Here is a 142093-nt window from a genome sequence, read left to right as displayed (position 1 = left end):
GAGAGACGGAGCTCTGCAGCGCTGGGCCGGGCTGACGCATTCAATCCACCCACCCACTGCACACACATGTCCTCAAGCACACACACACACATCAATCACACACTCCCAGTCACACACACACACACACATCCTCAAGCACACATGCGCTTAAGCGCACACATCTGGCTGCACAGCCATATGAGTGTTTGTCTTAAAGCTAGCCTTCTCTTCAGCTAACTTTGTTCACCTCTGAGTACTTTAAAGTTGTAGATGTTTGGAAGTGTACTATACAACACACACGACGGAAACAAGCACTGGGTTCAACACACTGCTTTCGACAGAAATTCCACAAGCTGTGGCATTGAAGGAAGAGAGGCAACATTCTCTGAGGCAGAGGCAGCATAACCCTGTACACTGAGGCAGAGAGGCAGCATAACCCTGTACTTTGAGGCAGAGAGGCAGCATAGCCCTGTTCTCTGAGGCAGGGAGGCAGCATAACCCTGTTCTCTGAGGCAAAGAGGCAGCATAGCCCTGTTCTCTGAGGCAGAGAGGCAGCATAGCCCTGTTCTCTGAGGCAGAGAGGCAGCATAGCCCTGTTCTCTGAGGCAGAGAGGCAGCATAGCCCTGTTCTCTGAGGACGAGGACAGGAATAACTCTGGCTGTGTACGTTCCCTGAGGACGCAGTCAAGAGGGGCCACACAGAGACTTAATCCCATGTTTGAATGGGCTTGAAACCATACTATGTCCATATTTGTTTGGCCCATTTGATCCATTGAAATGTATTAAAATCAAACAGGAATCCTATTCCTACACCTAGTACACGGTATTCCAGCATAGCTTCAAGACAGTTTCAAGACAGCCATCCCAGCGTCGAGCAACACAACATAAAAGGAGAGATGGAGCATAGACCCATGTTGACTCCCTGTGGCACCACCACGTTCTCTCCTCCGGCTAATAGCAGCAAGGATTCCTCCGGGACGAGAGGCCTAAAAATAACCCCCTACCATGTCAGCCCTCCGAGCAACGCAAGCGCAACTTTCAGGGTGAGAGGTCCCACAGACGGCCGTGGGGTGAGCATCGCTGAAACACGAGCCGGAGGGAGAAATGCTAGGAGTGTTTCGTTTGGTTTTGCCGTCAGCTTCCATTCCGGCAGGCCGGGACAGCTCAGGGCTTTCAGATGATGTTCCAGGATAAGTACATTATCCAGACACATGGTGGGATATTTGAATGGGTCTTGAAATCATACTGGGTGTTTCTTTGCAGTCGCGTGGGGAGAGAGGGACAGTGTGTGTGTGTGTGTGTGTGTGTCTGTGTGTGTGTGTGTGTGTGTGTCTGTGTGTGTGTCTGTGTGTGTGTGTGTGTGTGTCTGTGTGTGTGTCTGTGTGTGTGTGTGTGTGTGGATGTGTGTGTGTGTGTGTGTGTCTGTGTGTGTGTGTGTGAGAATTGTGACCTCCACAGACGGAAGAGTGTTTCCCTGCGTCGGAGAGGGGAGCTTGGGGGATATTGTGCTATCGCTATGGAAACAAACACATGGTCTGTTTTATGACCTCATGCCACAGTCTTTGTTACTAAACTGTTCGAACCCCAGGCTTTGCCCCAGACAGAAACACAATACACAGTCAAATACAAAATGCATGTTTTCCCCCCCTCAAATCATCAAACGACAGTGAGAATGTGAAGTTAATATCGGAGTTCAATGGGTTCTTCCTGTGCTGCTGCGTGTGTCCTAGTGGGGTCGTAGGTCAAGTGTAGGGTGGTGTGTGTTCTAGTGGGACCGTGAGTTCTTCCCCTGTTGACCTCTTGGCCAAATGATAATACAATCTAGGTCTAGGGTGTGGTCGAGGCTGGTGTCGAAAGGCAAAGGCACCTCCCAGTTCACCGCAGGTAGCAGGTGGGAGGAGCTAAACACCTTTCAGCCACTCCCACAGTAGTGTCATCACAGCCCTTTTAAAACGGGGGCGTTAAGTCCCATCCACACACTAGATGTCAACACCACAAAGAAAACTGTCAACGAGCAGCGTAGGTCAGTGTTCGAAAACACGGTTAACCGTGTCGAGGGGCTTTTTGAAGACACGGACGGTGTTGTGTCCGCCGCGGGCCGTAGGAGTTGGGGTGATGTGGTGTTCCTGCGGGTGGAGCAGAGGCAGGTGTGCTGGTCTGGGTCTGGCTTGCAGCAGGCTGTGGACTGGTCTGGGTCTGGCCTGCAGCGGGCTGTGGACTGGTCTGGGTCTGGCCTGCAACAGGCTGTGGACTGGTCTGGGTCTGGCCTGCAGCAGGCTGTGGACTGGTCTGGGTCTGGGTCTGGCCTGCAGCGGGCTGTGGTCTGGGTCTGGGTCTGGCCTGCAGCAGGCTGTGGACTGGTCTGGGTCTGGCCTGCAGCGGGCTGTGGACTGGTCTGGGTCTGGGTCTGGCCTGCAGCGGGCTGTGGACTGGTCTGGGTCTGGCCTGCAGCAGGCTGTGGACTGGTCTGGGTCTGGGTCTGGCCTGCAGCGGGCTGTGGTCTGGGTCTGGGTCTGGCCTGCAGCAGGCTGTGGACTGGACACGGTCATTAGCACAGAGCCACAGAGGCTTAGTGAGGATTTATGAAACCAGAGAGAAGAGTCGAGCTTTCAAACAAAAACAAAGTGCTGGCCTCTCTCTCTATCTGCCTCTCTCTTTCTCTCTCTCTCTCTCTCTCTCTCTCTGCTTCCTGCCCCCGCACGCCCGCAAACCCCGCTCCAAAAGTAGCATCGGACTCCAGCGAAGCTCTAACCAATCCCACGAAAGAGTCGTCTCACGCACCGGCTTAGCGCCTAATTGGAGACTCGTGAGTCATACAACCCTCCCGCCTGGGCCTTCAACTCTGCAAGCCAGCCCCCCCCCCCCCCCCCCCTCAACGGACGACAAGATCGACTGCACACTTCACCTGTTTCTGTCCCGGCCCAGCCAGTCTTGGCTGCCTGTTTGGTTTTTGTTCATTTACATTTGTGAAGCCCGCTAGATGTGTTAGCCGCTAATCTGCAGGTCACATTTGTGTAACAATGGGAGTGAGGCCCAGGCTGGAGTCCCTGAGGGGGGACCAGACCCTGAACAGGGATTAGAGCCCAAACACAGCCCCAGGCTCACACAGCAGCAACAATCTACTTGAAAACGTGTGTGTGTGGGTGTGTGAGACCGCTGGCAGACATACGCTGGTGAGGTGAAGTGTGTGTCCTTCTTCGTGTGTGTGTGTGTATATCAAAATGTGTCCAAGTGTGTGTGTTTGTGTGTATATTTGTGTGTGTGTGTGTGTGTGTGAGAGTGAGAGCAGAAGAAAGGCGAGGTCTGGGGATTAGGCCGATTCCGGCAGCTTCTCCAGGCCGCTCGCAGGAGGAAGATCTAATGTGGCCATGCTGCATCTGGGCTCCGGGAGGTACGGCTCACTGGAACAAAGGAGCAGCTAATGAGGACCCAGGAACAGCATGCTCCGAAACACACACCCCACGACACCCCCCAAGTCCCCTCACAGCCCCCCGGGAGGTGGGTGGAGTGGAGGGGGGGAGTTGGGTGGAGAGGGAGGAGGGGGGCAAAGCTCCACAACACTCTACCCTCGACAGCGAGGCGGGCGCCCCAGCAGAGGTGTGTGTGGTGGGGGTGCAGGTGTGTTCTCTTGAGGGTGGTGGGGAGCTCAGCTCCAGCCTGGCCCAGATCAGGGCTCGGTGGAGGAGGCACATGCCGGGTTTTAGAGGACGTCTGTCAGGGAGGCCAGGGGGTTCTAGAACTTATCACTGCTGCTTGAATTTGCGGGCAGAGAGTGAGAGTGGGATAGAGAGAAAGAGATGAAAAGAAATAGAGAGGAAGGAATTCATCAATGGTTAGCCTAGTACCAAAGAGAGAGAGAGAGAGGGGGGGGGTCCTTAGAGCTGTTTGTAAATGAGAATGGGGCTAATCGTTTTCTTACATAACAGTCCAACACAATCTATAAATACTAGAATGCCGACGAGCTGGGTTTTCCCCTCTCTGTTTTGCTTTTTTGATAGCGAGACATAAAGAGAGAGAGACAGAGAGAGAGACAGAGAGACATAGAGAGAGAGGGAGGAAAACACATATTTCACCAAAGAAGATTCCACTCAGACTTCAAACAGAAAGCAAGATCCTTCACTTTGACATCGCTGGGAAAATACTAGCCTATGCAGGCTTACAACATTCAGTCTCCCTATCTGTGGAAACAGGAAACATGTCAGACCAGGTCTTAAAACAAACCTAAAAGAACACTTTTCAAGGCAAAAGAACCCATCCTAAACTGTTGGTTTCCCCTTGGTGTGACTCATCTAAGGGGCGTGGCTTACGAGTGTGCATCTTTATTACTCTGCTGACCACAACAAGGAGCCCAAAACACCGCCATGGATACCGTCTGCTACAACACAGATACACACTTCCACAGTTTGGCCATGACTTCCATAGAAAAGGGGATTTCCTTCAAGGCTGAAGCAAAGAATATATGCGTCTGTCCGTCTGTGTGTATGTCTGTGCATACGTGTGTGTATGTTTTTGTGTGTGTGTGTGTGTGTGTACACGAGAGAGTGCGTGCGACACACCGCCAGCAACGAGGAGAACAAAAGGCCGGTCCAGGCGGTCTCTGGTGCGGCGGCCATGTTAGCACGGCGCTCTGTAAAGAAGGCCCTGCTCGATGTGCGTGATTGTCTTTGCGCTACTCAGACACCCCCACACAAACAGCCCTGCCAATCATGCTTTCAGACGGCCCGCTCATTCACTCCTCTCTGCAGCTGCTCCCGGGGCCCAGGAAAAAGGAGCAAATATGTTTCTGATGACGGCCACACCTTCTGCGCGCACACACGCACGCACACTTAATAATTGCGTCCTCATTGTGACAGATGGGCCCGAGGGAGGGGCCCACACAAAGAGAGAGGTGAAAAATGAAAGTGGAGGACGGGGCTGGATTCCTTTTGTTGTCTAAACCCGTGTGTCAACCGAGAGAACAGACACGCGGAACTCCGGAAGGGTCTAGAACCAGCTAGAAGGATAATAAACCCGACTAGACTAGAAAACCCGAAGCCCTTTTTCGAGTCGTAAAAGAACACGGGGCAGGACAATGTGGCGTGTTGTACTGTGGTGTGGGGGGGGGGTGGGTCTGGTGGAGGGAGGCGGGGGAGGGAGGGGGGCCAGGGGGGCCCTGAGGGGGTGTCGGGGGGACCCCAGGTGGAGGATCCTCCCTTCCAGTTCCAGACATGCCTAGCGGACGTGTCATTAGAGGGGGAACGACAGCACACTCCGGAGGGAAACACAAACACACACATACACGTCAGCCCAGCGATGGGTGAGAGACAGCAACACACCACCACCCCTCATGTCAACACTGCCGTGGGTTGAGGCACTGCCGTGTGGATTCGAACCAGGCCCCGCCCCCCTACTGGTGAGGACATGCAGCGCTCTGTTGTGGTGTTTGACCACTCGCCTTGACACAATGCTCCCAAACTAACCCTAACCCTTGACACAGGGGGTCAGATAGCTGAGCGGTTAGGGAGTCGAGCTATTAATCAGAAGGTCGTTGGTTCGATTCCCTGCTGTGCCAAAATGAAATTGTGTCCTTGGGCAAGGCACTTCACCCTACTTGCCTTGGGGAGGTGTCCCTGTACTTACTGTAAGTCGCTCTGGATAAGAGCGTCTGCTAAATGACCAAATGTAAATGACACAATGCTCCCAAACTCATCATGACCAAGTCTTTGGGCTATTTAGTCGTTCATGAATTTAGTTTTGTCCACTATCCCAGTCTCTGAGGGTTTTTTCGTTTCTCTTTTGTCCCCCCCCCCCCCCCTCTCTCTACTCCCCACCCCCTCTCTCTACTCCCCACCCCCCCACCCCCTCTCTCCCCCTCTCATACCAACCGAAAATCTCCCACTAGAACATGCCACACATGCTATCTACCATTTCCAGCATGTCTATTTCTGTAGGCTGGTGAAATATTTACAACTGTGTGATCCAAGATTCATGAGTGCTTGGAGAGACGCTCCATTGAGTCTAAAAATATGCCAGCGGACGAGCTTTCAAATATGCATGTTGATATGAAGCCCCCCTGCCTCTCCCCCCTGCCTCTCCCCCCTGCCTCTCCCCCCTGCCTCGCCTCTCTGGCCTTCACCCTCTCGGAGAGCCTGGCGGCCTGCCTGCATCTGTGTGACCTCCACGGAGGGTCATGTCATCTCCCTGACGCTGCGTCTGGGGATGCTGTGGTTGTAAACCGTTCCAAACTGTGGTCCCAAACTGTGGTCCCAAACTGTGGTTCTAAACTGCGGTTCACTGCGACTGGAATTCTTAGCGTATGATATCGTGTTGACATATGACCTATTAAAACTGTTTCTAACTGAAACAAACGAGCCAGATGTGCTTGGGAGAGATTGATGTTTGGCAGGTTCGTACTGCGGACTTTAACTGACTGGACTGGAGAGGAGGTCTGGGATTGGTTACTGTTGGAGGCGGGGTTCTGGATTGGATGGACCAGACTGAGGCCAACACTGACTGAGGGAAGGGGCACACCCTATTAACACACATACATACACACTTTAAACAACACTCACACACAGCCTTTCAATAACACACACAGCCTTTCAATAACACACACAGCTTTAAAAACCATACACACACACACACACCCCGGGGCAGACCAATAGCAGTAAATTAACGTGGAGTTATGAGAATGTAATAGGGGGAGAGAGAGAGAGAGAGACAGAGAGAGGTTGAGTCATGATGAATGCTCCTAGCTTTTCCAGAGAGAGAAACAACCTCTCCTGGAAACTCCCATGGTGTTTTCCCAGAGAGCACACCAGGCCGGGGTTGAAGCAGGAGTGCCTCCCCCCCTCCCCCCTCTCGTCCCCGTACCCCTGGCTTTCCTCCACCTCGTCCCGTCTCTCTGGTGTCACACCGCAGCGAGTGTTGACACGCGTGAGAGTGACATCACCCTGCTGCCATGTCAAGCGATGAGGCCGGTGAGGCTGGGCGAGGCTGGGTGAGGCTGGGTGAGGTGTGGTGGGGTTTATGGGAAACACATCAAGTCCACCGCAGCATCATGACTTCCCTCTCCAAAACCACCTCTATCAGTCAGCTGATATCCACATCCCTTCATTTAGCCGAAGAGTCACCATTCTGCTCATCAAGCTGGCCTCACTGTTTACCGCTGTGCCATTGAGCCGACCGGATCACAATGGAAGCCGCGACAGTCGGGCTGTCTCTGTGCTAAGAGCTAACACTACACCTCTCTCTGTGCTAAGAGCTAACACTACTCCTCTCTCTGTGCTAAGCGCTAACACTACACCTCTCTCTGTGCTAAGAGCTAACACTACACCTCTCTCTGTGCTAAGCGCTAACACTACACCTCTCTCTGTGCTAAGAGCTAAGGTTACACCTCTCTCTGGGCTAAGCGCTAATACTACACCTCTCTCTGTGCTAAGAGCTAAGGCTACACCTCTCTCTGGGCTAAGCGCTAATACTACACCTCTCTCTGTGCTAAGAGCTAAGGCTACACCTCTCTCTGGGCTAAGCGCTAATACTACACCTCTCTCTGTGCTAAGCGCTAACACTACACCTCTCTCTGGGCTAAGCGCTAACACTACACCTCTCTCTGGGCTAAGCGCTAACACTACATCTCTCTCTCGGCTAAGCGCTAACACTACACCTCTCTCTGGACTAAGTGCTAACACTACACCTCTCTCTGGGCTAAGCGCTAACACTACACCTCTCTCTGTGTTAAGCTCTAACACTGCCTCCTTGTTGCAGCGGCAAGCACTGACACATTCTTGCGGGGTAGAGCAGGGTTCCTAGGGAGGAAACAAGCCTGATTTACAGCTTGCGTCGTGTTGTGAACTCAGCCAGGCTGGAATCAGTGTGTGGGCAGGAGTTCCTCAGGGGGAGGCCTGCTTTGAGGCCTAGAGGACTGGAGGACTGAGATGAGGCGAAGGGAGGGGACAGGGGAGGAAGCCCTGCTGAGACGGTCTGACACCAGGGTGGGGCTCAGCCCAACACACCAGGCTGGAGCCGGGGTGGGAGGCTGGATGTTTCTAGAAGGAACAGGACGGATGTAGAGGCCAGGGAGTGATGGGGATGACATATTTGGACAGGGAGCTTCGTAAATTTGAGGACTGCAGTTCACAGACGGGTTCAGGACAGTTCACACACAAACAGACAGACAGACAGACAGAGAGAGAGAGAGAGAGAGAGAGAGGGGAGAGAGAGAGAGAGAGAGAGAGAGAGGGAGGTTTTGAAAGGGTGGGGCAGGGCTGAGTGAACAGTAACGTTGTGTTCTGGCAAAGCAGAGCTCAATGTGGTCTTTCAGACGGCGGGCTCTTCGTCAGAGCTGACACACAGAAATGCTCGCAGCTGATTAGAGACTCATGTTGTACTCTGGAACGTCATCACAAACAGATTAACTCACGGGGGACTCAATGGTGGGTATAGGCTATGCTGTGATGTCGACGCCCATCAATACATCTTAATTCCGTGGGATTATCACAGATCATAAGCATTACAGGGTCATTTAGAGGGGAACGTGCGCACACACACACACACACACACAGTCACTCATATTGAATCAGGGCAAAGCATTGTCTGAATCTTGTCATCCTTTTGGACAATATTATTATGGGTGTTTATCTAGTGTGTGTGTGTGCATGTGAGTGTGTCGAACAAGCCCTGGTTATGCAATCATGAGCATCTGAACTGCAGAACAGGCCATTTCATCTCCCCCACTTCTCTGCCTGTAGCCCTCAGGAATGATTCACTGGAATGTTCACCTTGTTAGTCCTGTGGGGCGGGTTCCCCTTCAGCGTAGCCATCGCTGAGCGTGTGTGTGTGTGTGTGTGTGTGTGTGTGTGTGTGTGTGTGTAAGCATGTGTGTGCGTGTGTGTGTGAGCATGCGCATGTCCGTGTGTGTGTGTGTGCGCGGACCTCCTTATCCATCTGCCTGACCTTAGATGAACCAGTCCCAAAGCAATCCACCAACTGCTTACCTGGAAACACTCACGCCTCCCACTCCCAGCTCACCGCTACACCTTCCCAGAGAACCTGACTGTCCACTCCTCTATATGAGGTCATGGGCTATTTTGTCCTGGTCAGGACCTATCAATCCATCCCAGAGTGGAGCCCTGATCAGGGGGACATATCCATCAATCCCAGAGTGGATCCCTGATCAGGACCTATCAATCAATCCCAGAACAGCCTGATGTGTGGTCAGGGGAGTCATGTGGTTCAGCTCCTGACTGTCAGCAGAACAAACTAGTCTCCCTGGTCTCTCTGAGGAACATTCTCTCATCTCCAGCACAGAGACCCAGGTCATCCCAGAGAGCATCTCTGTCAAATACAGCAGTGGAGAAAGGCACAGTTTGCAGTGACTAGACGGCAGGGTGAACTAAGCAGGGTTCTGAAGGAGAGATACTGGGCCCTGGGGAAGGGATGGAGGCGGGCGACTCGTCTACAGCGATGACATTCCAGACAGACTCAGCTGACAGGGCCTGCAGGGAGCACCCAACACACACAGGCCTGATGCCTACTCTGACTCAGCAAGGATGTGTGTGTGTCAAATAAGAGAAAACAGGACAGAAAGAGTGGTAGGGTAGATACATAGTGTGTGCGTGTGTGTCTGTGTTTGAGAGAGAGAGAGGATATAGAGAGAGGGATGTATAGAGAGGGATGTATAGAGAGGGATGTATAGAGAGAGGGATGTATAGAGAGAGGGATGTATAGAGAGAGGGATGTATAGAGAGAGAGATGTATAGAGAGAGAGATGTATAGAGAGAGAGATGTATAGAGAGAGAGAGAGAGAGAGAGAGAGAGAGAGAGAGAGAGAGAGAGAGAGAGAGAGAGAGAGAGAGAGAGAGAGAGAGAGAGGAGAGAGAGAGAGAGAGAGAGAGAGAGAGAGAGAGAGAGAGATGTACAGACAGGGAGAGAGGAAGGGAGGTGTTGGTTGGGGAGTAGGCCCAGATTGAGAACCAGATGGCTCTACCAGCTAACTCCACAGAGAGCCCCTCAGTCATGTGGTGAGAGGGGGGAGGGGCATGTTTTTATGTGTGTGTTTGTATGTGTGTATGTTTGTGTGTGTGTATGACAGGGGGGGGGGGGGGGGGGGGGGGGGGGGGGTAATGATTAAGTGTCAAATCTGCCTCTAATCTAGTGGCAGTGGATGAAGGCTGAAGCACCAGAGAAAAAGAGCATGTCTCCCACCAAATACACACACATACAACTAATGACAAACTAGCAATCATAACTGGGATGTAGAAGACAGGTTGAAAGAAGCACTTGAGGACCACAGTGATGGTGTACACAGACACAGGAAGACAGAAAGCAGGGAAACAGGAAGCCAAAAGAAAGAAGGCAGAGGGAGACAGGAAGCAGGGAGACAGGAAGCAGGGAGACAGGAAGCAGGGAAACAGGAAGCCAAAAGAAAGAAAGCAGAGGGAGACAGGAAGCAGGGAGACAGGAAGCAGGGAAACAGGAAGCCAAAAGAAAGAAAGCAGAGGGAGACAGGAAGCAGGGAGACAGGAAGCAGGGAGACAGGAAGCAGGGAAACGTGGGCTGTGTCTACTACCGCGCACTTTATGAAGTACACTGCAATACAGTGCCCTGCAAAACAGTGCACTTACATATTCAGTGCACTCTGTCGCTGATAAGTGCTGTCTCAAATGGAACACTGCTACGTTAAACACTGGGTGGAAGCGACGGACGCAAATCTGCTCGCCACACCAGCAAAACCTGCCAACATGGATGCGCTTCTCCACTTACGTGGAAAAAGCTGCCGAAAGGGCTCCTCCTTTTCCGCTACGTGGCCAAGATGGCGCCCGTTTAGGGCGAGTAGTGTCCATCGTTGTACACTGTTTTTTTGGACCGTTTGCAGTGCACCATCCTGGTACTTTCAGTGCACTGAATTATTCTGGTTTTGTGAGTGAAGCGCCCTAAGCACTGAAAGTAAGTGCTTGAAGTGCAGAAGTGCGCGGTAGTAGACACAGCCAGGGAGCCAGAAGACAAGAAGCAGGGAGACAGGAAGCAGGGAGACAGGGAGCCAGAAGACAGGAAGCAGGGAGACAGAAAGCAGGGAGACAGGAAGCAGGGAGACAGGAAGCCAGAAGACAGGAAGCAGGGAGACAGGAGGCAGGGAGACAGGGAACCAGAAGACAGGGAGCAGGGAGACAGGGAACCAGAAGACAGGGAGCAGGGAGACAGGGAACCAGAAGACAGGGAGCAGGAAGACAGGGAGCCAGAAGACAGGGAGCAGGGAGACAGGGAGCCAGAAGACAGGGAGCAGGGAGACAGGGAACCAGAAGACAGGGAGCAGGGAGACAGGGAGCCAGAAGACAAGCAAGGAGACAGGAAGCGGGTAGACAGAAAGCAGGGAGACAGGCAGAAGAAGCAGGGAGACAGGGAGCAGGGAGACAGGAAGCAGGGAGACAAGAAGCAGGGAGACAGGCAGAATCAGCCCGGGAACAGTAGCTAAGTGTCCAAACAGACAGTCAGGGACCATCCAGCGGTCAGCAGGAAGCAGCTCAAGGGCCAGTCATGATGGAGGGAGAAAGAGAGGAAGGAAAAGAGAGAGAAAGAGTGTCCAGGGATGGAGAAAGAGGGACCTGAAAGAGGGGGTGAGTGCCCAAATAAAAAGAAAGAACGCAATATTAACGACGGAGGCATCCACGGCATATAGGCTACACAGTTTTATTTATAGTGTCCGACCCACAACGAGGAGCGTGTGTAAGGGACAGACGGACAGGCAGCATCAGGCCGGAGCGTGGCAGATGGCCAGAGATACGGCTCAGCTTGTCCACACGCTGCAGGCAAAAGAGATGCCAGCCGGGGAGCGAGCGTGCCCACTGTACCCTGCTACTGTAATCCTTTTAGAGAGCCAGATGAGCTGAGCGGCTAGCACGCTAGCCAGTCTGGTAGTAGGTCTATAAGGCTAGCACGCTAGCCAGCCTGGTAGCAGGTCTATAAGGCTAGCACGCTAGCCAGTCTGGTAGTAGGTCTATAAGGCTAGCACGCTAGCCAGCCTGGTAGCAGGAAGCATTACCACTAGAAGCTCAGCTTAGTTTCAACAGACACTTTCTCTGCAGCCAGGTATGTTGGTGTTGTTAGCTGGGCACTGTTCTGGTGTCCAGCTGTCCAGTGCTTTCAGGAGCGTACTCTAGATGTGACCAGTGAATACAGACCGTTCTTGCTGTACTTGCTCCATGCAGTATTTGTACGTCGGCTGAATGAATAAGCTATCGTGTCACTTCCTGCTGGTCTCCCAGGGAGAGGGAGCAGGCTGCTAGGTCAGTGTGACCTCCTGCACACCCTCCCCAGACACACTGGCACACCCTGCCCTCCTTCTCCCCATCCCTCTCCCTTCTCTGGTAAAGCTTGCAGCCAAGCACGCACTCCACATGTGTCCATACCCCGGCGTTTGTTGATGGTGCGCGGTGCCTCGAGTCCACCCCCCCCCCCCCCCCCCACCTCCCCCAGTCTTACCCAGCCAGCCTCCCACCTGGCCTCCCCCCGGCCTCCCCCAGCCTCCCACCTGGCCTCCCCCCGGCCTCCCCCAACCTCCCACCTGGCCTCCCACCTGGCCTCCCCCCAGACCAAAGAGCGAGAGCTGCCATGACCTCAGAACACTACCCTGGCCGTGTCCACGCAAGTGTGTAACGCGAGCCTTCCAGAGGGGGGTGTTTGTACTACGGTATCCAGGTAACACTCGTAAACACTGTCAAAGCAAGCGCCTTGCATGATGGGAAGGAAAGCGTGGGGGCTTTCCCTAATCTTGAGGTATGCTGAAGAAGAAAAGAAAAAAGAAAAGAAAGAGATTCATCCCCAAAAACGATTGTGCTGTTGGTTTGCCACCAGAGTTTAGCTGGACTGCAGGTGGAGCAGCTCATGTTTAGCTACAACGGCTAACCGGGTCTGAAGTAAACGACATGTGATGTTGCCTTGTTCTCTCCGTAGGGTCGCTGGTCTCACCAAGTCTCAGGCTGTCCAGAGGGCCGGCGCAGAGCTGGGCTGGCTAACTCAGAGGACCGTGGAAAGTATTAGAGGAGAACTGGAAAGTGTAGCAGTGAGTGTGTCATGTGTCGAAAACGCAGGGCCAGTGAGGGAGCTGTCCAACACGAGCCTCCCAGGAGGGTGACGCAATACGGGGGGGGGGGGGGGGGGGGGAGGAGAGGATAGAGGAAGAGAGGAGGGGAGAGGGGAACAGAGCGGAGGGGAGTGGGGGCACAAATATGTTGAATATTACGACTACCCCCCCCCCCCCCACCCCCTCCTCGGAGGTCCCGCCCAAACACAGGGGCATCTGCAGCGCCTCGTGAGCCGGCTGATTGGAAGCAGTTGTGGCCCGCGGTGAGATACGGCCAGAGGAATGTTGTGACTGGAAACGCAAGCCCAGAATAACGGGTGTGACTGTCGGAGCGTGTGTGTGTGTGTGTGTGTGTGTGTGTGTGTGTGTGTGTGTGTGTGTACACACATACACGTGTGACACAGTCATAGGCCAGTGTGTGGGTGTGTGTATGTGCATGCATGGGCCTGTGTGTGTGTGTGAGAGAGCATATGTCCATTACTGCTGGATTTCAAGTGATCCATCAAACCAGATTAGGTTGAAGCCTGGTAGTCTGGTGATGGATGACTCCAGGGGGATTCTGGGATGGCTGGATGACTGGACGGAGAGGGTCTCTGTAGCCAAACCATGTCTCCACCTCCTACCAGCCCCTGGCCCCCTCACATGCACCACCTCTCCACCTCCTACCAGCCCCTGGCCCCCTCACATGCACCACCTCTCCACCTCCTACAAGCCCCTGGCCCCCTCACATGCACCACCTCTCCACCTCCTACAAGCCCCTGGCCCCCTCACATGCACCACCTCTCCACCTCCTACCAGCCCCTGGCCCCCTCACATGCACCACCTCTCCACCTCCTACCAGCCCCTGGCTCCATCACATCTACCACCTCCATGTTCCTCTGATCCTGGATCTCCTGCTGTTCTGCACAAGTTGTTGCTTTGACTAGAATGCAAACTGGCTCCTGAGCCTAATGTCTGGACTGAACAGCCAGAGCACTAATGAATACAGGCATTTAATAATGTAGTACAGTAACGCTGTCATCATCATCATCACCAAGCATATATAGAACTATCTCAGTCATAGCAGGCCATCTGGCAGTATGTCACCTTCCCAGAGATACACAGCACACACAGTGTATCTGTGTGTGTGTGTGTGGAGGGGGGTCATGCTCCAGTTCAGAGGTGAATACAAGACGCGTGTGTGATCCAGTGATCCGACAGCTGACTAGACCATTTCATACTTCCCTCACCCTCCCAAAGAGGGGGGGGGGGGGGGGGGGGGGGGGGGGTCGAGGGGGAGAGAGGTAGGTAGGTAGACAGGGAGAGGCGGGGCAGATACCTCATGGCGACCCCTCACACCAAATCCAGCATTGGAAGAGTCTCCATGGAGACCAGGAGGGTTCAGGTGTAGCGTGCTCCTCCAGGCCCAGCTCTGAGCACACCAGCCTGGAGCACACGCTAACGCCACCCTCCGCAGCACGCAGGACATATGAACAAACACATACACACAGTATAGGACGGAGCCATTTGGCCAACGGGTCAGAGAGTGTGTGTGTGTGTGTGTGAGAGTCTGGGTTAGGAAACAAGGCTGAGTACAGCAGCCCAATACCACACCCTGACCCAGCTGGAACAAATAAAACCCCCTCTCCTCTTCATCCCTCTGTACTCTCCCCCTCTCCTCTTCATCCCTCTGTACTCTCCCCCTCTCCCTCTTCATCCCTCTGTACTCTCCCCCTCTCCCTCTCCATCCCTCTGTACTCTCCCCCTCTCCATCCCTCTGTACTCTCCCCCTCTCCCTCTCCATCCCTCTGTACTCTCCCCCTCTCCCTCTTCATCCCTCTGTACTCTCCCCCTCTCCCTCTCCATCCCTCTGTACTCTCCCCCTCTCCCTCTCCATCCCTCTGTACTCTCCCCCTCTCCCTCTCCATCCCTCTGTACTCTCCCCCTCTCCCTCTCCATCCCTCTGTACTCTCCCCCTCTCCCTCTTCATCCCTCTGTACTCTCCCCCTCTCCCTCTCCATCCCTCTGTACTCTCCCCCTCTCCCTCTCCATCCCTCTTTCCTGTCTCTCAGTGTTGCCCCTCTCCTCCTTCTCTATTCCTGCCTCTCTCTATCCACACACACACACACACACACACACTAACCTGCTTGCAGAGGGAGTGTGTGAAGCATTAGGACACAGTGGGCAGTCGTCTGGTGAACCATGCTGAAAAGCAGGCATGCGCCGGCCCTCTGCATACACCACCCACACACACACACACTATCCACACACCACAGCCACCATCCACAGACACCATCCACAGACACCATAGACACCATCCACAGACACCAGACACCTTCCACAGACACCATCCACAGATACCACAGACACCATCCACAGACACCATCCACAGACACCACAGACACCATCCACAGACACCACAGATACCATCCACAGACACCATCCACAGACACCATCCACAGACACCACAGACACCATCCACAGACACCATCCACAGACACCATCCACAGACACCATCCTCAGACACCACAGACACCATCCACAGACACCATCCACAGACACCATCCACAGACACCATCCACAGACACCATCCACAGAGAGTAGATAGACTTCAGAGAGACAACGGCTGTAGAACAGACATCTGGGCTGAACATCACACGGCCATCTCTACCAGAGACCTTCCAGCTGGCACCTTCACACTGGTCCTGCTTGGAATGATTCCCTGTTGATTAGGGTGTGTGTGTGTGTGTGTGTGTGTCAGTATGAATGCAAATGGGGCTGACGTCCCCCTGAACAAAGCAGAGGACACATTGGCAGATGGGGAACAGAGAGCATTATGGTCCCCATGTCTGGGGCTGCTCCCCATTAGACCCCGGCCAATGGGGCGCTTTGGCACTGAGAAGACAACCAATTAACACCTCCTTTACTGGGCTGCCTTGAGGCTGTGTGAGGAAAACAGGAAAGTATGCCGGTCTGTCCCTCCCTCCCTCCCCTCCCTCGTCCCCATCTAGAGAAGGAGACTCAGAGAAAAACTGGGTTCAGCATCATGCAGTCAGAAATTCAAGCCATCAGCGTATCTGTGCTAGTTTGAGGTGATGTGCTGACAGGTCATGTGATATCCTGTGCTGCAGCCTGCAGCAGGTGGGAGAATCCCAGCTCAGTCAGTCTTCTGATGAACATCGATAGTAAACCAACAACCTGCTGACGTCTGCACCAGTGTCGTCGGGTCATAAACACCGCTACAAAGCTCAACACAGCACACCCCTACAACGCTACACTGCAGCTTGAATCCAGTGTTCACCGGTATAATGTTTTCCATATTTACATACAAGACTGCCAATCATGGGCGTTCTCACTGACATCCTGCAGCACAGTGATTGGTTGATCCTCCCCACCAATGCCTTCACCTTGTCTGTGACGTAACGTCACCAGACAGGCTGGAAGACTGGCTCAGACACATCCCACACACACACACAAACCCACTGTCGCCATGGCAACCACTTCTCTCTCTCTCTGGCGGGTCCGTGATGTTTACAACCGTCCACGTTCACCTCGTCCTCAAGCTGAGGGGAGACCTCGAACGACCGGCTAGGCAGGCTCTCATGAAACCCCTCCCTCTACACACACACACACGTGCTCACACTCACTCACTCACTCACACAGGCCTTAAGCACACGCACACACGCGGTGCCCAGTAGCTCCTCCCAGCCTGCCTGCATTGCACCAAAGAGAGCTGCATCTTTTTCGAAGTGTGGGGGGGGGGAGGGGGGAGGGGAGAGGAGGTAGACTCAGCAGCATCCTGCTACATCTCACCCCCCCCCCCCCCACCACACCACACCGCACCACCACCACCCTCCTCCAGGCACACACAGGCTTTCCCTCCTCTCAGCTTCCACCTGGCCAGGCGTGGGGCTGGGGGTTGTACGACACAGACTGGAGTGTTGGGCCAGCGCACGGACTGTGAGGTCACTCCAAGGACTGGCTCTCACAGCCCTCCCAGACGACGGCTTCCTGGTTCCACCGTGGCTCCGCCTCCACACGTACCGAGCACAAATCACACGCTCCGCGCCAAATCCTCCCACCCAAGAACTGCAGGCAGTGCGCATAATGTGTGTGTGTGCGAGCGCACACACGCATCCAGTCTTCCGTCAGCTAGCTAGCACAGTCAGCTAGCACAGTCAGCTAGCTGGATCCTGCGTCCACAAGCCATGCCCTGTCTGCCCACAACCCCCAAGGGGGTTGGCGATACATTCCCACCAATTACACTTCAAACAGTCCATTTGTGGGTGTGGCCTCCACTTTAAAACCAAAGACAACACTAGGAGACTTGTTTGTCACATCAGAGCAGACAGTAGGATGTCTCGAGAGGGGTGCGAGATCCGTCAGAGCTCCGCCGGTTTCTGCGTCGTCGGTGTGAAACGGCTAGCTGTCTCTGTGGGAAGTATCGTTTGATCGTTAACCGGCTGGATACACACTATACGCACACGCACAGGTACAGTACACACACCATTTTTGCTTGAAAGTCTGAAGCCCCACAGAAGCCCGTCCCTTTGTAAAGCCTAAACCTGTCAGTCACTGTCAGTGAACACAGATCCTCAAGACGATCAATACTCTGAATCTGATTGATGCTGTTCCTGTGGGATTCTGTAGCCTTGGGAGGTGTGACGCTAAAAGGACAAACCTTCACCTCACTCGGCAATATACCCACGTGACGCCAATCATGATCACATGACCTTCAAACATGCCCACACAACCATCAAACAGACCCGCATAACTTTCGAGCATAGTCAACCCGTTAACATAACCACATCATAATAACTGTCAAACAGAACCAGATAACCGCCAAACCTGACCACGCGACCATGGTAACGTATGAACCACAGTGATGCTGTTAGAACCATGCACTTCTGGTCCTTGATAACCTGCTTCTGACACACACACACAAAGATTTGAACGTTTTGAACACCCTCTCCTCTCCCAAACACCCCACATACACACACTTCCCCTCGTATCTTTCATATGCTAATATCTGGGTGATTGTATGGGCCAGCGGCCTGGAATTCCTCTCCACAAAGAAGCGCAGAGAGAGAGGGGGGGGGGGAGAGAGAGAGAGAGGGGGGGGGAGAGAGAGAGAGGGGGGAGAGAGAGAAAGAGAGACAGAGAGCAAGCGAGCGAGAGAGAGAGAGCGAGCGAGAGACATGGATGTGGTCGTGGACACCCGCAGATGGGATTTGCTGCCTTTCAGCTTCACAGTCAGACCTCTTCCCAGACTTCCATACTCCAGCTTTCACCCTTAGTCACTCCCCTCTTCTTCTCCTCCTCCTCCTCCTGAGCCCTCCTTCCCCCACCTTCCCTCTCTCCAGTGTGGGTGCATCAGGTCACATGTCGCCCCCCCCCACCCCCACCCCTGTAAGGGTGTGGCCAGACAGAGGGAGGGGGAGAACACTCTTCCTACCTCTCTCTCTCTCTCTCTCTCTCTCTCTTGGAAGCTGCAGCCCAGAGACTTCCAGACAAAGACCCAGGAGTCAGCCACGCCCCCCCCCCCCCAAACCCCTCCCATCCTCCCCACCCACCCCGCCCTTCAGACATGGAGAGCAGGTGGGCCAATTAGATTCCCCGGGGCCCGGCCCGATGAGTGGGCGGAGCCTGGCGTAATTGGCTCTCCCCCGCGGCTGGGCTCCACGACCTATGAATGATGAATCCCTCTCGTCTCCGAGGGGTCTGACAGCGCGTGCCCTCCGACACGCCGGCGTTCCCGTTCAACCCCCGCTCGGCGTGTTCAAGTCGACACAAACACAACAAAGGCAGGAAGAGCCAACACACAGACGACATGCCGCGCGGCGGTTTTGGAAAACCGAGGCAGTGGAACGTTCTGGATGGTGACGTTCAGGTTCAGAGCGCCGCTGAGCTGTGAAGGTGCCTCTCTGTAATGGGGAGAGCTGGAAGTCCAGCCGCACGCTTTTTAACACAGAGACGGAGACACTGGGAATAGTTATCCAGGTCCCTGGTGTGGGTATGGAGAGGGAGGGCAGTGAAAGAGCAGGGGAAGGGGAACGAAAGAGGGGGGAAAAACATTGCTTTCTCTCGCTCTCACTCTATCCCTGCCTCTCTCTCTCTCTCCCCCTCTTTCTTTCCCCTTCTCCCTCTCTCCCTTACTCTCGAACCCTCCCCACTCTCTCTCTCACTCTCTCTCCCCCCCCTCCATCTCTCTCGCCAGGTGCTTGTGTGTGAATATTTCATGAGCTCCAGTGCTGAGCAGTGTGGCTGCTGGCACACAAAGGGTGTTGTGATGTCTCCTGTGATGTCTCCTGCTCAGCCACAGTAGAAACAGAGGCCAGAGGTTTCAGCGCAGCTACAATTCTATTAGGGTGATGGGGGTGGGTGGGGAGCAGGGCCAAGCAGCTCTCCATCTCTCCATACGACAAGACCCTTTCATTCCTCCCATCAGGAATTCCAGTGTCAAATTAAAAGGGGGGGGTGGGGACGGGGGGTTGGGAAGGGTGCAGTGGGGTGAACAATGAGCCCAATGTTGAGACGTACAGTAAGGAGGCTGAGGGGAGGAAAAGGCTATCTACGGCTGGAGGAGGACGAGGGGGGGGCAAACAGATTGGTGGCGGGCATGTCCAGACAACGGCGTCCATACAAGACCCCCCCCCCCCCCCCCACCCACCGGACCACAAGCACGGACAGGCGTGTTAGAAAACAGGCTGGTGTCGCACGCCAACCCCGAGCCCCACACACACACACACACACACACGAGGGAAGGATGGAAACACTCCAAGTACTGTACAGGATGCTCCGGTTTCTCTCCCACCGCCCCCCTCCCCCCCTTCCCCCGGTGTGGTCCCCCCCTGCCAGCCGCGCAGGCTGGGCCAGGCATGTCCAGGGTCGTGCCCCCCTGCTGGCCCAGGGACGGGCTGGGCTCACCATGCCTGGAATTCACACCTCCTGGCCCACAGAGGGGGTGGAAGGCTGCTATTAATACCCAGGGTGTCAGGGAGGCCTTCCCTGAACCCTCCCCAGAGGAGGAGAGGCGGGGGCTAGTGGGTAGAACCGGGGAGGGGGGGACGTGCAGCGGTATCACGTTATCGGATATTCGGCTAATGATTCATTCTACAACATTGTTTCCACAAACCCCTATACGTCGTCAGCATTAGCAGCGTGCCATCGTCAAGCTAGCGCCTAGCTGCAGCTCTACGGAGAGGGGGGTCATGGAGGAACCCACCTGGTCGCTCCAGGCGCAGTACAGGTCACAGATCACACCCCAGTTGTTGTTGATCACGCAGTCCAGCACCTTGAGGTGCGCCATGCCGTCCCTCGTCTGGTGGGTGGGGGGGGGGGGAACGCACCGCGTGGTCAGGAGGAGGAGGGAGGACAGTCTCTGTGCCCAGCGGGCATCCTGTCAGCTGTGGGTCCCCTCCGCCACTCGCTCAAAACAACTTAATAATGCATGACTCCTGGGAATCACCCCCCAAAGACGACGCCTGGGACCCCGGGAAGCAGAACACACGGTCCCTCCTAAGACCTGAGGGGGTTGCTTGGCAGCAGGGATGCGGGGGTTGCCACGGTTACGGTCCTCTCCACGCGACGTGCTGCTTCTGCTCGACCGGAAAAACCCGTGGCCGCAGTAGCCCGACACCGTGACTGGACCAGGAGAGTAAGGGGGGGAGATGACGAAGAAGATTCCAGAATCCTCTCCTCCTCGCCCTCTCTCGTCCTCTCTACGCACACTCTTCTCTCCTTCGTTCGTCTCCCCTCTCTGCTCTCCTTCTTTCCCCTCTCCTCCTCCTCTCCCTGCGCCACCTCGCTCGCTCCCGCCAGGCGTCGGATGAGGAGGAAGGGGCGGACGAACGACAGGGAACGGGCGACACCGATTCTCCAGCACCTCTCCCCCCCCCGCTGCAGAGTCAAGCACCCGCAGTCTTCTCAACAGAGACGACGAGGCTAGAGAAGGAGGCGAAGACGTCTCCGCTTCAGGGGGGCCGGCGTACCCCCACGTCACGGCGCCTTCTGCGGAGGATTCTAGAAGGTGTGCGGGGGGGGGGGGGGGGACCGTGCTGGTCCTGGGACAGCTCCTGGAGATGCGGGCTGTGTGTCTGCCTCCAGCGCTCGCTCCTCTCCTGAATGACTCGGCACGTTGGCAGCTGTGCGGGACGCTCGCCGGCGCTCACTTATTTATCTCATGACTCGACACAAAGTCTTGTCCTCCTCGGCAGGACGAAGACGTCCGGAGGGAGGGAGGGAGGGGCCTCGCACCCCTCCCCTCAGGAAGAGGAGCTCTGAAGTTGCTCGTCCCCGGTAAAATATCCTTTGATATTTGCTCATCCTTCAGCAGAAATTGCTCATCCAGGCTAAATCATCCTTCACTAGCAGTTGGCTTGACAATCCACTGGATGAGTTTGCGTCAGATCGGGTCGCCCGCGCTTTTGCGAGGCTGGACGACGTTCCTGCGACATTATAAGTTGGATGCTTTCTCCGCTGAAAGTGCCTCTGAACCCAAATTAAAACCAGCGTCCAATCACTCCCACACAGAGCCTGAGGGGGTGGAGCAGCCTGTAAATATTGAACACCTTCCTACTCGCACGGTTACAGTTGCTCCTAGGCCTGTGTGGTGAGTGTGTAAATATGCACACACGTGCGCGCCATCATTACAGAGCCGCAGGAAGTCAGCTAACCCCTGCTCTGAGGGAAAAGCTCAACGATCCCCATGGCCAGCGTGCGCAGGGACAGCTAACTGCAGCGCACAGCGCACGCTGTAGCACTAGCAGTGCTCGTGCCCCCAGGCTGCAGCTCCCTGGCTAATGCACCACAGACCGGGGAACACTGCAGGGCACGTACACAGCAACACACAGCCTGTCAACACCCAGACACTCACATGAGCTTAGGTTTCACTATGGGACTCACATGCTAATAAATAAGACGTCCTGAAAAGTAGAGAGGTTTGTGTGTGTGTGTGGGGGGGGGGGGGGGGGGGGGGGTGCCTCAGTACAGGAATTCATAGTACATTAGGAATCCATTGTACATGAAATCAGTGGAGATTGTGAGAGTCAACATGGAAGGTTTGCTGGTGTGGGGTCAGAGGGAACACACGCTCAGGGGTCACACCGGTGAGAGGTCACCTCCATGAACCCCACCAAGTCAACTCAGGGCAGCTAGACTGTTGGCCCAGCCGGACCTGTGTGTTCCTCTCATGCTATACTGCAGTAACCTCGCTGCAGTCCCAGCTTCTCTCTGTGAGCAGTACTGGATGGGAATAATACTGTACTCTACTGTACTACTGTACTCTACTGTACTACTGTACTCTACTAATGTATTCCTTAAGCAGCAGCTCTTATCCAAAGCCTCGTACAGGGGGGGGATGTGAACATCCCGACATCTTGATCTGCAGTTAAACATTTTACCACCAAGCTGTACCCCCCCCCCCCCAGTACCAGTACTAAGACTACAACAGAGTCCTACAGTACTAAGACTACAACAGAGTCCTAAATGTAGGAGAACCAAGTTGGGTGTCCACAGTCAGTTTCATCCAGACTACTGTCCTCGTCAATAACATGAGAGGAGATGGGAGATTAATCCACGTCAAATCTGTCCCTCTGATCTCCTCCCCCACAGTCAACAGTCGGGGCCCAAAACAGCTGGAATCAACAACAAGCAGATGATGAAATGGGTAAATACCAACCAGAAATTGCTGCTGAAACGCCCTCCGTCGTAACAGCCCCCCCCCCCCCCCCCCCATCACTCTCAGCCAATCCAGCATTGACTCGTGGCCACACCCGCCCTCCCTTGCCAATTTAATCCAATCAATTCTGATGTATGGATTGGGTAGTGCTCAGTGTTCTCCTACCCTCACTCCCCCCCCCCCTCCACACACACACACACTCCCATATATAAAGAGAGAATCGATGCAACGCTCTCCTTTTCAAAACAACACGGCCATGTCAGACTGGCGTTAAAACAACAGGAAATCATCGATAGCATCAAACCAATATCTGAATATTTACGCGCACAGTTATGTCATGCAAGTGTCCCATGGTCAAATTCATGTCTAGAATGACGTTTGTTTTTTTGGCACCACAATCCCAAACAGCCCAGCTTCCAGGGCTGAGACGACACAGACATGTTCTCCTGACCAGGGCTTTGTCTGCCGATCTGCAGTTCATTCATGAAATCCCTCCTTCGTCACGGTGCCCTTGTTCATTTCCAGCGCTGACAGGAAATGACACGATGACAGGAAATAAAGCGTTTTCCTGCCAAGAAGACCTCAAACAGCCACACTAACACCAGGGCTCAACACCAGACCATGTACCTCCTCTTACGCAAGGCCACGTTCAAAACCACACTGGCTTTGCCGAACGCATGCACAACCACACACACAGGAAAAGGGTTAGGCACAACCACACACACAGGAAAAGGGTTAGGCACAACCACACACACAGGAAAAGGGTTAGTGAAGGGAAATGTGGCAGACTGGGGAAAAACACAGGAAACTGCTGATAAAATACCACAGTCAATTACTCCATTATTGAGCTTGAGGTTAACAAAGCCCAATACTACTACTCACAACCTAGATGAACCTAGGCCAACCTACACTAAAGCAGACTAGCCTAAACTTAAGTAGGCTAACTAGGACAAACCTAGACTAATCTAGAAGAAATCTGGACTATCTAGTCGAATCAGTGTTAGAAGACTGGCATATTTGAAATGAATCAAGCCTTACTACACATACCAACATCTGTGTCTTGGGAGAACGAGTGAGTGAGAGTGAGAGAGGGGGGGGGGGGGGGGGGGGGGTGGGAGAAGACGGACAGAGATGGGAGATACGCCCTGGGCACATGTAATGGACACCACCTCAGCCTCACTGAGCATGAGGCTGGTGCTGCTGGACCTGTCTGGCCCTCTCTCCTCCTCCTCCCCTCCATCCTTCGAGGGACAGGGACACAATGACAGAAGAAGCTGTCACACTGAGCCAGTGGAGGGAGGGAGAGGGAGGGAGGGGGGGAAAGAGAGAGAGAGACAGAGACAGAGAGGAGAATTGAAGGAAGAGTACAGTTTGTAGATGGTAGCCAGAGACAGATGCAATGAGTGAAAGAAAGAGAATCCACAAGTAGTTGTTTTTCGCTCAATTTTGCTCAGCTTTGTTCTGCAAGTTGTGTATCTGGTATTGGTTGAAGACAAATGTACATCTCATCTGAGGGATGAAAGAAAAAGGCCAGTGTGTTTTCCCATCACCTAATCTCTCTTCTTCCTGACGTCCCCCTCTCTCTTTCTCTCTGTCTCCCTCCATCCATCCATCCATCCATGCCTCTCTCTCCTCCCACTGTGTGGTGAGTGCTGGACAGACACCAGAGAGATGACGCTGGGCTGGGGACATAACAGGCCGGTCAGATGAACCACCAACAAGGAGCACGGTCTGAGTGTATCAGACACACACACACACACACACATCCTGGCTATGAATAGGTGACCTTGCATGCTATGAGGCACAACATGGGGGCTTCCTTCCGGTATTTTCCAGAGGAAAAAAGGGGGATGATTCATTAAAGCCTCGATCCAGATGAGAGGCAACCCGGCACGGTGTCAGGTCAGCTCACTGACAGCAGAGGCTTTGAACAAGGAAGCCTCTAAAAAGGTGCACTCTTCTGCAAACAGAGTGTGTGTGTGTGTTTGCTTGTATGGGTCGGCATGTGTGCGTGCGTGTCTGTGTGCGTGCATTTGGGTGTCTTCGTGTTGAGTTCAGCTCCGGGGCTTGTTTGTTGTGTACCACAGCAGCCTGGCTCCACAGCAGCCTGGCTCCACAGCAGCCTGGCTCCACAGCAGCCTGGCTCTGAGGCCTGGACACGGAGCAGAACACACGGGAGACATTTGTTTTTCAAATGTATGCAAATCACTTTGTATTTGCTTTGGCCTTTGATTCATGACCTATCGCACGTCAAGAGAAAAAATAAATAAACAAACAACAACTCTGATTTCATTCTGCCCCAGTCCCAAAGGAACAGGCAAGAAAAATATATGAACCTACTCTCAGATGTGAGGTCATAATGACTTAATTGCGAGTCGCGCTCGGCGGGTGGAAAGACGTGCCGTTTGACACATGGAGAGCGTTGGCCGGGGGGACAGACGGAACGAGGGGAAACAGAAGGACGGCTCTTTAACTCCCCGGCCCTCCTCGCCGGAGGTCACATGGTCGGTCCACATGCAGAAGAGAGCTGGCCCTGTGTTCCGCATTCCAGAAAACACCACGCCGTTTCACCACAACAGCTAGATTCATGCTTCCACCAAACGCTGCAGCGGAAATGTGGGATGCAGGGCGGGTGAAATGCGAGCATGCTGTGGGGGGGGGGGGGGGCGAACGACAGTTTGTAGAGCGGGGTTAGGCTTCTATTTAGAGGGAGGCAGGGCGCATCAACAGCACTCAGCACACTACTGCTCTCCACTGAGATCAATACATGGGGAGGGAGAGAGAGACAGAGAGAGAGAGAGACAGAGAGAGACAGAGAGAGATCACATTGCCAGAGGGGTTGTGAGTGGGGCAGGATGACATCAGACATTGAACTAGAGCAGAACTAGCCAGCTCTACCCTCACACAGACAGACACACAGACAGACAGCAGCTCTGGTCATCCTTCTTTCATACTGCATGTGGTTGCAGGCTGAGACACCAGATCAGTCCGTGTTCTGAATGATATCAACACTAACGTTGTGTCATTACAGCACAGGAAACACCAGGGAGACACTGAGCAGCAAGACCTCAGCTGGCCAGGCAACCAGGCCTGGCGGGTGGTGTGTGTACGTGTGTGTGTGTGTGTGTATGTGTGTGTGTGTGAGTGTGAGAGGGGTGTTTTTCTCCTAATGACTGGGAGCAGCTGTGCCTTAACTACCCCTGCGTGGCTACCGTCACTTTGCTCATGGGGCGGGCGGGGGTTTGGGGCGGGGGGTGGGAAGGGAAGGGAAGGGGAGACTGTGGGGGGTGGCAGTGGGGGGGGGCACTAAGGAAGAAAGGCCTTGATATCTCCCTCATTAGGGAGCTGGGAGTGAACAAGACTGAAAGAAACCCCAAACCCCCACCCTCCCTCTCACCCTCCACCACCCCCACCCTCCCCATCACCCTCCACCACCTCCACCCTCCCTCTCACCCTCCACCACCCCCACCCTCCCTCTCACCCTCCACCACCCCCACCCTCCCCATCACCCTCCACCACCCCCACCCTCCCTCTCACCCTCCACCACCCCCACCCTCCCCATCACCCTCCACCTCACCCTCCACCACCCCCACCCTCCCCATCACCCTCCACCACCCCCACCCTCCCTCTCACCCTCCACCCTCCCCATCACCCTCCACCACCCCCACCCTCCCTCTCACCCTCCCAGCCCTCCTTGGGGTTGAACCCCCTCATTAGACCCAAGAGGACAGGGTTCCATCAGCACTGGGGCTGGGGGACGAGAGGTGTGTGAGGGCGTTTCAGAGAGAGAGAGAAGTAAAAGGAAGTGTGTGTGTGAGAGAGAAAGAGGAAGCCAGTGAAACAGAGACAGAGAGTGTGTGTGTGTCAGAGAGAGCGAGACGGAGAGTTCCACCTGCACAACTCCCACACGGGCAGGGATCGCAGGTGCGACGACGGCGATCACACACAGCTCCGTGCACGACCTCCGACACACCACAACCCTGGCTGCTTCGGCCCTCCACAGCTACGAACGAGGAACACGCCGCGCAGACCGAAGCGCTTCGCGACCCTCGGAACGCACACCGACCCCTCCAGGGCTTCTGCCCCCAACCATCCCCACAGCAGCGCACGCCTGCTGGAGCAGATCACTAGAGGGGTTGTGACTGGGGCAGGATGATAACAGACCTCACGCTACAGCACAACTAGCCTATTCCTCACAGACAACCAGGACCAGGTCCTCGTCCTTTGTTTTGAACTCGCTACTGGAGGGAGTGTTCGAATGTGACCTCTGACCTTTTCTGTGACCTTGACCTGGGCTGTTCAACACTGCTCAGGCTCAACCATGTCGGCGTGATTATGCGTTCACTTTCAGACACGTTTCACTGTCGGGTTTTTGAAAGGAAAGTTTACGCTGAGATCCAGTATCTGACCACGGAAACAACAAAGTAGACACACCTAACATGAATGCCTCTCTACACACACACACACACACTTGTTCCCAAAAGCTTTATGACATCCATTTCTGGTGCTGACTCGGTAAGAGGATTACTGTACTCCAGCAGCCAAATCATGGGAGGGGTTAATCCACAGCATGCCGTCGCTGCTATGCTGTTATGACATGCATCATCCAGCCAGCTTCTGATGATGATGTAACCATGGAGGCAGCCCTGTTCATGTAGCGTGTGTGTGTGTGTGTGTGCGTGTCGGACATGAGTTCCAGAACATTTTATTTATCTGACAGCAAGAACAGAAAAGACCAGTGAGATTTGATCAGCTAAACGACATATTTCATTTGGTTGCTGTTTGCACTCAAATGGCAAATGATGAACTCAGTCACCCCTCGAGCTGGCAGACTGTCAGTTGTGAGTGTTCATCCTTACTCTGCCTGGCCTTCCTAAGCTCACTATGAGAGCAGGACACATTCTCAAAAGGGATCTGCAGGGTCTCTCTTTGTGAACACAAATCAATATCAGACAGCTTTGACCGCATGACGCTTCTCAGAGAAATGTTGGCTGGATTGCAGGCATGATAAAACGGTTTATTGCAATAGTCTGAGTCAGAAGTTTTCCTCAGACAGCCGGCAACTTTGTCATGATAGGATGCGTCCATTACTGTGACTGCAAGAGTTTAACAAACTTACACAGCAAATTCCTCTCGCCAAGTTTTACTATAGTTTGACACCTGCTAGTTTACACATATCATTTCAAACGAGGCTTTTTAAGAAACAGCATTGCCCAATGCTTCATAGTCACACACAAACAGTACTGTCGGAGTAGGCACCAGAGGTTTGCTAGCGTTAACACACACTCCCTCCCCCCTGCTCCCCCCTGAGTCTAAAAGCAAGAGAACACCAATGTGAAACAAAAACACATTCAGTCAAAACAACAGTCAGAGTATAATAAGAGCCAGAATTTTACCTCACAAATTGGAGATGTGGTTTTGTTTTTACTCTCTTCATTGTCTTGCGGTGAATCAGTCCAACGTGTCGCCATTATTTCATTTCAAACCACAGTGGTAAAAGTCCTTCTGAGCCCACATTGAGATTGGGTGGAGAGATCCGAAACCAAGCGATGCTCCGTCCAGATAAGGGGTAGAAATGGAAGGGATTTAATCCACTCTGTCCTCCTCCTTCATATCCACCGGTTGGAAAACTGAAATCAAACATGCGCAGTCAAGTTAAAAGAATGTCACTGGAAGGCATGTCATTCACACGTGTTCAAATCAAGCGACTGTCCATGGCAGTCTCCCGGTCTAGCCTACTTGGGTTTAGACAGTTAGCACATCCCAATCCCGAACAGTGAATTAATGTAAGCCTACTTAATTACAGTTGTACATTTTGCGCTTGAGTGAGACTTGTATGCTAAATATATTGTTATTGTACAAAGTAGTGGCCCCGAAAGCAGCACTCTGTACGAATAGGGTTGCTCCTACTCTAAACCTGCTCTTAATTGACCACACATGGACACAAGTAAACAAGATGACATGGCCTTCATTTTCCAACGTGTGCTCTATACTAGACGTGCAAAAAGGCCTGTGCTAATAGATGACGTTTGACTGAGAGCTTGGATGGGATTAATGACAAGCGCGAGAACAAGCAGCCACCATGGGCCATAAAACAACATTGAAAAGGGTTCTGTACTCAAAAGGACAGTGGACAAGTCACCTCAACTAACATGTAATACACATCAAAACCCTACAATCTGGGCTGTCACTTCAAACTGAAATCATGAATGCAGTTGTAACAACCCATTCATTAGACTGCCTGTAAGTAGCAACCCTGAAACGTTGCGAAGAACGGACTGCAGACGGCAGGCTGTCGCTAAACGAAGAGCGCCACAAAAACCTACCTGTTATTAATTCAGTATATCCGGAAAATAACACATCGTCCACGTTTCAAAATAACGACTTTTGTGAGCGTGTGAGTATTTCAGATTTCTAGAAGTCGGTTAAAAAGAAAAACGACAGCCTGACGCAGACCAAACAAATACGTCGCTCAAACTGGATTTTTCTCTTCTTGGAGCTACACACTGGCAGCTACCTGTTAGGAAAAATACACTGGAAACATGGTAAACGCCCATTACTATACATCCTTTCCGATCGATGTCGATAAATATTATGGCTGTACTTCATGTATTTCCGTGCAAATTGAAAGCTTTCTTCCAGATTGGTTAACGGAATTCACTCAAAAACTATTGTACCGTATGCCCACGGTCCTTGTTGGCGGCGCGACAAACTGGATTGTGAGATTGACAAATCTCCGATTCTCGTGAAACACCGCCCCTTTGCTGGCCCTCGGGGCGATCATCCAATCACATTCAACCATTGAAATGCGTATTTTTAAACCCCAGCCAACAGGACGGGTCCTTACACAAATATGAAGGTATAATGGTCAAACTGGTGCACACATTTGAGAGATGGTGTTTGTTTAAAATGAAATATACCAGGCGAGTTTTAAGTTGCACTTTAAATCTATATCTAGTGATTGCTGAACTATAATGAACAGAAACTATCAACTGAATGTGTGCGCTTGAGTTAGACCCTACAGCCTTAGGTGACTAACTTTTCTGTTACTGACACAGTCTGCCAAAATGAATGCGATTACATATTTCGTTCATTATTTACTTAGCTGGATGTCTGTCTAACTGCACCCACAAATGACAAGGACATCATCCGAAGTCCCATTTCTATAGGCTATTTTAATCTCATTCTTGAAAAGCTCTGATGTGGTCCTCTGGAATAAAATGCCTCTGCGACATTAAACCGGACCGTCTGGTCGCCAACTGTATTTTTACTGTACTTTTTATTGTGACACGAAGGGCATGGCAGACACATGGAACTCTACTGTGCAGGGAAAATGCAACACAGCTGATCTAGACTGGCACAAAGGCAGGCAGTGTCCTGTTTGCTGGCCACTCCAACAGCACAATAGACGAGGGGACAATAGGGGGGACTCTTTTGACCCGTTTTGTTGTGAGGGCTCGCCAGCCATTGAGAGAATCTATTGTCTAAAGAGACGGTGCACTCTCAAACAATGTAACATTTAGCTTTTCTTAGCCTAGTCGCTGTGAATTATTCGTTCTTTATGCTTTTTCTTATATATTAATTAATTAATTGACAATGCACAGTGCTCCTAAAAATGCTGATATGTTGCACCGGCATGCCAAATGGTTTGTTGTTCACATACTAATATTTTGGGCAAAATTATTGCTAGTTTACTGGCTGTTAAGGGGGGGGGGGGGGGGGGTGTTATAAATTTATGCTTCTTTATATATTTTAAATATATTTTAAAAAGCAGTTTTCCATCTCCAAAAGTGAGATCACAGGCAAGCAATAAAAGCTCAACTAACAAACACCAAGAAAAACAATGTTGTTTTCAGGGGCCTGCTTCCAAACAACACTCAGCCCGGCTGTATTGGCTGTATCCCTTCCTCTCATCCCATTACACTGCGGAATCAGATGTGGAGTCTGTATAAACTAATCTTGTAGATGACAGAAATGTGAAGCACATAAGAAACATTGAAATAAACAAATCTCAATAAAATATGTTTTACTGCAGTCTGCGGGATACAACTGATACATTGGGGTATTTTAGTTTCGTGGGATTTAGTCGTAAATAAAATGTCTTGCCTTGTTTTGCACATCCGTATTTTGGCGCTGTCAAGCAAATTAGGTTATCATACTCTAATTGAACCAGTGTGCTTCTACAGAACAGTTGTATTTTTCCGGTGACGCCTCATGATTTTACAGTCGTTGCTAACGGTGCGTCTGTAATCCTGTACTTGCAGAGTCAGAGTGACAGAGAGGACAGAGATTACGAGTCCATGGAAGCAAATGTTTGGGTGGATTAGACGATCACGTGAAGTTCAAAACGGAGTGGCGGTGTGATTGAGACAGGTGGAGATTCTGAGAAATTGAACAGCAAAGCATGCCATGGAGATGAGAGGATCCACTTTACAGCACGCAAACTTTGCTAAGTGTTTGAAAACAGTCGTTCCCAAGGGGTAGATCACTGCCAGATTACTCTTCATTACCTGAAAGGTTTAGCTGTATACAAGGTTTAGTTAAGTGATTCCTTTGTTTCATGATATCTTGGGACGTCCCGTGTGTGACCCATCATCATTTGTGATAATAGCCGAATTGATGCGGCCGCCATTTTGAATTCATTGAAAAACGTTTTATCTCTACTCCTCCTACACATGTTGTCCAATCTTCACCAAATTTCGCAGAGATTATCTTCAGACCAAGCCTCACAAAGGCCATCACATGATTGTTTGATTTTAACAACCGTTTAGCCGGTACAGGCAATCAAAATGCAATTAAATATCAAACCTCAGACCACCCTTTAAATGGGTGAAAGTATTATGTACAAGTGTACAATAAGGTACAATGTGTTCAACCAATGTAAAGGTTGTATAATAGAAAATTCATATGACTGAGTTGTGTAATTGGATGACACCCAACATCAGCCAATTTATCAGGCCTCCTGGCAGGGTAGCAATTTACTGGAACATGATGTACAGTAGACAGAGCGAGACAGAAACAGAACATCTAGAGTGCATATTTGTGTATCTCACTGTGAGAATGGGTCTGGTAGACTTAGAGTTATGGCTTTGTGTAAGCCACGGCAGCAATTGAAAGAAGGTGGCAGGTACAAATCAAGAACTAGGTTGTTTTTACTTTGTGAATCATTAAAAAGTCTGTTGGAGAGAGGAGATTGAAGTCATAGATACGTCCACTCCTCAGAACTGTTGTGAAACACAGGAAAACACAAAGTATTTGAAGAGATAACCTCAATAATAATGACAGAAGGATCGTTTCAAAGAAATGTGAGCTTCGGAGAGTTGACATAGCAAACTGGAAGCAGAGAAAGATATAAACTTGACATTAAGGTGGCCCACACTCAAAGGTAAAAACAAAGGCACAATCGTTTTTGGGAGTAAACACGTTTTTAGCTGTTGTCCTGGTGAGCTGAAATCGAATCCCGACGTACTGTTGAAGCGGCGGCTTCATATGTCAAGTGAATACATGCGTGGCCATTCAAAGGCACAATTCCCGTTTTGTTCCTTTTGTTCTCTGCTCAGTTCACCTGTAGCCCAGTTCCTGTGTTCTGGCCCCGGACACAGTTCCCTTAAAGGAGCACTACAAAGCCACGGCATGAGAACCCTGAGCGGCTTTTTGTCCCCTCCGCCCTCCCCCAGATCTGGCTTCAAGGTGAGGGACAATGGCCAACAGGTTCCCAGGGTGGTGTAGAGGGGCACCCAGCACAGCAGGTAAGTTAACCGTCCCCAAGTGCTGATCTACGATAAAGGGGACAGGGAGTCTCAGCTGATGGCACAATGGGTGTCATTGTGGCTCCTGCCACATGGATAGCTATCCCAGAATGCCTTCTTTCTTATTAAGGTCACCCCTCCGTCTCTTCTGCCAATCCGTGCCTATAGGTGAGGCTGTTCTTAAAAGACGGTGTGTCGTCGGGGGTGAAGTTATGATTATGTGCATGTCTCTGCTCCTCCGCGGCTTGATTTTCCTGATCCCCCAGATCTCAACTTAAACAGTGGCTGGTTTGCCCGGCCAGATGAGAGGGCCGTAAACTGCAGGTGATCCATTACGTTCCCTCTGGGATCTACTGGGTTCCTATATCCTTCCAGCACTATTCGTCTGAAGTCATCAAGCTTTTACAACAACATAACTGCTCTCCGGGTGGGGCTTTTGTTTTCAGGCTCGGTTATGTCAACAGTCATGCCACAGGCAAAGGAGATCTGCTAATGGGGCGTTACCTTGGGCCCGGAGGTGAAGAGGTCAAAGGGTAAGGAGAGGAACACTTCAGACACCTAAGTACTGTTAAAAAAGTAAACACAATCGTCCGCATTGTCTCTTCATCTCTGTCTGGGAGTGTGTGGACCCAGAGACGTACTCTAGTAACAACAGGTCACCAGGGAATTCAACCTATTTTAGAACCCTGTTTATGTTCAACCCCAGACCTCTCCTGAGAGACATTTCGTACTCAACAAAAGCGTGTGTGTGCGTGCATTTGTGTAGTAGTTGTTTAGATTGTTATGTAATGAAGAGCAAAGTGTGCATAACCGCATGGCAACTCTCTCCAAGTGAAGTGAAGCATGTCAGAGAAACATAGTCCAGTGTCATGCACAATTGATGTTTAGTCACCCAGAGACAACACAGCCCTTGAGAATGAGTATATGTGTGTGCGTGTGTGGGTATAAAAGTATTATATATAATTATACAAAGATGCGTTTGTAAAAACTGTTTTTCCACAGCTTACAATAACAACCAAACAACACATGGAGACTCTGTGTTTATTACTAAGTATGAGAGACAATATGAACTAATCCTCAACGGGTAAAACCAGAGAACGGCAGCAGACAGAAGGGGCCGTGACGGGTGACAGATGGACGTAGCCATGGCAACCCAGTGCCAGGCTGGCGCCCACTCCTGTTTCCGTGACAACAGGGGGCGCTGTTGAAACGCCTGTCTCTCCACTCCACCTCGTTGGTCTCCCCCCCTGCTGTGTTTGTCACGAGGGTGCTGACGGACGCACGGAGCACAACCCCGCTCGCATCAGAGACGCCCAAAGTTGAGGGTGTGAAGACTTCACTATCTGCAGGGAGGGGTCTGACACAAGATTAGAAGGCTCTTTTTGTGTTTGCGCTCTTGTAGTCTAGCCCTCAGGTCTGGAATTGTTTACCACGAGTTGGTGAACAAATGATCTATTGCAGAATGACCAACAGTAACTTTGCCAAGCAAAACAAATCATTGATAAAACGAGGGGCACTCCATTTCCCTCGCTGTTTACGGAGCTCAAGGTAGCTGTGGAGTCCTGTGTCTGAAAGTACAGCTCTTTTGTGGTGTTCCTTTCTGTCTCTCTCTCTGGGCAGGAACACTCTGTTCTATGGTCAAACTCCTCCAATACATCCCTCCCCCTTCCTGTGTACTCCATCACACACACACACACACACACACACCCCAGGAGATCAAGGTCCCAGCAGTATTTAAAGTTAAGCTGACATAGGATTGAAACAATACGAATCATCCATGTTGCATTTCCCTTTGAATTAAAAGCACATTAGGATCTCACGGATAATGTTAAAATGTATTTAATAAGCCATAAAAGTCCATATCACAATGCCAAAAACATGAAAAACTGTAGTAAACAGGTATCAGGGCATGATTTGTCGCACGGAAATATAATTTTTTGATTTTAAACATACAATCAACAAACCACTCAGGACACTTGACTTGTAAGACTCAGATGTTAGGTCACGTTGGTGAGTACTGGATGTCTGTGTTGTGCTCCTCTCAGACCTTGTACTTCACCTTCCCCTTCTCACTGATGACACAGAGGTGCTGGAAGGAGCGCAGAGAAAGGATAGAAATAGAGAAGGAAAGATTCTCAATCAGATGTTCAATGAGTCAAGCAACACTAGTTGTGTAGTTTTCTAGTTTATGGAACATCATAGAAATATGTTTGAATCCTTCTTGTCTACAGGGTGTACATTTGTTCACCCGAGCTTCCTTATCTGATGTAGTGTTGAAATACTGTGGTGAGGAACCCCCCACAACCCCTGATTGCAGATCTATGAGGGAGGGGGGAATGTTGGTATGTAAGGTCAGATGTATCCCAGTCAAGAGTCACTTTGTGTTTCGCCGTTTCCTCGAAAGGAACCTGTTCTCCCTGGCAGCATGCCCTCATAACTACAAATCTTAAAAATGATTTTTCTGTCCTTATCTTTACACATTATAAATGAATAATGTAGGAGCATATGTGTTCTGGTTTGGCATGTGTGTATTTGGGAGGTATATGGACTGGAAACCATGTTGTAAAGCAGCATGTTAGTGAGGACATTTCAGATGCAACATTGATCTCTTTGAATTGTTGAAACAGATGTTTGTCATCTATATTTGAAATATACAATATCTGATAGATTGGAAAAAGGGGGGGGGGGGGGTTAATCCACAAAACATGCAGATTCTAACCCAAACATACCAAAAAAAGGTCTTATGGAAGTCAACATCAAAACGCAAAAACAAACATGCACATGCATACATCTGGTTTGGAGCACATTGGATCCCATAAATTGGATGCTGACTTGTAGAAAGGTCCACACAGAGATAAGACCAGTACATTTCACCTAAGAATGCACTAACTCAGTTTAACATGCTAGGAGTGCTGGCATGAGGCACAGTGCTAGTCTGGAAAAATATACAGGTATTTCAAAACGTACACACACAATAACACGCTCACACACTTTTGGAGTGGTGCTTTACTGTCCATCAAAGGTTGCGATGATTTGTTGATTTGCCCCTGCACACCAAACTCCCTTTACAAGAGTGGGTGAGTTGCGTTTCCAAGGGGAGAGGTGTCCTTTGAATCTACTGATGTTTACTTTGAGTTCTTTCTCCAATCTCTTTCATCTCTTTCAGACTGCCCTGTAAAGGTTATTGCATAGGTCAGGAGAGAAACTGAGCTCTGGCCTTACGTTCAGGTCACGGAAATACTCGTTATAGTCCAAGGCGTAGCCCACGACAAAACGGTTGGGGATTTCGAATCCCACATCTGTTGAGGAAAATAACGAATATAAAAAATATGCATTTGTCAACGATGTACTTTAGTCTGAATGCTTTAAAAAACACTCGTAAATTCTGAAGAGGTTAAATCGGGTCTTCTACACACACACACACACACACACACATGTTTTAGGGTAAAAGAATACCTCACATACAATTTGTATCCAAGCTGGTCAAATACAACATTTTCAGCACCATCTGATTCAATACTACAGTATGGACCACTCGGACAATGAAAATAGGTAACATGACACTGACTTAACAATCGTTGGACGAGTGGCAGACATCGATTATGGCTGCGTGACCAACATGGCTGACCGGGGTGAAGAGAGGACAAGTCAGATAGAGATACGTACAGTCAGGGAGGCCTCCAACTCCATTAGACACCCTCTTCACCAGCAAACTGAAACACACCATACAGTATCACAGTTCAAAACAACAACATGTACTAATTTCATATCAGACAGATCACGGACAATCAGATTAGATTTGCATCGGCGTCAAACAATCATAACCATGCAGTGATCGTGACAACAAGCTCCTGCAAGATATTTGTAAGAGACTTCCACTTAACTTAACGTGGAAGTAATGAATCAAAATGCACTGGAAGGAGAAAATAGCACATCCAGCCCGCCAGCCCTAACTCACACCCTCCATATACCCGGCACGCACAGACACAAGACATCTACAGTCTGAATAACAGAACGGACGCCTGTTCGCACAGGAAGAGGGACATCGTTTTCAAGCGTCTGTCACAGCTTTGGCATTTCCCCCCGCACAGAGTCTGTGCCACTCACCCCGCAACCTTGACCATCTTGGGTTCAAAAGTCTCGACATGCTTCAGAAGAGCCTTCATGGTCTTCCCGGTGTCGACTATCGCCTGAGGGGAAAAGGAGATGGACGCGGATGTTTAGCGTTTTATCAGGCGGCCGGAATATGCAAACTGTAGTATTACAAAGTATATCAAGAGCCATGGTTTACCATTCACATATTATGTTGCGTAGCTTAACAGAATGGTGTGTGTGTGTGTGGGTGTGGGTGTGTGTGTGTGTGCGGGGATCAGTAGGAATGCATGTGTGTGACTGCATGTTACATGAAGCCATCTCTCTACTGTTGATGTGATCTGCAATGTTGTTTTCCACTGAGAGTCACAGTACGGCTGACAGCTCTCATGTGATACGGTGTTTACACACGGATGACTTCAGTCTGGAAACTTTCACATCTGAAACATGATCCCGCAGAGGAAATACCTCTTCTTCTCCCTTTTGTTTTCAAGACATAAAAACTGCTAAAGAGCTGTGGTCAGTATTGGGAGATTCTGTTCTTAGTTTGACCATAAACAAAAATAATGTGGGTGACAATTCAATATCAAACTTAGGAAACCACTTGTGGTTCCTTTTTCCATTAATGAGATCAAATGTTTTGCTTCCACAATGTCACGGTCTCCAACATGATGCCAACTCATGTGGTAAACACGACTGGATATTGACACTTACCTCCACAATCAGCACATTCTTCAGGGACATGGAGGAGAAAAGAGAAACCATTTAGTTCAACTCTCAACAACACAAGAAGAGGGCCTGACTGACTTTCTTGCTAGAATTGACACTTATTGGACTGTAACCATGGTTACATTTCTGCTTCAAACTTCAGCGTTAAGAGATACAGTACACAAACCCATCATTGTGCAGCCTCATAATGTATGATTGTCTGTAGTGTACAGTGAGTCCAAAGTCACTGCTAAGGGTCTTGGTGTTGCACACTTTCTTTGGTGAAATGATTCAAACGGCAGGCTGACACTGAGGCTGGCTGTATGGATGTCTTTGTAAGACTGCTTCAGAGTAGCTATGGTTCGAGGTTGGGGCTCATAGAGAATGCGGGCAGGCAGCCAAATGTCCTGGACCTTGCAGGGCTACCACCTGATCTGTGTTACGTAACACAGTGGAGCAGTCCCGACGACGAGGAGCCACCGTGGACACAACCAAGCAGCTCTGCTGCATACCTCCGCTGCACTTCTCACAGCCAGACACAAGCACAACATTAGCTCTTCACGGTCATCACCGCATGGACTACAAATACAATGAACCATGGAATACAAATCCACAGATCTATGGACTACAAATACAATGAGCTATTTCAGGCACTGACACAACATTTTACGTTATTCCTCTAGCCCCCCAATCCACACACACTCGAACCCCCCACATCAGTCATTGTATTGTTCCACCCTTGTCCTACATCTGACGAATCCTTACCTGGAAGGCACTCCCTTCTAGTGGGAGGGGAGAGACGACTGGAATGTACCAACATGCCCACATGCAGAGAATTCCACCCAATCAAATCATCTGAACGGTCCCTCTGCACAGTGCTCCAAACTCCCCCACATCGCACACTCACTAAATTCCGACCTAACACTCCACAACTTTCCGCTATGACGTTTTGGAGTTGGAAAGCTGCTCTGTGAATTTTTTTGTTCAAGTCAAGGGCTTTAGGACTGCACCACTGCTGGTGACTGTTGATAAGACTGCTGTCAGTTGGCCCAGAGGAATGACACCATACAACAGGGCTTTACACTAAGGGTAGGACACACCACCGTTGCACTATCAATACTACTCAGTGGTGACAGTCGGACAAACCCTCTTGACCTGATGACCCCTCTGTGATGTCCTTGGGTAATGTTGACTGCGAGATTGTATTTGCCAGGAAAGTGGAGAGTAAGAAAGCGGGAGGGGCAAGAAAGGGTCAATGAGAGACTGGGAGAGAGACATTCTGCAGTCTTTTGCTGTCTGAAAGAATAATGATGTCAGCAGACATGATTCCTCGTGACACTGGCAGTGTCCTCTATTGACTCCAGATTGTAGAAACACATACTATCCAGAAGGGGGCCACACTTCCAAAACTAGTCACAAGTTTAGGTACGTGCATCCATAAAACAGTGACCACTGTGTTTGTGCCAAATGACCCATCGAGACTCAAAAATGCATGTCCCTATAACCTCTTCAAAGTTCCTCAAAATGCCTGCGAATCTGCCTTGCAGGTCCTCATCCCTCCTCAGTGATGGTGAAGTACAGTGTTAAGTGTCATGCACTTTCACCATGAAGAAAAACAAACTGGTGCGTTCAAAGCTGTCCACACTCAAACGACAGCCGGGACGATGACAGCGAAAATGTGAAAACATAAAGGAATCATGATGAAGTTGCGTCACTTAATGATCTCGTTTTGCTCAGTGCAATTTCTCACCGTCGCACACTGTAGCACATTCAACTACCTGTCGGAATTAGGAATCCGGTCTACACTACTGATTTCAGTTCAAGTGCAGGACACATGTGTCTTCCTTCCCAACATCCACTTAGCGTTCAGAAAAGAAATGAAAGAACTGACAGAGCCATCTGGTGGCCAGGAGGGTTTTCCACCATCAAATCAAAACAAGTCATTTTTACAAGCAATGTCACAAAAGACTTCAGAGAAGCCCACCTGTCCAGCACCAAAGACTCACCCAAACCCTCAGAGGAAGATTGGTATGTTATGGTTGATCATGGTTTCCATGACACCAGATCTTGAAACGTCCACCTCCATCACATGGACACTCACCAATGACCAGCAAGAACGAATGCACCCCGACTGGAAATGATGTGATCATAATGAATGAAGGGAGTTACACAATCAATATCACTTACATTTACATTTAGTCATTTAGCAGACGCTCTTATCCAGAGCGACTTACAGTAAGTACTGGGACATTCCCCCCCGGCAAGTGCCTTGCCCAAGGACACAATGTCATTTGGCTCGGCCGGGAATCGAACTGGCGACCTTCAGATTACTAGCCCGATTCCCTCACCGTTCCCTTCCCTCACTCCCTGACTCCCACTTACCATGCTTGTACATTGTGTGACATTTCAAAGCTTGAGCCTGCAGCTAATGAGCTCATAACACCTGGAGAACGGAGAGTCAATATACAAAGTGATGGACATGATAAGACTTGGTGCTTACCTTCCCTCGAAGCACAGACAGATCTTGACTTCCTATAATGTGCAGGTCCTCTGTCGATTGGTCATTCTGAAAACATAAACACAACAGATTGACATGAACGTGACCGAATGTGCGCACGTGGTCTCACAAGGTCAAGGTCTCCGACTGAGGACCCTGACAGAAAGGCTCTCCAGGATGTAATCTTGTTATCAAGATTCTGTTGGTCACAAATCCTCTGAGATAAAGAAGCCTGGGGTGACGTCACTTGATCCCAACATGACCAATCAGACGGGCCCGCCACAAGCACAGAGTCCTGAGGTTGTGGTGGTCTGAGTTCAGCCTGGGACACAGAGGGCTTTAGATCACCCTAACCTTACATGGTTATTGCATGAGCTGCATGAGGATCAGAACCACTGTCACTCTAAATAATGAGGCTCAAAGGGAGATGTTCCAGCCAAGCACACAATCACACAAGACAAAAAGAAGCAAAATACAGTCTGATATCTAGGTTATCTTGAATCGACCTTAAAAAAACAAAACAGGAGTGTTTTGTAAACTTGTCTAACGAGGTACATTTATATGAATATGTTGCTGTGTTGGTAATCTTACAAACATACTGCCTGTATAACACTGCACTGCACTGCCTTGCTAATAACAGCTGTAACACAGTAAGGGCACAAGGACCAACTGCCCTTGAGATGTTCCTGTATGCAGCTCTGCGACATCATCTGTGCAAGAGTGACACTCAGAGGAAGGAGTGTTGCACTGCGCATAATATCAGCGCTGAGAACCGTCCAGGGTTGTTACTGGCGATGCGAGGATGTAACACACAACCCAGAAGTGGGAACCTAGATTCGCCACTGGCAGAAAAGACATCCATGAAATGAAGACAATGAATCAAACATGGCTTTACAACAAACACCAGTTCTAACCTACCAGAAAAGTAACACATTTTTTATATTACAATGTGTGCTTCTACATGAGAGTATTTTTCATAACTTTTTAGCTAGTTCTAGAACTGATGGTATTATCTCACTTACCAGGTAGCTCTTCAGCCTGATAAACTCCACCCTGGTCTCCAGGTGCTTGTTGGAGTTGCGGCTGAGCACCTTGATGAACTCCACCAGATCTGAGCAGAACTTGTATCCTCCCTTCAGAACACATAGCACCACAATGTCGTGGTCCCCAATGTCATCCATGATGTGGCGGGCTAAGCGTTCGATCCTATGGGATGAAATTACAATTAACATTCCCAGGAAATCGTATATGCACATGTGCGCGTGCATAGTATGTGGACTGTAATCTAATCTAGGTCACATAAAACAGAGCTTCAGTTAGAAAGGAATATAACATACACCTTTTAATGTGATTAAAACCTGAGTATATTTAGATATGATATAATGATATGATGATAGATTCTAACTCTGCTGTTACAATGGAGATACAACTGAACTGTGCAGTATATTTATGGCCTATTGGCCTATACATTGCCTTTATACTCAATGACAAGTCCTCCAAGTCCTGTTCTTAAATAGTGGTCTGATGGAGAGTGGAAATGGGCTTAATTGACCATGATTGGTTTATTAGGCACCGTCATTCCTTCCCAAATGCAGCGAAAAAGTAATCTGTGATTAGTCGGTGACCCCTGCCGCAGCGGGAGAAACACAGTAGTCTCAAAAAGGGAGACCCTACATCTAGCCTTTATTACGTCTTCATCATCAAGCATGATTCTGAAGATTAAAACGTTCAAAAAACATGTTGGGACGTGTGATTTACAAAATTAGAACGCTAACCATATTAGTGGGCAAAGGTTGTTAAGTCTTGCTTCAAAAAAACAATTCAAATGGTTTTCTAATTAAATTACGCATGGATCCCTTAAGAGCAGGTTACCTGTCCATGATAACCCCGTGTGGAATGTAAACGCTCTCGATGTCCTCATGGTAATGCTCTGGATATGTGAAAAGGTCGAGGCTGTATCCCGGCCAGTCATCCTTTATCTTAGACATAAGTAATAGGCTGACATACAATAGGCTGCATGACGGTCAAGCGATCCATCATTAAACAGAATAGATCCATAGCAAAAGAAAACAGTCGTCCGTTACAGTGATGTTTTAACAAACAGGAAACTTTAGAACAGTTTACCACAATTCCTGCTTCCATGCGTCGAGGGTCGCTCTCTGTGGTGGCTGGTAGAATGCATTGTGCCATTTTTTCCTGCGTTTACAAGCTGTCGAAGTTTACGAGCTAATCGGCTACCCACTGTAGAACAGTTAGAGACTTAATTTTGGACTGCCTTAGAGAAAATTGTCAATGTCTTGAATCAGTAGTCAAAGTCCGTGTCATGAAAATACGTATACAACACACACACCAAAAGGGAGACTTGCACGCCTTGGTCATGCTTAAGTTATTTGCCTGACCACAGAGACTGTTGTGTTTCACTGGCATTCCTTGTGACCGGACAACGAATTGCACACTTGGAAATTCAACGGGGGACATCTAATTAACAGCATGTGATTTTTGTAAGTATTAGTTTACCGTGTGATGTCCATGTTTAACATTAAATATAGGCTAGCTTCAAGCTAATCATTGTGTTTGGAAATTAACCGTCAAATTATGTTAACATATCTACAGCTAATAAGGTCACGAAATAATTTGTATACATTTGTATTTAAACGAAGACAACTATAAACAACACTTGCAATGGATAATTTCAAGTTTATTTTTCTGGTACTGTACCACAAACGAAGATGGGTTTGGAAAGAGATAAAATTACATTTTCACATCCAGGCCTCGCTGAGGATTTGTTTTCTTCTATTTAAAGTCTACTGACATAGGTCGAGCTTGTCAAATAAGAGTGGCAGGAAAAGAAAGTTCTTAATTGTTGGCGATGTAGATAGTCTTGTATCTCTCAATCATGTCTATGTCTCTCTCCAGCTGTTTCATCTCCAGCTCTAGGCGCTCCTTGCGGTACTTCTTGGGGGTGGTGTCTGTGACAACCGAGAGTCCCTGGTACTGATGGTGTAGCTCCTCCCAGTTCTTCTTCAAACCCTGAGTCAACAGAGTCATCAAGGAAGATCTGTTAATGATCTACTGTAGTCATAAGTCACAAGAAAATACTCACCAGTCAAGCAAAGAACCTAGCTTATGTCATGTCCACAAGTCAAAGTTTGCATATTACCCTCAATACTTTAACACAAAAACATTCCCAGTTAACTGACTCGATGCTGATGAAATAGGCTATCCATGTAAACTGTATGTAGCGGCATGGTAGGATGTAAATGGGGGCCTATGGGATTTACCCGAAGGATAGTCTGCCTCTCATCATCAGAGAGCTGCTTCATAGCTCCCTGCTTCATTCGCTCCTTCACATAGTTGTCATACTCCTCCTGAGCCCTCTTCACCTCCTCCCTGCGCTGCAGAAGGTACTCGGGGGTCTCTCCATAGTCCTAGAAACAGGAGAGTTCATTTAGCTCCACTCCAAGATAGAGGCTCTTCAGAAAAAAAGGATCCCTAACAGCTCCAGGCTAACATTACTACCTACTGGACAAACAATGCAACTGCAGTTCAAGATGTACCTTCTTCTTGATGTACTTTGGGACAAGGCCCGAATTCTCCAGAAGCTGCTTGTCTCCGCTTTTGGTGTCGGCGTAAATGGGCTGGGGTTTCCTAGGCACTGACATGATGCTCTCATTGGCATTTGTTTTTATAAAGTCCTTTTTGGTGTGAATGCCCATAAGTGGTTGCTCAGACTTGGTAGGTATCCGTGGTTTCCTCACAATCGTGGTACCCTTATTGGTCAAACGTTGCGCTGAGGGGGGTAAAAAAAGTATTTAAAAAAGAACTTGTTCAAACTGAGAAAGTAGAAGAAAAGCTAGAAGAGCTAAGCGGTTGCCTACTCTCAGGGAGTTTGGGTTCCTTTGAGTGCTTAAGTAGGTATTTCTCTGGAGATGGCACGTCTACTTTAGCTGGTCCCATGGTCTTGTTGGTAGTCTTATTCTGCATCCTCTCCTGCTTAACTTGTGACCTAAACATTGACATATATCTAGAAGAAATGGATGACATAAATACAATGTGTTAAATATATATGGCATAGCAACAAACTCAAATTCAAGACAACCATTCAATTATCTGTGTAACAAGTGTCAAACTGAATCAACAGTCAGGCATAGCTTACACACATAACTAACCGTGCAAACTATTTGAAACCATTTAAGTTTCGGAAAACTTGTTAGCTAGCCAGCTGCATTGCTGTAGAAGTTTCAATGGTACAGTACAATAGGCTACTAGTAGGCTACAATACCTTGGTTGCTTCTCTATTTTCACCTCCTCCCTTGGAATGAGGTTGTATATGCTTTCTGGTGGATACATTGTTGTTGACATTTTGATACAAAGAAAAAACACACGAAACTAGCTCGCTGGTTAGCTAGCTAACTATGTAGCTACAGCTAGCTAGGTCTACTTTCGAATGACAAAAAATGCGATGGCTGCTGGAATGTTTTGTTTGACAACACAGGCCAGGATACAGTTGCTTAGCAACTGATGGGAAATACTTTTGAAGTCGAATGTGTTCGATGTCATGCAATACATTTTGCTCAATACTTTCTATTGGGTCTCACATTTATTGTATTAACTACGTTGCATGAAGCTATTTAAGATTATTTTATTTCACGACATAACGTTACACATAAGTACTTTTTTTCTCCCCTTTGCGTTCTCCCAGGTTACGGTGTCAGCTAAGTTTGTCCTATCAACCGACCCGTAGCTAGTCTGTGTTCTTCCATGTTTACACACATGGTAGCCTACAATATCCTTGAGTCGTAAGCAGCTCCCTTTGGTGTGATATTAGCACATAAATATTTTCAGGACCAAGGTAAACTATGTATTGTATTGTTTGTAAAAATGGGTTTACCTCACACGTTAGGAACATGTAGAGGAATATGTTGACTACGTAATTTTCTCTTAACAGAACCCGACTGCACAATGTGCACATACTTAATGACTACATTACAACAAATATAATTTCGATATCCACAGATTAAAGTAACATGACTTTCCAACCTTCCTAACAGATCGGATGTAGGAAACGACATCAAAATGATCCCAACATCACATTGCCAAGTTATAAAAATGTTTATGAAGGCTTGTATGTGGAGAGGCACAAGGCATACCCCCCAGCCATCTCTTCGGTTACATTGGGGCTGTCTCTTTACATCCAGATCATGGCAGTCTAACAAAGCGTCAGTGGTTGGAGATCTAAACATTATTCTCATGGGCCCACCTGGAGCAGGGAAGACATCTGTGGGCAGGGTATTGGCTAACAAATTAAGGAGACCTGTCTTTGACGTGGATGACAATATCCTAGAGGTCACATGGAAGATGCCAGTGGCTGACAAGCTGGCACAAGTAGGAGGCAAACGGTTCCTAGAGGAGGAAGGGGAGGCTTTGTGCAACTTTTCCACCACTGGAAGTGTCATCTCCCTGACTGGGTCCAACCCTCTCCACCCTCGCTCCATGCAGCACCTCAAACCGACAGGGCTGGTGGTGTATCTGGACGTGGATTCCCAAGACATCCTACAGAGGCTCTCCACGATGAAGGTGAAGAGGATCGTGGGCCAGGAGGAAGGCGTGTCCATGAGGCATATTCTGCAGTACAGGAAACAGTTTTACGAGAAATGGCTGGATATCAGAGTGTTATGTGGGACTGGAGACACCGTGGAGGAGGTAGCAGAGAAGGTGCTCCAAGCTGTGGAGCGATACCACAACTCAGAGTCGGAGACTTACATTTCAACCAGGAGTCATGATGGATCCACTGGTAACCTGAAGCACTTCAGTGATGTTGTTGTGGAGGGACTAGCCCCCGACGGAGGTCTCTACATCCCCCAGAAAGGGTTCCCAAAACTGGAGGTTAGAGAATGGCTGAGACTAACTGATATGTCCTATCCTGAGCGAGCGTTAGCCATACTCGAGAGATGCATACACCCTCTAGATATCCCGGCTACTGAGCTCAGGAGAATGGTATTCAAGGCGTACGGAGCAAACTTCAGCAGCGAAGAAGTCGCGCCCGTAAAGCATCTCGTCCGTAACCAGTTTGTCCAGGAGCTTTTCCACGGTCCCACGGCTTCTTTCAAGGACCTGGCCTTGCAGCTGATGCCCCGACTGTTTGCCTACTGCCTCCCTCAGATGTGCAACTACCTCATCCTCGTGGCTACGTCCGGGGACACCGGCAGCGCTGTGCTCAGCGGTTTTGGCGGCCTCAGCGACGGCGACAGGCAGAGGACCGGCGTCCTGGTGTTCTTCCCCGAGGTAGGGGTGAGTGAGATCCAGAAGCTGCAGATGACAGGCTACAGCGAAGGCAACGCCAGGGCGGTCAGCGCGCTGGCGGACTTTGACTTCTGCCAGAGGAGCATCAAGACGATGTTCGGAGACGCCAACCTCACGGGACACTTGGCCGTGGAGTATGGCACGATGCTCACCACGGCCAATTCAATCAACTGGGCACGCCTACTGCCACAGGTGAGCCGATGATGTCATTTTAGAATTGAGCGTTAGAAAGAGTTGATGATGAGTTTGATACGACATTACTTGATAGCTGATCTTGTGAGCACGCCAAGTCACCTGACTCTTTGAAATCTGCAGGTGGTGTATCACTCCTCGGCCTACCTGGACCTCTACCGGGACGGAGCCATCAAGTTCGGAGAGCCAATAGATGTGTGCATCCCGACCGGCAACTTTGGCAACGCAATGTCTGCCCTGTACGCCAAGCAAATGGGGATCCCCATAAGGAAAATCATCTGTGCTTCCAACCACAACCGTATCGTGTCCGACTTCATCAACACGGGGGAATACGATCTCCGAGACAGGCCTCTTATGGTCTCCAGCTCCCCGGCCATAGACATCCTGAAGTCCTCCAACCTGGAGAGGTTTCTCTACCACGTCTCAGAAGGAGACGGCCATCTTGTTCGAGAGCTGTTCACACGCCTGGAGAGGGACGGGCGTTTCAAGGTCCCTGAAGGTTTACTCAGGGGGATACAGGAGGACGTGCTGGCAGGCTGGTGCTCCGAGGACGACTGTCTGGGAGCCATCCGGGACGTCCACAGGGAAACGGGCTACGTCATGGACACACACACAGCCGTGGCCAAGGTGGTGGCGGACCGGCTGCAGGACCGCCTTTGTCCGGTTGTGATCTGTTCCACAGCCCACTATGGGAAGTTTGCACCCGCCGTTCTGGAAGCGTTGCAGTTCCGGAACATTCCCAAAGCTCCGTTGGAACAGCTGGAGGAGCTTGGCTCGGTGGTGTTGAGACCTCAGATGCACACAGACCTGCTCAGGAGCCTGAGAGAGAGCAGGAGTCAGACACATACTGTGTGTCAAGCGGATTTCACAGTGTTAGTAGACGAAGTGGAAACCATGATACAGGACTCTTTCTTGAAGGTTCTTTAAACTTCTCACCATAACCTATATTCATGATATATAGAAAACGCAAATATCATGCATGGGTTCGTTCACATTTTATTGCGGTATATACTGAAGCCAGGCATAATTCTCAAGTGAATTATAAACCTGCCTCAGCACTTAATCAACATAATTCAAGGTTGGAAGTTGTCTCAACCGGCCTAGTGCTCAGGAGAGCAAGAACAGTAGCCATTTATATCCACTAGATGGGAATGTTTACCTCCTGGCCCCTCTGCATGAGCAGCTTCTCCAGGGTGTTTCCTGAGGACTATGGGTGACTGTTCACAAGCAGCATGAGGAAGTAACCCCACTGTGAGGAGCTATATTCAGACCCGCCGTGGATTCCTAACTAGTCCCAGAGGGGAGATCGAATGATGGTGTAATTACAATAGAAGAAGCAGTAAACCATAGAAGAAGAAACCAGTAAATAAGCTTGATCCTGTTTCTCAGTGTTTTGACCTGAATGTGTATTTTTACATCTGAAAGATTTCCTCTTTGTTTATTTGTTTGGTGAATAATATTCCTCACTGGGGATATTTTCAGTCTTTTGTCTGCGATCAATGGGGATTAATCCTAAAGAATATTTGCATCTTTATATCATTTATATTGAGCTTTTTCATGTTATTGTGCAAAGCTAACAAATATAGTTTGTGAAGAAAATATGCTACAGTGGTCAATATTATGAACATTAACATTATCAACGCAAGTATATAAATGGTTTACCATGGATGAACATTGCATACTAATGTATGTGTTTTGTTGAATAAACCTCTAGTGTTTTCAAAATGTAAGTGGGTGACTCCTTAACCCTCGAAGCTGTCTCAACTAGGAGGAAAGACGAGCTGAGAAGTTGATAAAGGGACCTGGCATTAAAACAGCTAATTAGTCTATCTCGGTGAGGTTTTACAGTCCAGTAATTGCCAGTCAAAGTTGGAAAGGCGCCGAGGCAGGCGTAGTGTGAAGCGACCTATCAGAATGTCCACACTGTCTCATTAGCTAGGCTTCACAGGCCTGGCCACAGACCCTCGTCACTGCACTCTCCTTGGACTTCAGGGTATGCTACCTGTCAAGACGCCAACTATTATGTCTTAACGAGAGAAGTACCTTGGAGACAAGTGACAATGTCTGGGCACTGGCTGCTGTCTCAAGCCCCGTTATTTAGGGATCTTGGTGGTGAGGCTTGATCACTGGGTTCAGCTGATGGGGCCTGACGCCTGGTACTTCAGGGAACTTCAGTGAGGGTGCTTCAGGTGAGGGCAAATGCTTCAAGTGTTCAGTCATGTGTTCTCCGTCCTTCTCTAGCAGTTCCATCGACAGTAGCATCGGCTGGCGTTCTCTTGGTAGCAGAGTATCGGCGTATCTAGCCCTATATTTTATTTCATATTTCAAATCTAAATATGTTAATTTATTTTCCTAAAACCCACTGGAGGACACTATTTAAAAGGATTTTTAAAAATATATATTCTGGGGGAACATGCCCCCAGACCCCCCTAGTTTTGCTGGTTCACAAGAAAAATAATAGGTTTTATCTAGGGGCTTAGCCCCCCAAAAGTGGGAACCTAGATTTGCCCCTGTAGCAAGGGATGTTGCGTCATAACGGCTGCTACAGAGGCTGAGAAGCGGGGGCTTGATAAAACGGTCAGCAACAAGATCAATCCATGTCTCTACGAGACCCGGCTCGACTTCGACTTTCAGCTCACGTTTCCCACCGACACAGAGCATGACGGACAAATTATTTCCCCTCCCCTAATCACACACCTGGAAGGGTTCAAGATAAGCACAGATATTTGTTGTGTGTTGCCAAACCTTATTATGTACTGAATGACAAGGAAATAAACTTGAGTTTGGAGCACTTACGTTAACATGTTTGTTGCAGCCGGCAGCAAAATATATGACTATACACCGTTAAAGAGGGGGAGATACACATGGCATTTATTAGGTTATCACAATAAAACCAATGATAGTATGTGTCGTTTGACCTCTTGAAGGCATCAATATTTGTGTGAGCAGATAGGGCATGTGATGAGAGAGAATCACTGTTGCAGGTTCAGTCCGCTTGTGTGAGCACACATCCTATAGGAAACCAGTCAATACCCTCCTCAACAAAAAGCAATAGTCTCCACGCTCTGGTGAATTTCTCCTCACAGGAACGAAACCCTCTTTTGCGGATATCAACAGTGTCATTTAAATCCAGGTGCTGCCTCAGCAGCTGGAGAGGAAGAAAGGGATGAGATACCTTTCACAGATCTCCCAAGATTGCTTATGACAGCAGTTGTTAGAATAGATGGAGGTTCGGGCTACTTGAGAGACAACACGAGTGCCTAGCGTTCTCTTGCTGTCTCTCTAAGCACTGGGAAGGTTGGTTGTTTGTGTTGCCTTGTTAGCTCAGCACTAACACGCAGTGTGTCTTCCTAGCTCACTTTATCATTGCACAGATGGATGATGGGCCAGAAAGTTGTTTCGATTTTGGGTGATCCCCGTATATTCTGAGAAACTAATTAAAATCCCACCATAACGCCTTCGATACCAGTGTTTTGGAACATCTGGTGAATTTTTACTGTAGAGTTTGAGCGTTTATTGTTGGAACGACAGGTGGCATTGTTTGGGTGAGTGTCTGTGTGTGTGTGTGTGTTTGATAGAGAAAGAAAGAGGGGGGGGAGAGAGAGAGAGACAGAGAGAGACAGAGAGAGAAGAAGGGTGAATGGAGGTTCCTGGTCTAGGGTGATCTATTCTTCTTGACAGTATAAAAGGCTTCTGTGCCCATGTTATTGGGCCTGGGGCAGACAGATAGAGAGAAAAAAAACTCTAGAGACATGAAGATAAATTATGAGATGTGTGTGTGTCTCACTGTGTGTGTGTGTGCAAGCACCTCTAATTTGTTCACATGCATGGGTTTAATTTTAGCTCTATGTGCCCATTCATTTCTGCATATACTTGAGTTGAGTGTGTGTGTGTGCTTTGTTTGTGTGTGTCTGTGTTTGTGTTGTGTTTCTTATTAATCAGGGCCCTTGGCAGGTAAACGTGAGGAGTCTGAGAGTGATTGTGTGAAGGGAGGGCTTGTGTTGAGATTGATGTGTGTGTGAGAGAGACAGAGAGAGGGAGAGAGAGAGAGAGAGAGAGAGAGAGAGAGAGAGAGAGAGAGAGAGAGAGAGAGAGAGAGAGAGAGAGAGAGAGAGAGAGAGAGAGAGAGAGAGAGAGAGAGAGAGAGAGAGAGAGAGAGAGAGAGAGAGAGAGAGAGAGAGAGAGAGAGAGAGAGAGAGAGAGAGAGAGAGAGAGAGAGAGAGAGAGAGAGAGAAAAAGAAAAAGAAAAAGAAAAAGAAAAAGAAAGAAAGAGACAGCTGTTCCTCAGCTGCCTATGGCTGGGTGAGCAGGGATAATTGCAGGTGCCAGCCTGTTTCCATCTTCTTAATGTGGACCTGTGGCATCAATGGAAACTGAGCATTCGCCATGAAGGAAGTGGTGAGACAATAAAATATAGGAGAGGTTAAGACATGCAGAGGTTGGGTCATCCTGGCTGATAAGGGTCAGCTCATGTCGTCCCCTCTTGAAACGTCGAGAGAATGAAAGTCGTCTTTCTTTTCTTTACTGCTCATTAACCTCTCTGTAATCACCGCAGACGTCTCCTGGTGGAGGACATAGTCAGGTCTTCATTTAGCTTCTCATTTGATTTTCTTTGTTCTTCGTGTGCCATTCTAAAACCCAGGGGTCTATTCAGGTGAGAATTGCTGTTCCGAGTTCATTATCAGAGGAGACGTGGGTGAACGTGGGTTTGTCATTGTTCTCCTTTCGCTCGCAGACTTACACGTGGATATTTCAGGGAGACGGCCTTGCTTGCCAACTCTGACCATGTATACTGTACATTGTACTCACATTATCAACTGGAAAGGCAGAAGGAAGCAGCGAGAGACAATCCCAGGCAGAGAGAAAGAGAGAAGGAGAGAGACGAAGAATTCCAACACTCCCTTTCAGTCTAATATAAAAAAGATTTGAAGTTCCACAGATGCCTCTGGCTATGGATGTCTAACTGTAACTCTCCCTTCGCTCACAGACGGCTGTCTGCACAGCGCTAAGCAGGAGAGTTCGACCCTCTCCTCCTCCTACATGATGAGGGGAGGGAGAAAAAAAAAGAATCCATTTCTCACTCGGACTCTGGGAAATCAATGACCCTGAGATGGATTTGTGTGAAATGTGATATGAGCAGTGTCCCAGAGGACCTGGTGGCACTGTGACAGACAGCTGACTGACAGGGGTTAACTGGCACTGCGAGGCTGGCCCATCCTGAGGTGTGAAGCAGAGCTTCTCAGACTTGCACTGGACCATGTAGAGGAACTAGAGATTAAAATGGCAGAGTGTGTTCACAGTGCAGGCCATGCACAGGGACTAGGACTGAAAGAATCACGTCATGAAAACAAGTTGATGATCCATCACAGCAGTGACGACTGATGTGTTCTTCAGACATGCGTAAAGAGTGATTGGGTAATGAAAGCTGCTTTTCTTGAAGAAAACTTGGAGCAAAGAAATGTTTGCGTTCTGTCAATATTTGGATAATTGTACGGGGCATGTATGTTTTCTCTGTGGTGGGATTGATAAGTAACTCTGCTTTTGTGTCCCCCTTACCAGTCACCTATCGTAACCTACATAACCAAACAGCCTCCACCCACAGTGTTACCAACGGTCAAGTGTACCGTTACTATATAAAAAAGTGGATGGCTTTGTCCTTCTCTGAGATTTCACATCGTAGGAACAACTCCTTGTCGTGCAATGGGCTGTGAACGCACAGACTGCATTGAGAAGCCTCTGTCTCGCGTCTTTCACAAGCTGGGCCGGGTGGTCGGCTCCCATCCCGTCTGCTTTTTTGTCGTCCCTCTGATCGTGTCGGCGACGCTGGGAGGTGGATTCTACTTTCTGAAAGACAGAGAGGACAACGACGTGGAACGACAGTTCACACCCAAGAATGGACCCTCCAAGACATCTAGAGGCTTTGTTAAAGACAACTTTCCCCAGGATGATTCTTCCTTCTCGGGGCAGAGACTGCACAGTGAAGGACTCTATTCATCAGTCATCGTCGTGTCTAACAGAGGGTCCAGCATACTGACCAAAGAGGCCTTTGATGACATCATCAACCTGAACAACCGAGTAAACGACATCTCTGTACAAGTAAACCAAAAAGAGTTGAAATACGGCAATTTATGTTCAAAATCGGACAGAAATTGCGTGCCAAATGACATTCTAGAAATAATCAACTATAATGCTAGCAGAATTGAGCAGATAAACATTTCTTACCCGTTGCATGTTCTAAACTCCAAACCAATATTCCTGGGCTCTACACTCGGTGGGGTTGAAGACACAGAGAATGGTGTTGTGAAAAGTGCCAAGGCTGTAAAACTCATGTACTTCTTAGAAAATCAAGAAACAGCAGGTGTATGGTTAAAGGAATTCCAGAGGCTACTGTCGGGTGAACGTGGAACCATTAATATCAAGGTAGGTAAAGGATTGTTGAAGGTACTGACCTCACTCAGCAAATAAATCTGTGCTACATTTGTACTAAACAACAAAAACATTTAGTATGACAGACAGTATACCTATACAGACAGTACCTGGCATCTATTATGCTAGAACTGCGATTATTTCGATATTGTATGTACTTTTGATATGACATGTTCAATCTATCTCTGTCGGTGTCATAATAATGAATGGACTTTTACATGCTATGTGCTATCTATCTCTCTAGGTGTCATACTTCACATCACAATCAAGGCAGGAAGAGATTGAGAAACACACCACAGATGGAATTCCATTGTTCTCCATCACATATGGCCTTGCTATCGGCTTCTCTGTGCTATCAAACCTAAGGTGAGGAGTGACCCCATTCTGAGGGTCAAAGATTGCGCTTATGGATGCGTCATTGTTTCACTGACAGATTATATACCCAGCAGGGCTATAGCTATCACACACATTCTTATCACGCACACACACCTGTACACAGAAGCTTGCTAGATTTTTGACTCCTGTCTCTCAAATGTTAAAAATAACCTGTAACCTTCACAGAAAATCCTATACACATTACAATGGGATCATTTAGTATGTCCTTTCATCCAAAGCACAGGGTGTACAGGGGGGAGTATTTGAACCTGCAACCTCCATAATCGCCAGTCAAACACTCTACCACTGAGCTGGGTCTGTCCTCAGCTGTAATAAAGCTGACAAACTATTTTATTTCGCTTCTGATGTATCTAATGTCTGAAGGGACTCCGTCATTGTGTTAGGCTGGATAATGTGAGGAACAAGCTGTGGGTGGCAGCTGTTGGAGTCCTGTCTGCTGGCTTGGCAGTCCTGTCCTCGTTTGGATTGATGCTCTACATCGGGATGCCCTTTGTAATCACGGTGGCTAACTCCCCTTTCTTGATACTTGGTGAGAAGATTTACACACTTACATACACAAACAAACACACACACACATACATTATATACTGTAACACAAACACACACATATACTGTTTGTAAATCTGTTACCGGTATTTAGTACATACTGTAGGTTGTCTCTCCGTTTGACAGCTATTGTTGATATTTCTCAGGAATTGGCGTTGATGATATGTTCATCATGTGTCTCACTGGCAGCAGACTCAGGTCCAGGACCCCGTGGCGACCAGAATGGCCCGCACATACAAAGAGGCAGCCATGTCCATCACCATCACCACTCTGACAGACGTCCTGGGATTCTGCGTTGGCCTCGTGTCCGACTTTCCCTCCGTTCAAATGTTCTGCCTGTACACCAGCACGGCGGTCGTATTCTGCTACGTCTACAACATCACATTCTTCGGAGCTTTTCTGGCGCTGAATGGACGGAGAGAGGCCAGCAACAGACACTGGCTGACTTGCATGGAGGTTCCTGCGAGGGACGATAAAGACTCCTGTAGTGGGTACAGTATGTTCTGTGTGGGAGGTGATTATGATAAAGACACTGGGGCTGAGAAAGAACAACCAATGAATCACTTCTTTAAGAAGTGCTATGGTCCGTTGATGACAAAGCCCTGGACCAAAGCAGTTGTGGTATTGATTTATATGGGGTATGTGGCAGTTAGTGTTTACGGCTGCTTCAACATACAACAGGGCATTGATCTTCGTGACTTGGCAGCTGACGATTCCTACGTCATCACATATTATGATAACAATAGGGAATATTTCTCTAATTATGGCCCGAATGTCATGGTCATAGTCACTGAACAGTTCAGTTACTGGGATAAAAGCAAGAGGTCTGACCTTTCTGCCTGCATGGATGAGTTTAGAAGTCTACGCTTCATTGAAAGGGATCTGTTCACATCCTGGCTTGACTCTTATGAGGCCTACGGACGAGAAACCAAACTGAACCTTGAGGATGAACATGTCTTCCTTGCAAATCTGTCTTCGTTTCTCAACGCGTTCCCCGACTTCAAGCAGGACGTCAACGTCACGGACGGTTTCGTCCGAGCCTCACGCTTCTTCGTCCAGATGCGTGACATCGCCAACGCCAGCATGGAAATGGAAATGTTCAACGGTCTAAAAGACGCGGTGAAGAGATGCACCCTGGTTCCTTTAATGGCCTATCATCTTGCTTTCATCTATTATGACCAGTATGAGGTCATCGTGAGCGGCACTCTGCAGAACATTGGGGTCACCACGGCGATTATGATGGTCGTCTCTCTCCTACTCATTCCGAACCCTCTGTGTTCTCTCTGGGTGACGCTCTCCATTGGCTCGGTCATAGTGGGAGTCGCCGGTTTCATGGCTCTCTGGGATGTGAAGCTTGACTCCATATCCATGATCATCCTGGTGGTCTGCATAGGGTTCACCGTGGACTTCTCTGCTCATGTCTGCTACAGCTTCGTCTCCAGCACCAAACAGAGTGTGGATGAGAGAGTTGTTGACACCCTCTTCACCCTAGGATATCCCATAATACAAGGAGCCGTGTCCACCATTTTGGGAGTGGTGGTCTTGGCGGGGTCTAAGAATCATATTTTCCGAACGTTTTTTAAGATTATGTTTTTGGTCATGGTGTTTGGGTTGGTTCATGGTTTGACTTTTATCCCTGTGTTTCTGGGATTGGTCTCCTGCTCACATGACAACAAGAGTGCTGAGACACAGAAAGGCAATGGCTGGATATTGCAATATAGCAATAAGGTAAATGAAATCAAACCGCATAGCAAGAATGTCAGCTATGAAAACAAAGCCTTTGCAACAAATCATATTTGCTACCAGCAAAGCATCATTAGTACACAGCACACACACGTTTGTGTAACACAAACACTTTCAACCAGCAACTGGGGTACAGATCCAGATTGCCCATGACAGGAGCAAAATAATTGTAATATATTTCTGTGGCGGGCAGTAGATTTTCAAAACCATTAGCTGTTTGCTGTTTGTATTGTGTCGCTGACAACCGTTCTCATGACTAGCTGCCATAATTCTGTGAAGGTGATTGATGATACACAAATAACATCAGTACTGTATAATCTGATTTGCCACATACTATTTATGTGATGTGCACACTCTATCTAACTATGTAACTATTTTTCACCTGTTTCTTGCTTATAACAGTTGTGGCGATGTGATCTGTTCTCAACAAGTACAATGTTGTTTCAGGTTGGTTTGGGGGAACAACTACCTACAGTACTTGTTTATTATTGCATGTTGGGACCAATATAAAATAGTCATGTAAAAGTCATGACATTCTCCACATTACCATGATCAAATATAGTTTTATAATCATCAACATGTTTCTTTGGATCAATAATACCATAAAACAACAGTTCGCACCAAATAATGGATCCTCCAAGAAAGCAAAAGACCGTCAAAGACATCTCACCTGGTGGTGACATGGTCTCAAGCAACAGGCTCCACACCAGGGGAAACTATGCATCAATCATTACCTTATCCAAGAGGCTAATGTATTGGCCAAAGAAGGCTTTGAAGACATCCTGTAACTGAAAACTAAAACAAACACCACAGCTATTACCCAGAAAGAAAGACTACGTAGACGTTCTGCAATCTACGTGTGAAAGGCCTATGTTTTTTTTCGTGCTAAATTACATACTGGAAATGATTGACTACAATGCAAGCAGACCTGAGCAGACAAAGGTCACTTTGGTTGTTCAGGCTCATGCCTGTATGGAGCTTATGTCTGTATGGATCTTTCTGGGTTCAGCAGTAGGTGAGGTCAGAGCAAACATCCAAGGCTTTGTCTAGAGAGCTAGAACCTAGCGAGCACAACTTAGACAATCCTAAGACCATCGATGACACAGCAGAAGCTTAGGAAAAGGAAAGCAAGTAGATCTTATAAGTTGAGAGAATCGACCAAAACATCAAAAAAAAACAAATGGAAGTGATGCGGAATTTAGATCATAGCAGAAATCTTTAAAAAAAACAAACATAAATCATAACACCCCGAATACTTGATCTACCACAAGAAAGATTTGGGTGAGGGTGAATCAACATAAGATTATTACCATGTCGAGTCAACATCAAAAGCACATCTTGAATTACGATTCTAACATTATGCTCACAGTCACTGAAGAATTCCCAAACCTGAAGTTTATGCAAAATTGTACATAGAGAATCCACTGCTACTACATGTTCAATGGTACTGTTCCCTGTATTACCTTTCCTAAAGGTCTTGGCCTGCAGACTTCGTTGTGTCTGCTTTAGCTGTGAATTCACTTGCTGGTCCATGAACGCTGAAGGGTCCAGGTCTCCCCTGGCTCTGGTCCCTGGGTGGCCTGCAGCAAACAGGCCAGCTCCCAGCTGTCACCCTCCGTCACGCCTGTCTTCTCTCACGCTCCTATCCAGGCCAGATGCCTCCAGCCCATACAGCGTGACGGGACTGGCCTCCACACCCAGGAAAACAGAGGGAAAGAGGAGAGAGAATGGAGAGAGAATAGAGAGAGAGGAGAGAGAGAGGAGAGAGAGAGAGAATGGAGAGAGAATTGAAGAAAGAGTATCCACTAGAGGTTGTTTTTAGCTCAATTTTGCTCAGCGTTGTTCTGCAAGTTGTGTATCTGATATTGGTTGAAGACAAATGTTTATCTGTATTCCAAACACATAAATAGGAAATGTTTTGAGTTTCAGTGTGTGTGTGTGTGTGTGTGTGTGTGTGTGTGTGTGTGTGTGTGTGTGTGTGTGTGTCTGTGTGTGTGTGTGTGTGTGTGTGTGTGTGTGTGTGTATGAGTGTGTAGGGAAGGAAGAGAGGTATGACTAGGTGTCAGGGGACATGTTAAGGTGCCAAGCCTAAAGTCAAGGTATTGCTAATGTCTAGCTAAACTGAAGATCTTGGCTGTAAAGAACATGATGAAGCACAAAATGTGTTTTAAATATGCATGCGCCAGTAAAGTGTATTGGTCCATTGGCTAAGTGACACAGATATGTATTATACACGTGTAAGAGGAGACCAAGACAAACACAGCTCAGAATTTCTCTCCCCATTCTAACAACTTGATTGAGTGACACTGCTACATTGCATAACAGTGCATATGTTTGAGAACAATTTACAATATGAGTTAAAACAACCACGCCCTGGAAAAGATTTTGGATGTCACATCCAACCAAAAAGGGAAAATGTGTTTTTCTACCACGTGATCCTTCCTACACACGCTGAAGGAAAGATGAAGACGTTTGTTTTTCAACACACCACTGTTTACAGATGAGAGCCAGTGGATTAATCTGTCGTGCAGCGGCGATGAGTCATTGCTGCACAACTCACAACTTTCAACGCTGTTTGCGTTCAGTTCAGCGGTGGTGCCTTGTAAATAGGCAACAACCTGCCCTGCAAATGTCTACTATTGAAGTGGATTATATATAGTGAAAAACTTGATTTCAATCACAGGCCAGAACATCTTTAATAACCGTTCGCATTATATGCGTACGTACGCCAAACATCAACATCCTCATTTAGCCTCAGCATCTTAGAAATCCAATCCACAACACATGATTGCATCACTGCTTACAATTCCGGTATGTGTGCATTTTCTATGGTTAGGCTATAGCGTTCATGCTTGGTCCAACGTATTATTTCAAGAAACCTTTTTTAACACTTACAATTACCGTGCGAGGGACTAGGAAGGCCTATACTTTTAGGGGGTATAATCTCTGGATCAGCATTAGGCTTGTTTTTAATCACCGTTTGTCAGCCCTTGTGTAAAAGATTATTCTTCAGAGCGACAGATTCCTTGGCTGTTTTTCTCAAGCGCAGATTTCAGCACTGGACAGCTCCTTCGCCGCTCCACCTAACCAGCGCGCTGACTGAAATGATTGACGGAGGAAACGGCCATACACGAATCAAGAGCACTTTAGGAACCCTATAAGATAATGAAGGAGACGGGCTTTAAGATCGAATGGTTCCTGATGTCCCTACGGTTTAGTTACTGCTTGTTGTGGACGGAAGAGGGCGGAGTGTGTTTGTCATCCAAGTGTGAAGTAGCCTACTGACTTGATGCCTCCAATACCTGATTTTGTTCCTTTTCTATTCAGGGTGATTTGTAGGCTACTGGCAACACAGTCTAGAGGGGACGTCAACCAACTCGTAAACCAGCCTTGGACGTTCCTTGGATTGCTTTACCGCACGGATTCTATGGATGTATAAAGGCTGCAAGGATACATCAATAAGCTGAACGTTGTATATGAGAGAGAGAAAAAAACTGACGACTATATTTCAATGCAGTTGTTTTCAATTCAGCAGTCGAGCTCGGAACTTGCGTGAATATCCACAGGTGAAGTAATGTTTTTTTAACGGATACATCTATACGCTATACGGGTGGTCGTGCTCCAACACTTGATTTTCCGAGCATCAACCCCGTATTAAAGGCTTGGGAATATGGCATTCTTTCGATTATGCTTGCTGTTGCAAGTGGGATTTGTAATCGGTTCAAATTATAAATTCGCTGAGTGGTCAGAGCACGAGAAAAATGTAAGAACACAACCACCAATTTACACCACTCAAAACAAACAGCGACAAGCACATCTCCGTGCGTCTAATTCTCCGCGAGGCGCGAAAGAGCGCGCAGTCTTGCCGCAGAACCTCGAGGAGCACCTTCCCAGGGTTGTCACCGCTTTTCTACACACGGGGAATTCGACCACCTTGAAACATGCCAACTGCTCGCGGAGATACGAGCTCAGTGCTCCGCGTGCGAGATCGCCTATGCCCCCGCATTACTCAATGCACAGCGTGCTGGACACGGTAATGCACGCTACCAACTTCCTAAACATGATCCTCCAAGCCAACAGGTCCAGGGAATTGAGTCTCCGCCGAGACATTGAGTGGTATCACGCGCTCGTCAGGAGTATTGTAGAGGGGGACTCTAATATCCACCGGGCCGTGGTTACGTTTAACACAGAACCGTCTGCTGGCGGGCCCACGGTGTTTCTCCAGGCTACCAGAGCCGGAGGAGAGATAGTTCTCCAGGACCTCTCTGGCACGGCGCACCATCATCTGAAAAACCGAACAGTCGAATCAGATTGGTATCACGGTGTCAAAGATAAGAAGAAACCTAACTTCCATAAACGGGTACTGAGCCAAGATTTTCAATCAGTTGACGCTTCTCTGAAAAGGGGAGAGAGTTTTATCCCTGATAAAACCCACATGAAATGGTCAGCACCATACCTGGAGTGTGAAAATGGAAATTTCATACCACGGTGGCTTTTGACCTTATCCGCTGGTTTCTATGGACTCGACGCGGATCTTTCACCTGATTTCAGGTAGGTCTCTTGTGTTTTCACTCTAACCATTTGCTAAACTGGGAAGACCATGGCTTGCTGCTGTTCCAGTTCACATGTGGGTTTATGTAACTAACTAAAACGTTTAAAGGTAAGCATTTGCTCCTGTGTAGCTATGTGAACCGTGCAAAGTTTATGAGCTCTACTTTTCCCGTCTGACTACGCGTCATGGGAAAGCGCAGCAGGTGCAGATGTGGCCAAAAATAACCATTGATGTTGTTTTGTTGTAACGACGGAAACCTGTTGTTAACTCATTTCACAAACTCGCTCCTTTGCGACTCCTGCAACCACACATGTGTTCTCCCTTTCCAAAGAGAACACCTCGGTAGCATTAAACATGTTGAGATATAGGTTTTAAGGAGAGTAAAAATGTATGCCGATTGAAATGCGCAAGGTACAATCACAGACAATCTTCAAGGTGGCCTGCACATATATCGGCATTGATAATAAGACCTGACAAATGTCCTGGATTTTGGTTGTCTATACATTATGCATATACTCTAAGCCCACCACCACCCCTATCCAGCTTGCGTGCTTGTGATTCTGCAATGGTTACGACACCAATGCTGTACTCTCCACTCACTTGAATAAACAAGTATTCAGGCTCCACACGACTCAAACCGACATCTTAAGTATAAATATTTAATACATATAGCAAGTTGCGTGCACAATCTTCAATAAATCTTTAATAAAATACACTCCTGAGTGGCTCTCAGAAAGTCATGGATTTCAAATGAGACGACATAGAACAGTGCATAAGTCTAGTGAAGATCGGCTAACCTTGTATGAGGAAACGCTTAGTAATGGTGAACAACTAGCTTTAAAGAAAGCGCAATGAAAATTGACAAGTGAATACAATTTGATATTGATAATGATTTTAATGTCACCACTATTTTGCTCATTAATGCCTACAACAATGCAAGCGTAGTGTATAACAAGTGTACAAGCTATTTCAGAGGAATCCACAGTCACACACAGTGTGTAGGACCACAACTTTTCCTTCTCAACAAAAGCATCAGAACATAGAGTACATTGGTTCAATCTTGCCCTTTAATGACAGAACACAGTATGCTGCTGTCCTACCTGTCGGTGTTGTCAAAATGTGTTACCTCAGAGGAATTGTCACTAGGCTGGTAGCATTATGTCTCAAACCTCTCCCTCCCTCTCTCTCTCTCCCTCTCTCTTTCTCCCTCCCTTTCCCTCTCTCTCTCTCTCTCTCTCTCTCTCTCTCTCTCTCTCTCTCTCTCTCTCTCTCTCTCTCTCTCCCTCCCACTCTCCATTCATTCTCTCCCCCCCTCTCTCTGTCTCTAAGGTGTCATTCCTCTTACATTCAGGAGTTTTTTACTGCTACCCTTCAGACTGCTATCAAAGAAACAGATGCTTCGTCCTCATCCCTCTTCTTGTGCCTCACTAACTACACACACACACACACACAAACACACAAACACACACACACAGATGGACACACACACACACACACACACATATAGCCGCACCCCCACACATCCACAAACACGGCCACACACACAGATAAGGAGGATGGAGGGAAACGTCGTCTCCTCCTCCTGTGACTGCCCTTCCCAGTCTCCCCTCCAGATTAATACAATCAATACGACAATGAATTAATAATGAAAGATGTACAAAAACAACCTCGAGCCATCTTGATTCCTGCCTTTCAATGCTTCAATGGAGTCTTTTTTTAGACTGAAAATGTAGCTCACTCTCACTGAATACGAGATGTCATGGTGCTGTAGGTCTGTGGAACTCAAGCAGAGTCTGCCCAGTGTCTGCGTCAGTCTACTATCCAGCCTTTGGCATCACTTTTAGTCCATGTTTTTTCCACAAACTTTCCCAAAGATCAAACGTAAATACCCACATTACAATAGAGGTGTTACGACATAAATAGATAGACCCATAACCCCTTTCTCAAACTGTTCTGGCCTATTATCTTACATGACATTTTCCCATGAACGTGGACTTATGGTATGAACATGAACGTGTTGTGTGTCGTGTGTGAACGGGAGTGTGTGTGTGTGTGTAAACGGGAGTGTGTGTCTGTGGTTGCTGCTCATATGACGGTGTAAGAGATCCCACTTCTCGACCTCCTTCTCTCTCTTCTGGCTCAACAGCCAACAGGGAGAACAGACCAAACTGCTTGCTTATAACACTGAAAACACTGGACCTGTCTTCCAGTGCTGGCCCTCAGTACTGTGTGTGTTTTTCAGTAAGGTAGTGTGTGTGTGTGCATGTGTGTAAGTTGGGCATGTGTGTGTGTGTGTGAGGTGTGGGAGTGTGTGCTGTGGTGTTAGGGACTGAAAGGATGTGCCAATTAAGGTTGCACCTCAGTTCTTAAAGGATCATGGCTCAGTGTGCGGTAAGCGCAAGCACACACGCCAAGACACACACCAACACACAGATACACGTACACACACCACACACATACACACACACGCACAGACACACACACAACACGCATACACCCACACACACACACACACACGTACACATACACACTTACACACACCACACGCATACACACACACACACATACACACACAAGCCTGTCTATTTGTGCGAGAGAGGAGCTTCTTGCCTCAAGGAACTGCTGGTGTATGAAGAGGAGGGTGAGGAAGGAAGACCATAGCTCACCCTTGCAAAGTGGACCTTAATTGCTTTGTCTGGAGCTCAGCTGAGAGGTTGTAATTCTTTTGATTAGAGCTATCTTTCACAAAATGAATAATCCATCGTTTTTAATCTTGTGTTTTTGGACAAGCTGAAAACTAGGATTCATTATTTCTATTCACCGAGTGGAAAATGGACGATCACACCTTCCAAAAACACAAACATATTTGATATATGTGACATACAATTATATAACAGATGAGGGATATCGAATTATTAGACTGAGCTATCACTCCTGAACTAAAACACTGTACGTAACATCCTCTTCACAAACCTGTTACTGCAATGGTCAAATGAACTGCACAAGAAAAGGACAGTTCTCCTTATATACAGTCACTGTACCTGGGTATGACTTCTAATCAACAGAGGATAACATTGTCTGCTAAGTGATAAATACAGAACAAAACAAATGTGTTTTGGGCTCTGGTTTCCGTTGTGAGAAGTGGCTGTCTGGACAGCTTGACTGGCCTGGGTCTACCAGCAGTCCGTCCTGCGAGTGGAAACCCAGCGAGGAGCCAGCGGTTTCTGCTGAGCGGGAGGCCAGCCAGCCACCACGACTGAGGAAGCCCCAGAACGCCTGGGGCTGGAGGCAGTAATATCCTTCTAAACTGGCGAAATCAGAGAGGATGAAGAGGAGGAGGAAGAAGAAAAGCTACTGCTGAAATGGACTGGGAATCTCCGGTGCTGCATCTTCCAGTGTTGGGCACGTTTTTGGGTAAACGTTCTGTAGCTAATTTGCTGCGCTTTGGCCTAGTTTGAATGACGGTGTGTGTGTGTTGACAGTGTGATACTATCCCTGACAAGGTGGAGGAGGTGAAGACTCTTACAGCGAGGTAACTCGTCAACTCTCCACCTTCAATCAGTCAAATGTCTCAAGGAACTTTCCAGGCTCTTGACAAGCTCACTGTAAGAGCGTTGTTCATTCAAGCCAAAAACCTGTACATTTACTAAGATATGATCAGTAACAATGATAATCCAAGTGGTTTAATTCAAGTTGATGTGTTTGTAAATTAGATCTTCCAGAAGGATTTTTATTCATTAGTTTTCTGTCAGAGTGGCTATATCATTGATTATCACATCAGTGTGTAGACGGATAGTTCAATCCTTAAAAATGTCAAAAATACGACCATTTGAGATGCGATGGATCTTCGCGGTGTTGTCCTCTGGTTAATGGAAGAAGTTATTCTCCTACATGCCCATAATAGCTACAAAGAAGTACAAACGACATCCAGGAGAATGGCTCTAGTGCCTTATGACAGTACATTTGCCACAGGCGTTTCGTCTACTCTGATGACCTGCGACAGAACTCAATAAAACGACCCTAGTACCCAGCTGCAGGCCCCAGCCACATTAGCGTCTGCTTGTCCTGTCAGCTTAATGCATTTCCATCACGTCCATTTTCCTGGAGAAAGCAGCTGAAATCTGACATTCTGATCTTTCACAATGAGATTCTTTGACGTGAGATTGCATAAGATGTAGTCCTGAAAGCATCACATTTTTCTTTTCTTTGAAATGAATTTTTTTTTCTTTTTTTGTACCGTTTTTTATTGTTGCTAGGACTTATTTTTCAATACTTAGGCCACATATTCCAAACTCATCATACAGGGAGTACAACAGCAGTCTATGTGGGATGTGGGAAATGTTTAACAAGATTCTAATTTGCTTCATAAAAAGCAGCTAGGCTCAAGTAAAACCCGGGATGTGCATACAGCCCACAGGAAGAAGTGCTAGTTGGACTGTCTTCATCCCCTCTTTTCTCTGGGTGGCCATTCGACCGACCATGAATGGAAGATGAAAAGAAAGAGCCCTCTGACTCTGCTGCTGCCTGTGATCCAGCAGGCTGAGGGCTTCAGGGGGGGCAGTCCTCCATGAGGCCCATGGAGGTGCTCCACCCGGCTGCCCAGACCGACACTCTCCCAGTGTCGGTCTGGGTTCAGTACCTTCCTGTGTGAGGGTCTCGGGTCCCAGGCACGTCAAAGTGCCAAACAGCCTCAGCCGAACTCGACATATTTGTACTTTTTTGTTTACAGCTTGTTGATAGACAGATAGAGTAAGAGACAGAGACATAACGTTTTAGGCATACATGGGTGTGTATGTGTTCACACCAAAACACGTCGGCTTGCGAAGCTGATTAAATGTTGTTTTTTTGCGTTGTTCAAATGGAACTGTGTGTGTGTGTCAGAGAGAGAGTGTGTGCCTGTGTGTATGTGTGGTTGTGTGTGCTTGTGTTTATGGATGAACATATACTTAGATGGCTGAGAACAGACTGGGAGACTGAGCCAGCATGTTGAATGCCCTCACTGTCAGCAGCCTGGCTAACTAAAGGAGCTGCAGCTGCCAGTGAACTCAGGACAGCGAGCCATCAAATGGTCACTGGTCACTGGGTACCCTGCATTTGTGGTGGAGTATACCCCTGTATGGCTGGCTCTTACCCTTCTCAGTGATGTAACTCAATGAGGTTGAAGCAGGCATTTGTCAGAGAGGAGATCAACTGTAGGGTTGAAACAATGAAATTAGTTTTGCCGCGGGCAAGGCCAGACCCAGAGTTATTAATAACAGTAGTATAGGCTGTGTGTGTGCACACCCCCTTTCCCCGGGGAACAATGTACAACCACATGTGTGCACCTCGAGAAGTAGTCTCCCCAGCAATGATTTATGTGTGTGTGTTTGTGTGTCTCTGCATGTGTTTGAGTGAGATTGTTTTTGTTGACAAACCATCTTTATTTCCTTCATAAACAGTCTTTCCTGAAGCAGTAAAAAATAAAAATGGTACAGTAGATAGACTTACAGACACACAGATAGATGGACTGACAGTAGATACTTAGACATATATATATGAGTACTGTAGGTGTATAGTAAGTGTGCACATGCTGCATCGGTTTCCGTAAAATCTGGATTATTATTTGTCACGTTTGGAGGACGCTGAAATGTTTTGGAGAAGGTGAAGAGGAATCCCGGTTTTCTTCTTATCTCTGTTGGTATGCTTTTCAAGTCAAGCTGTTTGCAAAATCACATCAAGGTTTGCCAACAGCAGGTCTGGAAGACACCAGGTGCAGACACCTGCCCCAGATTCAAACTAAACCAGGTGGTGGAGCACTCTGGTTCTTAACCCTTACCAGTCTCACTGCAGCCTCTGCAACACCCAGTCTATTATACCTAGCTGAAGAGCCACTTAACTTGTTAAACAATAAACCGGAGGAAAAGACCATGTCCCTCTGTCACCGGTGTCTCCCAGAGAGCCCATCAAGCATCATGCTGCACCAGTGGCTAAGAAGCATGAATAATATAAGTCTGAAACACCTGCGGTTAGATGAGTAATTTAAAGATCAGCGCGCATGCAGACTCTCAGTGAATGTTAGCTGTGCTGTTGGTTGTGTGGTCTGTGGTTGGGGGATTAGAGGAAGCCAGTGTAATACAGCTTATTGAGATCCTCGTTGTTGATTGTGTGTGTGTGTGGGAGTGAGTGGATGTCAGCCAATCAATGAGCAGGCAGGGGTTTGAGTGGTATGTCACTCAGGGTGACCCCCTGGTTGTCTCTTTTCATTAATTGGGCGGCCGGGGCAAGGATTTCAATTCAATGATTTCACTCCAGTAAGTTCAATTTTCTCTCTCTCTCTCTCTCTCTCTCTCTCTCTCTCTCTCTCTCTCTCTCTCTCTCTCTCTCTCTCTCTCTCTCTCTCTCTCTCTCTCTCTCTCTCTCTCTCTCTCTCCCCCTCTCTCTGTCTCTCTCTCTCTATATATATATATATAGTATATATATATATATTTATATATATGTATCATCTTCAAGCCTTCTCCCACAGCAATTTCAGTATTTCAACTGAAAGTTACATTTTAGGCGGTAATTCCTATATATTGGATCATACATTGGATCACAGTCCTCCCCTATGCTGTACACTCTCATAATAACGCATGGTATAACGCAAAACACTTGATAACATTTAATGACAATTATTTTTACGATTGTTTCTCTGTTCCAGGGGTGTCGTCAGAGTGGACGTGAACCTGCAGGATGTTGATATCGACCAGTGCTCTCCTGACGGCTGGTTTGGTGGGACTCATCGATGTAACCTGACGACCATGGAGGTGAGTCCACACTACGGGTTCAGCTCCACCTTAGTGGTGGAGCATTTGCCTGCAAATCAAGAGGTCCCAGGTTCAAATCCCCCCTCCCCTCCCCTGTATGGTGCTTTGAAGAAAAGCTTCTGCTGAATATTTACATTTCTCTACAGACTGTTAGGAAGTGACAGTGTCCCCGTCATCATGCTGACCTCTGTGTGCCCTGCCATGTCATAAAGACTGTAAGAGGCTGTGAGTGGGGAGTCACTTTATTTGCGGCGTCACACAGTCCATGTCATGTGACACATCTTTGTCCTTAGACAGTCATCTCCCTAAGTGTGTGCCAGTGTCAGGGTAATACACAGTGCTGCCTACAAGCCTTTTCTCTTTTCCAATAGAGGCTGGAAGAGAGGATGACATTCTTTAGCTTTTTGCCCTCCAACCAGTTTTCATGGGGATGGTTTAAAAGATCTAACCTGCCGTTTTAGTGTCATCATTAGGAATGATAGATTTTCCCAGATCAAACTCCTCTATAATACATGTGACGTAATGGATGCAGTGGGCTGTTTGAATAATTAATTATTCTCTTTGTCTCAACTCCCCAAACTCTCAGCGTAGAGCGCTAAGAGGAAAGAGACAGAGAGGAAGAGATAGAGAGGAAAGAGATAGAGAGAAAAGAGAGATAGAGAGAAAAGAGATAGAGAGAAAAGAGATAGAGAGAAAAGAGATAGATGTACAGATAGCGAGACACACACACAGGGAATGATTACTTTTCAGATATATTTAAACTACTTTGTGAAATATCTGTCTCCTTGTCATCGAGCGTGCACACGTGTGTGTCTGCCTGTGTATGTCAGTCTTCCGGCCTCGCGCGCCGCATGCAGGCTTGTACTGTGCTGTGGTGTGGTGGAGATGGACGTCTGACCTTTCACACACCGTGTATCTGGCCCTCGGTATGTCACAAACGAAACAATTCTTGTGAAGGCAGGACCTCAGAAAGAGAGATGGGCACCTGTGACCGTAATCATATCTCTTCTCACACCTCGTACAGCTGTGTGGTTCTGACTGGCCGGTACCAGACGAGTGTAGGTCAGCAGTGTATCTGTTCCAGCTAGCAGCTTGCTGTTTTTGTGGAGGGGTGCTCTGTGAGGTAAAGCGAGGGTGATGAAGAGTGGATGCTTCTCCAGAGATGAGGGCTATAAATAGAACGGGGAACTGCAACGCAATCAAGGTTTCTCAGCGGTGTTGTAATGTGATAAAAACAGCATTCTGGCACCAGCTCTTTGGACGCTAACACAGATTCATTTTGTTTTATTACCCTTGCTGTTTCTGGTACACAAACAGCATACTTAAAAAAACGTTGGGGAGTTTTAAGGGGGTTTTTGTGTGTCTTTTTTGGTGCAACAGCGGAATTAGACTTCAAACACATCAGCATTAGAAAGTAGTTTAAGGAAAGTTCATGTAATTCATTTCATTCCATGAACACGTTTATCAATGTATCTTAATACTATTGTGCAATACTACTCAAATTACAGTTGAAACATTCGCCCTACATCCTACATTGGATCTCATCCCATAAGTTCCATTTTCTCTTCCTTAAATGAAACTTCTCTTTTCGGCCGCCGAAAATGGCCATCACCAGTTAATTGTTTTCTTCTGTCGGTATGATTGAGGCCCAGAAATGTTTTCTTGTTTCCTTGCTATACGCCCTGGTTGGTAGAGCTGTTAGTCCAGCCAAGCATGCAGGGAGGCCAGGGCGAGACAGGGGAGGACGCCGTGTCTGTCTGTTTCAGCAGGCGGCCAGGAGGAGACATAACAAACGAGGAAGGCTGTCGGACAGAAACACACAGACAACAAACAACAAAAGCAACATCTTTTCCTAGATATATCGCTATTTTTGAAGATCCATTCCTTATCGTCCTTCAAAAACATCTTTGGTCGACCAAGTTTTCCTTTCTTGATCATTCGTACTTTGGTTGATGTGTTTATATGTCGGTATGTGCGTGTGTTTGTTTGCTTGAGTGTTCCTGTGGGAGCCAGACTCCTGGCACGCTTACGTAAAGCATGGCTGTGTGTTTGTTCAATCTTTTTTTTATGTGTTTGTAATATCTTCCGGTTTTCAGACTTCTCAGAAAATGTATTATGATGATGAGTCGGTATGAGAATGATATTGGTCAATGATTTAGTACTATGTATGTAAACAAACATATATTTACAGAGACTAACAGCAAGGCTAAAGTCTTTGGGTAAGGCCCTTCATCAAGCTACTTCAGCCCCTGCCACCTCCTCACTCTCAAGGACAATACATTACCATCAATTTGATCACGGTGTCCTGGCTGTGAACCAAATAGCCATTAGCTTAGTTAGCAGCAAACATGGGTGAGGCCTTCTTCATCAGACTGAACCAGATCAAAATGAACTACCACATCATGAAGGTTGCTTAACATGCCTTCTATAATATCAACATGAACTATAATGATATCATACAACCCCACGTATGGTTATTAATTCACAAACACTTGCAGAAATCAAATGCATTAGGTGCAGTGTCCCAATGCTCAGTACAGGGACATTGACTGCTGTGTTTTTATGGCATCACAATGACCAGAACCTGTCATAAAACCAATTCATGTGGCCTGAATTTTTTGTTGTTGTATATTTATAGAAAAAAACCACATCTCTCACAGGGATGGTACTTGCATTAGCATGCGCCTCGGTGTACGCGGTGGCCTGGGGGCAGCATGTAACACGGCTGGATGATGAAGATGAATGTCTCAATCCATTAGCTTATTGGCCAGCAGAAGTGGTGCAGCCCAGGGGTACATATCTAACGAACCCGTCACCTAAATGATTGGGCTTGCCAAATGTTTCAACTGTGGTTAATGAAAAAATGTGCCCAGATAAAAATCTCCTCCAAAAGTACTTTATAAGGCAATTCGTTTTTTTTTATGATGTTCTGCTTCAATCGATGATGTTGAAGTTAGCTGTGACACCCCCTGTTATATCAATTAGAAGTAGTTGTTTTCACCTTGGCTCACAAGGTCGTCTCTGCCATCATCTCAATCACGCTGCGAGGTCCCTGTCCCGTCTCCTGTGTTCCTCGTGTCGCTGAATTAATAAGACAATCAGTGTTTTCTGCTGTATGACACACACACACAAACACACAAACATACTGTATGCACACACACAAACACACACAAACCTGGATAACAGTGCTTTCAGTCCTCATGGTAGGGTTTCTCTTGAGTGCTCGGAAAACGCACCAACCTTTCCACACAAACGGGCGAGAACATTAGATGCTGTTATTGACTTCATTCTGTTTTTCTGGAGGGCCCCCCTTACGAGAGCTTTATTTGCAGATGCACTGGATGCGATCTACTGTGTTCTCCTAATGCTAGCAGAGCAGAACGCAAGAAAATAGGAGCCTCTTTCTGTCTCTCCAACTGAGTCGCTGTTAATGAGATGGGAGTTTAAAGTCCGCAAGGAAATGTACTTTAGCTGAGGAGAAATCCATGGGCTAAAACACCCAAGAAGGTAGTTAAGAACCAGAGATGGACAGCTTCTTGCCAAAAGAAGTGGCAGACAGACGAAGACACTGAAAAAAATATTGAATACAGACATTTTACAATTCATTCACACCATTGTTGACTTTGTCCTTAAGGAGGACCCACAAATTACCTTTCAAAGCGAGTGAGAAAACTGCTTTTCTACACAATTATCCAGCAATTACCCTGACAGCTCACACAAAAGCGAGCCGAAAACACTTTGAGATAGTGATGCCAAGGCTGTTGCCGGCTGAATATGAAGTGGAAATGAAGTTGAAATCCTTCGGGTGGGTGTGACACTGACGCAGAATGCAGTAAATGTTACTCAGGTTTTTAAGGTTGGTCATTTTTGATGGATTTAACAGCCAGGGAGAAAATATTGCACAAACTATTTATTATTCATTATAAACCTTAATCAACATCAGGCTAATCTACAGGTAGACCTAATACTACAAAGACAATCAATGCAAAGCTACTTGTCTCACGGGAAACCTAAGCCAAATATTGCCCGGTCTAGCGTTTATTGCAAATAGTAAATCAAATAGAAGTCAATAAAAATCCTGTCTGAAAAATGAAACCAAATGTCAGTTAACAACAGATGATGCTGTGTTGCTCGATGTAGCTGATCTAGCATGCTCTCCCCAGCTCTCTGGAGTAGGTGATGTGTTTGTTGAGTGCACTGAGTTACACATGTACCCGTGAAATGTTGTGACAGCTTTCCCGCCCTAGTTCACTCTCTCCCTCAACAAGAACTATTTGATTACTCTTCCCTTCTCTCTCCCCATGTCACATCCACGCCCTCCTTTTGGTGCTCAACATCACCAGAGTACTAATCGCTGGCACCTGTACCCCGTTAACACTGACAAGCTTCTCATATATACCCCTCTGGTGGGTAGGAGTGCCTTGCTTCTGTTCTGTTTCACAGCCTTAAAAATACCCCTGGTTGTATCCTGCCTCAATGACTTCATTTCACTCTCTCACTCTCTCACTTTGTCTCTCTCTCTCTCTCTCTCTCTCTCTCTCTCTTTCTCTCTCTCTCTCTCTCTCTCTCTCTCTCTCTCTCTCTCTCTCTCTCTCTCACTCTCTCACTTTGTCCCTCTCTCTCACTCTCTCACTTTGTCTCTCTCTCTCTCTCTCCCTCTCTCTCTCCCCCTACCCCTCCCTCTCTCTGTCCATCTCTCCCTTTGCCTCTGCGCAGGATGATCCAAGGTATCTCGTTATAAATAGCAGCCTCTTTTAGCCCCACGGGGTCTCCCTAATGTTATAAACATGGCGTCATCGCATGGGAGATTGAAAAGCCGTGTTTCCTGGAGTCCAATACCAAACCACATGCACCTGCTCTGTTTCCTTTGAAACTGACAGCTTGCACCAGGGAACACATTGATGAAGCACAGTAGACATTACAGCTTGCATTTACAATGTGCTGTACGACATATCATTTACGTATTACCTTTTTTCTACGACCTTTATAAAGAAATCATGGGAATGTGCTGGACTTTAGAATTGGAACGAATGTGCTGAAGAAATAGAATGGAGAAGAATAACGCCAACCATTATTGACGTTCGTATTGTAATTTGACCCCAGCGATCGTCTTTGGTCGTCGTCCAAAATGGACCTGCCTCAAAACTACATCTCCCACAATCCAAAACACCTACACTGCGGCAGAGACAAAAAGGCTCCATGCAGAGTTTGGGGCGTTGATGCCCAGGACACCTCTGCATGTAACTCTGGTCTGGGGCCTTGTCTGTACAGGCCCTCCGGTCTTCCTAACCAGACTGGTGTATGATGTGGAAGTCTGAAACTCAGAATGAACATGGAAGCTCTTTGAAGACAAGCAGACGCACCCCAACAGACCTGTGTGTAAGTGATGCAGTAACCCAAGCAGAGATTAAATAACATTTACATTTTAATCATTTAGCAGACGCTCTTATCCAGAGCGACTTAGAGTAAGTACAGGGACATTCCCCCTGAGGCAAGTAGGGTGAAGTGCCTTGCCCAAGGACACAACATCATTTGGCACAGCCGGGAATCGATCTGGCAACTTTCAGATTACTGGCCCGGTTCCCTAACCGCTCAGCCATCTGACTCCCCTATAACACAAACAACATTCAGCCGGAGTAGTGTCGGTGGATGGGGTGTGTAGGGCAGCATTCAGACACCATCCATCCTGTGGGATTTCAATTGCTTTGTTGGAGGAGATTAGCCTGGGATTACAGCCCCATACCGTGGGTCTACGGGACTGTAGTTACGGCCACATCTGGTCCAGAGAGAGGTATGTGTGTGTGTTTGGTAGGGTGGCTGGAGAGATGGAGGTGAGCACAGATAATGAGCCCTGAGGTGAGAGGAGGAGTCTCGTCTCTCTCTGCCTGGTTGTGAGGGGTGGGAGCTTCATGATATCAGGTTATCTAGTTACTGAAGGCCTCTCTGCCATACTGCTGGGACTGTCTGTCACACGATTGTGTGTGTGTGTGTGTGTTTGTGAGTGTGTGAGTGATCCTCTGCTTTTCTTCATGCCCCTGTGACTAACATCGAGACACACACAGACTGTGTGTGTGTGTGCAAGGCCGTGTGTGCAGTTCCACATTGCCCAGCAACAAGTTTGTTCATCTCAGTCTCTGTCCATAGGGCATATTTATGGTGTGTCTATGATTTAGCATCATTGCATATGCCTGATTTGTGTTTGTGATGGCGCTGTGTGTGTGTGTGTCTGCTTGTGTACGCTTGCCAGAGAAATATGGGAGTCTGGGCTTGTGCCTGTGTTTGTCTGCCAGTCTTTGCCTGGTGGGCTGTTTAGCTCCCTACAGGCCTGTGTGTTTATCTCAGTGGCGTTTAGAAGCTGGTCATTGGACAGCAACCAGGGCATGGTCCTCCGGAGGGGGGCTGCTGTACCCAGCCTGCTCCCTCACTTAACCCTGCTCTCCAGGCCCCCGATCTGGCTGCCTGTCCCTTGCAGCTCTGCACCAGGCTGGTCCCCAGGCTTGGTGTGTGTGTGTGTGTTTATGGTAATGTACTGTATCTATTAAGAGGACAGTACTGTGTGTGTGGAAGCTTGCTGGATGTAGATGTGAAGTGTTGAAGTGGGCAGCAATCTCTCCTGCTGTTTTCTATGGAACAAACCAAACAGGCCTATTTTCCTTATGCACACACGCATGGACACACACACGTACTCACACATGTACACACCCATGGGCACATGCACGCCCACAGACATGGGCACACACACACACACGCACACGCAAGCACATACACACATGCATGTGCACGCACACACACGCATACACACTGAGCCTCAATACTTACAATAACAGTGGCTGATTCAGTAATCACCGCCATAAGAAGCGATGGTTTGGGCTCTCAGGACTCTCTCAGCACACAGAGTACAGAGGCTTACAGCAGAGTTGATTAGGGGGTGTTTGTGACCGGAAGGGCGTGGGTTTAATAGGGAAGGAGGTCTAATTAGGCTCCGGTTGCCGGTTCCTGTGCAGGTGGAAGCAGTCATGGCATCAAGTGTACTGGCAGGATGTTGATTTATACCCCAGCTCCATATCTGAGGGAGGAGAATGAGCAGAACTGCAGGCTTTCATGTCAAGGAAAGGTGTGTGTGTGTGTAATGACGTTTGTGTGTTTGTATGTGTGCGTATCGAAGTAGGTGTGTGTGTGAGTGAGAGAGGAGCGCGAGAGTGAGCAGTTTACAGTCATTACTGATCTATTTTTAGCCATACTGTAGACACATGCTCATACTTTGCATTTGGGAAAAGTCGAGGTCGCTTCTCATCTTCGATTTAAAATTCACAATCTTTCTTTCAAGCGCCCTTGATTTTCCAGGAGAGCTCCTTCAAAAACGTAAGGCAAAGTTAAGATAGTATCTCAGTGTGCTCCTTCTAAGATGGCCAACACATGTTCTGGAGGAGATTATAACGATGTGTAAGTAAGAGCCGGCGAGCGCTATTTCCGACTCCTATGGACTGTCACAAGCCCTCCATCTCCGCCCCCCCCCCTCCCCCCAGCGTTACACCGTGACGCACTCCAGTAAAAAGCCTCACATTCCTGGTCACACACGTCGCCATGGCAATTAGCGCGTCGGAGGTGTGTGACTGACAGCTGCCACAGCTGGGATGTAAATAGTGAGCGGTGGCGTTGGGAGCGGCGTTGAGCCAACGCCGCTCTTCTCACCCAGTGATATGGATCCTACTCCTCCATACACCCACAGGTGTTATGTATATGAGAGATCAGAGCACCAGTATGGGGACCTGGGGGGTATTTAATGTCACCTGGCCGGAGTCCATTAGCTGTCCCTGTCTTTCTCCCACGTGGACAGCCCTGAAGATACCCTGTAGAAAAGTTAGTCTTACAGCCCATGGGTAGAGAAAATGTCTGTTGCTGGTCCTGGTCCGCTTCTCCTCAAATCCCATGTGACTAATGGCAGGTAGCTGGGAGCCAGGCAGCTCCATCTGGCCTCCTTCTCCTTCCAACACACTCTCGGCCCCGGCGCGCCATCAATCACCCCAGCAGAGAGCTCTGCCTGGGCTCCAGAATCCTATTTCTGGCCCTCACGCACTGTACTACCACACACGCTACACTCTACTCCTCCTCCTCCCTCCTTCCCCCACTCTCTTTTGTTCTCCTCTCTCTTGTGTCTACTCTGGCTAATGTGTAGTGACTGCATTGAAAGTGGCAGAGCGCAGCCCTGCTCGTACACGGAAGTCCTCTCTGCCAGCTGTCGGCTCAGCCCCACGCCGAAGAGGAATTGACTCCGGCGCCGAGTCACTTCACAGAGTCGAAACACCCATTCCAAGTTCAGTGGTTTCACGGCAGCGTGCGTTCGAAGCTGCGCCGTCAAACGTCATCCTGCTTTACACGGTAACATGACGTCGCACCGGAACGTTCCCTTCGGCCTTGGTGACACAGCATTCCGAGTTCTGTGCTTGTACGGCAGCGTATACGTTCGGAGCGGTGAAATCCAACGTTATCCTACTTTACGCAGTAACACGTTCAGCACACTGAGCTCCCCTCAGCTTTGGTGACACAGCAACCAGAAAGGTTCCATAAGTGTCCCGATTTGTCCTATATTCTGCAGATCAAACAGAAGCCCATGAGGCAAATGGGCCTTGGCTCTGTGTTGGCTCTGCTTCAGACTCTTGCTGCTTCAGAGGACTCTTGGCTGTGCTTTAAGCCAGTGAGAAGAACAGAAGCATCTAGGAGCTTTGTAAGGAGGGTTGAGAGAACTTAAGCAGGTTGGCACGCTCCTTTGTGTTGTCTTGGACCAAAGCGGTCCCAAAGGACATCACTACTTAGGTGCATCTGCTGGATCTCTACTTCAGGGGAGTAGCCTATTTTTAATAGCGTCTTTTAATGGCTTTGTTGAAGAGCAATGACAAGCGGCAACCATCTCGTTTGTTGATCTGATGTTGTTTATTGTTCTTTTCTTATTTTCACACCCACTCTGCGAGAAAACCCTGGTTATGAAACGTAATTGTTCCTGAAGTTGTGACTTAAATCATGTTCCTACGCGCTGCTGAGCTCATTCTGAGGAGTTTGTCTTGGGCAGGGTTGTGTATTGTTTTAAGTGCTTCAGTCACTTCTGTTTTTTGGGGGGAAAAATGTGTCCGGTAAAGGCAAACCCAGTAATGACTCTTTGTGGACCGCCTCTCGAAAGCGTCAAGTGGACGCTGCTTGACTCAGCTCCCCAGACCTTGAGACACATCCAGGAATAGCTTCCCTCTTCAGACATGCTCAGTCCAGCCCTCTGAAGAGCAGCACTGGGTCCGGTGCTCCTTGGTCTCAGATGCTTCACAGCGTTCAAGGGCCCTCAGACGCAACCGTTTGTCTGCAGCCTCTGTGGTGCTTCTGAGACCCTCATCTTAAAGGTTATTCTCATCTGGTTGTACATTCTGGAACAACCCCAGGAGTTATAAATAATAAGCAGAACACGGAGCACAAAGTTTTGTCTAAGTGACCCAATGTTACCCAGACAGACAGAAGATGTAATCAACTTCCCAGAGGAAATAGTTAATCAATAGTTCCCTAATTCAGCCAGTGAAAAAAGCCTTTTCTTAATTTAGATATTAATACATCTTGTAATTTGGCATAACGTCGTAGACAGTCTGCCTGGGATGCGCCTGGACAGCCGTCATTGGTTTCTGTTCTGACAACACAGAGAGAGAGGGAGCTAATTCAATACGTGGAGAACGTACACTTAGACAGAGAGACAGAGGGACAGAGAGAAAGAGAGAAAGAGAGAAAGAAAGAAAGAGAGAGTGATAGAACCTTAACAAGCATAGGTATTATTACATTATTTTATCTACCCTTTTTTTTTTTTTTTTTTCAGAATTGTACAATTTGTTCATTGATTACAACCCGGCTTTTTGAACTTTGTCCTGTGTCACAAAGCGTTTTTGTTCATTAGGTTGTGGAGGGTGCTGAGTTTTGAAGACAACGATTTGTACATTTCAAACATAAATGATCATAAATAATTATAAACACATATAACTGTGATAGTAATCAGAATGGTTCTTCCTCTTGTTTTCTGTCCACAGTGCTTTCCAGTGCGTGGTCATGGATTTGTGCTGGACAACTACAACTGTCACTGCAAAGCAGGTTTCTACCACCCAAACAGAGTGGCTGTCAACGGCTTCAAAAGTAAGACGTCTAAAAGATGATGTCAACTTTGTGTACACTGTAGTAACATGGCTCCCCTGATGCTGCCAACACGTGCCTCCTCTCCCTCTCTCTCCCTCCTCTGCTCCTCTCCCTCTCTCTCCCTCCTCTGCTCCTCTCCCTCTCACCCCCTCCTCTGTTCCTCTCTCTCCCCCTCCTCTGCTCCTCTCCCTCTCTCCTCCTCCTCTGCTCCTCTCTCTCCTCCTCCTCTGCTCCTCTCTCTCCCCCTCCTCTGCTCCTCTCTCTCCCCCTCCTCTGCTCCTCTCTCTCCCCCTCCTCTGCTCCTCTCCCTCTCTTCCCCTCCTCTGCTCCTCTCTCTCCCCCTCCTCTGCTCCTCTCTCTCCCCCTCCTCTGCTCTTCTCCCTCTCTCCCCCTCCTCTGCTCTTCTCCCTCTCTCCCCCTCCTCTGCTCCTCTCACTCCTCCTCCTCTGCTCCTCTCTCTCCCCCTCCTCTGCTCCTCTCCCTCTCTTCCCCTCCTCTGCTCCTCTCTCTCCCCCTCCTCTGCTCCTCTCTCTCCCCCTCCTCTGCTCCTCTCTCTCCCCCTCCTCTGCTCCTCTCCCTCTCTTCCCCTCCTCTGCTCCTCTCTCTCCCCCTCCTCTGCTCCTCTCTCTCCCCCTCCTCTGCTCCTCTCCCCCCCCCATCTCTGCACCTCAGCACTCTCTGTTCCTTTTCTCCGGCAGTCTGCCTCCACCCTTCATCCCCTTCATCCATTCCTCCCTCCACATCCAAACATGTTCCGTCACACGTAGAAAAACACAGCATGAGCTTCGTCAGAGGGACTGAACGCTCCCCTCTTTTTTGGAAGTAGGCTGCAGTGTGTGCATGTGTGTGTTTGTGTGTGTGTGTTTGTGTGTGTGAAAGGGGGGTGTGTGGGGGGTATGTGTGTGGGGGGTGTGGATGTGTGTTTGAGTGTGTCTGCTTTCGTGTGTGTGTGTGTGTGTGTGTGTGTGTGTGTGAAAGAGAGAGAACGTGAGAGTAATCTGATCCTAGTGAGAGGAGAGCCTCTCCCTAGGCAGTCTGGAGAGCCCCTGGGGCCAGGCCCAACCCTCTTCATCCCTGGAGGCCAGCCCTCCACGCTCTCCTCAGCGGAACACACCTGCCATTTGGACTTCTCTTCATCCCTTCGTTGTGCTCTCCTTCCCATGTATTGAGCCTGCGAACGTGTGGGAGAAGTTGGATCAGATTGGCAGAATATGAGTCAGCTGCTTGGACAGGGAGCCAGGAAGAGGAGCTGTGAGTCATTACTAAGGAGATAAGTGGGCCGCTTCAACGGGATCAGCATGTGCACAGTCACTGTCTTCTAAAGCAGCAGGGAAAAGGGACCACTGTGAGGAATAAGAGTTTTGAATGGCTGTTTCTAAAGGTTTTGGAGTCCCATGTCCCATGTTATTGTCTACTGGTGTAACTTGCTTCGAAAACAGGCTGTCTATCATGTGTACGGCTTGAGAGCTTGTCTATTTTCATCCGAGCCCTCCCTCCATCCCACCCCATGCATCCATACACCCACCCCTCCCTCCTTCCCCTCACCTGCCCTTCCTCAAGGCCATCCTTCCAGCCAAGGAGTCTCAAGCAGTCCCCAGAGTGAGAGATAGAGCAACACTAGCATGTTTTCTGTGTGCCGTAGCCATGTGTATTCTCCATGTGTATTCTCAGGGGAGGCCGCGAGCCATCATCTCTCTGCGTTGTGCCAGAGAGTGAACAAGGAGGAACAATGTTGGTTCTCCATGTCCTCGCACACAAATCCAAGCTCTGCTGTGTAGACTGAAGGAAAAGTGCTCATATCATCCAAATCAGAATATTACTTCTAAACTTTGGGTGTAATCATTAACAAAGCATAGTCCGTGCCAATCCGAATAACGTAACCTAATATACATCTCTTTCCAACGCATCTTTCATACGTTTCAGACGGACTTTCTGAAAGGTGAAACAGGGTTTTTTGCAGGACTCGGCTTGAATGTCACCCGCTCACAGTCCCCCCCCCCCCCCCCCCCCCCCCCCCCGCTGTGTCCATCTGTCCCACAGACCCGGGGACGAAGGACAGAGCCTCCGACAGCGGCCCCAACGCGGACGAGGGCTCGTCCAGCGACTGCCTGCCCTGCAGGGAGGGCTGTGCCTACTGCAAGGACGACACGCCGTGCGTGGCGCCTGGAGACGCCGGCCTGCGCGTGGCCGTGCTCTCCTTCCAGGCCCTGGGCATGCTGCTGAGCTTCATCAGCATGGTGCTCGTGTACCGCTACCGCAGGAACAAGGTAACAGCGCGGGGCGGAGAGGGGGGGTTACGTCGTCACCGCTCCGTTTTTGGGATGTCGTTATGGGTCGATTTGAGGAACTGCAGTGTGCAAATGGTTGTTTGTTATACACGGAATCCCTTTTTGAACAGGACTAATATGTCCCTGCCACTTTTTGTGGAGTACAGCCTATTTTAACAGCCGCGTCCTTCGTTGTTATTAAGGAAAGCTGTCCCACCCACATTTGAAAACAAACCTCCTCCCCTGGATTCAATGACTGCTGAGGAATGGAAGACCGTGTGTGTGGGATTACCATTCAGATGAGGCTCATAACACACGGCCCATCTGGATGTCATTGGATGTGTGTCTGGCCATATGGACATCAAAGTGCTGCTCTGCACAACACATCATCTGATCCCACATGTGGCCGGCGCTTTCAGCAGCGCTTTGGATTCATTTTCAAACAGCACATCTGACGGTGTTGATCACCCAGGATTCAGGACCTTGGACAGGGACCAGCCGGGAAGCCTGAATATGGATGCGTAGCCCAGTGCCAGAAAAGAGAGTCAGTGATTATATATAAAGTACACAATGCATTAGTCATGCATGGTCTGGCACCGTTTGATAGCCACTTAAATAGTCCCACACTGTACTACTGAGCTAGTTCACACTTTCTGCACCGCGGTGGACCTTTGACTGTGCTTCTCAAATCCTCTTAGTGCGTCACCTAAGCAGCTGCTTGTTTCTGTCCAATAATTGGCTTCATTAAAGGCTTTGTCTTAAGTGTGAGAAATCGGAGGATTAGCCTGTTGAGATTCCCCAGCATCAGAGTCAGGACTTGATCCACTCCTGCTAACGCTCACACCTGACGAGGAACGCAGGCGTTCTGCTGCTCAGGCGTCTCCGAGACACTCTGCATCTGTGTTCCAGGCTACAGATCAGACATTTTCGTCGACAAAAGCACACAGACGTAGCGCCTATTAGGTGTTTGCAAGGCTCCCTATCTTGTCGTTTGTCAGGAACAGACTGGGGCTGTCGTGCTGAGTCCAGAGCTCATTTAGGAAGGGGTTTCGATGATGAATGTCTGTCATCCTTTATAGATGTGCGCTGGGTGCTTTGCACAATATGTACGCGCTCAAATGCAAGTCCCAGCTGTTGTGAGCTCTTTGAGAACACCCTCAAGCATTCTGTCAACTGGAGGAAGATACGAGAGCGATAGAAGTGGCATAGTAAAAGTATGAAAGGGTGAATCCTTCTACGACAGAGGCCCGGGGCAACAGCTTTTGGTTGCTGCTCTTCTTGAGTGAAAAAACAAGTTCACTACATCAGGAACATTTCATTCATATCTATCTGCCGTGCTCTAATAGGATGGTCTTCTATGAAAGTCGTTTTTTTCCTAGTGGTATGCTTTTTTGATGTCCCTTTTAAATGATCAGAAGCCAGTAAGACTGTTGTTGTGTTTCCCTCAGAGCATTCGAGCGTCCGGACTGGTCTTGCTGGAAGCCATTTTGTGTGGAACCTTGCTTCTCTACTTCCCGGTAAGTCTTACATACTCTTTGAGTTGCGTGTGTGTGCAGTAGTATAAGTGTGTGTGTACAGTATGTGTGTGCATGTGTGTAGGAGCATGTGTGTGTAGTAGTGTGTGTGTGTAGTTTGTGCACATGGCGTCACAAACCAAGCTGTGTTCTTCAGGTTACGGTGCGATAGACTGGAAAATGTACTCTACACACACCTGAGTCAATCTTTAAGCTGCTGTCGCTGTGCGGGAGACCGTTGTGCCACGTCTCATTTCCAGGATATTTCATGGACTTACCAGAGTCACTACCACGGCAATCATCTTTCCCTGTCGTTTATCTTATTCCTTTATCGTCGGTGTGTGTGTGTTTCGTATTGCACAGCACTGTCATATCTTACAATAATTAATAAGATGGATCGACCCACGCTCTGATAACATCCTAACAACTCTTAAAATGATGAACGATGGATGAATTTTACTGCTGTATATTTATTCAAGAGTTTATTCAATAGATGTTTTTTCCAGCAAGGTTACTGTACAACACACGTAGCACGGCACACTGGAGAATGTTGGTCACGTCAGGACACCCGAACCTCTCTCTTATAAATCATTAAACGTTATTTCTGATGTGATGAGATAAGCAGTGTTTTCACAGCCACGGTGTGTGTGATAAGATGGTGTTTGGCAGAGACAAACATCCCAGGGCTCGCCTGTGCCCTGCCGTAACGGTGAGATGGATGGGCCAACAGACCCAGCAACCTGTGATGGCTGCCATCTGGTGAGCGGGGCCACTCACGGTTAATGGGCACCGCACCTCTGCAGCCCTCCGATCTGCAGCACCCACAGTATCTCTCTTCCATCCTTTACATGGTGCCGTTTACACGCAGATCAGTCGTGTTGTTTCTCACTAGCCATAATGTCCACACTCATCTGCTGCAGGTTCTGCGGGAAGCTGCACGGAAACCGTTGTTTTCAGATCATGTTGGCAAGATGTGAGCTGGATGTGGATTCTGTGGAAACAAGCTGGTTTAGGCTTTCAAATCAGTGCGTTCATCTCCCATAGCTTTTCACAGATATTATATACATTTCACCAATGACAACCCAACAACTTAGCATGCATGTTATTGTATTAATAAAAACCTAATAACATTTGGTACTGGACAAATGAACAGATCAGGCCTTAACATTTCAAGCCCCCGATTATGATCACAAATGAGCAGGCTACGCTAACACATCGCATCAACCGCATTGATTTACACAGATGTGATGGTGCACTGGCCTCACTTCTGCCCGGGGCATTGGGTAATTGCAATTTAGTGGCGATCATGGGAACCTACAAGCCTGGCCTAGCCAAGGAGACTAAATGTAATTAAAGTGAACTGATTTAGAGCTAGCTAATCAATGCAATTAGCGGCGACAAGGTCCTGGAAAGTAATAATGTTTAAAAGCGAGCTGCAGCATTGGTCGGTTGGAGGCTCTTTCTTGGATGGGGGGCAGCGGTGACATCTGGTGGGGTGTCGTCCCCTGGATGTTTATTGTTAGTGGTTGTTGTTGTGGTATGTTTGCGTAACCCGGTCCACGCTCCTCGGCAACTCCTTGGTCTAGCATCATCTGCTTCCATACTGTTTTCCATAACAGCTAGCATTCCAGTCCAACCAGTGAAGCGAAATGCGCTCTGTGAAAGCAAAAAAAAAATTGTAAATTGAAATTCCGATGTAACACGCAGATTGGAAATCCCCTTATTCTGGATTGATTTAGTGAAATTCAAGTCCCCTTTAAGGCCGGCCTATCTCATTTTGATATGAATCTCTGTGTCCCTTCATGTGAAAATTGGAGCTTTTCTGCACATGAGCGTCTACGAGGCACGCTAGATTGATCTCCGCCCTGATGCATTTGCATGCCTCCCCTATGAATGTGATATGAGGCTCGCCTGCTAGGATGAGACACATCACTCCCCCCAATCTAAATATAGACACGAGAAGACATTCTCCGGTTCCTGCTGCTTCTGTCTCCGCCAGGACCGCTGCGTCTATTTTCAATAATTCCTGTGTTATTAAGGACCAAGAGACACATCTCATCCTCCTCCCTTGTCAGTCTGCTTTGTGGAGTAATGCAATTTTTTCCTCCGTCCCGTCCCCTCCCCTTCCCTCCCCCGGCACACCATCTCCCCTTTCTCCCCTTCTCCTGAGTGTGTCACATGCAATAACTTCAGCCCCTGCCTCCGACGAGGAGGGAGAGAGAAACCAAATTACGTGGAGAGCCAAAGCTGGCTATTTCTGTCTGGCCGAGGAGAGAGACGAGGGAGGGAGGGAGGGAGGGAGAGAGAGAGAGAGAGAGAGAGAGAGAGGAGAGAGAGAGAGAGAGGCAGAGCAGAGCAGACTCCCACATTTGTGATTCACAATGTGATCCCGGGATTAGCTCGCCAATCCTGTGTTTGTGTCTCGGCACGCCGTCTTATTTTGGGAGCTTGAAATCCTGAGATGGGGCCAAACAAACCCGAGTTAGGATTGCTCTTCCTCCTCACTTCACCGAGGGCCACGGGAGTTTGGGCCCCGGCCATGAAGAAGAGATCACACGGCAGGGAATGTATCAGGAAGTGAATTTTTCCAGATGCAACTTAACTTGATGTCCTCGGCCTGTCTTCTGTCTCCACATGCATCTGTCTCCGGTGGCTGTGGGGCTTGTCGTTCCTTCTCTTTATGTCCCTTTTCTTCACCTCCTCCTCCCTTCTTCCCTGCTGTGTGTCGTTCTGAACCCCACCCTTCCATCCCTGTGTGTGTGCCTCTCTCTCTCTCTCTCTCACCACCTAGCTAGGCTCTCTACCTCCAAGAAGCCCCCGGGAGGCATCCTACTGTCTGTCGACACACACACACACATTAAAAGAAAATGATTGTTAAATATTTGCAAAACTTATTTTTGCATTAATTCTATTCTTTGAATGCACAGCGAAAGCCTATAAATTCAAGGATACATTAAATAATAACATCCATACACACGCGTGTACACACACACACCACCACATGTCACATTGCACACAATGTATCCTCTTCTCTATTTCAAAGGATGCCCCCCATCCCTACCCCACCTGATCCTCTCCACTCCCCAGCCCACATCCCCCATCCTTAACCCCCCCCCTACACTGCCTACACTACCCCATTCGATCCTAGTCCCACCCCAGCACCCCCATCTCTACCCCTCCTGAGCTTCGCACCACCCCATCCTCACCACCCCACCCCAGGCAGGGTCTGCAGGCAGGGTGTCCCAGCCCATCAGGGGGCTGATGGGAAACAGTAAGACCAGGGGATAATGCATCCTGACCTGTCAGGCTATGAAACCCAGTCTGCCTGCCATTCCTCTCCAGCCTCTCTGCTTTCCATCCAAGCTGTTCTGTCGCTTTCAATCTGCCTTAAGTGGATCTGGAGGTTTGCTTCGCGTGTTTGGAGCCCTCCCTCCCTCTCTCCCTCCCTGCCCTCCCTTCCAGATTGTGCTTGCCCTGCCTGTCTAAAGTGCCGTGGCGCAAGCTTTTCGAACTCACAGATGCTGTCTCTTGCTCTCTTTCTCTCCCTCTTCCTTTGTCGCTTTTTTCTTTCTTTCTGTCTTTTTCTCTCTTTCCCTTTCAGTTTTTTCCTCTGTTTCCCTCTCCATTTCTCTTTGTGTGTCAATAGAGTGGGACAAAATAACAAGGAAATACACTGTGTGTGAGTGGGTAAGCAAGTTCTTTTAACTTTTTGTTTTTCCGTCCTCTCCTCAAATGACACCCAAACTCTCAGAGCTGAGGCGAGGACCCAGACAGGGGAACTCTGATTCCATGTGTCCCCATAACTCACTCGCCCACGCACAGACACAAGTATACCCGCCACCTACTAAGGAACTCAATTACACACATGCCAACACATTCACACACGCTAACCCCTGCACACACATCCCAGATCATGTCTGTCACAGGACCGAAAGTCTGGCTCTAGATGACGTGGGAAGGGAATTGTGGGACGCCACAGCGAGCATCTCTGGTCCTGATGGCGCAAAGTTCAACCTGGATGTAATTTACACTACGGCAACCCCTGGGGGCCTGGAGGGGAGAGACCATTACCTCCCTACCGCTGGCAGCCTCTCCCGGGAGGGAGGAAGTGTCAGCTTTCATATCAAAATGGATTCATCGCTGCTGCTCCGACTCCCCACCCCCCTACGACACACACACACACACCACCATGCCTCAACACACCCATACACACACACCACACCCTCACACACAGACCCGACCACCACCCTCCCGGCTCCACATTGTTTCAGAAATCAGGGGAACAGAGAGACAGTAGATGGGGTGGGGATCAGGAGGAGGAGGTGAGCAGGAGAAGGTGATGAGCAGGAGGAGGTGATGAGCAGGAGGAGATGAGCAAGAGGAGGAGATGAGCAGGAGGAGATGAGCAGGAGGAGGAGATGATCTGGAGGAGGTGATGAGCAGGAGGAGGTGATGAGCAGGAGGAGGTGATGAGCAGGAGGAGGTGATGAGCAGGAGGAGGTGAGCAGGAGGTGATGAGGAGGTGAGCAGGAGGAGGAAATGAGCAGGAGGAGGTGATGAGCAGGAGGAGGAAATGAGCAGGAGGAGGTGATGAGCAGGAGGAGGTGATGAGCAGGAGGGGACAGACATGAGGCTGGACCGGATATGGCAGAGGCTGTGTCAAAACATTCAAAGTGGTGTGATAGGTGTGTTGTGACATTATAGGCCCCCGGGCTACAGGAATCCATTCCCCAGCCCTCACACAGGGACAGGCAGGCAGACATGTGAAATTAACCAGAGTGATTTGTTCTTTTTGCCCTCCTGGGTAGTGGGACTGTAGAATGAGATCGCAGTTCGGCATGACATAGTCAACCATCTTAGACAAACTATTTCAGGTCCCACTTGGAAAGTTAATAGAATCCCCTTGAACACCTCACAGGCTGTACAACAACAGTTTTGGAGTAACTGTGTTTTCACTACCAGTTAGATATTTAGTCTGTTGGACATTTCGTAAAGGCAAGGGAAATGTAAGTCTGAATTTGGCACGGCATTGGCTGGCAGGGTCAGGAAAATGGTCTGTACACTCTAGTTACGATGCTAAATAGTAAATGTTAGATTTGACAACGAGCTGTCTCCAGAATGTTCTCCTCCTAGCTGAAATAATAACTCCAAAAGACAGAACTCACCCCGAGAAGCCTGACCCTTTAATTATTTAAAGCCTCTTCTTCTGAGAGGTGGAAATCTTATACTCCGACTGGAAGGTCAAGCCCTGGAATGACTGTGTGCCTCCACGCCACGGTCTTTGCAGTAGCGTTACGGTATGCAAAACGAGAAAGAACGTTCGAGTGACCCGCGCTGCGAGATCGATCCCAGGAGTCGCTCGCTCTGACCTTGAAAAGAGGAGCCATTGTACTGGGATCAATCCCCTGAGACTTCACCCTCCCTATCGATCTCTCCATCTCATTTAAATCTTGATTGTGTACGCATCACAGGTCTATTACATGCACCGGTACTCTGTGTTAGTGCAAGCTTGCCATGTTGTTGTACTCACCGAATCCACTCACTCCCTCACGGTCTCTAATTAGTTCGATACCTCCTCAGCCTGCCAATGCAGGAGCTAATTATCGCGAGCGCTGTAGCACAAAATGACTTTTTGTGCATTACCCGGGTGGGTTTCGAATGTTGGCGTCGGGTGGGTAGAGGAGACGAGGTACCAGCCATGCGTGAGAAGGAGGATCGTGGACTGTGAATAGAAGGATTCGTCTTCGGCAGTGAAAGATTGTTAGTGACTGCATCGTTGATATTGTCAGTGCTTAGGCTACACATTCAGTTTTGTGTTGTTGCTGTACGGGGTCATAGTATCTTTCGTTCATATTCACGGTTTGAAACCAGAGTTGAAAGGAGCCGCAGGAAAAAATATAACCCACACAGACATAATCAACTAGTCTCACCCACTGAAAGGATCCGGGTCTGTTGGGAACCCAATCCAGCAGAGACGAACGACTCCGAAAAAAACCCTCATCGCTTTAATGAAGACGATAATTCGTCGACTCACAGGGGCTAACCGCTAGTGCCCTCAGCTCCCAAGACTCTGGTCACACCACAGCTGTGAGACTTCCCGCCTTCTCACGTGTGGAGAGGGGGACGGACTGTGCCCTGTCTGGCCATGCCTAACGGGGGCTGTCCTCGGGGGGGGGGGGGGGGGGGGGGGGGGGGGGGGGTTGAAGCCTCTGAAGACCCACGTGGCTGGGAAGGTTTGGGAAGGGTAGTGCAACTTCACCGCTAGCTCACGCGCATGAGCTGCAGAAAGAGGGTGCTTTTTGATTTTAGAAGTGGGGTATTTGTGCCTGCACGTGAGCATGATTCTCAGAGAACACACACACACAGACATGCACACACACTCACGCACGGATCCCTTTGCCAGCTTTGTGTTGTCCTCCAGAAATGTGTAAGCAGAGAATGAGAACCAGTGGAGCGATGCTAGCTACAGTGGGGTGTCAAGCTGTTGGGCTGTCTGTTGCTGTCTGGACTGTGCTGCAGAACAACAGCACCGTTACCCAGTCTCTCCTTGGGAGGCAGTGGAACCACGTCATGTAAACACATGCACAAGCAAGCACCAATAAACAAAGACCTCTCACACTTTTCTCACACAAAATTACCATTGGCTGTGGATAGGCAGATTAAATGAAACGTTCTTACATCTACAATATGATGTTACTGGTTACCTTTCTGTATGGTAGATGCACACACTAGACTAAGGCTCAGGATGGTTTGATGTAGGCCGATAATTTTCATATTGAACAACATTTTAAATGGCATGTTAAAACATTTCCCCAGGAAAGTATGTGTTGGTCCTGTCCCTCTTCCTCTCTTGGTGGAGTTTTCCCTCAGGGATTGTGGTGTTGTGATTCCCCAGGTTCTGGAAAAACAAGTTGTGCTGTGTTTCATTTCCACATGAGAGGGCTGTGTTAGGGAGGGAGGAGCGTGGGGGGGGGCTGGGGGAGGGCTGGGGGGTGAGGTGTTTGGGAGGGAGGAGAGTTAGATCACCAGATGAGACAGGGCAACAAGTCACGCACACACCTGGGACCTCACCTCTTTGTCTGGGTCAGAAACACAAACAACGAAAACAAATGCCCCTGCGCAATAGCAACAAATAAATACATTGAAAATGGCGTAATTATTGTTGATCGTTCTCAATCCGTTCTAGATGAAGCTATCTGATCGTTGCCTCAATTTTCTGCTCCTTCCAAACCCATTGCCCACTGTCTGGGTCGGAAACCAGAGTGCTGGATGGACCAGGGCAGCTGAGGATGTTAATAATGCTCTTAAGATACTGATGTCCTTAAAGTATAAGTTTCCCCGCAATCATCACACACACACACTTTCACAGACAGACACACACACATTCACAGGCAGGCACACACACGTGCACATACAACAACCTATCCCTTTACATTCCCCGGCGGCTGAGTCCAAAGTTCCCTGCACTTAGCATTGATTATTAATGAAAGGTTTAAAAGGAGAGAGAGAAGGAAGGAGGGAGAAAAAAGGGAGGGAGGGATGGGTCTTCCACTTTATACATGCTGGTATTAAGGGCAGCTTAAACATCAGCACCCTCTTGTTCTCAAAAACCTTTCCAAAGAAAATGGCTGATCCAGAATGTGGACCTAGTCAAGAGAATAGGTTTCAGCAGAACTTGAAAAATGAAAGGTGGGGGGGGGGGGTTGAGGTTATGTGTGTGTGTGTGTGTATGTGTTGGAGGTGAAGGATATCCTGTTGGATCAAATTTACAGCAGAGGGTTGAGAGCCCAGTGGGATATATTTAAGATCTTATCTTTCAGAAAATACCTCATTTCTGCTTTGTGCTGCTTTGAAAGAGTTTTGACCAGAAGATTCTCAGAACACGCTTTACAAGGACTGCCGCTTCTACGAACAATAATGCCCAGAAAGAAACTCATATGTGCTTCTTGTAATTCGTGGAGCTACACCATAGTGTTGTATGTCATACACACTTGTCTGGACCGTACACCTACAACCAACAACAATAAGCAGAGCCACAGTGCGAAAACATGACATCTGGGATTCCAGACATGGGTAAAGCCATGCTGTGAGCATGTGACATTTTCTGGGAAGGTGTTGTGGTCCTGGATGTCCCATGGTGACCCTAGCTGCCTGCTCGGGCCCTGTTCATTCCCATTAGACTAAAGACATGCGTCAGCCAGTTGCTCAGTGCCTTTTCAGCCCTCTGCCTCTCTCTCCTCCTCTCTTCTCCTCTGTCTCTGTCTATCTATTCTCCTCTTTGTTTTCTCTGTCTCTGTATCTCCTCCTCTCTCTTCGTCCCCCTGTCTCTCTCTCCCCTCCTCTCTTCATCTCGGTCTCTGTCTATCAATCGTCTTCTCCGTTTCTCTCTCTCTATCTCTCCTCTCTCTTCGTCTCTCTCTGTCGCTCCTCTCTCTTTCATCGCTCTGTGTTTTTGGCTCCACCCTTCTCTTCCTCCCTGTCACACGCAAGTGCACCAAGGATCTGAGGTTGGAACTCTTCCCTTGAAAAACTTGTAGTGTAACAACTTCCATTTTGCATGTGTGCGTGCAATGATGTGTGTGTGCGGTTGGCACGTGTACCGTGTATTAAACATGTAAGCAGCATGTAACTCAGAGGGAGCGTATAGTGCAGGGTTTTACACCTGAGCGGATCTCCAGAAAGTAGCTTAGCTCCCCGGTGTTGCCAAGTCGCGTCTGGCTACCCTGTGACTCCAAGCGAATGACAACGTGGGTCTCTGTCCCCCAAGAGGCCCAGGCTGTCCCCTAACTGACTCACGCCTAGCTGGCAAAAACATTCACATGCCTGCGTCTTCTCTGCAGCCTGGGGGAACGTATTGAAGTCTCTGCTAATCCGATTAACATTAACAATCGCAGCACATCTGCAATGCACAGATAATTAAGGTTTATTTATTTATTATGTTATTTTTTTTAGATCTTTTTTTTTCACCCTTTTTATGTTCTGGGAGACCATCCGTTTGCTGTCATGTTTGCTTGGGCATCAGTTCAGTGGGTTTCCGTGGCTCTATACCAACATGAAGAGAACTCATCCATGTTTGATTGAATTAGCTATTGAGTGAAAGCATAGAATATCCCTTTTTTGCTTCATCATTGATTTACTTTTACTGTCAAAGCCACGCGATTACCATAATGTAAGCTCATGGTCATGTGAAAAACACTGAAAAATTCACTGTAAGTTCACAATTTCCAAGCAGGAAGAGTGCTCTGGTGTTGTACTGTACTACTGTACTAGCCTACTGGTGGATTAGTTTACTAGAACCAGGATGTTTAGTGGATCTTCCACTCCAACCTTACTAAGCGTGGACACCCAGCTATCCACTCATTTTCTGGGAGCAGGTTTTAGACCCCTGTTTTCTTGAACACACTAATCAGTCGGAAGTAAGACTAACTGCACAGTTACGTGCTGCAAAGTGGCTACATTCAGCTACATTGGTTTTAACTAAGAGGGGCTTGGAGCCAGAGGCTACAAAATATTGAATTGGAATCCACACAAGATAGTGATAAATGAAATGCTTTATAAAACCTTTTAGTTGATTTTTTTGCCAGTCAATCCAGATCTGTTTGAGCTAGACCTCTGCTCCCTTCACAAGGATCGTAGAACTTAATTATGTCCAAATAGACAGTTACTTCAAACACTGCTGAGCAATTAATCTACACGGAAGCAGTTGGGCTAATCAATCCAATGGACTCACATTCAGGGAAGTGGGAAGGCAGGCACAGCCTTATTGGATTACACAGAGAGAGCGTTTCCTCCCACACACACACACACACACACTCACACACACACACACACACACACACACACACACACACACGCATACACTTACACAAACAGACGCAGACATACGCACACACACACATTCACACGCATACACACACAGTCTCACACACACGCATATGGACACACACATGCGCACGCACACACACAGACACACACACACACATGCGCACGCACACAGACACACACACACACATGGTCACGCACACAGACACACACACACACATGGTCACGCACACAGACATACACACACACATGGTCACGCACACTGATCTCGATGCTGTGGAGGTCTGTCGGAGGACTCGGCACAGCTGTGAGCCTCGTTTTCAATTACAGCTCTCGTCTGGGGCACACTGCCTCATTTCAGAGAGAGCAGACATCCTCTGAATATAGGAGGATATACATCTACACACACACACACACACTAACAATGAGAGATCAATGTCAAGACAGATTTTGTCGTGGATTTTCCTGATATTATTGATACAGTTTCATATTGTGTGTGATCTACAGACTAAAAGTGAACTGCCAGGTTGGGTGTGAAACAGATAGACTGCAAAACATACATCGTTTAGGAGTTTAGGGTGGACAAAGTTCAAGCACCGACTGCAGAGACGAATAAGTAGAGATGAATCAGCACTCCCAATGTTTGGAGCGCACTGTGTTTGGAGCGTCAGAGCAGCAGGCTAACGCGAGCGCTGGGTCAAAGCTCCCAGAGACACAAGCACATTACCATCCCAACAGAAAAGCCACCCAGCATTGGGGCACCACCGCTTCTCTGTTTACCCTTTCTGAAACGACCCTGTGAGCTCTAGAGAAGAGCTTCGGGGATAGTCATATCTTCGTCCTCGGTTCAAAGGTCAAGGGCGGGAAGCCGTGATGCCCCGTCAGAGTTTGCCGTGTAAACGACTGACACGACAGGCAGAGGAGGAGCTCTAACCTGAGCCCCGGCTCCCCTGTGTCTGCCCACAGGTGGTGATTCTCTACTTCCAGCCCAGCATATTCCGCTGCATCTTGCTGAGATGGGTCCGCCTGCTCGGCTTCGCCACCGTCTACGGGACTCTGACCCTCAAGCTGTACAGGTAAACTCCTCTGTTCACACCCCCACACACACACCGTCCACATGCCGACAGAATGTCAGCGGATGCGTCTGCATGTGTTGAGCAACCCAGTGATTCACGGTGGGGGAGAGGGGGAGGGGGGGGGGGTGTCTGGATGGGTGTACAGAAATAGGTTGGCTGTGTTCTAAGCACGGGGGCGTTGGATAGGGCCTCGGGTGATCCAGGTACCTAAGTGCGCCTGTGCCCAATTACAGTCTACCTTTGCAGTTTTAATCTTTGGGGTCGCTATGTTCCTCACGCTCTGGTTTCCCTCGGCGATGGCGATCCAAAGGAAATAGAGGTCACTCGACCGTGTGCTGCTTGTTCTCTATTGGAGTGGACTTTTTGTTTCCTACCTTAATGTAATTCACTTTTTGAGTGCTTACTAATCATCACACAGCCTCCTGCATTATTGCAACCTTGTTTTAAAGGACCCAGGCTATCCTGATTTAAAGTGATGCTCCTCTATAAATGTTAGAACTGGATTTGATAGATAAACAACACAGTCAGGGTTCCATGTAATTCCCTGGTCCGGCGTTAATGGGTAGCTTGAATTGAGAAATCTTGGCTGGATCATCAGAGGTCCATTCAGAATCGAGATTTACGACCTTGTTAGGAAAGATGGAGAGTTGCCCAGTTAGTTAAGGAGGGGATCTGACCAAAACCAGCAACATCAACACCAACAAAACCAACTGCTCAGTCTCAATTTAAACTTTCTTATCGAATGGGGAGCCATGCCAAGAGATAGGGGGGGAGAGAAAGTGAGGGGGAAAAAAAACTGAGGGAGAAAGAAAGAAATAGACAGACAGAGCGAGTGCGAGAGCTTCTCTTCAGCGGAGAGGAGAGCTGTGGGAGGAGGCGGGGAAGGAGGAGGAGGGTTAGCGCCTGTTTTAAGGCTGTTAATGAGACAAGGGCTGCTGTGTTTAAGAGGCAGAGGAGCATGATGGGAGTCTGCCACTTTAGGCCGTCGTGGCAGGTGAGCATGTCCAACGGGCCCTAATGAAGGGCTTTGCTGAGGAGAAGGGATGGGAGTTTTTAGCACCTGGCTAATCGACGTGGGAGCGCTCCGTACCCGAGGAGGTGAAACTTTAGCCTGGCTCTGCCCTCCTACGTACTTCCGCTCAATTTGGATTTTGCTTCTGTACTAGGTCTGGGATGTCGGTTCTGAAGTCAGTTTCCAGAAACATATTTTTTGTAGGTCCAATCAGAGAACAGAGGGAGTGGCTGAGACGATGACGTTAATGTTGTGCACTTGTTTGAGTAGTTCAGTAATGGCGGCGGAGAAAGATGCGAGCAAAACTATTCTGCCGTTGTGGCAACGCTGCCGAATATAGGTTAAAGCCGGAGCAAGAACATTCCTTGCTGAGTTTTGTTGGTGGCCATGATGTTGTGGACCTCCTCCCCACGGGGTTCGGGAAAAGTTTGATTTTCCAGCTACGGCAGCTAGCTCCGTTACAGTAGTGGTGAAGGAGTTGGCTAAGGCAAACGCTTGCGATTGGTTATGGCAAATCAGAGTGGCTCTAGGCGGATCCAATAGTTTTAAACTTCAACAGAGGACCCGCCTTCAAGGAAGTTAACGTTTGTCAATCGAGACATCCCAGACCCTCTGTACAAATGAAATGTACGAGGGTCTGGTTAGTAAAACTTAGCACATTGTACAGATCCATTTTGGATAGGCCCTCATTAAGGGCATGCAGAGCACCCTTCATCAATGTGTCGGACAGTTAGAGTTTGATAACGAGGACTGTCCTCTACGCTGGAAGGTTTAAGGAGCCCTCTGATTCCTTCAGCGCCCCCCCAACATTAATTTGGGATTAACTGTCTGTGTGGAAAGACTTTTAAATACAGCACAGATGCTACAAATGAAGGAAATTCGACTCAGACTTTATCATTTGTTTTTGAGCATGGTGATGAAAGCGTCACATGATGACGTGTCCATTCCCAGGGTGCTGAAGGTGTTCCTGTCGCGGACGGCCCAGAGAATCCCCTACATGACCAGCTGGCGGGTGCTGCGTCTCCTGGGCATCATCCTGCTCATCGTCTGTTGGTTCCTGGTGGCCTGGACCTCGGCCGTCTGCCAGAACCTGGACAGGAACCTGGCTCTGATCGCCGTGGGCTACACCCCCGACGGGCTGCAGTTCAGCATGTGTCTGCTGGACCGCTGGGATTACATGATGGCTGTCGGTGGGTGGAGGTTTACTGTGCTGCTCTGTGGGAGGTGGGGGGGGGAGGGTGGAGGTGGGTGGAGGTTTACTGTGCTGCTCTGTGGGAGGTGGGGGGGGGGGGGGGGTGGAGGTGGGTGGAGGTCTACTGTGCTGCTCTGTGGGAGGTGGTGGGGTGGGACGGGGTGAGAGGGTGGAGGTGGGTGGAGGTTTACTGTGCTGCTCTGTGGGAGGTGGTGGGGTGGGGCGGGGTGAGAGGGTGGAGGTGGGTGGAGGTTTACTGTGCTGCTCTGTGGGAGGTGGGGGGGGAGGGTGGAGGTGGGTGGAGGTAACTGCGCCGACCTGTGTGTGGGGGACTGAAGGTTGGTGTTTAGTGGAAGAAAGAGTGAGACCAAAGAGGAGAGTGAGAAAGAGACAAAGTGGGGAGACACAAAGAGACATAGAGAGAGATGAAGACACAGAGAGAAAGTGAGACACAGAGAGGGAGATACACACACACATGGAGAGAGAAAGGAGAGAGAGAGAGAGAGAGAGAGAGAGAGAGAGAGAGAGAGAGAGAGACATACAGTACCCATGCAGACATGATGATGGCATAAGGAAGACAGTTACAAAAAATCCAACCAACTCATAGAGAAGTAGAAGTTGTGAAGTGCAGTGAAAAAAGCAGATCTGTTTTTAGCATGCCTCTGCTGACTCCGAAGGTTCCAAGGTCTTTTCAAATTGAGCGATGGCCCTGTTTTAGCATTTGGGAAACAGGTGTTCCTTTACAGTTACAAAGAGTGATCTTATGAAGTTCAACATTTTGTAGTTTCTGGAAGGGTTGGAACACGAAGACCTGAAGCCACGAATATCTTTGAATAATGTGTTCATTTAGGGGACGCATTTCATCCAACGAATTGAACCTTCTTGATCCACAGTCAAATAGTCTATCACTGAGCTGTAACCCAACCAAACCCACTCTTATGCGTGCAGCTACGTTGATCTTCCTACGTTTTTCATAAGGAAGAAGAGGAAACCTGTTACAGCATGCAGCGTTACGCTCTAACAGAGCAAGTGATGGATCTAAGTCCTCAAGGCCCTAATATAAACAGTCTGCAGATCATCCTGCTGTGCTGTGTACATTGTCCACATCACGTCAAGCCTGGGTGAGCTCCTATCCATGGAGACCAGGGCCGTGAATGTCAACATCATGGGGACAGATTTTCATGGTAAAAGCAGACATTTATCGCTGTCAACTACCCAAAAGCCATCACACGGACTTGTCAAGAGGACTGTGGGGAAATTCACTATACCCAGACAGACAGCTACAACTCCATATGCAATTGTCAGACGGCACCTAGAGAACACATCTGTTACCACCAGGTTTTAAGGCATTTATAGAACACGTCATTTCCAACAAGTTCTACGCTGTATTTCTCTGGGTATTCACAGATGGAGAAGATTGATGGCCAGCCTCTATGTATTAACCTCTATTACTGGTCTGTGCTACTGCTCTGGACGGGCAGGTATCAGCCACCTTTGCGTTGACCCGACTCTACTTCCTGTTTCCTGTAGCTGAGTTCCTGTTCCTGCTGTGGGCGGTGTACCTGTGCTTCGCCGTGAGGACGGTGCCTTCGGCGTTCCACGAGCCCCGCTACATGGCCATAGCCGTCCACAACGAGCTGGTCCTGTCCGCCATATTTCACATCATCAGGTAACACCGTAACCTACATATTTGTCAAAACGGCGTGTGTGTGAGGAAGGGTTGAAGACGAGGGGGGGGGGGGGGGGGGAGAGGGGGGGGGCTCTGTCAATCTATAAAGACTTAGATGAAGCTGCACAACGCACATTTTGTACAAAACCTTGGGGTGGGTAAGACTGTATGTGGCTTGTTATATCTTCACAGGTATTCACTTAGCAGATGTTCTAGTTGACGTCCTTTAATGCTTCTATCCAAGAGGGAGTTTTTATTGCATTCAAATATGCCCCTTTCTCCCTCCCCAGTGTATGTTTCATGTGTATTTAAATGAGATGTTGCATGTAGCTGACACAACAAATCCCCTTCCCAGTTGGAATCCCCCTTAATGGAGAACTCAGCTCACTCAGATTAAGTTGTAATTAGACACGTCAAGATGATTTATGTTTTGACACAGCATATGTTTGCAATCACTGGTGACAGTCTTTCAATCACACATTAACAGCCAATACAGATAAATTGCACTTTGGTGTTGTAGCCAAGATAGCTTCTGTGTGGCGTCAGACATGGCGATTTAGAAGTTTAAATGGTACATGTGCAGTATATTCTGTATACATAAATATGACATGCAGATGTGAATAAGTTATCCCTAGTTTGGTCCGTATTAATGTAGGTCTGTCTTGGTATTGGGAGAGAGAAGAGCGAGAGAGGGAGAGAGAGGGAGAGAGAGAGAGAGAGAGAGAGAGAGAGAGAGAGAGAGAGAGAGAGAGAGAGCGAGAGAGAGAGAGAGAGAGAGAGAGAGAGAGAGAGAGAGAGAGAGAGAGAGCGAGAGAGAGAGAGAGAGAGAGAGAGAGAGAGAGATAGGGGGGGAGAGAGGGAGGGAGAGAGGGAGAGAGAGAGAGAGAGAGAGAGAGAGAGAGAGAGAGAGAGAGAGAGAGAGAGAGAGAGAGACAGAGAGAGACAGAGAGAAACAGAGAGAGAGAGTGAGAGAGGCCCTTGTAAATATGAACACTTGTCTTGTCTGTGAAGGAGGTGTTGAGAGGAGGCTGCCACCAGGGACGCTTTCTGGGCCTTGTTAGAGCCAGCCTCCTCCAACCTTAGTCCCTGTTCCACCTGCCTTCAGCTCCCTCCCCACCCCGCTACAGTCAAGACCTTCTGGGATGTCTTACCAAGCAATCAGGGCTCCCGGTCTGGCAGAGCAGGTGGCTCAATGGACATTGAAAAATGAAAAGATAAGAGTAATTAGGACCTTGTGTGGTATGAGGATTCCAACCAGGGCTCAGTAGGAGTACATCAAGGCAGTTAAGTCCTCACACACGTTGGAACTTGGTTTGAACTCAAACAAAAGATGAAAGAGGAAGACTTCAGAGCTTCGGGTCCGACGATTTGCTAGACCTTAGCATTTTTATATGGCTTTAATCTATAGCCACTGTGCATTCATTAACCGTTCGCCAACTTCGACAAAATAATGAGCTGGCGGGATGACATTTATAGGATGAAGACTTTTCAGTGGTTGAATTAGTGTGTGACAAGATGTGCCAACTGTAAAGTAACTGCTGTAGTATAATTAAAGCCCTACTTCTGCTCTCAGCTCTGAAAAGTAACTGCTGTAGCATAATTAAAGCCTTGCTTTAGTTATATGTTGTACTCAATATAGGCAGTTTTTATGGATATATTATACAGTTAGTGTTTTGCCTGGTTGGACGATTACTTTAAATCGCTTTCCAATCATTTAAATATGCTTGGTATGTCATATCAATATTTTTTTCTTCTTCTGGAAAGATATCCTTTGCTCATAATGACTGCTGTTAGACATACTGTAAGCTTCACCAGGTAGCAACATTATAGAAACACAGCAATATACTGTAGAGTACAGACAAAACATCTGTAACCTTTGCTCTAAATCCAGTTCAAGGTGTGCACAATATCGTTGCTGGCTAATGGGCTGTTAAGAAAGAGAGGACACTTCCTGTTCTGTGTGGGAAGCACTCCCAGCAGTAGAGAAACCAGATGTTCACGCTCAGACAGACAGTGCATGAATCTAGTTGGGCTTAAAATAAAGTGATCAGCCGTCTCTGAGAAGGTTCCAGTGCTGTACGAAGTGGGATCGTTGTTTTGTTCGCTCGCTGACAGTGGTGGTCTTCTTCAGTTGTGCATTCGTATCATGCTCATTGAGCGGTTCAGAATCCCTGTCATGACAGTATTCTTCGATACGCCATTCATTGTGGAACTCTCTAGAAACGGCGTTTCCTGATGAAGTGTATTATGCTGCACTTGTATGCGTTAGATATCTAATCCAAAGACACACTCTAAGTGACATGGTGCGGCGCTAACAGCTCTTTTGTCCTCACTGTGAAATCTTTGAATCCGCTAATAGTCTGTGATATTTCTGAATGAGCAATATGATTAATGATCCTGCATAGCATTATCTAAAATCAGACAGAATGGGAAAATAATTTGCTGCTCAACAGAGCGTGGGCTTTATATAGAAAATTGAATTTTGGGTACATATTGGTTTTGCTTTTCATGGTACCTTGTATTTCTTGTTTAGATTTACATTTCTTTCCTTCTTTCTCTCCATCAATTTTCCTCTCACACTATATAATCCTCTATATCACTGTCATACCTTCTCTCCATCCTTCTCTCTCTTACTTCCCCCACCCCGCCTGCCCGCCCTCCCTCTCCCTCTCTCTTCTCTCAGGTTCACTCTGGCTCCTGAGCTCCACCCAGACTGGATGCTGTTGCTGGTCTTTGCTCACACACACCTCACTGTGACCATCACTTTCGGACTTCTGCTGGTCCCCAAGGTATGGCGTCTGACCTTTCAGTCCACTTTGATGAGACTTTTAATTAACTAACAGCATTACAGTAATAGCTGGAGATACTAAGGGGAGGTACAGGATGACTTCACATTTACATTTACATTACATTTAGTCATTTAGCAGACGCTCTTATCCAGAGCGACTTACAGTAAGTACAGGGACATTCCCCCCGAGACTAGTAGGGTGAAGTGCCTTGCCCAAGGACACAACGTCATTTTGCACGGCGGGGAATCGATCCGGCAACCTTCTGATTACTAGCCCGACTCCCACACCGCTCAGCCATCTGACTCCCTGCATTGGATTTTATAGGGATAATATATGTTTATACATAGACACACACTTGTATTGCAATTGTATGCTAAACGCTATTTGTACAGCATACAATGAAAGGGATGACGGTGTCTGCTAAATGAATTCAATGTCAAATGTAAAAAAAGAATCTCTTTTCTTTTGTGACTTCCAGTTCCTGTTTGCCGGCACCCAGATGAGGGACGACATAGCGGTGGAGGCGTACGAGGATGAGCTGGACATGGGTCGCTCGGGGTCTTACCTCAACAGCAGCATCACCTCCGCCTGGAGTGAACACAGCCTGGACCCAGAGGACATCCGGGTGAGCCCCGCCCCCACCTCCCCTCCGTCCCGCCAAATCTCACATTCTCTTTTTAATAACCTGATGATGTAAATAATTTGTCCCCTGCTGACCCCCATGACAAAAAATACTGAGCCCCGGCAGTTTTTTTATTGCAGACGCCAGACGAAATGGGCCCGCTCAGTTCTATTAATGGCTGTGGCGTAAGGTCTTGCGACAGTCTTTGGGAAAAACGTACCAATGTGAGCAGAAGGTTCTGTTTGTTTGTTAGAGCTGAAGGAGTCTCTCGCCAGCCAAAGACTCAAGCAAACTGTCCATGTCAGTGGATCAGTGTGAGACATAGAAACCCCTCACTGTGCATCCCGCCTGCTACTGTCAGTGCTAGTGGTCACTATCGGAGAAACGCACAAGCAGAACATTGTATTTGAAGATTTAAGAACCGATGCAAAGAGGCTGTTTCAGAGCTAACAATAAAACGCTTTTCATTTTTTTAAGCTGTCCAAGACCGTCCTTGTCTTTCATTTGAGCACTTGTCCGTAGCTGCGTGTCATCGATTTGTACTGCATGTCTCTCTGTGTGTGATAGGATGTCTGCTATTTGTAACACCGTTTATTTCTTTGCAGTTTCAGAAACAATGTTCAAATCACCATTCAAATACAGCACTCCGCTGTTGATCATTTCTCACCTGATCTTTGTTTCTTTTCCCCTTTCCTCGACAAACCATTTAGGAGGAGCTGAAAAAGCTGTACTCACAGCTGGAGATATACAAGAGGAAGAAGATGCTGGCCAACAACCCTCACCTTCAGAAAAAACGGAGCTCCAAGAAAGGTCTGGGTCGATCATTGATGAGGCGCATCACGGAGATCCCCGAGTCCGTCCACAGGCAGTATAGCCGCGATGACAAAGAGATGGGGGACCACGGAAGCAACCGGAACAGCATCTGCGTCCTTAGAAAAAACCCCTTTGACCCTTCCCACCCTGGGAAGCCAGCCAAAGAGGAGTCACTGAAGAGCAAGGTGTTCTCCCTGAAGAAGTCCCACAGCAGCTATGATCACGTCCGTGACCAGAGCGAAGACTCGAGTAGCTCCACCACAGACAAGATGGAGGTCGCCACGGCTGAGGGCTCCCTCCTGGACACCTTAATGGGCAAGAAGCTGGTGAAGAAGAAGTCCGATGAGAAGCTAGACGCCACGAGTGAATCCACCGAATCGGTTCCTCTGGTCTGCAAGTCAGCCAGCGCTCATAACTTGACCGCAGACAAGAAGCCAATTCATCCTCGGACCTCCATGTTGCAGAAGTCTCTCAGTGTCATCGCCAGTGCTAAAGAAAAGACCCTGGGACTGACAACGAAGACTCTGGAGGACAGTACTAAGAAGGCTCCGCCGAAAAGCAAAGACAACAAGTCTGGCACGGACTCAGAGGACGAAGGCTACCCCAAGATGATTGTCAGCCAGTCGGTGGAGTACAAACAGACCGCTGCCAAAGCCGGGATCATGAAGCACCAGGGAAGCGGCAGCCAGCCGTCCATATGCTCCGAAGCCACCAAGGGCAAGGAACTGTACAATCTGTCTGAGGTGTGTCCTTGGGAAGTGGAGGACCTCCCAACACCATCTGAAAACAAGTCCCAGAAGCACGTGTCCATAGCGCCTGAAGGAACCACGACTGTCCATGGAAGTGGCACCAAAGGCACGAAATCCCAGCAGTCGAAGCAAAAGGGCTCGGATCAGTCCCCTTCGACTGCCCGGCATTCTAAAGACCTCCAGAAGACAGCAGACCGAGCAGATATATGTCCGTGGGAAGATGGAGCGGAGAGCCAGGGGTCCAAACATCCACCCACCAGCCAGGCCATCCAACCATCTCAGGCCCCCCAGTCCAACCAGGCCACGCCTGCAGCAGAAGGCTCCAAAAACCAACAAGCCGATGTCTGTCCATGGGACTTTGAGGAAGTGGCCTCCAAAAAAGTTGAGGTTGCTCACTCACCAGATAAGACCAAACAGAAGAAAGGCACTGCTCCGGTCGACGGTAAAGGGAAGAATGTGCTACCAGAGCCCTCTAAGTCAATGGGCAGCTCCCTCCAACCATCAACCACAAAGGCTGACATCTGTCCCTGGGACTACGATGCTCCAACTGCAGCCCCGAGTTCGGAGAAAATCCCGAGTCCCACTCAGGTCTCCAAAAAGAAGGACCCCCCCTCGCTAAAGAAGAGCACACCTTCCACAAGAACAGCAGAGAAGGAGAAAGAGAAGATGAAAGATATTGACAATGAGAAAAGTCGAGCAAAAGCCAAGGACAAGAGCAAATCCTCCGAGAAACAAACAACCAAGATGGCGGAAGTCTGCCCTTGGGATGTGGAGAGCTGTCAGGAAGTGCCAACAGCGGAAACACGGAAAGGTGCCAATGTTGAAGCAGCCAAAGGAAAAGAGGCTGAAGTCTGTCCGTGGGATTATGAGGATAGTTCAGATAGAAAAGATGCAGAAAAGAGCGGCACTCCATCCAAACAGAAACAGAGCACTCCCAATCCAAAAGGGGGTGGGGTCAGCGGGGTGAAAAGGGCAGACGTTTGTCCCTGGGATGTGGATGACAGTTCGGTAGAAAAAGCATGACCCTCGACTCAAACGGACAACTGAAATGATAGTTCTTGTTGTATACATTTTTCCACTTTAAAGTCCTAAAAATATATTGACATTTTACTATGAATACGGTGACTTGGATGAAAAGATCAAGTTGCACAAGTTGCCTTCCTTTCCAATTGTTTTTTTTGTTGCTTTTATTGTCTATTTTGGAATAAAAGTGAAACAGAAACAAAGCAACAAAATCATGAGAAGCATTCCAGAGTATACAGAGTATTCTTGCTGATAAATCATAGTCTTACAATTATGCAACCTTTCATTCACTTTTACACAACTCATATCCTAACATTTACGATGTTTCTAAGTTATCTGGTGGTGGTATCAACATCGTCTCACATGTTTTAAAGGCCAGAGAGTTTGCAGTGAAGTGAAATACTGTGAGTCTGGAAAGAGACGGAATATGAAGCAGACAAGCAGATCCTCCATACAACTGCATGAGAAATTCATATGTACAATGTATTCTGGTATGAACCGCCTAGCCAGATGAACTTAAAACAAATACATTGAGAAAGCAAATGCCAAAGAATAACATAACTTTAATTGAATGATAGTACACGGAAGATGACACCTCAATATCTAATAGCTGTTGTGTGTCCAAGTCAAGACACTTAGTGAGGGAATCGGCCTAGAGCACTTTAGCCAAAACCCCATGTGTAAAATAAATAAAAAATTTAGAGTTTAAGGACAATATGTTCTCTAGCTATGATTTCTATATCCTCTTTGTTCAGCCTTATAGTCCTTGAAGGTTGTCAGATATACATGCCCTCTAAACTCAGACATCTAAATTGCTGAATTTTTAGATTTCATGTTTAGATCTCAGCTACTTCCAATTCTTCCATATCTTCAGAGATGTATTACTGTATGTGCCTAACTAAATAGAAATGTCTTGTACTTGTCTTAAATCGTCCTGATTGGAGCAGGGGGAGCCCCTTAGCCTTCTGATTGGAGCAGGGGGAGCCCCTTGGCATTCTGATTGGAGCAGGGGGAGCCCCTTAGTGTTCTGTGATGGTGGTTTATATAAACAGCATGCTCAGCCAGGTAATGGGTACTTGGACCCCATTTGGTTTGTCAACCAAAGCGAATTACTTCTTTGTGTTGATAGTTCATTGGCATGTTTCATTGTGCTCTCAACGGCACTCGCTATCTGGCTCGACTGATTTTATATTGATAAAAACACATTCAATTGTTGAGAGGTTTATGCTCATAGGATTATGTCCCAACCTTCTTTCTGATTGGAAAGTATGCCAATGATACTTTGGTAACTTTTTAATTATTTGACCAGTCAGTGTAAGTACACTATTGGTTTGTGTTGGGGTCTTCATTGACACGTTCCACACAAGGTTTGAAAAACATTTCTGCAGTATTATCAATATTCAATGACAGATCCACATTTTTCATGTTGTTATTTATTTCCTATTCAACATCAAGAAGAAAAGTAATGAAAATGATATTGATGTAAAACACACTTCTCTGTGCCATTAGTCAGAGGGCATGGGTCCTTACTTTGAAAATTGAATCACATGAGACACTTTATTTTAAAAAATAAGAATGCTAAATGCTAATAAACTGTATTTCAATTAACGCTACAAGATAGTCAAAATCTTTCTGGAAGGCCTTCATTGGAAATACTTCCATCCAGTACTTATAGATAAACAAACCCTGAATCAATTTGTTGAACAAAGAGGAAGATCATCTAAGGTAATGAGAGCCTGAGAGCCTGACTCCATGAGATGTAGCTGTGGTGTCTCACTCTTCTCCCCCACTACTGAAAATCATTTCCACCATTGACCTCTTGGGCATGTGTGAAATATGTCCAACAAGGTAGTTTCCGCCTCAGAGGAGGAGATTTGCCGTCAGCCCTGCTTTATGAGCTTCTAGAACACCGTCTGAAAAGAGGTGTCAGACTCTTAGATTGATTATAATGCTTTGATGAACCTGTATGATATTTACGATTCAGCATGATATGGAACTCAGGGTGAATCTGTAAAGGATTCCAGGGTTCTATCCTGCTCCAGGCTTCCCCCAACTTTTGATTGGACATGACAAAAGTATAAACTGATCTCATTGGGTCTTGGGATTTTTGTGAACGACCCCCTGGAAACCTATAATATAACTGAAACATAATGGTGTTTTTATTTATTTATTAAATTCCATACTGTAGCTTGTTGCATAGTTTATTGGATGCAGACAATTCCATGGCTGGGTTTTACATTTATAGACTTAAAAAAACGATCTTATATGTCTTTGCTGGTTAAAGGATTTAGGTTGCGATTAGGGAGCAGAAGTTCAGCTCATCGCTCAGTATCAAAATGTGCTTTAACCTGTCTTTTAGTCTGTCTTTCTGGAAATGGTCCATGTAATGCAGCAGTATATTTATATATGAATGTTTACAGTTAAAAACGTCACCTCCATTGGTAAACATCCATATATTTGGGTGTGAGAACTTTGGCCCATTGTTGACCAGTAACCTTTTCAACATTGATAACCATTTGTCCTGTTGTTACTTTTACCATGGTGGTTTTTGTTTGTTGCCTCATTTTATTTCAACCAGACTTGTGACCAAACCAAGTAATCTGATGGGAAATACTACTACTGCTACTACTACTACTACTACTACTACTACTACTACTACTACTACTACTACTACTACTCAATGCTGTAACGTTGTAACAATTGCTCTTGTGGCTTCTGCATGATATCAAGAAATTAGTAGGACCGATGTTTCACTGCCCTTGATAGAACAAAAAATAAAACATTTATCTTTTATGGACTGTTACAAGTTGTATAGTGAGTGATAGTGTACCCAAAAACCACTGTATTATGTACTTGCTATACCTATTGCTCTATGACAAGCTAATAGCATCCTTATATGGGAATATTTGGTAGATTTATATTGTGTTACATTGTGATAGCATGTACATAAAAGATACCTCCTCTGCAATAAATATTTATATGAAACTCAACTGTGTGCTTCCGTTTATGATTTTAACCTTAATTAAAAAATAAATGGGTGCCAATGTTCCTTTCCAGTCAGAGAATCAAAGATAAAGTTTAAGGTAATGTTTTATAATAATTATTATAATTCAAAATAATAATTCATACTTTGTATTGGAAGAAAAAAAACATTGGCAGACAGTACAGCATTAGTTCTGGCACTACAGCAAGGCAGGATGCCTTGGCAGACATTTACCTTGTCTCAAGTTTAGTGAGTCAGGGCTCCAGACTCACACACTCAGGGAAGCAAGCATTTAAAAGCCCCCGGCATCCCAACCACTAATACGTGTATGTGCGTCTTGGCTCCAGTCCTGAAATGCTTTTATGAGATGTTGAGGTCCTTTGGACGGAGACCATTGGGAACCAAGCAGGAAAAGGAAGGCTCAGATGATATCAGAGTATAAGTATTGCACAGGTCAGACTGCTGTAGCGGTTTGGTTTCAGAGGTTTTCTATGGGTTTCCCAAACACATTTGTTGTCTAAAGTTCAGTCAAAAGGTATTCCATTACTCATCTCCAATGATTGAAACCTGAATCTGTAAAATAATCCAGCTAAAACTCTTTCTCCAAAAGTTAATCCGCTTGTAAACTCTATTGGGTATTTAAATCAATGTCTAATTCAAATGTCGTTAAGGTCACTCAACTTCTAAGTAAATACACTAATTACATCAATATTTTTTTGTGTCAGGTTCAAATGGACTGTTGTGGTAAAATAAAATTACTTCAGTTTAGCAATGTGATTGTAATCCAAATATATACAAAAATAAATACTTTTGTGTGTTTGCAATGTGTGCAAGCTTCTGGGCTAATTCACAGTCACCCACCATGATGTTAGGAGCACACCTCTTCAGCCATGGCCAAAAGTATTGGGAGCGACACACATTTGGTGTTTGCAAAGCTTGCTGGGCCTTGGGATAAAACGACTGCTATCATCATTTCAGTAAGTCATATCATCAGCAGAGGGGAAAGTGTGAACTAGTTCTAGCCAGGTGAAATCACTATCATTCTGATTGGATTTTAAGAGAAGATTGACTGCTGTAAAAGAGGGGACTATTTGCATTTATTGAAAATATTCGCCCCCCCAAATCTTAAAAAAATATGAAATGTGCCTTGTTGTATTCCAGTATTCTATAGAAACACGTGAAAACATTTTCCTCAAATACTGAACCAGCAAACTTTGCAAAACACAACATTTGTCAATGCCATAACTTATGGCCACACCTCTAAACCGACCTCTTTCTTCTGCTTCCATCCTCTTTTCCTGTTTGTGTTTAGCAGGGAGAAGGTGTTTTAGTTGTCATTTTCATCTTCACTTCTTTGACAAAATGCAGTCGATTTGACTGCAGTGCTACAACAAAAACATTCCCTTCCATCATTTCATCCACCTTTGTGCACAAATTCACAAGTAGTTACTCCATGTGCTTGTGTCTTTGTTTGTTGTTTCCTTTGTACGGGGACACATCAAACTAGTCTTATTTTTAAACCTTAGACAATGATCGGTGTGTCCAGATGAATCATATGCCTTTGTTGGTGGGTGGGTGGGTGGGTGGGTGGGTGGGTGGGTGTGTGTGTGTGTGTGTGTGTAGGAGGAGGAGGGAGAGCTAGGAGAATGCTGATCACTCTGCACAAGGCAACATGGTCTGTCACTGACTCATCATCCTTTCAGATGCAGGGATGGATGGAGGCGGTTGTCAGGGAAGGGTGGGGGGGTTGTCAGGGAAGGGCGGAGGGGGGGCGAGGGCTGGGTGGGCGTTGAGGGGGCAGGGCAATGAGGTCATGACATGTCTCAAAGCTGGATTATGAGTCATGACCACAGTCTCAGTGTGTGGGTGCCACCTGGCAGGGAGGTGTTACACACACACACACACACACACATACACACACACACACAGCATGGTCTAGTTTAAATTCACTCAACCAACCGACATACACTCTGGACTGTATTATATAACTTTGATTTCAATATGAATCTCTTTCGAGTTCCCACATAACGTCCGGGACTTTCACGTCTCCTAGTTGTGTGATCATCACCAAGGAAAATCACAGCATTTGCTCCTGCCAGCAAAGCCAGTGGGTAGCCACCCACAAAGACTACTCAAAGACTGCCCATCTTCCACAAAAGCCAACTCGGGTCTGGACAGCATGTTCAGACCCCTTAGTATTATCATTAGAGGGTCCCAGTGCTGTGTGTGTGTAAGTAAGGTTAGGGAGGTGGGGAGTGCGTTCGTGAGATGGGGCCCTGGGGGGGGTGTGTGTGAGGTTGGGAGGGGTGGCGGTGTGGGTGTGTATAGGGGTACAGCCATGACTCACCAAGCGTCCTCGTTCAGCACCCCCGCCATCGCCTCCTCGGGCTCTGGCTGACGACCAACCACGGCAACCAAGAGACGCAACCGCCTTTGCCCGGGTAATGGATGTGTCATCTATCTCCCTATTATATATCCCTGTCAAGGTTTCCTCAGGTTGTTAAATGAAAGAAACGGCTGTAAATGGATGTGTGTGGTAAGTGTCACATCAACCTGTTGGTACACGTGTTGCATTTACTGGCTTGTGTCAGGAAACAGCATAGTCATCTGGTGACGTTCACGGTGACTGCATGGTTTGGTGCGGTAGGTCAAACTCATTTTGAAAGGACCCCACTGTACACACGTCAGTTCCTTTAGTGATGTGCTCGATGGATGTGTGGATCCAACACTGCTGATGGCTTGGAACTGTGAAGCTCATAGGAAATTGTATCACAATAGTGAATCATAAGGCATCAGTGTTGTACATTTTTCAGTCAAGTTTATGAAGAAATACTTTGAAATCATTTTAATAGACTAGGCACTCAGGTCCAGTAAGTCTCACAGAGGGAAAAAAGGATTCACATTCATTAATATTTTGAGGTAACAAACAAAGTAGATGCGTATAATGCTTGAATGATTATTCATAGTTTCATTGAAAACACCTTTACAGGAGGACTCATTATGTATGGTTTCATAGAAATTACACAGTTTGACAGTCCCCCAGCTGAGAGCCAGGTATTGTAATAAGCCACACTTGGATGAACATGTAGCCTATGATATCATTTCTATTTCTATTCGTTGGTGCTACTGTAAGAACTTGCTTATTCAGACTACTAAACATGCTGCATTCTCAAGAGAAAACAGGTGCAGTGTGCCACATTCAAACTGCATTCAATGACACATTTGCAATTGTACAGTAAGTGCCCAAACAATGGGTTTTATTGAACTGCACTCTTATGTAAACATATTTTAATACCATGCTGAATAAAATTAAAGCATGAAATGGAGGTCATAGAGCTAAAGGTATAGAGCTAATAATCATTATATTTCACAACTGCAGATACTGGTATTCTACAACTACTGTTTGTCCATAAATTATATACGAAATAAGTTACAATTTGAATTGCCAATTTGAAGATTTAGGTATCCAATTAGGTTCAAATAAACTCACAAATTAGTTTCTGAATAGAAATTGTGAGGTCATGGATATCATCAGGTCAACGAGAATACTCTTACAATACATTCCTCATTGGCTGAAGGCTGTTTCCCAAATGATCTCCCCTGGTTGTCTTTCTACTCTTAGCTATGATTAACTAGGGGCCTCAGTGACACCTTTTGTCCCAATTAAAAGAGGCCTCTGCAACCTCTTGAAGAGAAACTCCACTGTGTGTGCGTGGACCTGTCAGAATACAGAAGAAAGAACACCCCGTTTCTATCCACATCAATCGTAAGTGTCTAAGTACTGCAGTCTTGTACAGTAGGCTACGCGTAGCTTTTGTCTTCGGAAGCTGTTGTATCAATGGCATGGTCAAGCCAAACGTTCAATATTTCTGAAAACAGACGCCAAACTGGAAGAGCGTGGTTAAAAACTGCAAATTGTGAGTGCAAATTGTGACTCGTAGTGAAATGCTGTGCAAATGATGCTTTTGGTGTTTACCTTAGGTGCGTGTTGCTTGATCAAAAACCATTTATGGAACCATCGGTTGCGCAGTGTCTCCTCGTGGACACAAATGGCACTGTCTGATGGTTATATTTCCTACTGCAAAAAATATCCACCGCTTTGCACAGTTGTGGGTATCGCCACCTTAGGCTTCTTGTATATTTATAGCGCGGAAAATACCTTATTTTTAAAAACTTTTTTGAAAATGGCCTCAATCCCCATAAAAATCTGTGTTGATTGTATTACTTCCGGTAACACTCCACAATAACAATCCACCGAGTATGGTTATTTTCCAAGTAACATTCTCACTTCCATATGAGCCAAAATTGCAACCATGAGGTTGGCATAGGTCTGTGCAGCTGCGAAAAAAGTATTGATTCGTGTATTTCCGTGCTTAAACCGCCATCTGAACAAGAAGGTGAAAAGCTCTTCTATTAAGTTCAACAGGCACGCGTATTGTCATAATTGTCCTAACCTCTGACAATTATGACGTAGCCTTATAGAAAACAATATTGACTAATTTTGGTTCAAAGCGCGTCAATAGTGATATCCTTGCTTGCTCTTTGTCTCTGCGCCTGCTTCCCCGTCCCCTCTCTGATCTTCTCTCCCCTCTGCTAGATTTGGGTGAGCTGTTGAGAATTTCTTATTTTTCTCATCCACAAACAAGTAGTGTTTAAACTCCGCAGTTGAGGGATCAAACATTAAGAGTCGTGTGGTTGAGTTGCCACTAATGCCTGGGGAAATCCCGAGCCCACCTGCGTCAGCATTGGTAAGTCAGCCTTCTAACCTTAACCATGATTATCTGCCCTAGTGGTTAAAGCAGTGTGTTTTTGGGAAGGGTATTTAGACTTTCAGAAAATCATTGTGTAAAAAAATACATATTGTGCCCTGTGGATTGGATCATCATAGCGCCGGCAAAGTATGGAGGTCAAAAAGGTTGTGGAGGAGTACTGTCCCAAGGAGAGAGAAGAGGGTATGAATGTGATCACACGAAGATCCAGTCTGTCCAGCAGCCGACGCACCACCGACCGCTGTCGAGGAAGAGACTATCTGCACAGGTGGGTGACGGTCACCTCCAACAGAAAAACAACACTACATCATTGTAATCTACCAGTTGAGTGACCCAACATGACTGTTTTAGTACCGTGACCGAGGAGGATGAGGAGGTATACACGCCAAGATCAGAGGGCAGAGACGACCCGGAAAACCACACTGCATGGACACCTCACCGGTTTATTACTTTAAGTAGGTGGTAGTACTATCATGCTTTTCTCCCTGTATGAACTGGCTTTCTGATCTAGTTTCCACATTCACAGACTCTCCTGCCAGGGAGGAGTCGACTTGGTCCCTGGTAAGTGCACAACAATACGACCAAGATCCAAGCATTAAACTGTACAGAACATATGAACATACAGAACAGAATCATCTGTTTATGTCACTACTGAAGAATATTGTGCAACTTTGATCAAATAACTCTTTGTTTTCATAACAGAACTGTGAAACAGTGGCGGAGAAGGAAACACAGGGAAACGCTCACAGTATGTGCCCGACAATAGAACTGCCCTTGTAAAACAGTTGTCATGGGTGTGCGTACTCCACAGCGCACGCCGTCTGAATAGTCACGACGACAGTCAAATGGTGTATTTTTTAAAAAGCACAACCGTTTCTTTCGTCAGGGATGTGCGTGGCTGAAAGACGAACGACTGGAATGAAAGACGGCGCGTGGAGACTGGTGAGTCACGGCGCATTGCCGGGATTGACTCAAGGCCAGACTATGAGCGTGGGTCGTGGTGGTGACCTCAAGCACAATGTTATTTGCTGTGAATGATGACATTCATTGACGTCTCATCAGCTTTTTACGAGGTCTATTTTACGTACCTGTTATAAGCTTTATATAACATGGGTGATGATGACACCCTTTCTCTGTGTGGTTTCAGTGGCCTTCCAGCCCACTGTGCAATGGATATGAAGCAGCTTTCCTTAAAAGTGAGATCATTTAGCCTTTATTATTAGATATTTACGCTAATTCAGAAATGTAACACCCTGCCATGGTTCGTCACCATTCATCAAAATGATGTGATGATGCAATAAGATGATGATGATGATTGATGGTGGCATGGGACTTGTGTTATTCAATCAGCATCATGAGGGCTGACTCAGTTATCATGCACAGTGTCACGCTGATTAAATATCGTTCTCTCACCCCCCCTAAAAAGAATGATAAACTGAATGCCTCTTGATGAAATGGAGATAAGTGATGCTGTTTAAAAGCTGGAATTTTCCCCCTTGTAATTCCACCTGCAATGTTTCATGATGATATTTACTTCCTAGGTTTGCCAGTGCAGGGGCTCGGCAGACAATCAGAGCCCCCCCCTGTGTCCTCCCCTACGGAAAGCCTGAGGGACAAACTGTACAGGAAAACCAAGCATGTGTTAGATTACACAGTCACTGATGCGATAGGAAAGCCTCCCGGTGAGTCAGTGATTAGGGAACAGGAAATGGAAAGTCACAGGACGGATTAAAAAACTCAGGATATCGACGGGCTTTGTTTCACGTTGTAATCATTTTCATGTTCATGTCAATACTTCATTTATGTGGTCATATAGGCCTTCCAATTAAGAACAATTATCTGTTTGGATGTGAACAAGTTGGGGTCTTTATATTTGATAAACGGGATATATTTTCAGTGAGGTGTGGCTCCAATCAAAGCCAGTTTTTCAGACCGTGTCTTCCGGAGTGGCATGCGTCCAATGTACCCACATCAAGGACAATCAATGTGAGTAGCACGACAGACATTAAAGCACACACCAGCATATGCACACACGCGTTAAGCAGATGTTTTGTGTTGGCTTTTGCTCTCTCAGACAAAGGAACTTTTCCGGACCACAGACATCAGAAAGACTAAAGGTAAAGATCACACACTCCTAGCATGATAAGAACAGACAATTCAAGAAAGACAACAATTTGACATTTGACAGCCTGGATAGTCTACATATGTCTTTATCCTACATTCTAGATGGTAGTCCGTGGATGAGGCTTAGAGACCGTATACCCAGCCGTGAAAGGAGCAACAGCACCTTGTCTTCTACTCCTTCATTCACAAGCACTAAGGTACCTTCATTGAATGAATCTGCAACTAAGGCATACCTTCATTGAAACAGGGTTGTTCCGTTAACAAGCTGGTGAAGACAATTACATATTTAGTCAAAAACAAAAACTGAAACATTTGATAAATTGTTATATCGAAATTGTCTAAATTACTGTGAACACTAGATGGCAGTGTTTATCCACGTTTGACAGATGCAACATGCAAACTCTTTTCTATGAAATCCCAGAGGAAAGCTCTAAAGTTACTAATCAATATATCATCCCAGGGGAACGCCTCATCCTCCCCTTCTAAGGAAGCTGCAATTAATATGCCATCTGTCGTCAGGAAGACCTCGAACATCATCATGGAGGCATGTGTCTCATTTTAGACAGCTCATCACAATCACAGACACCCAAAAGTATTTGGAGTAACACTATGATACAGTGTAAGTTGTACAGCAGGTCTCTCCTTGTGTTATTCAGGAGAGAAAGAGATGCTACTACAAGGATCTGTGCCAGCAGGTGGAGGAGAAAAGACAGGACCGGCAGAGAGAGAGAAAGAAAACTGCTTTGGCCAACCGTGAGGTGAGTCATGCCTGAAAAACGAAAGAGATGGTTAGATGGTTTGGTTAGAGCCGGTATCTAACACGAGCAATTCACAACTACCCGCCCTTAAGTCACACGTTTCCATTGTAACAGTTCATCTTGTGATTTGAAGCTGTGGAATTCTTCCTCTTGTTGCGCTTGTTCTCCCAGCACAATAAGACCATGCAGTTGTGTATCTGGGGGAAGCCAGGGAGTGGAGCCCCAAACTACCAGCTTAAGTCTGTGAGAAGGACCAGGTTCAGTTCCACAGGGATCATACCCCAGGAGCAGGTAGACTCCACAGCAGGTTTCAGCAGACGGTTTTATCCAAAGCAACATACAAAGACTGCATATAGAAATCACAGCAGAAAACTGTACACTTGATTATCTTGTGTACTACACTGTAGTATGTGACTTTGGAGAAAAGCATCTGCAGGAAAAGAAAAAAGCAAGCTACTTTACACGAAGTAAAGTGTATATAATGTATGAAGTACCATTTCCCCTGTATGATGGTCAACAGCTGAAACGTAACACTCAGGGCAGGCTATGCTAACACCAGGGGATGCTATGGGAACACCAGGGGACGCCTCTAGTCCGTGAAAGCCTCGTTTGAGGTCCTGACAAGAGTGTGGATCCTGGTCCTTGGAGGTGAATGTAGATCCTATTTTCTCATCTGGTCGTCTGAATGCTCTCTTTGTTCCATCCCCAGCTTCGCAGCACAGGCTTCTCTGGGACCCCCTTTCGTGTGGGTGTGAAGTGAACGCCATCCTCCCCCGTCCCACTTCAGCCCAGACCAGAAGACCAGACTGCTGATGTCATTAAACTATTGTTGTGCAGTGGGCCAAGTACCGTTCGTGTCTGACTTTTGCTCAAGTAGTGTTTTGGCTGGGGGTCAGATGGGAGTTAGGGAATTGGGCTACCAATCAGAAGGTTGCTGGTTTGATTCCTGGCCGTGCTAGATGACGTTGTGTCCTTTGGCAAGGCACTTCACCCTACTTGCCTCTGGGGGAATGTCCCTGTACTTACTGTAAGTCGCTCTGGATAAGAGCGTCTGCTAAATGACTAAATGTAAATGAATGAAAAACAGCTATGGTACCTTTTGTAATTTACCAAAGTTAGTTTGGCTCGGACACAAAAATCATGAGCATACAGGGTTGCACACACTCATTTAAATGATGACGGTTTAAAAACAGTTTCAGGAGTGTTTATCACAAAGTTCTTTCAGGTAGCCTGTGAGTTTATGTTCAACCGGCTGACAGGAGAAGTGTGAGTCATTCTCTAATTGCATGGACTCGTGGCGTGAGGTTATATTAATTGAGACTGTTACATGTCTGTGAGGTTTAACAGGCCATGTGGGTTTCATTTGAGTAGGCAACTGCATTCTTCTCCTTCAGTGGGTGGGTAATTATCACAGGGACAATTATAAAGACCGGTGAAAGAGCTGTTATACAAGTGTAGGCTGCCAGGGTAAGTGATTACCTCTGCCAATCTCCTGTGTAATCTGCAAAGAATAATATCTTTATCAATGCTATATGGACCCCAAACTGATTGTGTCATTTCAGCAGGCTTGTAGGAAGTTGACTATGAAGTTCCAACCAAGTTCTAGCAAGCATTACGTGATGTTATTACAATGACCATGGATGGTTGTCAACTATTAAGTAATATATTTTGTGATTCAGATGTTTTAGTTGGACTTTAGTGTAAATTGCTCAGTAGCCAAGCAGGGTATAGTCTAAAATGGTCTTGTTGCAAATAGAGATGGATTAAATACTTTTTTAGGGAAAAGGACAGGGCACAAAAGCTTACATATATTATATTTTGGGCATATTGTTTTCTAGATCTGCACCACGAACACATCTTTTCCATATGTTAAAACCCGTTGTCCAATGAAATGTTCACTATCCCGACTTCTCACATGAAGCATATGTAAATGGTTAACCCAACCCAGTTACCCTCTCAATTCCGTTAGCTGCACACTGACGTCAGAGTTCGGTAGATCAGTTCATCACCAGGGCCCTTGCAAACTAAGCTGAAAAAGCAACCTACGACTTCTGGCGTGATCAGCAAACTGAAGACAGCGCAACGAACATTTAAAATATGGGCAACTGTCAAGTGAGTAAAATGCTCAATGTTTTTACGCACTATAAGCGTAGTCTTGCGGCGTTTTGTTACGATTTTATGGTTGGGGATGTGAATGCGGCTTGATCCATTGAACCAACAAGACGTGTTTGAAGGACATTAAACTAGCCTATTTAGACTAGTTAAATGGAACAGTTTAACTCAATATAAATGTTTCGATGGTCTTGCCTACTTTTGACTTGTTCTGATTTGAGAATTAAATTCACAATGACTGAACTTCGAAGTGATATCGTTATTCTATTCGTAATAATTTCATCCACTACGGAGTTATTTTATCTGCAGTGTTTGTTTGAAACTACTGTTTCATTCCATTGTTTGTTTATGTAGTGTTTTGTGATTCTGAAAGGTACATTATCCCTTTAAATGCCAGCACCATTGCATGTGACAAGGGTGTCTGGGAAACGCAGAGGAAGCAGCCACTCCTCTGCGGAATTCGTCATAATCCCGTTAGATAGACGTAAACAATGAATGAGTGAATCAAAGGGGACGGGTAGTATTCGGATGGGTGGGGGCTCAAAGTCTGATTTCAGCAGAACCCTTCCTGTGCCCCCCTCTGTTTGTTTAGGTAAGACAGCTGCGGCCGAATTCCAGTTTCTGCTTATTGAAGTTCATACACAGGCCTCCCCCACCCCTAGATTCAAAAAAGCTAGTGTAGTGGTATAAATAGACAATCAACCAACTGCACAATATCTGATCAATTTAACTTAAATATGCTCTTGACTCCTATTACGTTGGCCTTGTTCACATTTCATACACTGTCATAACATTTATTTTATTTTGATTCAGCCCACAATCGTGCCATACGAGGAGTTTGATGTTGTCGATGATATAAAGGCAATCCGCAAAGCGTGCAAAGGATTCGGTGAGTTACAGATTTATAGTAAATGGATTTTCACGGCATTCCAAAGATGCCTGTGGTCAAATATTACCATAGGCCAGTTGATGCCCTCGAGTTGTAGTTACTAAGAAATTGAACATACTTGATAAATGGTTACACAGAATTATTGGTTAGGATGAACTGTGTTTTGTGTAATGTGTTCTGTTTGTTTAGGAACTGATGAGAAAGCTATCATTGAGATCCTGGCTAACCGCAGTGCAGCCCAGCGTGTGGAGATTAAACAAGCCTATTTTGACAAATATGACGATGTGAGTTTTTAAAATCTGTTACCATAACCTATCAAAAGTGTTTTGTTGATTTAACCAGATGAGTGATAGTCTTCAGGTTATACATGGCAAGGACAGATTAGTCACCTGAGATGGTGTGGTTAGTGTGTCACACATTTGTAGCCATGTAACAGGGAGGTCACATATTCTGACGACAGCTATCAAAATGTGACCTCCTGTGCCCAGGTGTAGCTGTAAACAATCTGGTCATTTCATGCAGTAACACCCATAATCAGTTCTCTGTCTGTCTCTGTCGCTCTCTCTCGCCGTCTCTCTCACTCTCTCTCTCAGGAGTTGGTTGACGTGCTTAAAAGCGAGCTGACGGGGAGCTTTGAGAATGCCGTCATCGCCATGCTGGACCCTCCACACATCTTTGCAGTGAAGGAGCTGAGGAAGGCCATGAAGGGAGCGGGCACCGACGAGGACGTGCTGGTGGAGATCCTCTGTACCTCCACCAATGATGTGAGTTTCAACCTGCGTTGAAACTCATACACACACACACACACACACAGAAGAAGAGCAAGGTGCAAGGCTTTGTTTTATACCTAACGACCACATCCTCAGTCATGAAAAAAGCTGTCCCACCCACATTTGAAAACAAACCTACGTACATCCCTGTCAAGGAGACACTATAGCATCACTACTGACATTTGTCGTGTGGATAAAAAAAAGGTCTGTATCTACCAATGGCAGACTTCAGTCTTGGTTAGTCTTAGTCAGCTGAGCGGTGAGAGAGAGAGAAACACCAGTCACAAATGATTAATAGATCCAAGACATGGAAGACCCCTCTCTAGCTCTTTCTCATAAAGAACCACTTGTTCTACAGATTGTGACTAATATAGACAAATAATAAATCTTTCAATTTCTCCCACAGTGGCCTCCAAGATCCATTAATAATGTATTTTTGTTTACAAAGTGTTGTAATGGTCAACTTCTGGTTTATTGTTCTTTTTTTCTTTTCATTTAGGAACTTGCTATGTACAAGGAGTGCTATTTTCAGGGTAAGCACTAATATCACTTTTCGTCAAGCTGTTTCACACGCTTCAAGTATTTCCTCATAAAGAACACAGGAGAAAATTCTGTTTTCCAGTTTGGAGCTGGGAGACACAGTTTCCTTGACCTCCAGTAACCAGAGATATGCTATACCTCCACACTCTTTATCTGAACCAAAGTTTGCCCATCCTGTTGTGGTTTCCCGCACATGGTTGCTTTATATTTGATTTTGGATTGGAATTACAAAACATCTAATTATTTAAGGGTTTCTTCCCCTAATCTTTTTCACCCTGTTTGTGCTCCACCAAGTCCCCAGGACAAACATGCAATGTAGTCTGAATCCAAGGTGTGTCGTCATGTCATGCTTGTCTCTGTTTGTAGTGCATGATAGAGACCTGGAGTCAGACATCGAAGGAGATACTAGTGGAGACGTGAGAAACCTGCTCACTGCTCTTTTGCAAGTGAGTAGCCTTGTGATGCTTTTACTCTCAGTCCACGCTTCTCTTTTTTAAAAGGTATATGACCTTACCCTTCTGAGAATGTCGATGTATCTTTGCACTTTTTTTGGTAGAGTTAGCTTCTGAGTAGATTTTTATTTTGAACTGACCAAGAATAATTACAGGGTTCTCCTTTTGGTTTAAGTCAGCCATGGCTTAGTACTAGCTTCTCCTTTTAGACCTTTACTAGTAAACGTAAGCAACGAAAACCTTTTTTTTAAAGCAACAAAAGCATTTTTTAAGCAAGTTTATCGGACAAATAAATAATATAGTGTGAGCTATAGTGGAAGCCCCCGCTCTTTGGATTAACAGTTTACGCACCTGGGTTTGAGAAATGCTCCTCAACATGGATTCCTGCCATGTACTGTAACTGAATTCCCCATGCCGTCTTTGGACTGAAATCCAGGTCACTGCCTGGCCTCACTCTTACCCTAGATACACACGCACACACTCACACAGAGACACACACCAACTCTGGCTTGATTCCAGACCCAGCTCCTTTCATTAGTAAAATGGAGCCCGGATACAATTGCACAAGCCAGACCAAGAGACTGCATCTCATCTAACCACAAAAGTCACGTACAAACTTTCTCTCTTGCAGGGCACCAGAGACGAGAGTGAGATTGTGGACGAAGGTCTGGCCGAACAAGATGCTGTTGCACTGTTTGAGGTATGGGTCGGTTTAAAACGTTGTGAAAGTTTGATATTTTCCATGCAAACCTAAACTGTTTATCTTCAACCATGCCATACTTCTGATCCAGGCTGGGGAGGGTCGCTTTGGAACGGATGAGTCGACCTTGAGCTTCATCCTGGCCAATAGGAACTACCTACAGCTTCAGGCCACTTTCAAGATCTATGAGCAGGTGAGGTCACCTCTTCAAGATCTCACCTGGCTAAAATAGTCATTTACGCTGTTATAGTAAAATAGCTTGTGTATTTTTAAAGAGCAGTCAGTTCATATTATCCTTTTAGCAAGCACCTCTACTTTGTTTTCCGTTTTAAAGTGATAAAGATAGAGGTTCATGTGCATTCATTCCCCTCTGTCAGCTTTCTGGAACCGAGATCCTGGACGCACTGGAGACTGAGACCTCTGGAACGCTGAAGGACTGCTACATCGCCCTGGGTGTGTGTGTGTGTGAGACACGTGTCATGTGACTGTGTGTGTGAGGGGTGAAGACAAAAAAGGATGTATGGGAGTCGAGGATGTGACTATGAACAAGTGTCTTTTCAACAGTTGTTGAGCAGTGGGACCTCTCCACTGGTCCTCAGGGCCGGCAATCAAAGTTGGATCTTTTCTGTTTTGGCTGAAATTCAAATTTTCTCTCTCCAGTGAGGGTGGCCAAAAACCCCCAGCTGTACTTCGCCCGGCGCCTGAACAAGGCTATGAAGGGGGCGGGCACGGACGAGGACACCCTCATCCGCATCATTGTGTGCCGCTCAGAGGTAAACAGTCTCAGAGCGCTGGTGGAATCTGTCCACCGTGCAAGGGGGGAAAGCACACCATCACAAAAACATCCAGTATCCCCTAGACCCATGTATTTACATTGTACAGCATATGTTTTGCCTTCGCGCGGTTTGGATTAGAAACCATGGCGATTGTCGAATGATAATGCATGCTGTCTTTTGTGTTTTCCAGATTGATCTGGAGACCATTAAAGACATGTACTTGGAGAAGTATGACGTCTCCCTGAAGGATGCCTTGAGCTCAGAATGTGGTGGGGACTTCAAACGTCTCCTCCTGGCAATCTGCCATTGAGGGAGGGGGAGAGAGAGAAGGGGGGGGGGGGGGGGGGTGAGAGAGAAGGGGGGGGGGGGCGGAGAGAGAGGATGCAGAAAAAGCAGAGCCCCAACTGGACCAAGGCCCTGTTGCTTTCTAACTAACATAACTTACAATGGGTCCTACTGTCCCCAGACTAGTGCGAGTCTTTGCTGGAGCAGGGGTGGGGAAGAGAGACACAACATCTCTCACCTCCTGATTTACTAAATATTTGTAACCACAACACAGCGTGTCATTTTCAACATGCACGGCTGCATTTTCATATTAACTGTATGTTCAAAGGTTATGACTCAATGTAACAGTTTTGCCTATTTAACCTGGGCAGTTGTTGGTCAAGCCAATCAATGTTTTTTTATTGATTTAATCCAGGAATATGGTCATGTTTGCAAACATGGTGTTGGTGATGGTACCATGGCCCTGATCCATTGATCCTGTGTTGAAATAGATACAGCTGAAATCAGGTCTCAAATTTCAAAGAAATTCTGTGCTGGAGTCAAATATACTCAATCACTGCTTAGTGGAATCAGGTGGTTCAGAGTTTGGCAGCACAACCACCTGCAAACAAAGGGCATTTGTAAAGACCAGTCACAGGACTTCACTGTATCAATCTGAAGCAGACATTTTTCTACATCAGTTAGAAATGACATAGATTTGAAATATCCAAGGGTCAGTATCTTTACCCTTTACAGTCCTTCTCCCCCCCTGAGTTAAACTCCCAGGATTTTAATGCCCTTGATAATATATGCAAACTGTATTGGAGCTATTATTTAATGAAGGATATTTCGAAAGTGTCTTCATGAATGGAAGTTATGGGATATAGAAGACGAGGAAAGGAATGTTACGTTGCACAGAAAGATTTGAGAAATAATCACACTCCGGAAACATAACAAAAAAAGCCTATAATAGTTTTTAACATTATAACTATATTGTCTGTCAAACGTTTATGTTATAGTAATCGGAAACTATGAATTGACTAAATGAGGCTGTGTTACTTCCTTTTCCTCATTAGGGAGTCTGCCTTGATACATCTACACAGTGAACATTCCTCAAGTCAAGTATTTTTGTATTTCTGAACTAACGAAAGACTGTAAAACGTTTTAACCCTATTTAGTGCACTGCAGTGTTACCTATTAAATGCAACACTTGATATTTTACGTATTTACGGAAAAACTGTAGAAAAGCATAATCTGATTCTGTATTTATGACATGAACAACAGTCAAGTGTGTCCCTGTTATGGCAGCTTTGTTGTTAACATATTGGATAGCCTCTTCCAGTCCCAAATATTGTATCTCAACTAAACAACTTGAGTTAACTGTTTTTTAATAGGGCTGCTGAAGTGAATACAGGATTGGTGGCATATGGACCAGCCTACGCAGACCTGCTATGGTCTGAAACAGGGACCATTTATTTACCTCAGTGTAGCCAAAGAATATCCCTGTACAAAAACAAAATAGATAAAAATAAAGATATGAATTGCCCCACGTAGACCTATGCATTGTTTCTGTCTTTTTCTTCCCTCATATTTTAAAGTTGTGAGTCCATATGCACTGACACAAGGAAATAGTTAACTTATTCCACCTCGCCCACTATTTCATCTTTTTGCACTTTCGTTGTAATGGCAATTTTCCATTTTACGAGGATGTCATTCAATTCAATGGAGAACTGCCGAGTCCCGCTGCTAAAATATTAAATAATTAGGTGCTTAAAAAGTTTTCATAAACACAACACACTTCATAAACATCAAGCAGCAACTTGCTGCCACTATCAGTCCAAAAATGTACTGTTGTTTTGATTTGAGTTGATAACACTCTTGGTCCACTTGTCTGCAGATGCAAATGTGCATGGTTGTTTGGACACTATCCTGGCATTTCCATTTGAAAATTACCTTCACAAACTGAAGAGGTAATGTTAGAAAGCCCGAATTTCCTCTTGCTCAGGTAGTAAGAAAGTTATCAGAGGTTCAAAAGATCTGCAGCATTGATTTGTGTTGTGAGAGGTTAAGAAGGCAACATGGTGTTGGACCTGTTCCTGATGGCCTTCAAGCTAAAGCACAGTACAGTAGAGCTAAATACTGAAGAATGGACGGTGCTGATGGTCCGGGGCTCCGAGACAAGCTTGCCCAGCCTCACGCTGCTTCCTGTCTGACAGGAAGTCAGTGATCCACCTGCAGGTGGGCTCAGGCACGCTCAGCTGTGTTAGCTTGCCTTGGAGGAGAGCTGGGGCGATGGTGTTGAATGCGGAGCTGAAATCCACAAACAGGATCCTGGTGTAGGTGCCGGGGGAATTAAGGTGCTGGAGGATGAAGTGGAGTCCCATGTTCATTGCGTCATCTACAGACCTGTTGGCTCTGTAGGCAAACTGCAGTGGGTCGAGGAGGTGGTTGGTGATGGCCTTGAGGTGGGTCAGCACGAGGCGCTCAAAGGTCTTCATCACTTCAGAGGTCAGGGCGACTGGTCTATAGTCATGAAGGCCTGTGATCCTCTGCTTTTTGGGAAAGGGGATGATGATGGAGGTTTTAAAGCAGGCATGGACCATTCAGCCAGTGAGGTGTTAAAGATGTCCGTGAACACTGGAGACAGCTGGTCCTCACAGTACCTTAGTGTGGAGGGAGAGACAGCATCTGGTCCAGCTGCTATGCAGGGTTTTTGTTTTTTTAAGAGCTTGTTGACATCCCTCTCCTGAATGGAGAGAGGTGTGATGGGGGCGAAGAGGGCTGTCTGGGATCATTCTGTGGGAGAGGGTGGTGCCTTTGTCCAGGCTGGGAAGAGTAGATGTGATAATATCATAAAGTTCTGTGTAACAAATTATTAACAAAGGAATTATTGTACATTTGCGAGAAAAAAAGCAATTAAGTAAACCAATGATTTTCCTTTCTCCCCTCAGAACATGTTTGAGTAGGCAAAACTCCTATCTACCACACACACTATATTTTAAGTGTTTTGCACCTCCCTTCCACAGTAAATTCTGTGTTTGTATAACATACATGGCGAATAAACCGAATTCTGATTCTGACACACTCACACACCCTTCTCACTCAATAAACAAAGAAGTAATTTGAATATTGTTGTGTTGTTGGTCTATGTTGAATTGCCTATCGTTTATTCATTACAATATCACAACGCCACCAGAGGGCGCTGTAGCCTGTTGTGTATGCTGTGTGTAATACCATTGGACTTCAATGAAGAAGTCAGATAAAGTATGACAGAGAATGTCTAATCCTTAAACAGGCTCTGGTATGGACGTTGAACATAAGGTGCACTTTCCTGCTTCGTTCTTACAATACTAGTACAAGCATAGACATATGTCTATGAGTACAAGTGTTTACCAGAGCCTTTTTAAGGAGAGCCTGTCCACTCCCTATTAAGCCCCATAGTACCGAATTTTGTTGCAGTTCCACCAGAGTTCCACTGAGAGTGATCGCGGTCGAGTGCAAAATGAATGGGAGTCTATGGAGTTTAACGGCTAAATGTGTCTCTTTCGCCTGATTGTCGTTGATAAATCTCAGATATGATTGTAGTTTTTGCATGTTCAACATAGATTACAGGTCAAAAGTTGAATGAACGAGTACTTATGTCCTTTCGATTTCTTACAGGGTAAGTCGTTGTTGCCTATAACACGCTAGCATTTTGCTAACGAATGCTGATTGGTTAGTGAAGGATTGACTACGACCAGAGATCCCGCTTGATGGCATCCGAAGCAGAACGTCAGAGCATTAGCAACATTAGCAACAACTTTAGCCAGCCAAAACTCTTTCTAACATGTTATGTGTAGCAACAGACTAGCTAGCGTTTGTGGGAATGTAGCAGCCAAATTTTGATTTAAGGCTATTTTAGAATATACAAAACCAAGGTTGCTGAGCTGAAAACTGGAAAATATAAGGTAGCATGTACAATAAATGACAAGAATCTGGAAAACATAGCTATGCAATAACTCTGGTTTACAATGGAATCATACATAGATTTGGTACCAAATTTGGTGACTTGCAAATATTCATGTTAAGAGTGTTCACTATGGCGTGAAATTAGTGCCAGGAGAGCGAGCTCTGTAAAACGATTTGTAACCTGCAAAAAAGATATGTGTACTTGCAAAAACGATTTGTAACGTGCACAAAGAGTTGTCTCTGTAGAAAATGATTCGTGTACATGCAAAAAAATAGTTTTGCTCTCCTTAGAAGAAGGCAAGATTTGTTTACTTGCAAAAAGATTTGTAACTTGCAAAAAAGATTTGTGGATATGATACCATGGTTCCCGCCTTCTTCTACGGAGACACAACTTGTTTTGCAAGTACACGAATACAAAAATGACGCGTTCTATTGTCCTCCCTATACAGAGACACCAATCTTTTTTGCAAGTGACAAAACTTTTTTTTGCAAGTACACAAATCTTGCCTTCTTCTACGGAGACAAAACCTTTTTTGCAAGTTACAAATCTTTAATCTTTTTTGCTGTCCAAGCTGTCCTTAGGGGAAACCCGTTTTGCTATGCAGGACTCATTCACCTGGTGAGGACTGGGTGTTATTAGTTCCTGTGTGTCCCGTGTGAAGACATTGTGTCTCTTCAGTTTCTGTCTGCCCAGGATCTGATGGTGATGTGGTTGGACGACAAAACAGTACTGGATGTATTCACCCTCTTACCAGCATGTTTTACGTTATTCACCGGTCGGGCCTGGCTTGGTAAGACCCTCCCTCCCACCCTGCTGCTGATCGACTTGGCTTTTAACAGCATCTACCTTCTACATTTTTGGCTAAAGGCTCTTCTTCGGTGGTACCACAAAACATCTGTGAAGCTGTGTCGGTTGGGAGCTGTCCTTATGGGAAACCAGTTTTTTTACGCAGGCCTTATTCACCTGGTGAGGACTTGATTCCAGTAACACGTGCCAAATCATAAACATGACTGGTGTTTTAGTAGAAAAAAGCTTGTGATGTTAGAATCAGAAGGTGTTTTCCTCCTCTTGGTTTGACCTGCTGTAGGTGGAGAGCTCCGGGGACCCCTGGCTTGAAAATTTAAACGCCTCGAGCCGTCGCTACTTCCTCTACGTGTACTTTCTAACGGTGACCATGTCCACAGTGGGCTACGGCGACGTCATAGTCTGCACCGCGTCAGGTCAATTTCTAATCTTCCGTGTTCATCTTCATCTACCTGGTACGCCCCCTTTCCTTCTTGCCACCTTCATCTCACTCTCTCTGTTCCATCATGTCTGTTCCTGTCTCATCCGGGGTGTCGTCTACAGGCGATATTTGCAACTTCATTCCCCAGATGAAATAAATTATAGCAAACAGAAAGCGCTTCAATGTGGAATACTTCAGTGTCTTGGGGAAATCGTTAACCTGGTCCTAACCAGACTCTCGTACATTTTATTTCTACAGAGTCTGGCCTGGCATGCGTTGACTTCCATGTAGGCGAGTCCTCATTTGCCTTGGCCAATTCCTTCACCACTACTGTAGCTAACAGAGCTACAGTAGCTAACTGCCGTAGTTGGAAAATCCAACTGTTCCCGAACCCCGTGGGGAGGGGGGCCACAACATCATGGCCGCCAACAAAACTCAGACATTTTTTTTATTTCTCCGGCTTTAGTTTATAGATATTCGGCAGTGTTGCCACAACGGACCGAATGGCTTCGCTCCATGCTTCACTCACATCTTTCTCCGCCGCCATTACGGTGCGTTTACGGTGCGTGTCCACTGCAGCGAAGCGATGCGAGCGACAAAATGTTTTCCATTCATTTTCAATGGGGCCAGGCGAATCGCTTGCGTGGTGCATTGTGGGTAGCGACGTGATCCGATCCAGGCGAGTCGAGTTGAGATTTTCTCAACTTTATGTATGAGAAGCGATTTTCGATTAGCCTGGCTGCCAGCCCAACTTCTCCCCGCCCCCCAAAAAATTTGGTCGGGAAGTTGGGTCTGGAGGGTCTCGTATTGGGGACCAACTACAGAAAACCAGAATCTGGGCGAATCAATGAAATTGCCAGGGCGGGCTTTATACGATGATGGACAGATGATCAACAGTAACGTAATCACCCACGACACAAAAGAGCGCTTAAGTTGAATTCGTTTTGAACAAACATGGCTACAGCTGGAGATCTGGGAAGTTATGATTCTGCCATCGAGTCTGTTTTAGAAGACATCGACAGCGCATTAATTTTGAAAGAGGAACAGAGAGACGCAATCAAGGCATTTGTCGATGGAAAATATGTTTTTGCCGTCCTTCCTACGTGATTCGGTAAAAGTTTAATTTATCAGCTGGCCCCGATGGTCGCGAAGAAGATGGGACACAATGAAAACCCAGTGGCCATTGTGGTTTCTCCTTTTCTTTTGTAGAGTTGTAATCCTAAACGGAGAACTTGTTCGTATATGCATTGCCCTTTATTGTTTCGCTCAAAAAGGTTGACCGTGTGAACAAGTACTCCCCCTGCCCTTAAATTAATTTTACAACACAGGCAAAAATCGTTTGTATTCATTCTTCAAGCATACTTCAAGTCTGCTTGCAGTTTAGTCAGTAAAGATTTAGCTGCCTCTCACTCAGTTTAGTTCTGTTGACAACAACTATGCGGCGCTTAATATATGTCACATACTCTGTTGCTCTGATTGGTTGTGGATCTATCCAATTGAGCGAAGAGGCATTTGTTTTCCAGGCTCGTTTGAAACAGGCCCCAGCCCGTAGTCAAAGCCCAACGGAGAGTTCTCAGACTCATATTCTGACTAGAATTATGAGTATGACAACGTCAGGCTAATTTTCGCTAGCTATGGAGTGTTTTCTTGTTTCTCGTAACGTAGCAACCATGGTCAACAATTCTAGCTTGAAGGAGAGGAGAAACTAATCGCTTGTGTTGCTGCATATCCAGCCCTGTTTGATAGCCTCTACGTCTCTGTATTCGTACAGATAAATATCTTTATTATGTCTATGGCCATACCGAGTACAGAAGCAAATTCCAAATTGAGCGGAAGTACGTAGGAGGGCAGAGCCAGGCTAGGAAATCGTGAGTCATCTGTCAATACAAGGCAGACCTATTCAGTCTCCCTCTCCATATTCTCATGCGCTTCAGAGACCATCCCTTTTTTTGTGTCTCACACTGATTTTCTGTGTGTGTGTGTGTGTTGCAGGCATGTGGTGGTTTGTGGACACCTTTCCCTGAGCATCATTGAGCCCTTTGTGAGGGAGTTCTACCATGGAGACGGGGGAGGTGAACACCGACCTCCTCTTCCAGGGGGAACACACACACACAGATCTCCGCACATCAACATGGTCTCTCCTGTGTCGTCTCTAGTGTGATCACCGTCAAGATCTTTCATCCCAAAACCAGGGTGATTGTCCAAATGTTGAAGCCCTGCAGCAAGGTAAAACCTCCCCCACACAGTCTGGTCTGTGTGTGTGTGTGTAAGGGTGTCAAGTGGTCCTGTCCCTGTGTGTTCCAGGTCCTGGTGCAGATGATTCCCGACTGGGACTGGACCTCTGGCGATGCAGCCTTGTGTCCGCTGGAGCTGAAGCTGGGCTTCATGGCACAGAGCTGCAGGCTCCAGGGACTGTCCAGCCTGCAGGCAAATCCGGTAAGGAGGCTACACACACACACGCACACACACACACATGGGCCAAAGACTCTGTAGATATATTCAGATTCAAACAACTTTATTGAACCCTAAAAGATCCATTTATCTGCAGCTCACCCAGCATACACACACACGACTTAACGGCTCTCTGGGTTTGTGACCTGCAGCAAAAGGAAACTTGTGTAAGAACCTGTACAGAGAAGGCATGTACAACAAGGTCTACACAGAGCACCTGTCCTATCCTTTCAGAGGCATGACCTTCGCCCAAGCCAGCAAGTGAGTCACTGCAGCCCAGCTTCAGCCTGAGGAGAGATATCGTGGGAACTGTAGTCCTGTCCCCACAGAAACATGCTTGTTGAATGTGTGTGTGTTGGGTACTTCAGGCTCTGCTTCCTGAAGCTGGGCCTGCTGCTCATCGGCATAGCAACCTGAACCCCATCCACCAGACCCCCCACCCCTCCAGGACCCCCTGAACCTCCTTCCCCCAGACCCTACCTCACTTCATCCCTAGCCCACTCCAACACCCTCCCTCCCTGAGTAGCACAGTTCATTTATGATTAAATTGTTAATTCTGAAAAAATATTTTTGGAAAATATTTTTTGGGGAACATTGTTTTGGATATTTTGACGTGAGTTACAGTAATATAATAAAATATGGCTGACAGCAGCAATAGCGGATTTACACATGCTGACTGTTGTTAATGGCATCATATTTGAACAGCATATTACAGAAAATAACAAACATTTAGTTAGATTCAACTGAGGAAAAGAAACACATTTTAGGACCATTCACGAGAAACACACTCCAATTCACTTAAAATGCAGTTCTTCGTGTCACCGCACGGAACACTACAGTAGGCTATGTGACCGCTCCAAGCTTCGAAACATGAGGACAACGATTCAAACGAAAACAAAGCAATAACAACAATGCACATAGTATCGGCAGTGGGAAATATTCTTCCAGACAAACTGTTTTTATGACGGACCGTCTGACCACCTGCAAAGGAACGAAAACAGCGTTAACGCCATTAGAGGTACGATATGTGGTGCATGCCGTTGTAAACTAGCCTACCTTGTGGAGGGGTCTCTTAGTTGAATTTCCTTTTCTACTGCTTGGTTGGCAGCCATTAGCAACCATCTTGAAACAGAAATATTCTATGGACCGCTAAAATAAGGCAAATAAGCATTGCATTTGCCCGCAAATTGCAGAGGGTTGAAATAGGCTATCCCAGCTCTGCAAAGCTTGCAATCTATAACGTTGCCAACGTGTTTTTACCAGTTGCAAGTTTTCTTCACACACACTTAAATTATGGTTCTCTTGTTCGGTTTTATGAGGAGGAGGATTATTAGTGATATATAGTGGTTGTTCATTGACCAAAGTGATAAAAACGATAAAGTAATGTTGGTAACTGTTAACTTATTCTGGCGAAACGTTTGCATGCCTTGTTTGGTGAACATAAATGAGTAAACATAAACGGAATTGGTGAGTGCATGCTATATATATATAAATAAACATACATTATATTTATTGTATTTTAAAATTTTCCTGTTTAAAATCCTCATCCATATGTCTGTTTCCCTTGGGAAGAGCAGAGAGATGTCCTCATTGTGGCAGCAGGATCCTCCAGTCTACTCATCCTGCGTGGAGATTGACTCTAGCACCATGAGACGGAAGAACCGGTCGAGCACCCAGGCCCAGCACTGGCCCAAACAAGAGCACCATGACCTGGACATTATCAAGTGGGAGACCATGACCTCCGGAGCCACAAGTGACGTGGAGCAAGACAACACGCCTAGCAGTGCAGTGTCCAGTAAGGATTTAAACTTTGTTGGGGTTGTTTTTGCATAAATAGTGTGTCTTACTTGCTCTTAACTGTTATTATTTGATGGGTCTTTGGCTACACAAAGGACAGCATAATAAATAAGATGTATTTAATTGAATATGTATATTTCAATAGTTACAGAGATATATGTATCTCCTACATATTTCATCACTGATTAACTTAGTGATTCAGACCTACCTCATGCAATCTAATCGTATCGTGTACTTCCAGTGACTCCCATCACCATAGTGACGTGTCTACTGTCTTCATCTGTAGCTGCGTCTCCTCCAGGTCTTCCTCCCCGGGTGGTGATGACCATCACCAAGCTGCAGTGCATGCTGGACAGTAAACAGGAGCGCATCGCGGCCCTGGAGAGACAGGTGGAGGACCTGCTGCAGGACCGCAAGTTCCTGAGGACGCAGATCGAGAACCTGACCAGCTCGCGCTCCCTCGCCACGTTCACGCCCGCCCCTGAGGGTGAGTCTGCGGAGCGGCCGGTGTTCTTTTGGGTTCTCGGTGTTGTTCGGCACTTTGAGAAAGAGCAACAACCCCCCCCCCCCCCCCCCCCCCCCCCAAGACATAAACAACTTTGTAAGAACGTGTGTGTGTGTGTGAAGTGTGAAGTGGTTGCTGAGGTTATTGTTTTGTCGTCTGTGCGCTTGGCACCCCCGTGCAGCTCCCAAGGCCAGCAAGGCGTACTCGGAGCCCAGAGCGAGGAGGAGAGAACGGGCCTCCTCCATCTCCTCCCTCAGCAGCGACTGCGGCTCCGAGGTGTCTGTCTCTACGGCGATGTCGGCAGTGTCGAGCGAGAACAAGAGAAGGCGACACCACAAAGAGAGGAGGAAAGGGAGGAAGGTTAAAGACTACACCCGGAAAAGAGGTATTTTTGGGGGGGACTGTGTCGCTATGACTAGGACTGTGTCGCTATGACTAGGACTATGTTGTAATGACTGTGACTAACAAGTCTGCAGTCGAATGTCATTCCGGCATGAAAAGTCAAACGCACTCCTCCTGTTGATGAATTTCCCCTCTCTCCTCCCCTGCTGCTCCTCCTCTCCTCCCGTCAGCCACCGGTGTCCAGTACGTCATCCACCGCTACCAGCAGGTGCTCTTGGCCTTTAACAAGAAGAAGAGCATGAGCGGCGCCTTTCGGCACTACGGCATAGACAGGAACACCATCGCCAACACGGCGTCCATCGCCGAGCTGCACCTGGCGGCCAAGGACACGGTGGCACTGGTGGGAACGTTCCGGCCACGCGAGGAGACCCTGGTGAGCTACGCCCAGAAGTGCGCCATGGTCATCGACACGGACGCAGGGCTGGCGAGGAAAATCGAGCAGATGAAGTCCGACGGGGCGCTCCTGCCGATCACGGTGAAGAAGTCCAGGTTGATGCAGTCCTTACAGCAGCCACTAGGGGGAGCCGCAGAGAGCCTGCTGTTGGTTTGACAGGACTGTTCTGGACATTTCTCTCGGATGGGTTTGTAGTTGGAGTCACGTACAGTAGATTTGGTGTTGTCTGAGACAGATTCACCAGGGAGTAATGTGCAGGTCGTGATTATCATCTGTGAATGATGTCGTTCTAGGACAGAAACGGTAGCAGATATTGTAGCGCCCAACCAACACCAAGTTGGGAGCAAGAATTAAGAGCTGTTCATTCCATTCCGGTTTCAGCATTTGTTAAAGTTGTGTGCTTATTTTTTAAATATTGTTTAATATCTTGACATGTCTGATTGTATCCCACAGAGAAATTGTTGCTGTTGCTTAGACAAAGACATTCTGGATGTCTTGTTTAGGTAGATTTTTTTAAATGATCATTCTCTATTATTAGCAAATCTTTGCTTGAAATGTGGTTGTTTATATGCCCACAAGATGGCGCTAATGACCTTTTTTAACAGTTTTTCGAAATATCAAACCTTTAGATTTTCTTTAAAAATTGTGGACACTAATCATGTTGATGTGGCAAGATGATGTTTTAGCATCACAGTAATGCTATTAAAAACACAATTACATTAGTCTTTTATTCTGATGTATTATTTCACAAAATGTGTATTGTTTTGTTTGTGATGCAGTTATGGCTACTGTTAATTTCAGCTATGTGTATGCATGACTGTCCCTAGTATTGTCCAATAAAAAATCACTGCCATCAAACTCATGCTTTCATCATGTGACTCATCATCTTACATTAACATGAAATGTCACTGTCATTTCACTGTCCCGCTGCATTTGTACATTTATCAGGCACTTCAAGCTCTTCAGCTCACCCATCGCAGCACAGCAGTCTGGACAGCTCCACATTTTTAGTACCTCCCTCAACCAGGAAAATGCAGCAGTTGCATAGACAGATGGGCCTGCTTGGTAAGACATCCTTGGGCGATGGTTAGTGGCAGAGCAAAGAGTCGCCATTGCCTTCCCTGCTGTTTGCTTTTCACATGGAGTGACAAATGACTAGTGGAAAGCCATTAGGGGTCCATACACGGACTGTTTATCTTAGCATGGGACTCTGTCAGTGTCACTCTCTCATTCTCACACTGCTTATCTCCCTACATCTCCAACGTCCCGCTCTCTCTGCCTGTGTCACTGTCCCTCCTCTGTTTCTCTCTTCTTGTCCATGTTTTGGATTGTGTCTCTTCCGTTTAATTGGCTCTTGTTTTCCCCTGATCACTGTCTCCTCTCCTTTGTTGTGTCTCCTCTCCTCTCCTTGTTTCTTCTCCCCGTGAGACCTTTCTTGCTTTTGTTTTGTCTCGCAACTTTACTCCTTTCCCTCCCTCTCCCTCCCTTTATCTCCCTCCGTCTCTCCCTCCCTCCAGCTCCCTCTCTCGTCTCCATCCTTCCATCTACCTCTCCATTTCCCTCCCTCTCCTTTTCCCTCCCTCCCTCTCATCTCCATGATGGCTGAGCACTGTAAGGCCTGGAGGAGGTGATGCTGCTCTGCTGTGGCCAGCGACGCGTCACGGTCCAGCCAGCGGGGGGCCTCCAGAAGGGAGCGTGTCATCCCCCCTCCCCCCTTCCCCTCGCTGTGTCACCTGGGGGGACAGGTGCATGCTGGTAGGGGGAGTGTCAGGAAGGCAGGGGAGGGGTGGGCACATAGCCCTGCCAGCTCAGATCTCTCGTCACGTCCTCAGGGACAGAAATGTCACCAGTGACTTGTCTGCTTCAGAAATGGGTGGGGGGAGGGACATCATGGTTTCAATTCAAGTGGAATAAAAACAAAGAAAAAATGCAAGGAGTTAGATTCTGTGGGCTCCAAGTATTAGAGTGGTTTTCGTTCATGAGTCGCTCAATTGAGCCGACGGGAGGCGACGTGAAGCATGTCCACCTGCCAGCTCCCTGGAGTGACAGCTGTGTGTCTGCTGCTGGCCTAATGACTGAGGGTGGTGGAGGACATCATGCCTGGAGATTGAGCGAGGATGTGGGCCTAATGGGGCCTGAAAGCAACCCCTCCTCTTCTTCCCCTCACTGTGGCCGACATGCAGCTGGGAAGCCATTTTGTTTTGTGTTTTTTTCTTTTCGTGGCCCCAGATTGTGTGGTAGCAGGTGCGACTGCACAGTCTGGAGTCCAAGAGCCTGACTGCTTTGGTGTTTATGTCCCCCTCCAGCAAGCTGTTTTGGGACAGGCGCCCATCTACACAGAGCCTGAAAAGAGAGCATCTGCTTCCACTCGCTGTGGGTAGCTGTTAGCTTTATGTCCTTTTATATCAAAATGCATGTTGAAGTTGTAATTGAGTCTATCTTCAAATTGCATCCTGCAATGCTTATTTATGGCATCGATCCGTTTTCTGAAAATGAAACACAAGCTGATTAGCTCATAAGTTCTCTCAAAGTAATGATCAAGGGTCTCAGCCATGATTAGAAAGGTCTGGTGCGGTTGTTGTCTTCGTTGCTCTTTAAACTAAATAAGCGATCAGTCTTCACACATAGGGGGTGCATGACTGTCTGTGTTATAGCTTATCAGCCACAAGCTCCCTTGACTTTCAAAGAAGACCACATTAATTATAGCATTGATTTGCAAAGGTCATGGAGATACTACAGATTTCATCTCCTCCCAGGAGTTGACTGCTGGGTCACCCAGACAGAAGGTTTCAAGGATTTATTGGAAACATATTTCAAACCTATAGTTTTTAAATCACTCTGGTCATGTTGCAGTGTCTTATGATTTTTGACCATGAGGAAACAAAGCATAGCAAAGACAATATCATACATACTTGTGTAGTGTTCATGAGCAGCTGGAATTTACGTTCATAAAAAATATGATATAGCTCTGGCACTGTTTGACTGTAAACATGAACAAAATCTTGTCTCGCATGTGTGAACGGACAGTTGGTGTGAGCGTGTGCCTGTGATGGACCTGCCTCTCTACCTTTCATCTGGCCTGGGGGCGTCAGTTTGCCATCGCTGATCGCTCAAAATAACCCTCCCTCTGCTGCAAGTGGGTCAGAACACCAAGGCAAGGCCAAAAGCCAACTCATAAGTGCACGCAGTGCATTGTGGGTATTTAGCCCCTCGGTGAATCCATAAAGTGGACAGTGTTCTACTGTATCTGGCTCTCCCTCCTGGTGTCAGTATGTGAAGGGGCAGGTCATCTGTGTGTCTTCAGACAGGGCCAGTGTTGGTCGGTGAACACAAGGCTGTCCTCTCCTCCCCACTGTCTTATCTATCTCCTCCAGCCAGGGTCAGAACAGTCCTGTCAACCTCTGATAATTCAAGCCTGCTCTGGTACCTCCCCTGGGCCTTCTGTAAGCTTGCATCCCTGCTGTATTCAATCCAGACACTAGAGGGCAGTGTGGCACCCACCAGACTGGGTGGCGATGCTGTATTGTCCATTGGCCAGACACATTCAGATATACCTGGATGCACAGCCCTACAGCAGCATATTAGATTCAGTCTGAGGGGTTTTATGGAGAATACAATGTGTCTGCCCATTAAAAGCATAATGGTATGGCGCTGCAACCGCTGAAAGCCTTATAAAATCTGTCTATGAGAGGAGACGCAATTCCCAGTGTACTAACATACAAATTAAAGATTAACACAGAAAAGGAGTGTATGAATGACAAATACCTAAATTAACAGATTCAAAATCAAAAAAATCCCTAGCTATGCACACACACACACACAAATACATCCAACCAAACTACACACCCCCATCCAAAATCACAGAATATACATTTAAGTAAATCAAATTATAGTCATTAATTTGATTTCCTTGGCTGATTGAAATAGATGCCAATCTGCAGACATTCAGTTCAGTCTCTCCTCAATGGCAGTTTTTCTGGCGTGGCTGCTCAATCAACAAGTCTAGTGGTATTGACATTGCTCCTGTGCTCTCCATCTGGCTGTCACTGATAAGAACTTCCAAGGGGCTTCTGGGTAATAGTCTCCCCAGCTTAAAAGCGGGGAGCATAATGTATTCTGGATGAGAAAAGGAGCCCTAGCGAGCTGGCTCGGTCTCTCTCTCCCTTTCTCCTTTCTCTCTCTCTTTCTCTCCCTCCCTCCCTCTCCCTTTCCTCCCTTTCTCCCTTTCTCCCTTTCTCCCTTTCTCCCTTTCTCCCTTTCTCCCTTTCTCTCTCTCTCTCTCTCTCTCTCTCTCTCTCTCTCTCTCTCTCTCTCTCTCTCTCTCTCTCTCTCTCTCTCTCTCTCTCTCTCTCTCTCACCGAGACACAGACAGCACTTTCAGACCAGCTGCAGGGAGGGGGGGGCATCTCACTGCCAGCGTCATGATTCACTCTGGAGCGATTTAATTCTCAGGGAAACAAGATGGCTGCTGTCAGACAGTCTCTGAAGCCCATCTAGCTGCAGCAGTCATCCACCACACAGTGTGCCCGTTACCTCCACGGCTCCCAATTCACCTTCCTTGTGAGGCTTTATCTTCCGCTAGAACGTCTTGATACACTCACTCATAGAGCCACGTGCTTCTTGAAACAGTCCTATTCTTTTCTTTTATTTCACTACCGGAAGCTGTGAAGGGGCCACTGTGCTTTCAGGGTCAAACACTTTGTCCCCCAGCTTTCCTGCAACCAGAACCGGTCCCCCAAGAGAGCGATCTCATGATTAAGATGAGTGAAAGCATGATGTTCTGTAGCTTTGAAAGGGGCAGTTGGAGCACTTTTATTATTCGAGCGGCCGCTGGTTGGAGCACTTTGGATGGCTTGCCCTCTGGAGAGAGAAAGGAATGGTGGGAGAAAGGAATGGAGTGAGGGGGAGATAGACAAGTGCAAAGCTCAGCACCGGAGGACAGAGAGATCGTGGTGTGTACGAAACAGACGACGAAAAGGAATGCAGAGCGCGTCCTCCTTTCCTCCTGACGGCCAGAGACGTGGAGTGACGTGGGGACATGCTGACGTCTTGGAACGCAGAGGGAACAGGCTCGGAGGACATCTGACACGCATGGAGACATGATTGAGGCCCCGCCCCCTTCCTCCTCCGCCCCTGTGTGTACATGCAGGACGGAGCACACAATTCATATGTTCGACAGGGAGTCAGACCTGGTTTTACTATGTGTTTGAATGTGGACATGGCGTGCTGAGTCCCATGACCCTATTCTTTGTCTTTTCATTTGTTGGTGGTACGCGTGGATGTATCCCTGTTTGTACACGTTATATTATTCTTTATTAGAATTTGATTGTATCTTATTGTAAATGTTTCTATTTGATCTCATGCCTTTATGAATTTTCTTACTATGTTTATTGTTATGCACCACCCAAGCAAAGCAAATTCCTCGTACGTGTAAACTGACTTGGCAATAAACCGTATTCTGATTCTGTTTGTGTGTTATTGTTTGGGTTTTTAATGGCATAGGGCTGATGTGGTGCTTCAGGCCCCCTCGGTCAGCGCTGATGGAAAAAGGAGGGAAAATGACAAAAAAAGACTGCAGACTAATAGTAGCCAATCAGAGCTGTCATATTATCACCAAAAACAGATAGATGGGTAGTTACCATGGGAGACGGCGGCGCTGTGTCGTGTCATACCACGGCACTTGATAAACACCATCAGAGAAGTGCCTGTTTGGGAGTGTGTGTGTGTTCACGCTTGTGTGTGTGTTTGCGGGGTCTGCAGCAAAATTCCCAGAGTCATGCCTACGCCCCAAATCAAACTATGAAACGAAAATCTCTCTGTGACCAGGACCGGGCTTGTCTTTTCAGACTCCCTGAGAAGCCCTGCAGGACTGGATGCTTGGCTGGTCCTCGGTGCTCCCTTCCTACGCTGACCTCCATTATGATAACAGATGTTAATTACACAGTGCTGGGTTTCCCAATGAACCTCGGTATGTGTCTGTTGTTTGGGCAGGCTGGGTCTTTTCATCCATGTCCCTCTCTCCCTCCCCCGTTCCACACACAGACAGAACACTGTTTGGGTCTGTGGGTGAACATGAAGGGTCAAATATAGTGGTGTTTTTTTGGTGTCTTATGTTATGGAATCCATGAGGATTCCAGTCTGGGGAATCTCTTATAGCTTGTGAATTTATAAAATGATTCTTTTTTCAAAAGAAATGGTCTTTGAATCATATATGATCTGGCTCAAATAAATCCCTGTCTTTGTTCTTGGGACTTCACACATGCTGAGACCTCAAATCCAGTTAAGACATAAAAAGTTGATTTGGCCAGAAGGGTTGTGATGAAAGCTGCACACGTCAACACCAGTGGTCACAGAATACTGGACAAGGAAAACCATGCCCTCAGACCGGTGGAGCTGAAGCTACTCCACCCATTCCGGGAAGTCCATTTATGCACGATCAATTATTGAATATAGGATTCCAATAATGTTCTCGTTCAAAAATGGAGTCCTACCTAACACACAACTGACAATTACCACGGTTATCAATTAACCACAATGGTTAAAAAAAACAAAAACACAAACACTTCAGTACTGCACACATACACACGCACACACACACACACACACACACTTATGGGTAAGTGAGGGAGGACAGTGTTGGTCTCCTATCTATCCTGCCATCAACCAGATGGGTTTCTCTAATGATGAGTCATTTCACCATCACTCTGTTTGAGGGCCATAACCATCACTTTAAGCATCTAATTCTGTTTATGTGGGATGGACATACAGTGTGCTGAGGAGATAAAGAGTTGTTTTTCTTTAGCCAGAGCACAAATTATGTTTCGTGTCTACCTATTACCGAATGCTCCAGCTCTGCTGAATTTTTCACTAAACAAGTTTTCAGTTGTGGAAAGCTCTTTTTAAATGGATCTCTGTTTCCAGATGTGTGACGCACACAGCCAAACCTGTGTCTGTGTTTGGTGTGTCCCTGTGTTCTGTGTTCATCAGGTGCACCTGTGTCCTGCTGAATGTCTGTCTATGGTCTCGTTAGTGTTGTTGCGTTCACCTGTGTCTGGTTTGGATTGGTATTTAAGTCCCTATTCTTTGTTCAGTCTTTGTCAGTCGTTGTGGCGTGTTTCTTAGGGGATGTTTCTCGTAATACATTTATTGTCCCTGTTTATCTCTGCTGTCTCCACCTTTGTTAGGAAGCCTTTTTTGTTCCTGCATGCTGCCTCGTCTGTCTCCTGGGTCCTGCCTGCACCTCGTTACAGCGTGTCGCGTTATGATCGGCCCCTTAAACATAGTCCATGTGTTTCAAATAAGCCCATGAATGAATTACTTGCCAGTGTCTTGAATCAAGTCAATGGGTAATTCACGGAAAAACAAGGAAGACATGTTTAAAGTTCCAAGGGCTTCGTGTGGAATAATAAACTATGTTAGAATGGAAATCTAATTGAGGATGCCATTTGGACATCAAAGAGAGCTATAAATATAGAATCAATCAGAGCCTGAATGACATGAAACAAGCCACATCAAAATGGTAAATTCAATAACATTGCATGCAAAGCTGCTCTATAGAAACTCAATCCTGTCATAGGGATTATTTCCATGATTATAATTATCTCTCTTCAGCTCATCTGTCACATCATTTTATGACTTATGACGTGCGGTACGTTAGGATGAAGTTAAAAAATAAGAAAATAAAATTGATTTTATTTATCTCAACTCATCCTATATATCTTCAACCATAACCAAAAAGTAATTACAAATCTCTTCTGAGATTGATCTTCAGGAACAAACATTTTCACTTTGAACCCTGTGGCATTATAGTTTGAGAACATTCCCTTCCTAAACATTTAGAAAACACAATTTTTTTTGGCTACTATCTAGAAATGTGACAGTACCACCTTTACTCACCCACAAATACCATATGATAATAAAGGTGGTAGTACCATGTGATAATAGAGGTGGCAGTACCATGGTATAATAGAGGTGGCAGTACCATGTGATAATAGAGGTGGCAGTACCATGTGATAATAGAGGTGGCAGTACCATGTGATAATAGAGGTGGTAGTACCATGTGATAATAAAGGTGGTAGTACCATGTGATAATAGAGGTGGTAGTACCATGTGATAATACAGGTGGTAGTACCATGTGATATGACATGTGATAACATATACCATTACAGTTTCCTTAAGTAGAGAGTGTCAGTGCTCTACACTAACGGGCTAACCCAACCTTCCTCACCAGTGGCACACGGTCTGTCATCGCCGCCACAGCTGTTGAAGTCACGGCCCACTGGCTCTTCACAATGACGTCCAAGCGTCGACGCCAGCACCCGACCAGTCAGGCATTCCCACCATGTACCTTTGGCCACAACAATCAAATCCCTCCGTCAATCGACCTTCGAGGGGCGGCAGATGAGCTCCGCACACCTAGACAGACCGCACACGTAAGATTCCGTTCCTCGCAGTCACATCCAAAGATTTGCCCGTTTCCTTTGTCACCTTTGAGTCATGGCAGATTCGATGAGATTGGGTTGGCATGATTGGAAATGCCGTGGCGCAGTGAGCCTTCTGTGCTCACCCCTTCAATCATGCGGGAGAAGTGATTGTTACAACGTTAGGAGTAAATTGGGATTTGGATTCACTTTATAACTGTTTGGCATGGGCTTGTGTTTGGAAGGCGGGATAGCCAGTTAACCTTTCAGTGATAAATTTATTCTCAGCCCAAAGAGAACCCATGGAAAACGAGTACAAGTAAACCCCCCAGTCATGACATCCTAATGATCCTGTTCACTTGTGAAATACTGTAATGATGCATTTCATGTGAAGTAAATATGGATCGAGCTGACAGAGGAAGGCGTTAGAACAGCACCTAGTGAACTGATGTTGAGATACTGCAGACTTCTGATTTAATGTGAAGGTTGATTGGTACAACACATTCAAATTGGCCTGGGACATATAGTGGGTTTGATCGATTCACAAATGCACTCACAGACACCAGGGCACACTTGCACACACGCAGACACCCGATGAAGCCAAACACAAACACACGCACAATAGATGTCAATCAATGTCTCAAATAGTCAATCAACCTTTACACTGTTGCATGTCCTTCAGACATTTGTGTCACACATCCGGTCAAACTGGTATCAAATGTGTGCACAAACCAACAATAGCCAAGGGCAAACCCTCTTTTAAGTATGTTTCACGGCTTATTCCATAATTAGCATTTCAAATCAAAGGATGTCATGATCAAATTCATCATCTCAACCAGGTTATTAATTAAGAAAATGAACTGAACGCAGAATCATAATTGTTATTTACAATTACAATGAAGGTCACTCTGAATAGATTAGCTTTGTCGGACATGTTCACAGCTCTCTGACATCTGTTTCTCCATTTTTAGAGCAATGTCATTCAAGGGTACGAAGAGAACCGTTGACAACCATGATAGAACTCCCTCAGTCCCTTTTGAACAAAGACTTACGTACTTTGCAATTTTTATGTAACCAAATTGATTCGATTTTCCTGAACTCTAAGCAGCACCAGCTATTCCAACACATACTGTATTTGACATGAAGAGACACAAACAAAACATCAACTGAAAATGAAAGCCGAGTTTATCGTGTGGGCTAGAGTGGACTAGCTTGAACAAAAAACACCCTCACCCACCCTGGCCTCTTCACTCTCAGTGGGATAATTGCATTGAGACTCGTCATGCAGTTGTGAATCACCACACATCATACTCTCCTTCCTTCCTACTGCCTGTAGTTAGTATCATACATGTTGGAGGACAGGCGCATTCACTTCTGGTAAGGCTCCTTGTTGTCAAACACTGTGCCTGACAATTCCTAATCTATGTTCATCCTAGTTCATCATCACCGTCATCTCATGCGACTCAATATATCTGTCTTAACCTTTGACCCTTCATCACAGGAAGCTGGTTCTGATGACCTGTCCCTGACTGGGTTCCTACTTCTGCTCGGGCAGGAACTGTGTTTGCATGTTTATGGAAATCAATAATGGGTTATATGTAAATACCAAAGCTCTCTAGCTGAGATTGAGCGATTGCAGAAAGAGAAGGAAGAAGTTGGTGTGTGTTGACAGAGACAGAGAGTGACAGAGAGGGGGGGCGCAGGGGGGGGGGGGGGGGTATGAAAGGATGTGTAATCTAAATGAGAAAACAACTAATCTTTTGCTGAATTCAAGATTGTTCAAGATGATTTAATGATTGAATAATTACTTGAAAAAATGGATAACTGAACAACCTTCAGAGATAACAAGCTAATATGTTCATTTTTGAAAATGTTGCGCCTGAAAAAACATGTTGTACATGTTCCAGACAAATTGTATTTATTGTATGTGATTCATGTTCACTTAGAAGACATGAACGTGTTTTGGCGGTGTGGAAGACTCAAAGACACGTTGTGCTGTAACGTTTAATAACTAATGTGGGGGCGAGAATCAAGCTCTGCGTCAGAGTGTTATCTATCTAGGCTACCTGTCAGGGAATTAAGTCCTTTCCCTACTTACATAAGATGTCACTTACATTCAACAGAACTGGTCTCCCTCAGATTTATGTTATGAAGCATGTGATGATGATTCAAGGCATTTTAATGTTGTACATTTAGGACTCAAGACAGCTAGCCTTGGGACAATTGTGCCAGTTCTTTTTCTTTTAATTTAACATCGACAATTTGCAGTGAGTCAGTCTCCTAACTCAAGTCTCGATCACAGCTAATAAAAAAGTCTTATGAGCTTTTTGAGTCACCACATCTACAAGTTGCTGCGCACAGTCTAATGTATTTCCTGCTTTCTATGAGGCTGGATCACTTTGACCTGCAGCCATGACTGACAGTGAGCCTATAGAAGGTGTATCCAGTCTGGCCCTGTGCCGGCCCTAATCACACGGTCATTATGGCCACTGGCATATCTCACCGCTCACGGTCTCCATTCAGCGTCCAGCCAGCCGTTTGTAATGCAGCGGACCAGGAAATGAGGCCAGTTTGTGAAGGTAACGCGAGCCTGGAAGATCCAGTTGAAGAAGCATCACTTAAGACTTGATCAAGCCAGATCCTTTTAAAGATTCCCGCTGTGGGGGTCAGTGGGCGGAAGCAACCTGCCATTGTGATTCACATTCCAGAACTCACCGTGGAGACAAAGACATCAGGGACTCCAAAGTCTTTATTAGTGGTCTCCCTGGCTTCCCTGCGTTGCTGTGCCTGTATGGTGGGGTTGAGGTGCCAGTCCTAACTCATGCTCCAGGCTCTGTGATGATGATGGTTCCAGCTTCAACTGTCTGATATAGTGCGCAGTTCTGTGGGGAGTATATTTTTTGAGAGGTAATGTTACAGTATATGAATATGTTTTTTTTTTGTTCAGGTAAAAGGAACAAAATCTTTCTACAGAATCTCCATAGTGAAACCCTAGTCTGCTGGAAAGAAAGGAAGGGTGTCGTCGATAACAAAAGAGAAATTGAGAAGTTGTCATCAATATTTCACCTTCAGTGTGAGACACTGCCAAATCAAGTGCATCCTGTCATGACACGCATGCATAAACCATGAGACCAATTTACTCCGTAGTCCAGAGAGAAAGATGAGTGGGCGGGAATGACTACAGATCCCAGTGATACACTGTTGTACAGTCGAGATGAATGATAGGTTGAATGGGTGTGGCTTTCTGGATCATATGAAGCATACTCTCTTCTCATAGAAAGTTAAACTAAACTCACTGAACATAAACTCCCCGTAGACCAGAAGCAAACTGTGACAAATGTTTAATAGCACTTGGTTACACACTGGTGGTATATTTGGCCTGTCTGGTGAGATCACTGCACTGGGCCACTGTGTTGAAAAGGAAACGGAGAAAGATCTCCAGGGTGGTCCTTTGCTCAAACTCAGTTTGAATATTCTGTCCATTGTTGTACACCTTGATTTAAATTGAAGCATGCAGTGTCTAGGGATAAATCAATAGCTCATTTTAAGCTTCGTTGCCCTCCACCAAGACTATTGTGAACCAAGCCGAGAGCTTGAATAGGTTAACTAAAGTCATTTTTATCTAGTTCAATTGATCAAAATAGCTGAAAGGAAATGGCCAGGCTAAGGAAATCACAACTGTAACCACCTTGCAATAAATGCTGAGTCATGATATATGAAATGCCATCAGTCATGCCATCGATGAACAGTATGATGGATCAATGCCTCTGAGTCTCACAAACACAAACGATATAGCTATTTCATTCAGCAATCAAGCGACCATCTGCGTCACTCATTCGAATGACCTGTCAAAATCCTGCTGTTTAGGATGCTGAGCTCAATCACTAAATTAATTGACCACTCCGACGCAAAATGCGATTTTCTTTTTGCAGAATGTGTAAGCTAAATGCTCTGGCACTTAGTGTTGTTTAATTTGTAATTTGTTTAACTACATGCTCTTATGTTTCTTCCCATTGGCACTTATTTGCTTTTCACAATGTATGCTTCATGTTTTGGCTACCCGCAATGTTTTTGGGGGTCAATAAACAATCTTGTTGTTTATGATCATTGACCTATGACCACTTTTGTAAAGCTCTCTCTTGGAAGTCGCTTTGGATAAAAGCGTCTACCAAATGAATACATGTAAATGTCCCTAGCCAGAAAACGACAGACGCCTACACATTCAAAGTTGGGCTTAGGCCTAGAGTACAAAACAGCCCTTTCCCAAACTACCCATTTGGTTTTCAGTTGAAGTGCTCCCTTGCAAAGTCACAACAGTGTGCAAGGCAAGAGCATTGTAAGCCGACACTTCCTGGAGATTCTGTGAGGACCTGAGTGAAGTCATGGCTTGTCACACCCGGCGGCCGTCTAGGTGTCTGTTC

The 142093-nt window shown here is 47.0% G+C and overlaps 7 protein-coding genes and 1 pseudogene across 23 annotated transcripts; 6 read left to right on the top strand and 2 right to left on the bottom strand.

The window, feature by feature from the left end:
* Positions 1-34269: 34269 nt before the first annotated feature.
* Positions 34270-42142, bottom strand: prtfdc1a (phosphoribosyl transferase domain containing 1a). Its single transcript, XM_047024074.1, has 9 exons — positions 41868-42142; positions 41616-41722; positions 40766-40949; positions 39747-39812; positions 37253-37270; positions 36554-36636; positions 36113-36159; positions 35669-35745; positions 34270-34535 (listed from the first exon to the last, which is right to left on the bottom strand). The coding sequence occupies exons 1-9, from the start codon at positions 41931-41933 to the stop codon at positions 34488-34490; spliced, it is 696 nt and encodes a 231-aa protein (XP_046880030.1). The 5' UTR covers positions 41934-42142; the 3' UTR covers positions 34270-34487.
* A 280-nt stretch (positions 42143-42422) lies between these two features.
* enkur (enkurin, TRPC channel interacting protein) lies at positions 42423-44219 on the bottom strand. The gene is made up of 5 exons (XM_047024073.1): positions 44026-44219; positions 43622-43767; positions 43301-43533; positions 43025-43171; positions 42423-42773 (listed from the first exon to the last, which is right to left on the bottom strand). The coding sequence occupies exons 1-5, from the start codon at positions 44103-44105 to the stop codon at positions 42600-42602; spliced, it is 780 nt and encodes a 259-aa protein (XP_046880029.1). The 5' UTR covers positions 44106-44219; the 3' UTR covers positions 42423-42599.
* Positions 44220-44505: 286 nt separating this feature from the next.
* Positions 44506-47951, top strand: LOC124470267 (threonine synthase-like 1). Of its 2 annotated transcripts, none has more exons than XM_047024071.1 (3): positions 44506-44595; positions 44795-46238; positions 46362-47951. In XM_047024071.1, the coding sequence occupies exons 2-3, from the start codon at positions 44820-44822 to the stop codon at positions 47163-47165; spliced, it is 2223 nt and encodes a 740-aa protein (XP_046880027.1). In that variant the 5' UTR covers positions 44506-44595; positions 44795-44819; the 3' UTR covers positions 47166-47951. The 2 variants fall into 2 exon arrangements, with proteins under 2 accessions (XP_046880027.1, XP_046880028.1); XM_047024072.1 differs by having other exon boundaries at positions 44567-44595; positions 44942-46238.
* A 3987-nt stretch (positions 47952-51938) lies between these two features.
* On the top strand, positions 51939-55765 carry LOC124470361 (annotated as a pseudogene).
* A 3254-nt stretch (positions 55766-59019) lies between these two features.
* On the top strand, positions 59020-101449 carry gpr158a (G protein-coupled receptor 158a). The gene is made up of 12 exons (XM_047023974.1): positions 59020-59900; positions 66581-66686; positions 76742-76844; positions 78885-79111; positions 80560-80628; positions 91414-91523; positions 93487-93725; positions 95258-95396; positions 98080-98185; positions 98664-98810; positions 98948-99031; positions 99518-101449. Exons 1-12 carry the CDS (start codon positions 59020-59022, stop codon positions 101390-101392), a joined length of 4086 nt encoding a protein of 1361 aa, XP_046879930.1. The 3' UTR covers positions 101393-101449.
* A 6928-nt stretch (positions 101450-108377) lies between these two features.
* Positions 108378-112969, top strand: LOC124470184. 3 transcript variants are annotated; one of them, XR_006956386.1, is made up of 13 exons: positions 108378-109123; positions 109264-109412; positions 109496-109599; positions 109671-109705; positions 109847-109892; positions 110031-110086; positions 110292-110340; positions 110686-110826; positions 111042-111130; positions 111219-111261; positions 111371-111465; positions 111729-112026; positions 112736-112969. XR_006956386.1 is itself a non-coding variant. In XM_047023950.1 (13 exons), the coding sequence occupies exons 2-13, from the start codon at positions 109085-109087 to the stop codon at positions 111828-111830; spliced, it is 948 nt and encodes a 315-aa protein (XP_046879906.1). In that variant the 5' UTR covers positions 108378-108772; positions 108973-109084; the 3' UTR covers positions 111831-112969. The 3 variants fall into 3 exon arrangements, 1 of the variants encoding a protein (XP_046879906.1); XR_006956385.1 differs by having other exon boundaries at positions 112198-112969; XM_047023950.1 differs by having other exon boundaries at positions 108378-108772; positions 108973-109123; positions 111729-112969.
* A 1022-nt stretch (positions 112970-113991) lies between these two features.
* Positions 113992-120082, top strand: anxa13 (annexin A13). Of its 2 annotated transcripts, none has more exons than XM_047024067.1 (11): positions 113992-114138; positions 114952-115027; positions 115217-115311; positions 115624-115791; positions 116297-116330; positions 116704-116783; positions 117421-117489; positions 117581-117682; positions 117867-117942; positions 118150-118262; positions 118456-120082. In XM_047024067.1, the coding sequence occupies exons 1-11, from the start codon at positions 114124-114126 to the stop codon at positions 118573-118575; spliced, it is 948 nt and encodes a 315-aa protein (XP_046880023.1). In that variant the 5' UTR covers positions 113992-114123; the 3' UTR covers positions 118576-120082. The 2 variants fall into 2 exon arrangements, with proteins under 2 accessions (XP_046880023.1, XP_046880022.1); XM_047024066.1 differs by having other exon boundaries at positions 115621-115791.
* A 2201-nt stretch (positions 120083-122283) lies between these two features.
* LOC124470258 (coiled-coil domain-containing protein 106-like) lies at positions 122284-129514 on the top strand. Of its 13 annotated transcripts, none has more exons than XM_047024046.1 (9): positions 122284-122476; positions 123157-123444; positions 123566-123698; positions 125696-126139; positions 126389-126415; positions 127727-127949; positions 128238-128438; positions 128638-128841; positions 129029-129514. In XM_047024046.1, the coding sequence occupies exons 4-9, from the start codon at positions 125909-125911 to the stop codon at positions 129406-129408; spliced, it is 1266 nt and encodes a 421-aa protein (XP_046880002.1). In that variant the 5' UTR covers positions 122284-122476; positions 123157-123444; positions 123566-123698; positions 125696-125908; the 3' UTR covers positions 129409-129514. The 13 variants fall into 13 exon arrangements, with proteins under 13 accessions (XP_046880002.1, XP_046880004.1, XP_046880009.1 ...); XM_047024048.1 differs by having other exon boundaries at positions 122284-123268; positions 123346-123444; XM_047024053.1 differs by having other exon boundaries at positions 122284-123444; positions 125696-125896; positions 126008-126139.
* Positions 129515-142093: the final 12579 nt, after the last annotated feature.

Source organism: Hypomesus transpacificus, chromosome 8 (assembly GCF_021917145.1).
Source record: "Hypomesus transpacificus isolate Combined female chromosome 8, fHypTra1, whole genome shotgun sequence".
Classification (NCBI taxonomy): Eukaryota; Metazoa; Chordata; class Actinopteri; order Osmeriformes; family Osmeridae; genus Hypomesus; species Hypomesus transpacificus.
The sequence above is the reverse complement of the archived record's forward strand: the minus strand, read 5'-3'. Positions and strand labels throughout refer to the sequence as shown.

Excerpts from the sequence above, each read along its gene's own strand:
- prtfdc1a (XM_047024074.1), bottom strand. The coding sequence starts at position 41,933 with ATGGCACAATGCATTCTACCAGCCACCACAGAGAGCGACCCTCGACGC. Across the intron at positions 41,723-41,867 it reads GCATGGAAGCAGGAATTGTG|ATAAAGGATGACTGGCCGGG; the intron begins GTAAACTGTTCT and ends CTTATGTCTAAG. Across the intron at positions 35,746-36,112 it reads AGTTGGAGGCCTCCCTGACT|ATGTGGGATTCGAAATCCCC; the intron begins GTACGTATCTCT and ends TTTCCTCAACAG.
- enkur (XM_047024073.1), bottom strand. The coding sequence starts at position 44,105 with ATGTCAACAACAATGTATCCACCAGAAAGCATATACAACCTCATTCCA. Across the intron at positions 43,534-43,621 it reads GGAACCCAAACTCCCTGAGA|CGCAACGTTTGACCAATAAG; the intron begins GTAGGCAACCGC and ends TACCCCCCTCAG. Across the intron at positions 43,172-43,300 it reads CAAAGTACATCAAGAAGAAG|GACTATGGAGAGACCCCCGA; the intron begins GTACATCTTGAA and ends TCCTGTTTCTAG.
- LOC124470267 (XM_047024071.1), top strand. The coding sequence starts at position 44,820 with ATGATCCCAACATCACATTGCCAAGTTATAAAAATGTTTATGAAGGCT. Across the intron at positions 46,239-46,361 it reads GGGCACGCCTACTGCCACAG|GTGGTGTATCACTCCTCGGC; the intron begins GTGAGCCGATGA and ends TGAAATCTGCAG.
- gpr158a (XM_047023974.1), top strand. The coding sequence starts at position 59,020 with ATGGCATTCTTTCGATTATGCTTGCTGTTGCAAGTGGGATTTGTAATC. Across the intron at positions 79,112-80,559 it reads ACCGCTACCGCAGGAACAAG|AGCATTCGAGCGTCCGGACT; the intron begins GTAACAGCGCGG and ends TGTTTCCCTCAG. Across the intron at positions 99,032-99,517 it reads TTTGGGAAAAACGTACCAAT|GAGGAGCTGAAAAAGCTGTA; the intron begins GTGAGCAGAAGG and ends CAAACCATTTAG.
- LOC124470184 (XM_047023950.1), top strand. The coding sequence starts at position 109,085 with ATGCCTGGGGAAATCCCGAGCCCACCTGCGTCAGCATTG. Across the intron at positions 109,600-109,670 it reads TCACCGGTTTATTACTTTAA|ACTCTCCTGCCAGGGAGGAG; the intron begins GTAGGTGGTAGT and ends CCACATTCACAG. Across the intron at positions 110,341-110,685 it reads TGAAGCAGCTTTCCTTAAAA|GTTTGCCAGTGCAGGGGCTC; the intron begins GTGAGATCATTT and ends TTTACTTCCTAG.
- anxa13 (XM_047024066.1), top strand. Across the intron at positions 115,028-115,216 it reads CAAAGCGTGCAAAGGATTCG|GAACTGATGAGAAAGCTATC; the intron begins GTGAGTTACAGA and ends CTGTTTGTTTAG. Across the intron at positions 115,312-115,620 it reads ATTTTGACAAATATGACGAT|GAGTTGGTTGACGTGCTTAA; the intron begins GTGAGTTTTTAA and ends TCTCTCTCTCAG.
- LOC124470258 (XM_047024046.1), top strand. The coding sequence starts at position 125,909 with ATGTTGAAGCCCTGCAGCAAGGTAAAACCTCCCCCACACAGTCTGGTC. Across the intron at positions 126,140-126,388 it reads CCAGCCTGCAGGCAAATCCG|AGGCATGACCTTCGCCCAAG; the intron begins GTAAGGAGGCTA and ends CTATCCTTTCAG. Across the intron at positions 126,416-127,726 it reads ACCTTCGCCCAAGCCAGCAA|AGCAGAGAGATGTCCTCATT; the intron begins GTGAGTCACTGC and ends TCCCTTGGGAAG.